The following is a 131,730-nucleotide window of genomic DNA, read 5'->3' as shown; positions in this document are numbered from 1 at the left end:
CAGGGTGCCTCCAGCTGTTGCTAAACTCCCAGCATGCCTGGACAGTCAGTGGCTGTCCGTAAATGCTGGGAGTTGTTGTTTTGCAACAGCTGGAGGCTCTGTTTTGGAAACACTGCCGTACAATACGTTTTTTTATTTTTTATTAGGGGGACAGTGTAAGGGGGTGTATATGTAGTGTTTTACCCTTTATTAGGTGTTAGTGTAGTGTAGTGTTTTTAGGGTACATTCACACTGTTTACAGTGAATTTACCGCTAGGAGTTTGCGCTGCGGTGAAAAATTTGCCACAGCCCAAACTTGAAGCAGAAAACTTACTGTAAACCCGCCAGTGTGAATGTACCCTGTACGTTCACATGGGGGGGGCAAACCTCCAGCTGTTTCAAAACTACAACTCCTAGCATGTACTGACAGACCGTGCATGCTGGGAGTTGTACTTTTGCAACAGCTGGAGGCACACTGGTTGGAAAACCTTCAGTTAGGTTCTGTTACCTAACTCAGTATTTTCCAACCAGTGTGCCTCCAGCTGTTGCAAAACTTCAACTCCCAGCATGTACTGATCGCCGAAAGGCATGCTGGGAGATGTAGTTATGCAACAGCTGGAGGGATCGCAACTACAACTCCCAGCATGCAGAGACAGCTGTTTGCTGTTTAGGCTTGCTGGGAGTTGCAGTTTTGCAACATCTGTAGAGCTATAGTTTAGAGACCACTGCATAGTGGTCTCCAAACTGTGGACCTCCAGATGTTGCAAAACTACAACTCCCAGCATGCCCAGACAGCAAACTGCTGTCTGGGCATGCTGGGAGTTGTAGTTTTGCAAGATCTGGAGGTGCACAGTATAGAGATCACTTTGCAGTGGTCTCAAACTGTAGACCTCCAGCTGTTGCAAAACTGCAACTCCCAGCAAGCCTAAATAGCTCTCTGGGCATGCTGGGAGTTGTAGTTTTGCAACATCTGGAGGGTTACAGTTTAGAGACCACTATAGTGGTCTCAGACTGTAGCCCTCCAGATGTTGCTAAGTAACTCACCGGCTTCCGTTGGATCCAGGGAGCTGCGTCGCCGTCCTCTTCTTCCGCCGATCGTCGCCCGCTGCCGCCGCTGATCGTCGCCGCTGCCGTCGCCGATGGGTAAGTGTATCTTCGGCGCCGGTCCCTGTCGGTTTCCCCGTCCTGCCCCGCCTATTGTGGGAGGGCAGGACGGGGAAACCGAAAGTAAACCCCTCCGCCCCCGATCTGCTATTGGTGGTCGCGTTTAGACCACCAATAGCAGAGATAGGAGGGGTGGCAACCCTGCCACCTCACTCCTATCGCTACAGGGGGATCGTGGGTGTCTAGGACACCCGCGATCCCACTTCTATTCCGGGTCACCGGGTCACCATAGACCCGCATGACCCGGAATCGGCGCAAATCGCAAGTGTGAATTCACTTGCGATTTGCGCCGATCGCCGACATGGGGGGGTCTAATGACCCCCCTGGGCATTTGCGCGGGGTGCCTGCTGATAGATATCAGCAGTCACCCCGGCGCGATCCCCGCCCGGCGCGCGGCGGGGACCGAAATTCCCACGGGCGTACAGGTACGCCCTTGGTCCTTAAGTACCAGGGAGCAAAGGCGTACCTGTACGCCCTTGGTCCTTAAGGGGTTAAAAGACTACAACACCCAGCATTGTGCTGTTTTGTAATAGACCTTAATAATACTTGATATTGGTACTGGATTATTCTATGATACTTACCCAATATTAATTTCCAATCAAGAACTGCTTTCTTCAGTTCTTGATCGGAAGAAGTCCTGATCTTATTCCTGAAAAAAATATATAGTAAAAAAAGAAAAAGACCATACTTGCCTCTCCTCTCTATCATCTTTTGTGCTTACTGCCACAGGGTTTCCAGGGCAGAAGCAGACATTTTTTGGTGCATAATCAAAAAAAAAAAAATCTGTTTTTACCTGGGAAACATTGTAGCAGCTGGCACTTGGCAGAAAGCCAATGCTGTCTACTTGCTATGTAGTGTTTGGGGAGAGATTTCACGGATCAAGAGAAGTGCACCCCGGACCTGAAAATCTATTACAGTGTACAGTGTATGTAGGCAGGCTCAACTATAAGGAACCACCTGAGATTCGAGTTATTGTTGAACTGAATTTTTTTTTGCAAAGTTCAGACTGAATCTGGGGTTGGTTCATTAAAATCAATTTAACACTTTAGAACTAAAATAATTAAAAACTGCTAAAAATAAATGTGATAATTTCAGTCAGAACCAGTTTAGCTTAGGCAGAGCTCAACTTTAGGATAAGCAGTATTGATGGTATGAAATTGATGATTTGAAATGGTATGAAAATTGATGGTATGAAAATAATGGTCTTCAGCTTTAAATACACTAGTTATTACACCTAATCAGAAAATTGCCTATTGCTTAAATCAAGTTTTATTTTTTAAGATTTTTTTTAGAAAATTGGTGATCTTGCAGTTTTCAGTCTGGCCACTAGGCCAAATCATAGCTAATATATGGTGTCCATTTTAGGACATTGTCAGACGTAACTCCGTCCTCCGTCAGGTGAAACGGCATCCCGCCTCCTCCCTCGGACCAATCGCCGCCAGTCGTCAGCCGCAACTCCGTCCTCTGTCAGGCAAAACAGCGTCCCGCCTCCCTCGGAACAGTCGCCATCAGTCGTCAGCCACAACTCTGTCCTCCTTCCGGCAAAACAGTGTCCCGCCTCCTCCCTCGGACTGTCAAGGTGATTAAAATGATTCTGACTGCCGATCAATATAAATATTAATACTTCTATATTTATATGCCATTTCTAATGCTGAAAAAATATATTTGTTACCTACTCTTAAACGCTACACCATGTTCCTGATGTCATGTTCCTGATCTTGCTATCTGCTCGTGACTAAGATTGAAACCTTGGAAGATGAGATGAGACGTTAGAAGACAAAATATTTGAGGAAGATACGGATCGGGGTTTTTCCAGTCTCAGAGTGAAAAGAGCTGCATGAGTAAACTTTGGCCGAGAAAGCAATAGATGCCTAAAATATGCTAATCTATACAGAGATAAAGCTCAAATAACCCATCAAAATGTAACATGCTGATTTTGACGTCATAACTAAACCTCCTGCTTTGTAAAATGTAAAAGCCAAATATACTTCCTGAATTAAACAGAACTCCTTGGGCAGCTCCTTTAGTGAGTATGCTGAGAAGGGAGATACTATACCAACATCCTGTCTGGTGTGAATCCCTTGTGCCGGCCCTCAGCATATGCAGCAGCGGTCACTCACATTTTAATGGCTCACCATCCCTGACAGAACCAGTCGCCATCAGTTGTCAGCCACAACTCCATCCTCCGTCAGGCAAAACAGCGTCCAACCTCCTCCCTCGGGCCAATCGCTGTCAGTCATCAGCCTCAACTCCGTCCTCCGTCAGGCGAAACGGCGTCCCGCCTCCTCCCTCCCACCAATCGCTGTAATCCTTCAGCCACAACTCCCTCATCCGAAAGTTCCTCATCCAAAACGCCATCATGCCTCAGACGATTCTCCCTCAGATGCAACTTCCTGCTGCATAGCAGAGCCAAGGCTGCACAGCACTGTATAGCAGAGCCGACATTGAATAGCATGTACAGCAGAACCCGTATAGCAGAGAGCCGACACTGACTCGGCTGTGCTAGACGACAGGAAGGTTTTTCGTCTGAGGGATGACGGAGTTTTGGATGAGTGACTTTCGGATGACAGAGTTTTGGATGAGAGACTTTAGGATGACAAAGGAGGGAGGAGGCGGAACGCTGTTTTGCCTGATGGAGGACAGAGGTACGGCTGACACTGTGCTAATATAGTAGATAGAGAAAACCATAGGAGCTTAGCCTCCTCTATAGAATGAAAGTTGCATAGATTAGAGAGGTCACAGAGCTTATAAACATTTTAGGGAAAAAAAAACGTTTCAGTATCTGGCTCTGGCAAAAATACTGTATGTACATTAAGCCATGTTACATATTGTTGTTTTCCAAATTGAAATCTGTTGTCTTTGTGAAACTGAATTAAAAAACATTGTACACATACTATTACATGCATGAGTCCACTTTCATATGACCACATTATAGCAACTGTGTAAGGACCACAAGACAGTGGTCTTGCAGTGCAATGGAAATAAACTAATAATACTACAGAGCAGTATGTTGATCTAGGTTCAGTAGAAGTGTAGAGGGTCCAGGAGTTACACTTAGAATACAAATATGCCAAAATGACACCAGCCTGAGATAAAGTGTTGAAAAACATCCACTGAAATGCCCCCGTTTTAATCAAGGGCTAGAATCCTCAAACTGTAGTCTATAAATATTCAGGATCCAGACATCAAAGAGTGAGCTAATGCTTACATATCTGTCCAACTTCAGATCCAGTCACCCCATAACTGGAAAAAGTGAATATTGGAACAGCGGCAGTCCACAGAGAAATGTTCCTATGGTCAGAAACTTAGATAAACTGAGTTCTCATGTGTTAAATCCAAAATTCTTTTCACAGATGTTTAAACACTGGGAGACAATGTCCAACATATCGTAAAATCATTCACAATTTTTTTTTTCTGAAATAAAGTTGCAGAAGTCACAAGGAAAGTGAAGCCAAGCTACTGGCATAGAAGCTATCAAGTGACTCGTAACAGAGTGGCAAATACATTAAAAAGCACTCAGCTCAGCGTGAGGTCAATTGTAGTGAGATTTAAAAGCATAGGGCAGGAATTAAGTCAATTGTAACTTGGATTCCACGTAAATACAATTTGTGAGCTGCACAAGTTTCAAGGACTTCTATCACTCAGGTTTATTCAGTCACAAGAAAATATGTGAATCCTCAGGAGTTACCTGGATTTTGTCATTATTTTGTAACAAAATTGTTCCTAATTGTTATCGTAAAGCTCTGAGAAGCTGTGTGCATTGCCCTGGTGCTACAGCTGTCATCCTTGTCAGCCGGGCTGGCTAGCCAGTCAGTAAGCAGGGATGCCGAGCCAATCCCACTCTGCTCTGGTGTCCCTTGTTTTCAATGTCTGGGTTATTTGAACAAACTTATTTGCCTTGCTTTCATAATTACCCTCTTATAGGAATCCCTGTTTACTCTCCTTGGCGGAGGAGACACTGATGGACCCTTTTGGCATCTGACCCAGAACTTAGCTTAACTTCCTGCTGCTACCATATTCTGCTAATATACGACCTCCTGGTTTACTGATCCTTGGACTGTGTTTAGACAATGCTTCTTACAGATCCTGTTACTTCATGACCTCATTACTGATCCAGCAGTTAGTTAGACTCTCCCTTTCCCAACTGTTAACTCTAATATTCCCTTGTACTCAGCCTAGGCAGGAACTGTCTCTGAGGTTGGGGTTTCCCTTATAAAGATGAGTGCTGCAAGTAGGCAGGGACAGAGGTTTGTGTACAGATAAGAGCTACACATCTAGTTTTATAAGTCACATTTACACACAAATAATTGTACATCTTATGTCTTTTATTAAACATATTGGGCCTCATTTACTAAGGCTTTTCCGAGTAGATTTTGTAGGCCTTTTTTTGTCACGTGTCAAGTGACTTAATTTCCAAATAAAAATCCCTGCTAACTCTCTACTTTACTCATAAAACCCTACAAAGGGGCTTGGTCATCAGGGAAAAGGGGCGTGTCACACAAAAAAATACCCTACATTTTCGAAAGAACCCTTCAAATGTTCCCACATAAAATGTAGTGGATTTGAGCTCTTTAAAACCCAACAGCTCAGAGCAGGTGTAAAAAGACCAAAACGTAGAGAAAATCACCAAATACAAGATACAATAGTAAATACATGTCGGAAACAAAAACCCACAAAGAAAGCTACACTCTTGGTAAATAAAGGCTATTGAGTAAAAATCCAGAGTTCAAGGAGAATAAATGGCAGCAGGTGTTGATCTTAAGAAGACAAGATGGGAACTTTGGGATTCACAGGTTCTTTTTTTTTTTCATTAACCCCTTTACGACAATGGACATAAAGGTATGTCATGGTGCGGTGGTACTTGACACACCATGTCATACATTTGCGTCATGCGGAGCAGGTCCTGGCTGCTATCAGTAATCGGTAATGGCGAACATGAGCGATCGCTCTGATGTCCACCATTAACCTTTCAGATGCCGTGATGAATACAGATCACAGCATCTGCAGCAGTGCGGTACTTAAAATGGATGATTGGATCGCCCACAACGCTGCCGCGGGGATCCGATTAACTAAACTGGCGACTGGAGGTCCCCCCACCAGCCTTTGGCTATCTCCAGGGGTCTTTTGCTCTGGTCTGAGATTGAGCAGACCAGAGCAGAAGATTGTCGATAATGCTGATCAGTGCTATGTCCTATGTATAGCACTGAACAGTATTAGCAATCATCCCTATAGGGACATAAAAAGTGTAAAAAATAAATAAAAAAGTGAAAAATCCCATCCCCCAATAAAAAATGTAATCGGCCCTTTTTCCCATTGTACCCCCAAATAAGCGTAAAAAAGATAATTAATAAACATGTTTGGTATTTCTGCGTGCGTAAAAGTCAAAACTATCAAAATATAGTGTTAATTATTCTGTACAGTGAACGACATAAACGTTTAAAAAAAATAAGTTGAAAATTGCTGCTTTTTGTCACATTTTATTAAAAAAAAACTATTAAGAAATTAATAAAAAGAAAAATAGAAGCAAAAGTGGTACCAATAAAAACTACAGATCATGGCGCAAAAAATTAGCCCTCATACCGCTGCTTATACGAAAAAATGAGAAAATTATAGGGGGTCAAAATAGGGCAATTTCAAACATACTAATTTTGTTAAAATAGTTTGAGATTTTTTTTTAAAGCGTAAATTATAAAAAGGCACATAACATGGGTATAATTTTAATTGTATTAACTCACAGAATAAGGAAAACGTAATTTTACCATAAAATGTACAGCGTGAAAACAAAACCTTCCAAAATTTGCTAAATTGCGGTTTTCTTTTCAATTTTCCCACATAAATTATATTTTTTGGGTTGCGTCATACATTTTATGGTAAAATAAGTGATGTCATTACAAATTAAAATTGGTTATGCAAAAAACAAGCCCTCATATGGGTCTGTGGATGGAAATATAAAAGAGTTATGATTTTTAGAAGACCAGGAGGAAAAAACGAAAATGCAAAAATAAAATTGGCCTGATTCTTAAGGCCAAAATGGGTTTGGCCCATAAGAGGTTAAAGGGGTATCCCGTACCCTATCCACAGAATAGGAGATAAGTGTCTTATATATTGCAGAGGTCAGACCCCGCATTATCAAACGATGATGCGACTGGTCCCACAGAATGGAGTAGTGGGTCAGCATGCACTCTTTTCACTGTTTATGGGAGTGCCGAAGAACATTGGTATTTCTGATGCTCCCATAGAAAATGAGTGGAGGCCTGCATGATTGTGTAGAGTGCTCGGCTTCCAGCCCTGTATGTCAATCAGTCATGCAGCAGTAGGGCTTATGAAGCTGGTTTGAAGCTGACAGATTTCATTTAGAGGTGGACATTTTATAGGAGAATGCAATGGCAGTAGTCCATGGCCTGAAACTGAAGATATTTCTACCAACTAGAAAATGGTTGAAATAGAATAATATTTGTGTTTTGGAATGGACAGCTTAATGGATCACCCTATTGAGACATGGTGGCATGACCTGTAAAGTGCTGTGCACACAACACACACCTGAAATATTTATAGTGGAAACACATGTGCAGGGAGGAATGGTCCACATTTCCCCCTCAATTTTGCGCAAATCTTATTTGCCACTACAGGAAATGTGGAGGTGTTTGCTACTAAAGAGAGGTCTATAGGTTAATCCCCTCAAGAGGTTACTTACTGTTTTCCCTCAGCATTGAAGAGTCAACCATGGCGATGTCACTACCCAAATAGTGTCGAGCTCTATCTCCTTCCTCTTCCCGACCTTGATTCCTGTATTTCATGTAACCCCTGGAATAAAGTTACCTCTTCTTTGGCATGAAACCGGGTGAGTGCGTTTTATGTACTTTCTCACTTGTTATATTCATCTATACTATATGTTCCATGTAAGCGCACCCCTGACATCTATGCTGCACCACCTGTCCATCTATAACAGCAGAGCTTCAGCATATTACGGGATCGCTAGACTACACTACAGTGCCAGCTCTCTATCTATTTGCAACTACCCAAATAGTGGCAGCAAGGAAGAATTTTATGGTAAGTTTACGAGCGTCATTTTACAATCTCAAACTATACGCTAATGGTGTGCGGGCTCTGGTCCCTGGCCCCTGGTTTTGCTTATCATGCACAGGTGGGTTAGCGTTATGTCCCGTGCCACTTGACAAACCTTGGCGTTGGTGTGCGGGCTCTGGTATGTCCTTCATATAAGGATACACTGGCGAATGTCTCAATTTTAACATCAGTGTTGAGGGACAGCCAATGTCATTGTATAAATCTACCACAGTAGTGCACCTAAATTCCTGTATTGTATTATTCTAATTGTTACACATCCACTCCATTGTATGCATTTTTATGCTGGGGATCACCCTTAGCAACAGACCACAAGGGCAGGATCTGCTCCCCCAATATATATGCACAACTGCATTTGGGGTTGAGCACCTCCTGCCATTTGAGACCACGTCTTTGTTGTTGTTTAACCCCTTAAGGACCAAGGACGTACCGGTACGTCCTTGGTCCTGCTCTTCTGATATAACGCGGGGTTACACAGTAACCCCGCGTCATATCATGGCGGGCCTGGCGTCATAGTGAAGCCGGGACCCGCCTCTAATAGCGTGCAGCGCCGATCGCGGCGCCGCGCGCTATTAACCCTTTAGCCGCGCGCTCAGAGCTGAGCCGCGCGGCTAAAAGTGAAAGTGAAAGTTCCCGACTAGCTCAGTCGAGCTGTTCGGGATAGCCGCGGCTAATCGCGGCATCCCGAACAGCTGACAGGACAGCGGGAGGGCCCCTTCCTGCCTCCTCGCTGTCCGATCGCCGAATGACTGCTCAGTGCCTGAGATCCAGGCATGAGCAGTCATGCGGCAGAATCGTTGATCACTGGTTTCTTATGAGAAACCAGTGATCAACATAGAAGATCAGTGTGTGCAGTGTTATAGGTCCCTATGGGACCTATAACACTGCAAAAAAAAAGTGAAAAAAAAAGTGAATAAAGATCATTTAACTCCTCCCCTATTAAAAGTTTGAATCACCCCCCTTTTCCAATAAAAAAAAAAACACAGTGTAAATAAAAATAAAAATAAACATATGTGGTATCACCGCGTGCGGAAATGTCCGAATTATAAAAATATATCATTAATTAAACCGCTCGGTCAATGGCGTGCGCGCAAAAAAATTCCAAAGTCCAAAATAGTGCATTTTTGGTCACTTTTTACATCATTTAAAAATGAATAAAAAGTTATCAATAAGTCCTATCAATGCAAAAATGGTACCGTTAAAAACTTCAGATCACAGCGCAAAAAATGAGCCCTCATACCGCCCCATACACGGAAAAATAAAAAAGTTATAGGGGTCAGAAGATGACAATTTTAAACGTATTAATTTTCCTGCATGTAGTTATGATTTTTTCCAGAAGTCCGACAAAATCAAACCTATATAAGTAGGGTATCATTTTAATTGTATGGACCTACAGAATACATATCAGGTGTCATTTTTACCAAAAAATGTACTACGTAGAAACGGAAGCCCCCAAAAGTTACAAAACAGCGGTTTTTTTTCAATTTTGTCGCACAATGATTTTTTTTCCCGCTTCACCATAGATTTTTGGGCAAAATGACTGACGTCATTACAAAGTAGAATTGGTGGCGCAAAAAATAAGCCATCATATGGATTTTTAGGTGTAAATTTGAAAGAGTTATGATTTTTTAAAGGCAAGGAGCAAAAAACGAAAATGCAAAAACGGAAAAACCTCCGGTCCTTAAGGGGTTAAATCTTATACTTGGAGGTGTATAAACTCCATGTTTAATGCGCCTTGATCACTATTAAGGCAGCATTAAGGTCCACCTGTGAGGCCGGCAACATATCAGCCATCTCAGGTGGGGATTATAGTCTGCCTCCCTCCTCCCATTGTATGTGTGTGCTCAGCCACACTGGAGGGTACCTGGGAGGATGCTGTAAGTCGGCCTAATGCTGCTGTAATTGCCCACTGGCCCCTGGTTTTGCTTATCATGCACAGGTAGGTTAGTTGTTAGGTCCCATGCCACTTGAGAAACCTTGGCGTTGGTGTGCGGGCTCAGGTATGTCCTTCATATAAGGATATACTGGCGAATGTCTAAATGTTATCATCAGTGTTGAGGGTTAGCCAATGTCATTGTATACATCTACCACAGTAGTGCACTTAAATTCCTGTATTGTATACTCTAATTCTCGTCACATTTTCAAAAATCTTTGAGACAAAACACTTTGAAGTTACTGAAAACTTTATTGGCTTTGTAAAGTCTTCATTGCTTATTGTCATTTTTTACATTAAACCACATTTTTACAAATTGGCACTACAATGCAATCTCTGAGATACTAGTTTATGATAATGACTGCAGTAACACTTCATTAGAAACATTTGTCATAGATAAGCATATATGTTCTATAACAATTAAACAGCCTATTTATCCTGATTTATAATTATATACCTAGATTATTCACTTCTAGTACAGCCATAGTTTCAGGATCATTTATTTGCTTGCCTTTCTTTGTCTTTACAGGGGATGTACTATTAGGCCAAACTGTGACCATATGACTGACCGTTCTTCATATTGGTCCCCTATATAACACTATCTTATCCCTAGAGCAGTTGCTACATGTGGAGGTCTCTGAGTCTAGACCAGTGATGATCAGCTGATGAGAAGTTTCCAAGTTTTGTAGGTAAAGATTACATTATGATTTTTCTTTGTAGCACTTTGCATTGCTGTTGTTGTGCCCTTCATGAAGCCCATTATAGCACCATGATGTTTTTTGTAATGTTTTTGCAGTTATAAACATTCGCAACGTCTCACGGATCAGACATAACAAGAACTTCCACTGAGCCATGTAAAGGTTCAGAGTGGAAGATGTTGCCTCCATAAGCAAACTTTATGGACAAACAACAAATGGTAGTTAGAAAGCCCTTGCCCATGGGCTTTGTGCGGTATTGCAACCCAGCTACTTTAAAGGGATTGTTTCATGGACCACCTGCTATCAATAGCTTTGATAGCAATAACTGTGTCCGCCTCAGTAAATGTCATAGGCAATGCTAAGCAAACACAATTACAAATGAAATAGAATTCAAGAATGGCACTCACCCATCTGGCAAACAGATGGTGATGTTTATTGTGCAAACATTAACATACAGCGGAGCAGCATCATGGGAGAGGGATGCATGTCAGCAAAAAACTGAGCTAATTTCTTTCAAAAACAGCTCCACCTCTGTCTCCAGGTTGGATGTGGTTTCACAACTTGGCTCCATTCACTTCAATGGAACTGAGCTGCCGAACCACACCCGACCTGGAGACAGACGGAGAGCTGTTTTTGATTGAAAGTAGCTGTGTTTTTCTATTCCTGGATAACGCCTTTTAATACGGAACTGTTATATCAACTATTTTCTACAGGATTGTATTGTAGGGCAACTTAATATGTAGGAATCAATGCACAAGACTATGTGCTTGGAGTCGGTAAGTGTGATGCTGCATTGACCTGTAGCAGGTTATGGTTGCTATATTCAATATCCATGTTTTAAGGATCTCAAATATAGCAACAGGGAGATCAGGTAGACATGCCTATGCATTTCATAGCTGCAATACCAACATAGACAGTAAATGGGACCAGAAGCTGATAGCGCAATGCATTGTGTAGTGGCCATGCTGAATTATTTCAACTCAGCTTTCATTAAAGTAAATAGGAGCTGAGCTGCAGTAATTCAGCACAACCTCTATGCATGTATTGTGGCTCTGGCAAGCAGCTGATTGGTGGGGCATATGTCCACCAATCAGATGAATATCTATAAATTAACTATATTGTTTTACTGAAAATAACTAAGTTCTTGGGATTTTGGACTGCCTTTAGTAATATTATTATTATAGAGAACACTGTAAACATACCCCCATAAACAGTTTAATGATCCCAGCAGCAAATAGGTGCTGGATAAGTAACCACATGATAATACTTAACTGCATGGCATGCCTCATAAAGGCCACATTTGAGATATATACACATATCAATATACCATTATTTGGATGGAATGTCTAATTCTAACTATTTATAAGCTAAACTTTGGGCAATGAAATAGAATACTGCTCTGTAATGAATATCTGCATGGTCTGCATCAGCATGTGATGGAAGATCTATGCAGGATACAGGTTCCTAAAAACAAATTCTAGAAGTATAGATCTACTATTAAAACAAAATATACATAAAAGTAGCCACATGAACAATACATGAGCTTTTAAACACTTGTGATTATTAAATTACAAGTAAAAGAGAGAAACAATTGGACATAAGATGTCAAAGTGCCTAATGTCTAAAAATGAATGTCGCCATGTTACTTTAGGGTTCAACATTTATTTCTTGGAGCTCATTTTATCTGTTACCAACCTCCAAATCCCCTACATAGACATAAAGTTAAAGAAATTGTCTGGCGACAAAAACAACCTGTGTATGGTGTCAAAATGTATTGTGGTGGCCCAGTACGGGATGGCGTTTCCCCGTACTTCTCCTGCCCTTTCAGGCAGAATCTCTCCATGTCCCCAGGGCCCCCTTTATGTATTAACCCCTGTGTATATAAGTTGTGATATTAATAATGTACTGTTTCTTTGTTATACTATGTGATTGTTACCCAGGAAGCACTGGTGACCAGGTAACCCCCAAGTGACCTATGGGCTCCTTGCACAGCCCCCCTATATAACCAGGGGAGGGACTGCAATCTCTCTCTTAGTTCCTCAGGTCCAGTGCAGTCGTCTCAGTGTGTGTCCGGAGCATTGGAGGCCTCAAGCCTAAAGTTTGCAGCCACCTGTCAATTGCAAGTAAGCCAAAGTCATCTAATTGTCAGTCATCAAGTCAGTCAAGTCAAGTCTACTATTTAGTCACCGTGTCCTGCACCAAAGTCTGTCTAACTACTGCAAGTCCCAGCAAGCCTGCGAGGTCCCCCTGTGTCACTGGTCACCTTCTTGGGATATTGGCTGTACTGCATAGACTGTATCAACTGTCTACCCTCAGTAAAGCTACCGTTTGTCCGTAACTTGGCGTTGTGTCTTCATTGCCCCCGTGCCTAGCCCAGGACCAGCAGTATTACCTTTGGGTGGTTAAGGCTAAACCACACCCTGGCGTCATGACAAGAAGGGGTTAATAAGATCTGCCCCTTGGGTTATAACATCTACCCTGCACCTCACACCCTGATGCCACAGTATAATAAAGCATCTTACCCATATAGTGTTATTATCCAAGGTAAAATGATTACCGGTTTCAGCTGTTGTTTTATTCCTGTTACTGTGACATTATATCACAGCCGGAGCAGGGAGCTACCTCTCTCCTCCCCCTCCCTTCCCTTAGTGTCAGCAGGGAACCGCAGTAATGTGCAGGAGAGGGCTTGTTAATGGCTGATCATATAATAATGAGTCCTGCAGGAAGGCACAGGAACGGCGTTCCTTTGCTTTTTCCAGAGGAGGAATGCCGTCCCTGTTACATTAGTCCTGCAGGACCGACCTCTGAATTATTCTTACCCTCCCTCTGTTTCCTCCCCTGGCCCGGACTGCTAGATGCTGGAGATTTAGGACCTATGATGATGTCACCATCACATGTTGGGGGCGGAGCTTAGTTGTGGAGGAGAGGAAAGATCGTGGCTGAAGGACCTGTGTGATACTGTGGAGGAAGGAGATTTGTTAAAGTGTGTCACCACAGTAGAAGGGTAATTACATGAGGAGGAGGTTTGTTACAGTGTGTCCCCACAGTAGAAGGGTAATTACATGAGGAGGAGGTTTGTTACAGTGTGTCACCCCTGTAGTAAGGTGATTACATGAGGAGGGTAAAAAAGTTATAGGGGTCAGAATACAATAAAAAAAAAAATGCTTTGCTTTTTTTTTTTTTTTTTTAAAGCAGTACAATAATAAAAAGCATGTAGGCATGGGTATCATTTTAATCATATTGACCCACAGAATAAAGATGTTGTACCATAAAGTGCATTCCAAATAAACATCCCCCCCCCCCCCAAAAAAAAAAAGTTGCCAAATTGCATTTTTCTTTTTCATTTCCCTCACAAATTATAAAAAATTTTTGTTGCGCCATACACTTTATAGTAAAATGAGTGATGTCATTACAAAGTACAATTGGTCGTGCAAAAACAAGCCTCTTATGGGTCTGTGGATGGCAAAATTAGTTATAGCTCTTAGAAAGTGAGGAGGAAAAAATCTAAACAAAATAACTGTTTACTATCTGTGTCTTCAAGGCCAAAATGAGCTGTGTCCTTAATTCTATAAAGGGGTTGTTACAGTCGGTTATCAGAAAGATAATTTATTACAGTGTATATTCTTGAGTGACAGTCACCCAGGGCCGTCACCGCCACATTAGAAATGCAGCCACCCCCTACCACTTTAACAGTGCAATGGCTGCTGGGAGTAGACGTGCTGAGACAGTCACATCTGCTAGAATACACCAGGCCCGCCAATGAGGAGCAGAACAGCCACTACTGTGGAGTCGGACTGTGATGGTAACTAACTTCAGCCCCCTACTGTAGTAGGCCCCCTACTGCCATATAGGGGCTATAAGGGAAGGCTGCCAATCTCTACAGGGGGGCATTACTGCTGTTTGGGGCACTATAGGTTCTGGAAAAGTGCAGAGCCTAAAATGTTTGTCTTGCAGGTTCTGTGGCTAGAATTAATCATCATGACATTCTGGGCTGGATGAAGAAGAAAAAGGAAAGTAACCGACTCTGATCAGCTGATGTTACTGTATGTAATCGCCTATATGGTCTGCAGAGCCTGTCTGATATCTACCATTATATGGTCACCGTATGTAGGAATATTTGTAGAAGTGGAGGTAGGGGGCACTAGTTACCTCTGTTCTCTCCTTCTCTCCTCATACTATATATATGGTCCCAAAAATTCACATCATGATTTAACCTTACACTTAGGGTATATATTCTGTCAAACAGAGATGTCAACATATACTGCGGTGTAGTGGCAGTGCCCCCATTTACGTTAGTGTCCTAAACATAATCAAGGGCTAGTGTCTATGTTTAGTCCATTTTCTGCATGTATATGTTTACTAAAAAGTGTGGTCTGCTGTGCTTTACAGTGCTGCAAAGTAAACATACATGCAGGGAATGAACTAAAACTAGTTGACAACGTTTAGGCCATTAAAGTAAAACAGACCACTGCCAGTACACCAAAGTATGTGTTGGCAACCCTTTTTGTATATTCTAAGCTTAAGTTTAAATGGTGATGGCAACAGCCCCCTAGTAGGATAACACAAAGGGTTAGCCTGTTATAAAAAATAATGTGTATACAGGTAAAATCTGAGACTGAGCAATGAGTCTTGCCCTGTTACTAAACTCTTATAAACCGTAGGCAGCTGTATGCCTGCGGCCTGTAAGAATCCTGGAACTGTGCAGGATGTCAAGTTTTAGCTTGGACGTTTTTGTTTGCTTTTTTGCGCAAACTATATTAGAAACAGTATTGGAAATCTTGGGGGAGTTCCCACACTTTTTTTCCAGGACTTGACCCCTGTATATAAGGAATGATGGAGCTCCGTTCTCAGCTGTCATCAGGTTATAAACGTGGGTCCATGCCTCTCCTGCCTGATGAAAGATGCAGTGCTGAAAGTAGGGGCAGGGAGGAGGAACAGAGCTCCCTGCTCAGGATGTGATGTGACGTCACAACTTACAGGAAGAAACCACAGCTAAAATGGGTGATCTCTTCACTTTGGATATCAACACTATATTAGTAAGTTGTTTTGTTAAACATTTTGACACCATACACAGGTTGTTTCTGTCACCTGACAATCCCTTTAAATAGAGGGAGCTTAGGAGCTTGCTGCATACTCTTTCTTTCTTTAGCTCATGTATTGTATAAATGATGTGCAGTACACAGAATTTGTCATCTGTTTAGATTAAAAATGGTGTTCAAAGGTGGACATTCTAACGTTCACCATCATATACTTGGGATTATTTAACAAAAATATTACAAGTAAAAATATGGAGACATAATTTATGCCAATTAATCATATAATGGATTCCTGTGTATAGCGTGAACTACAAGAAAAAATGCTGTAACCTTACTGGATTTTACAAGTTACTAATCTCTGTTCTTTGTTACTAGCTTTTATAAATAAGCCCCAATGTGGGGAGCTATTTGTTGGCTGAATCAATAAACTGTGTGCTTTAAAATGTGAATTATGAAAGGGGTGTTCCAAATTGTAAAAAAAATACTTACCTTCCTTGCCCCTGCTGCTGCAGTTCTTGCAGAGCCAGTCCTATTGCACAGTTCATGCTGTGTTTGGGGTCGGTTCATGCACTACCCACTCAGCCAATCAGTGGTTGGTAAATGGCAAAACAGCGAGCAATACATGCATCAACCGCAAACACAGCAAGTGCTGTACAATGGGACTGGCTCCGTGAGCCTGAAAGGTAAGCATGTTTTTTTTTTATTTGATTTTTAAACAAATCAGAATACGCCTTTGAGGAATTTACATCAATATTATCCTGGAACATCAGTATTTTCCTCAACGAACAACCTCCGTTTTGTGCATGTGGCTGTTAAACATAACTTTACTGATATATCTGCCTAACAAGTACTTGTATCCCCCCAAAAATTAACAATGCAGGAGCACCTTTTTTTTTATTTATTTTTTAACTCTGAACTGTGCCTTTTCTGTTATTCCTCTTGGAAATTAATATTGTAAACTGCCATTAACATTCCCTTGTCAATAACGGGTTTCCCTGCATAGTCAGACACTGACACCACTGAATAGATAGTGCCACAATGTGTCGGGACATACTCCAGTAACCCTTTCCCTACCCCTTGAATTTACATTTTTTACTTACATTTCCCTCCCCATCATCTTCTAAGACCCATCATGTTTGTATTTTTCTACACAGAGCCAGGTTAGGGCTTGATTTTTTGTGGGGCAAGTTGTACTTTTTAATGGCTCACTTCATTTTATCACCTAATGTATTATGAAGGCAGAATACAAACTATTTGTAGGGTAAAATCTAAACAAAAAAAGGCAAGTGCGCAATCTCATGGGGCAATATTTTCAGAATACGATAAAACGGACATGTTTACTTTATTTTAAGGGTCAGTACAATTCCATTGATACCACATTGTGATCTTTAGTTTTATCACTTTTGCATACAGATGACTTTTTAATCAATTTTTCATCCATTTTATCTTGGATGTGATGTGACCAAAAATCAGTTTACACCAATGACGGTGCAGTATCAATAACATTGTATTTTAAAAGTTTGGACAATTATGCATGCAGTGACACTTAAAGGACACCTGCAGCAAAAGCCAACTTATCCCCTATCCACAGGATAAGTGTCTGATCGCTGGGGGTCCGACAACTGGGACCCCGAGCGATCTCCTGCACAGGGCCGCGGCTCTCCCGTGCAGGAGGCATGCCGACCGCAGCATGACGTTGCGGCCAACACGCCTCCTCCATGTATCTCTATGGGAGAGGCGGGGATGCAGGGTTCGTGCCTACCTGCCTCTCCCATAGAACTGTATGGGGAGGGGGCGTGGAGGGGGCGTACTGTCGACCTCAGAGAGGTCGCGCTATGCACATTAGCCGCTCACATAGGGCGGCATTGCGGGGGCCCCATGCAGGAGATCGTAGGGGGGGGGGGGTCCCAGCGGTCGGACCCCCCGCGATCAGATACTTATCCCTTATCCTGTGGATAGGGGATAAGTTGTCTTTTGCTGCAGATGTCCTTTAATGTTTTTTTTCATGTATACTTTTTTTTTTTATTAAAAAAACAGGAAAAGGGACAGATTTGAGTTCTCTATTTTTTTCTACTTTTTAGTCCTCGTGGCAGACTTTTATAAGCAATAAGTGGATTGCTTATATTGTTCAATGCACTACATCGGGTCGCTGCACCCCAAATTACACACTTTAAAACTTTTTTGATGCTACAACCAGTACTGAATACAACATCCAATAGTTAAATGACCGGCTTCTGATGGATCTCTGATGTCAGTCATTACCAGTGGGTGTCAGCTGCAGATAGCAGGTGGCACCTGCCAGGCATATAGTGGATTCTTCTCACCCAACCATAACTTAACACCCAGATGTCTATCTATGTATTATCAAGAGGAACAGGTCAACTTCTAACAAAAGATTTTCCTTAATTATTATTGTATGGGAAATACAAGTATTTACAAAAATAGACACATCAGGAGAATGGAGTTATCCTCCTAAAACCTGCAACTGGAAAGAAATAATTTTTCCTTTGAGAGTGATGTGCAAATTGAGTAAAAAACATGTTAAAAAAAAAAAAAAAAAAACAGATACATGTAAGGGAAATACTGAAGATTGGTAAGGTTAGGTATAACACGTCTGTCTGCTTAATATCACTACACGTGTATGGCTTGCTCCATAGATATGTTTATGAATGTGTTGCATAATTTTTCCAATAAATACATGAGAAAAAATATCTTTGCATTAAAAAAAAGTAAAACAAAACCTCTTATCCCATTTTTGTTTTGTTTGCCATAGGCAAACAAATGTATTTTTGGCCTACTTGTGGCCTAGTTAATTTTCTTAACAACACACATAGAGACAAAAATATAGTCTATGATCATAGCTGTGGGAAAATACAAATATCATTAACATATTCAAATTCTTATTGCAAATCTTGGTAAAAGATCATTTTGTTAGTCATGATATCTATGGTAATATCCCTCATGGTGCCGATGATCATCCTGATATCCCTCCTCATATCCTTCATGGGGATAACCATGATAACCATATCCTCCATACTCATCTTCAGGGCAGCGCATTCCTAGGGATTGCTGGATGGCCATTTCCTGTCTTCTGAGCTGCATAGAGTCTATTAAATCGTAAACAATAGCCATGGACCACATTGGTGAAGGGTACCAAGACTTTACATTGCCATCTTTACCAACCAGGAGCATGGAGAAATATTCTGGGCTGATCTGAAAATAGTTTCTTATATCTCTCACTAAGTTGAAAGAAAGATCTTCCCTCTCAACACTGGAACTTCCTGTAATGACAATGAAAAATATTCCATCAATAAACCTTATGAGAGGTGGTTGAATGTTCAGTGAACCAGGTTTCTTAGAATCTCTTTGTATGCAAATGGTTTTGCAACTTCTTTGAGATACATGCCAGTGAAATAAACAAACTGTGTATAGTGTCAAAATGTATAATTAAGCAACTAATATAGTGTTATTATCCAAAGTGAACAGATCATGCATTATAGCTGTCGGTTTCTTCCTGTAAGTTGTGATGTGACATCACAGAGAGCAGAGCTCCTGTCCCTCCTCCCATCCTGTCAGTAAAGAACAGAGATGTTAAGGGGGGGGGGGGGGGAATTATGTTAATGCTCATTAGATAAAGCAGCAGCCTGTTCTAGCAGAAACTATTGGGACTGGGTGACTTTCTGCTGCCTTATCTAATAAGTCATGAATCTAATGAGCAGTAATACCAGCTTCTGCTTCACATCATCACATCACTGGCCCCTCCATGCTGACAGGACGTGACATCACAGCTTACAGGAAGAAGCACATAGCTGAAATGAATGATCTGTTTACTTTGCCATAATAATACTATATTAGTCATTTGCTTTATTTTCCTTAACACCATACACAGTTTGTTTCTTTTGCTGTATAACCCTTCAAAGCTAATGTGATGGCCCTTATGTAAGGAAAATCGTAGTGTGTTGTGTATAGCTTGAAAGGATATACTTCTAGATGACACAATAAAATTATTTGTATGCTAACTGGTGCAGAAAAATAAGACACAACTGCAGGCCAACTTCATCTGCTTGTGTTTGTGTGTTCTCTCCCTGCATGCACAAGCTCTGTTTATGCCAATAGTGATGTCATTGAATCTGCTTGCCACATGTTATATATAAAGCTTAGTCCCTGTTTACTCCATGTTTTCTGTTTCCATTGTAGGTATACATTGGGAGCAATTCCATTGTATACCTTTGATGCAAAGCTGCAAGCTATGCCACTGTATAGCCATACAAGAGGATATCTGGCTCACTCTTCAAAGATAGGGCCAAGGGAAGCTCTAATGTAATATGGCCATATATGGACAGTCAACATACTAGAACTGTCTATATATGGAAAGTCATCCATTCTTCAATAATAGTGTCCTAGTGTCCTTAAATGGAAATTGACGTCACTAAAGTTTCTTAAGGAATTTGTTACTATACTTGGCATTCATTACCACATGCTAATATGGTATCTAATGGATACTTTTTATGCTTTCCAGTGTATGAAATAGTATTCCATGCTTCATTTGTGTGGAAAACTGGTGACCAGACAGACACCAAAAGGACACCATTGTAGCTTCTATCTGACACAGAAACCCTATGGACATGTTTAGTATATACATTGGGAGCTTTACAAACCAACCTGCTAAATATAGAGGAAATATATAATGTTAATGGGGCCTTATTTTGAAAAGTCCTGCAACTTTTTAACATGCTTTGTATTTCAGTTCCAAATTTAAGATTGTGTTATCCAATTCACCCGAAATCTTTGTCATTCAGTGCAGCCCTGTCCCAGCTCAGACAACTTGGTGCAACCAAGGAAGTTCCCATGATGGCAGAGTTAAGAGTGGGTTCACACCACGATTTTGCCAAACAGTTTCGGCATACAGTTTCATAAAAAAAAAAGTATGCAACCGTACAGAAAACTGTGCCCATAGACTTTCCATTCAAAACCCTATGCACCATAATGTATACGGTTGTCACCATTTTTCAAACCATACGGTTTTATACTTTTTTTTTCCAGACAGAAAACGGTGGCCTACCACCGTTTTTTGGTCCGGGTGAAAAACCGTATTAAACCGTATACATTTTTTTAACATGGGAGTCAATGGGAACCGTACAGAACCGTATGTGCGTATGATTCCATACGGTTTTCCCCATACGACTTTTGACTTTGCACAGCTCTTTTTCTTGGAATTTCAATCAAACAAGTGAAACTTCATTCATAAAGGAGTGAAAAGTTAAAAACTTATATGTTTTGTTTCTTAAAAAAGGGATGCAACCGGACATCATTTTTCAAACTGTATACGGTTTTCAACCGTATACAGATAAAAATTTGTACACAAATTTTGATACGGTTTAGTCAGATTTGAGGAATCCGTTTTTTCTTAAAAATCTGATACGGGAACTGTATTGCAAAAAGGTGGTGTGAACCCAGCCTTAGAGAGGTTGTCCGGGGACATAACATTTTGGATACATGACGGAGGGTGGTGTAAAAATACTGTCATACTCACCCAGGCAGTTCTCATTCTGATATCATCCGGTCCTCCACTTGTCACTGCCACTTTCCATTTCTGAGACAAGTCATCTCAGCAGGAACTTAGTCAATCGCTGACTGAGTCTGGAAACCAGTGTGGCCAGAGATCGGCTGAGCTGAAATTCCTGCTGAGACAACCTGTCTCAGAAGCAGGAAGTGTGAAGAGCGGGAGACTGGATGACAGAAGACTGAGAGCTGCGGGTGACCAGGGTAGGTGGTTATGATTTTTATTTTAAATTTTGTAAAATTTTTCAACAACCCCAACCATACTGTATAACAAAAATGTAAAGGGGTACTCCAGTGGAATTTTTTTTAAAATCAACTGGTGCAAGAAAGTTAAACAACTTTGTAAATTACTTCTATTTAAAAATCTTAATCCTTCCAGTACTTATCAGCTGTTGTATACAACAGAGGATGTTGTATTTATTTTTACATTTCTTTTCTGTCTGACCACAGTGCTCTCTGCTGACTCCTCTGTTCATGCCAGGAACTGTCCAGAGCGGAATAGGTTTGCTATGAGGATTTGCTCCTGCTCTGGACAGTTCCTAACACGCAGGGAGGTGTAAGCAGAGAGCCCAGTGGTCAGACAGAAAAGAAATGTAGAAATAAATTCAACTTACTCTGTAGTATACAGCAGCTGATAAGTACTGGGAGGATTAAGATTTTTAAATAGAAGTAATTTACAAATTTGTATAACTTTCTTGCACCAGTTGATAAAAAAAAAATAATTGTTTTCCACTGGAGTACCCTTTTAATGTCCCAGACAACTCCTCTCTAAATGTCAACAGTTAATGTTTTCATTTTTGACCAACAGGATCTTTAAAATGGTAACAAAAAATTACTTAATGTATAAAGTGTGCTACAGGATTAAATGTTTTCCTTCATGCAATCAATAAGACTTACATAAAGCCACGAAAAATAAAGATTTCAGCCCACAAAATATGTACAAATATCGTATGTGCTTATTGAATACCCATAAAACACCCACAATATATACTTATCAGTCTCTTACCATTGATAGGGTAGAGCTCCAAAACACCACCACCGTCTACGCCAATGCCAACCATTTTCAAAATAGCCATGTGCCGTAAACCTTAAAGAAAACAGCAGTATGTATGCATTATACAAGAGCAGTAATGTTGCATTTAATTTGGTATCAGACAACCATATATTCATGCCATTCAATAAACTTATGTAATGGTTCAGATGACGTTTCAACAAGTCTTATCAACTTCATTTATGAGATGTTCAAAGAGCTTCGCTCCTCAGAGTACAATCCTGTGATTTCAATATAGACCATGACTGGTGAGATCTTGGCAGGGGCTGGATAAATTAGTCTTCTGGTAAGAGCAATTTTTTATTTTCTCATAATGCAACGCGTTTCGTGGAGGTTCCCCTTCATCAGCATGCCTGATGAAGGGGGAACGTCTACGAAACGCGTTGTATTATGAGAAAATAAAAAGTTGTTCTTACCAGAAGACTCCAAGTGCCTGGTTTATCCAGCCCCCACCTGGAGGAAAGCTTGGAGTAAGCTGTCTGTTTGAGGCTAGGAGGGGCTGCAGGGATCTTCGTTTGTCTGTGCTCCATCCAAAGTTGTACTTGGGTTGTACAACATTACCCGGTAAGCGCACATTGCACTTTGCATTTATAGGTTATCCAAGGATAATACACCACGGAGTGCCTTTTTTGTATCTATTTTAGCTGGTAATATCTTGGACATGTTTCGCATCTCCCATGTCAGCTCCTCTGAACGTGATGAATAAGTGTCTTTTCCTACCTCATATAGAGATGGAGTATTGCCAAAGGAAGCTTTCACATTCTGATAATTGGGGATGCAACTGCCAGGACTCCCACTGCTCTTGAGAATGAAGGGGTACACCATTGCTTTGGGGCCCCTTTAAAGTTTTCTATGCACGGTGGAACTCTTGGCCACCAGCACTGCAGGGTACTGCAGCACTGGCCTATTGTCGGAATTCTCAGAAGTCAGATCCCTACCCCTACCTATGAGATTATAAAGTCCCTTTTAAACCTTTCAGAACTAAAGGTGCTTGTGTAAATGCAAAGCTGCATTATATTGGCTATTTTATTTTTTATTCTTTTAGTATATATTCACAGATTTGTTGCAGAAAATTCTGAATGCAGAAAGAATAAATCCTCTTTATACATGTAGATGGGTTGTTACAGTTCAGTCAATGATATTCAATTATAATTTATTGACGTGACAGATATTCCTTATTATCTACCAACAGATGGCGATGTGGTGTTTCTCTGTGACCATGAATTATATCACTATCTGATAAACATATTGCACAACATTATAAGAAACACTAATTAATCCAGTTCTTGGTAAAACATCTGATCGTTGGTTATTCTATCTTAATAAATGATATTTACGCTGGAATTAGTACCTCTAAAAGTTATTTAGTTATTAAAGTGGTATTCCAGAATTGTCCCATTTTTAAGCACAGGACCTATACCCCGAAGTGTTGTAGTGCAAGTCTTTTTATTTTATTGTTGTCTCTGGCCTTTCCCAGAATTCCATGCAGCCAGAGATAATAGGTCATGAGTCACATGGTCTCCAAGGGAGCATTGCAATGCTGGAGTGGGTGGGTGCATAGCAGGGTGGAAGTCATTTACTGAAGTATTGCTGTCAACAAAGCCCCCTGAGAGAGACCATGGGACCTATGACATATTGTCTCTGGCCACATGGAATGCTGGGAAAGATGAGAGACAACATTAAAATAAAAAGGGTTGCACTACAGCACTTTCAGGTGTGGGTCCTGTGCATGAAAATGAAACAAAGTGGTGCACAAAGGTAATAGAAGCAAATTACGATACTCAGTATTACAGTCAAGGCCGTAAATATTGGCATCCCTGAAATTTTTTAAGAAGATGAAATATTTCTCACAGAAAAGGCTTGCAGTAACACATGTTTTTCCCAACAGCAATATTAAGATCTCTCTACAGGTGTTCAATGGCATTTAGATCTTGACTCATTGCTGCCACTTCAGAACTCTACAGCGCTTTGTTGACATCCATTTCTGGGTGCTTTTTGTTGTATGTTTGGGGTCATTGTCTGCTGGAAGACCCAAGATATTGGATGCAAACCCATCTTTCTGACACTGGTCTGTACAGTGCGACCCAAAATCTGTTGGTAATCCTCAGATTTCATGATGCCTTGTGCACATTTAAGGCACCCAGTGCCAGAGGCAGCAAAACAACCCCAAAACATCTTTGAACCTCCACCATATTTCACTGTAGGTACTGTGTTCTTTTCTTTGTAGGCCTCATTCAATTTTTGGTTAACAGTAGAATGATGTGCTTTACCAAAAAGCTCTATCTTGGTATCTTGCTCTATCTGTCCACAAAACGTTTTCCCAGAAGGATTTTGGCTTACTCAAGTTCAAGCTTACTCAAGTTCTTTTTTTGCTAAATTTAGCCTTGCTTTTTTCTGTCTCTGTGTCAACAGTGGGGTCTTCCTGGGTCTCCTGCCATAGCGTTTCATTACATTTAAATGTCGACTGATATTTCATGCTGACACTGATGCTCCCTGCAGGACAGCTTGAATATCTTTGGAACTTGTTTGGGTCTGCTTATCCACCATCCGGACTATCTTGTGTTGACACCTTTCATCAATTTTTCTCTTCCATCCATGCCCAGGGAGATGAGCAACAGTGCCATGGGTTGCAAACTTCTTGTTAATGTTGCGCACTGTGGACAAAGGCAAATCTAGATCTCTGGAGATGGACTTGTAACCTTGAGATTGTTGATATTTTTACACAATTTTGGTTCTCAAGTCCTCAGACAGTTATCTTCTCCTCTTTCTGTTGTCCATGCTTAGTGTGGCACACACACACACACACACACAATGCAAAGAATAAGTGAACTTCTCTCCTTTTTATCTGCTTTCAGGTGTGATTTTTATATTGCCCACACCTGTTACTTGCCCCATGTGAGTTTAAAGGAGCATCATATGCTTGAAACAATCTTATTTTTCCACAATTTTGAAAGGGTGACAATAATTTTGTCCAGCCCATTTTTGGAGTTTGGTGCGACATTATGTCCAATTCGCTTTTTTTTCCTCCCTTTTTTGGTTTAGTTCCAATACACACAAAGGGAACAAACATGTGTATAGCAAAACATGTGTTACTGCAATGATTTTCTGCAATCCTCCCTGTATTTTAGATTTAGCAAATTCCAGGGGTGGAACTGAATGGGATGCAGAGGTAATGATTGCACACTGACCCAAGTACCTCCCGGGGGCTCAAAGCTCCCATTACTACATAAGGAGAAACCAGTATTATAGGCAATATATTGTAAGTACGGTCACTGATCCTAGAAAAGCTAGAACAGTTCATGTATTCTGTCATTTATAATACACTATTTCCTTTGCACAAAGCACATTGCATTCTGTAAAATAAAATAAAAAAAAAGGAACAAAGCAGAATCAATCTATCAGGCATTGACTTAAGCTGACTTATGCCTAGACAGTTTAACGATGGACAGACTACAAATGCACCAGATTTATTGAAGTGTATCTGACTGATTGATAAATTTGGCCTATCTAAAGTCTGTGTAGTCTAAACTTAGACTAACTGTCAGATGGGTGGAGTAAAGACATGCCCCTTTTCCCAAAGCCAACCCCCTTTGCTAAGGCCACACCCTCTTTGATGGACCTGGCAGAAAAAGTGTCCAAAACTTATAATAAATATGGCACAAGCCAAGTAAGACAGTATTTTGGTGCACACTTATAGTTTTAATAGTAAATCTGGGCCTCTATGTTTTGTTCACTTTTGCGCAGCAATTTGACAAGCAGCAACAGTTCAGGATCGTGAATAGCTGTGATGTGTATTCTGTGTCATGAGTGCACCAGGGACATAGCTATCCTTACCTGGGGCAAAGATTCAGTTTGGTGCCCATCCTTCAGTAATACATCCTAATCTCTATATGCTGGCGTGCATAAAGAGATTATAGTTCAGCAGTATCATGAGTCTGTCCTTCCTGGCTACACTAATACTTGGTGGCAGCCCTGTATTTCTCCATCATGCAAAGAAAATATGCCGATAAATAACATGTGTATGATATTGGTTGCATGATGGCTTAGTGGTTAGCGCTGTTGCCTTGCCACACTGTGGTCCTAGGTTCAGATGCTACCAAGAGCAACACCTGCAATGAGTTTTTATGTTCTTCCTGTGTATGTGTGAGTGACTGACAGCTATCTGTGTACAAGTGTGCATATAGAGAAACCTGGCACTCAGAGTAGGACCGCCCACTTGACTACTTTGCCCAAAATGAGCAGAGATTTACATGAATAAATGGCAAGTTATCCTAGAACACTTCCCTCAAAACTATATATCCATCAGCTCAGCCCCTCCTGCTCTATAACATGATATCTACAGACTTGACTGCCTTTTCAATGTGACATGTTCCCTTAAATAATAGCCTATGCTGCACTATATAAACACTGGCCATCATTTACTAATAGTAGAGTGTTATTTACTTTGTGTTTTTTTTTTCCTGACAGGCATTTTTCATGGTATTTTTATTGTATCTTGTATTTGGTGGGAACATTAGTAAATTTGAAGGTCATTTTTTTTTTTTATGTCGTTTTTTTTTTTTTTTTTTTTTTTTTCTGACATGCCCATTTTCCCCAATAGACATGCCCCTTCTTCAGGTTTTCTGAGTTAAGTGGAGAGTTAGTAGGGTTTTTAGGATTTTTTGTTTGAAATTCTGGAGCACGACACATGCAACGCAAAAAAAAAAAATGACAAAATTGACTTGGAAAAGCCTTAATAATGAGACTCACTGTTTCATTAGTGAGCTAAAGGAAAACTTTTTCCCCCAAATGAAAGAGGCCCTGTAGGAGTTTTGTTTATTTATGACTTTCGTCCATAAAAAGGATTTGTCACTACAGGCAATTTTGCGTTATACTAAAACATACACAGATAGTGTAGAAAAATGTCATACATCTCTGTCATCTCATATATTCCTTCTGTTAAGTTCTTTTTATAGAGGACACCAAAAAATAATGATAATTATATTTCAGGATTTAGATCAGTAGCTATGGCAGTCCTGTAATAAATTAGTGTTCGATCTTAGGGAGCCCTGTCCTGAACAATGTTTTGCCCCTACATGTAATATTGAAATGCTAGACGGCCGGTTGCGATATAAGAGAAAAACATGTTTTGTGACAGATTGTTGTGAAGGATCTATACAAATGGTTATATACGGTGACTAATGGTGACTATGACAGGGATGAGCTCTTGAATGTCACTAAAAAGAAGCTCAGCTTAATACATGTGACCATTTTACTGAAACTGCACTTTAATATTGGTAGCCAAGGCTGCTGATTTTCATGGCAGGAGTTCCAAAGACCTCCCTGTTTGAGAAGAAATGACTTGTATTTTCCATAACTTTCAAGCAATAATATGTGTCTGGAAAACACGTCTGTCGGTATCAGTGTTGATGGCAGGAGGCCAAGTGTAAGCAACCAAGCCACCAGCTGTTAAAATGAATTGTCTTACATTTGACTGTAACTGGGGATTAGTTATACAACAATGTAATAAAACCCTGTACAGTGGTGATAATATTCAAATTAGCTACATTACTGCACTGTAGTGTATTATTATTCACAAGGTCGTGCATAACTTAGAGGCAGATTATACAGCTACTATGGAGCCCTTGGAGAGACGAGGCCGAGCCCCGGATTGTCCTATGTATTCTCCTGCTGGTTGGCTAGAAACTGTGCAGGAATCCCTACTTAAGAGGAATAGCATTGATAGCAAACAAAAAGGTGGAAAAATGGCCAAAAATTATGGAAAGGCCTGGGAGGGGGAATCAACCTATTTATTTATCTATCTGGACCATTGGTTTTCATACATGAAATGTATTTATGTTAGAAAATATGGTGGATAATTAATACATCATATGTAACAAAGTATCCAATAAAGAATAAGATAAATCTCTCGGATGAAGACAGCTTGATAGTTTTATAACCAGGATGTGACTATATGTATAAACAGATGTACAGATGTTTTCTGTTTAGAAAAAAGGTGTACATGAACCAGCAGCTATAGCTGTCTTGCAGATATTCATCCAGTTAAAGTAGTAACAAATTTAAGAGCCAAGCTATGGTAGCTTGATAAAATGTTGCAGACTCAGGGGTATTGTTAGTAAAACACGCGCTGTCCAACCAAACCTACTGATGCTAGTGATATCACAAATAATAAACATAAAAGCTATGGCACTGTTTGCTCTGAAATTTTCATATTTCTCATTTGTTTCCTGACAATTAAAGGGGTATTCCAGGAAATACTTTTTTTTTAAATATCAACTGGCTCCAGAAAGTTAAACAGATTTGTAAATGACTTCTATTAAAAAATCTTAATCCTTTCAATAATTATCAGCTGCGGAAGTTGAGTTGTTGTTTTCTGTCTGGCAACAGTGCTCTCTGCTGACATCTCTGCTTGTCTCAGGAACTGCACAGAGTAGAAGAGGTTTGCTATGGGGATTTGCTTCAAAACTGGGCGGTTCCCAAGACATGTGTCATCAGAGAGCACTTAGACAGAAAAGAACATCGCAACTTCAGCAGCTCATAAGTACTGAAAGTGTTAAGCCGAGCGCTTCGGGTCCCTGCTCCTCCCCGGAGCGCTCGCGGCGTTCTCCCCTCTGCAGCGCCCCGGTCAGACCCGCTGACCGGGAGCGCTGCACTGACATTCGCGATGGGGATGCGATTCTCATAGCGGGACGCGCCCGCTCGCGAATCACATCCCAAGCCACTTACCCGTCCCGGTCCCCGGCTGTCATGTTCTGACGCGCGCGGCTCCGCTCTCTAGGGCGCGTGCGCGCCAGCTCTCTAAGATTTAAAGGGCCAGTGCACCAGTGATTGGTGCCTGGCCCAATCAGTCTAAATTAGCTTCCACCTGCTCCCTGTCCATATAACCTCACTTCCCCTTCCCTTCCTTGCCGGATCTTGTTGCCTTGTGCCAGAGAAAGCGTTAGTGTTGTCCAAAGCCTGTGTTCCAGATCTTCTGCTATCCTCATTGACTAAGAACCTTGCCGCCTGCCCCGACCTTCTGCTACGTCTGACCTTGCCTCTGCCTAGTCCTTCTGTCCCATGCCTTCTCAGCAGTCAGCGAGGTTGAGCCGTTGCCGGTGGATACGACCTGGTTGCTACTGCCGCAGCAAGACCATCCCGCTTTGCGGCGGGCTCTGGTGAAAACCAGTAGCAACCCTAGAACCGGTCCACCGACACAGTCCACGCCAATCCCTCGCTGACACAGAGGATCCACATCCAGCTAGCCGAATCCTAACAGTAGATCCGGCCATGGATCCCGCTGAGGTGCCGCTGCCAAGTCTCGCTGACCTACCCACGGTGGTCGCCCAGCAATCGCGGCAAATTGCCCAACAAGGACAGCAGCTGTCGCAGTTGACCGCCATGTTACAGCAACTTCTGCCACTGCTACAGCAGCAACCATCTCCTCCGCCAGCTCCTGCACCTCCTCCACAGCGAGTGGCCGCTCCTAGCCTCCGCTTGTCCCTGCCGGACAAATTTGATGGGGACTCGAGACTCTGCCGTGGCTTCCTGTCTCAATGTTCCCTACATATGGAGATGTTGTCGGACCAATTTCCTACAGAACGGTCTAAGGTGGCGTTCGTAGTGAGTCTTCTGTCTGGAAAGGCCTTGTCTTGGGCCACACCGCTCTGGGACCGCAATCATCCTGCCACAGCTACAGTCCAGTCCTTCTTCGCTGAAGTCCGTAGTGTCTTCGAGGAACCAGCCCGAGCTTCTTCTGCCGAGACTGCCCTGCTGAACCTGGTCCAGGGTAATTCTTCAGTAGGCGAGTACGCCATCCAATTTCGTACTCTCGCCTCCGAATTATCTTGGAATAACGAGGCCCTCTGCGCGACCTTTAAAAAAGGCCTATCCAGTAACATCAAGGATGTGCTGGCCGCACGAGAGATTCCTGCCAACCTGCAAGAACTTATCCATTTGGCCACCCGCATTGACATGCGTTTTTCTGAAAGACACCAGGAGCTCCGCCAGGAAAAAGACCTTGATCTCTGGGCACCTCTCCCACAGTATCCTTTGCAATCTACCCCTGTGCCTCCCGCCGAGGAGGCTATGCAAGTGGATCGGTCTCGCCTGACCCATGAAGAGAGAACTCGCCGTATGGATAAAAATTTATGTCTGTACTGCGCTAGTACCGAACATTTCTTGGTGGATTGCCCTATTCGTCCTCCACGTCTAGGAAACGCATGCACTTACCCAGCTCACGTGGGTGTGGCGTCTCTTGGTACGAAGTCTGCTTCTCCACGTCTCACTGTGCCCGTGCGGATTTCTCCTTCTGCCAACTCCTCCTTCTCAGCCGCGGCCTTCTTGGACTCTGGTTCTTCTTGAAATTTTATTCTGGCCTCTTTGGTGAATAGGTTCTGCATCCTGGTGACCCGTCTCGTCAAGCGGCTCTACATTTCTTCGGTCAACGGAGTGAAGTTGGACTGCACTGTGCGTTACCACACAGAGCCCTTGCTTATGAGCATTGGACTGCATCACGAGAAAATTGAATTTTTCGTCCTGCCCAACTGCACCTCTGAAGTCCTCGGTCTGCCATGGCTCCAGCATCATTCTCCCACCCTTGACTGGACCACCGGGGAGATCAAGAATTGGGGTTCTGCTTGCCGCAAGAAATGCCTCACGTCTTCTCCCAGTCCCGTCTGTCGGGCCTCAGTGTCTCCTCCTGTGCCTGGTCTCCCCAAGGCCTATCAGGACTGTGCCGTGCCTCCTCATAGCCCCCATCCTGGTGACACTCTGCCCCGTGACAAGCTTCACCCTCTGCCCCCCCTCCCCATTCCCACTTCTTCTGGACTACCGGCCGCTGATGTAGCTACCCAGGACTTCTTTTTCCAGAAGCAGACTCAAGAGGCGTCCCCCATGTTCTCGTCTCTTTTGAAGGGTCAAGGAGACAAAAAGAGGGGGAGACCTAAGGGGGGGGGGGTACTGTTACGCCGAGCGCTCCAGGTCCCTGCTCCTCCCCAGAGCGCTCGCGGCGTTCTCCCCTCTGCAGCGCCCCGGTCAGACCCGCTGACCGGGAGCGCTGCACTGACATTCGCGATGGGGATGCGATTCGCATAGCGGGACGCGCCCGCTCGCGAATCGCATCCCAAGCCACTTACCCGTCCCGGTCCCCGGCTGTCATGTTCTGGCGCGCGCGGCTCCGCTCTCTAGGGCGCATGCACGCCAGCTCTCTAAGATTTAGAGGGCCAATGCACCAGTGATTGGTGCCTGGCCCAATCAGTCTAAATTAGCTTCCACCTGCTCCCTGTCCATATAACCTCACTTCCCCTTCCCTTCCTTGCCAGATCTTATTGCCTTGTGCCAGAGAAAGCTTTAGTGTTGTCCAAAGCCTGTGTTCCAGATCTTCTGCTATCCACATTGACTACGAACCTTGCCGCCTGCCCCGACCTTCTGCTACGTCTGACCTTGCCTCTGCCTAGTCCTTCTGTCCCACGCCTTCTCAGCAGTCAGCAAGGTTGAGCCGTTGCCGGTGGATACGACCTGGTTGCTACCGCCGCAGCAAGACCATCCCGCTTTGCGGCGGGCTCTGGTGAAAACCAGTAGCAACCCTAGAACCGGTCCACCGACACGGTCCACGCCAATCCCTCACTGACACAGAGGATCCACATCCAGCTAGCCGAATCCTAACAGAAAGGATTAAGGTTTTTTTAATAGAAGTAATTTACAAATCTTTTTAACTTTCTGGAGCCAGTTGATATATAAAAAAAGTTTTTTCCTGGATAATCCCTTTAAGATTTTTTCCTAAATAGTCTTCATTATAAATTTCCTACCATTTTGTTTGCTCAAGATAAATAGGAGAAATTCATCAGACATGCTTTCTGTGCTCTCTGTATTGGAAATAGCTGCAGGGACTAGGACAATGTTGTATACAGCTGATAGTGTAGACAAAAGGGAGAGTATATATATATGGAGAATAAGGCTGTAGATAGGTAGGAAAGAACATTGGCTGTGTACAAATGTATATAGAAGTCAAAGCACCCATGACTCCTCGACACACAGACTTTCACATTTAGCATGTATTACAGAAGTGGTTCTCAACCTGGGGTACAAGTACCCCCAGGGGTACTTAGCAGTTTTCCAGGGGGTACTTGAAAAAAATCAGTAATGGCAGCCACAGCCACTGGTTATTGGTCTCGACCACTTTGAAATAAATGGTAGGCTGACGTCACTGCACGGAGGAGCGGAGCAGGAGGACAGCAAAGGGCAAGCACGGGCATTGGGCTGCTATGGGCAGGAACTACCATGAGCTTTGTTTTTCCACTGCAGACCTGGGACCTACTGCTATGAGCCATAGCAATAGGTCCCCAGACCAGAGGAGCAGTGGAGCACCAAAGCGGGACAGTATGGTGGCCTACAACTATATATAGGGACAGTTTGAGGGCCTACAGCTATATTTGGGGGCACAGAGGGGGCCTAACAACTTTGTGGGGATGCAAAGCGGGTACTATTACTGTGTGTGATATTAAACATGGGGAGTTTGTAAATACAGTAGGTGGGTATTGTACTGTAGAAAGGAGCCCAAAATGTTTGTTTGGCTGAGGAGAAGTCTCGTATGGGAGAAATCTTAATGGCGGTTTAGGCCAGATAGTGAAGAAAACTAAAGTAAACAACTACGGTTAGAGAAGACGTCGTCACCTGTAAATCGGGGGACTGGGGAGATAGGGAGAGGAACAGGGGGCCTGTTATAAAGGAAAGTGAAGCATATAAATTATACTATAATCATTTATAAATTTCTCTAACATGGGGGTGCAATTTTATGGGAATGGGCTGTCAAGGGGTACTCAAGCAAAAAAGGTTGAGAACCACTATTACAGGGAGGACTCAACCTGATAAGAATCTGAACCTAGGAGCTGGTTGAAAACTAATTAGGGGGAATGGAGCAAATGCAGATTGCAACCTTTTAGCTCAAGGTAACCATTAACATATGTAAAAAATATTTTCCCTATCCCAAAGTATCCATAGCTTTTAACACTGCCACTAGATAAAGACTGCTGAACAAGAACAGTGGAGAAAACAAAATGGTACTTTCATACACTCTAGGATGAATTGGAAGGTTGATAGGACATATTTTTTGTGTGCTGTCTGGTGTTTAACCCCTTTAGGACACAGCCCATTTTGGCTTTAAGGATATTTTTTTTGTTTTCACTTTTCCTCCTCATCTTTTAAGAGGCATACGTCTTATTTTTCTATCCACAGAGCCATACGAGAGCTTGTCTTTTGTACTTTGTAATGACACCTTTCATCAATAAAATGTAATGTACTACTTTTAAAAAAAGTTAAACTTTTTGTAAGAAAAGATGTATGTTTGAAATTGCTCTATTCTGACCCCTATAACATTCTGATTTTTCTGTATATGTGGCTGTATGACGGCTCATTTTTTTTGCCCCGTAGTTTGTAGTTTTTATGGGTACCACTTTTGGTATAAGTAACTTTTTTTTATCACTTTTTATTAAAAAAAATTTCTGGGATATTTATATTTTTTATATATTATAATATATAAAAAATATATATAATATATTTTTTATGGGTCTCGATCAGCCCCCAACCCACCGGCAACTGTATGTTACCGATTTTAGATCCTGCAGTCAACTTTGATTGCACAATCTCAAGGGTTAATGCTGGACATCAGTATCATCGCAGTTCTTGCTCATTACTCACCCACTCACCAGTGATTACTCACCAGCCGTTACTCAGCTCCTGAGTCCCTTATTGTTAGTACATTAGCATTATATGGCCCACAAATACACTTGAGTCATACTTCAAATGTATTAAAATGAATTTGTCGAGAAAGCCAAGTGGCCTGTATCTGCAGCAGGCATGTTTTCCTTGTGCATTCTTTCCTAGTGAATCATGAGGAAAAACTCCAAGGTGTGCACACATACCATCTAATTTCCAACTCTCCTCCAAATTTTAGAGAGAGGTAGAGAGTTTATACATACATGTACGTACATAATCCAGGTTCTGTCTAAGTGGAAGGATATACATCATACTTAATTTAAGTTTATTTACTAGTGATATATATTGATCAGCCATAACATTAAACAACACATATTTTATTACAAGTTCAATGGTTAAAGGGGTATTCCGCCCATAGACATCTTATCCCATATCTAAAGGATAGGGGATAAAATTTCTAATCTCAGGGGTCCCGCCACTGGAAACCCCCGCGATCTCTCCTGCAGCACCCCTGTTATCTTTTGCACGGTGCGAACTTCGCTCCATGCCTGATGACTGGCGATGCAGAGGTGGGAGGATCGGGTTGACAGGTTGCTGGGTGGGGCTGGAGAGGACCCAGCAGTCATGGTACATATTGGCACCAATGACAAAGTAAGAGGTAGGGGGAGTGTCCTTAAAAATGATTTCAGGGACTTAGGCCGCAAGCTTAAGGAAAGGACCTCCATGGTAATATTTTCTGAAGTATTACCTTTACCACGAGCCACACCAGAGAGGCAGCGGGAGATTAGGGAGGTAAACAAGTGGCTCAGAAGCTGGTGTAGGAAGGAGGGGTTTGGGTTCATGGAGAACTGGGCTGACTTCGCTGTCGGTTACCGGCTCTACAGTAGGGACGGGCTGCACCTCAATGGGGAGGGTGCAGCTGTGCTTGGGGAGAAGATGGCTAGAAGGGTGGAGGAGTGTTTAAACTAGGGACTGGGGGAGGGAACCTACAACATAGAGGGGGAAGATAGTGTAGATAGAGAGGTGGAAATTATAAATGTACCTGGGGGTGGAGCGGAGGGAGGGGTTAGAATAGTTAATAGGAATGGGCTTCATAGGAAAATAAAACTTACACTTTACATTTCCATCCTTTATTTTATTGGGGTTAATGGGATTCAAGGGTGTATGTTCACAAATGCCAGAAGCCTAGCAAATAAAATTGGGGAGCTAGAGGCCTTGATACTGGAGGAACATATTGATATAGTTGGGGTCACTGAGACATGGCTGGACTCCTCGCCGGACTGGGCTGTCAATCTGCAGGGGTTTACATAGTTTTGCAAAGATAGAATGAACAGAAAAGGTGGTGGAGTCTTTCTGTATGTAAGAAGTGGTATGAAAGTCAGTGTGAACGATGCCATAGTGTGTGATGATTCTGAGGATGTGGAATCACTGTGGGTAGAATTACAAAAGGAGGGAAATACTGAAAAAATAATATTTGGTGTAATCTACAGACCCCCTAATATAACTGAAGAGATAGAAGGTCGGCTGCATAAACAAATAGAGAGGGCCGCCCGGGCAGGTACAGTGGTAATAATGGGAGATTTTAACTATCCAGATATAGATTGGGGTCCGGGGTTGACTAAAACTACAAAGGGGCGACAATTCCTAAATTTATTGCAAGATAATTTTATGGGCCAGTTTGTGGAGGACCCAACAAGAAGTGATGCCTTGTTGGATCTGATCATTTCCAACAACGCAGAGCTGGTTGGTAATGTAACTGTGCGGGAAAACCTTGGTAATAGCGACCACAATATAGTTACTTTTTACTTAAAATGTAGAAAACAAAGACAGGCGGGGAAGGCAAAAACATATAACTTTAAAAAGGCAAATTTCCCTGGGCTGAGGGCTGCACTACAGGACATAGACTGGGGGGAGGTGTTCTCAAATACTGATACAGAAGGTAAATGGGACATCTTTAAATCAACTCTAAATAACTATACAGCTAAATATATACCAAAGGGGAACAAATATAAACGATTAAAACTAAATCCTACATGGCTGACAAATGATGTTAAAAGAGCAATAAACAACAAAAAAAATAGCTTTAAAAAAATACAAATCTGATGGGTCAGTTATAACATTTAAACAGTACAAGGAGCTTAATAAAATCTGTAAAAACGTAATAGGTGACAGGTGGCCAAAGAAAGCAAAACTAATCCTAAATATTTTTTTAGATATAGAAATGCAAAAAAACCAAGGACAGAGCATGTAGGACCCCTTAATAATGATAATGAGGAGGTTGTCACAGGCGATAAAGAGAAAGCAGAGCTACTGAATGGGTTCTTTAGTTCTGTATATACTAAGGAAGAAGGAGCTGACATTGGACAGGTCAGTGCTGGTAACACATCATGTAATGTACTGAACTGGCTTAATGTAGAAATGGTACAAGGTAAGTTAAGTAATATAAATGTAAGCAAATCTCCAGGGCCAGATGGATTACACCCAAGAGTTCTTAGAGAACTAAGTTCAGTAATATCTGTACCCCTGTTCATGATATTTAGAGATTCACTGGTGTCTGGTATTGTGCTAAAGGACTGGCGCAAGGCGAATGTGGTGCCAATCTTCAAAAAGGGCTCTAGGTCTTCCCCAGGAAACTATAGACCAGTAAGTTTAACGTGCATTGTGGGTAAATTGTTTGAAGGACTTATAAGGGATTACATACAGGAATACATAGGGGATAATTGTATTATAAGTGATAGCCAGCATGGGTTTACTAAGGATAGAAGTTGTCAAACCAATCTAATTTGCTTTTATGAAGATGTGAGTAGAAGCCTTGACAGAGGAATGGCTGTGGATATAGTGTTTCTGGATTTTGCTAAAGCGTTTGATACTGTCCCTCATAGACGTCTGACAGGTAAGTTAAGGTCTTTGGGTTTGGAAACTTTAGTTTGTAACTGGATTGAACACTGGCTCATGGATCGTACCCAGAGAGTGGTGGTCAATGATTCGTACTCTGATTGGTCCCCAGTTATTAGTGGTGTACCCCAAGGTTCAGTACTGGGCCCGCTGTTGTTTAATTTATTGATCAATGATATAGAGGATGGCATTAACAGCTCTGTTTCTATCTTTGCAGATGACACCAAGCTTTGTAGCACGGTACAGTCTATAGAGGATGTGTATAGGTTACAAGATGACTTGGATAGACTAAGTGTCTGGGCATCCACTTGGCAAATCAGGTTCAATGTGGATAAATGTAAAGTTATGCATCTGGGTACTAATAACATGCATGCGTCGTTTATCTTAGGGAGGATTAAACTGGCAGAGTCACTGGTAGAGAAGGATCTGTGTGTACTTGTAGATCACAGACTACAGAATAGCATTCAATGTCAGGCTGCTGCTTCCAAGGCCGGCGGGATATTGTCATGTATAAAAAGAGGCATGGACTCGAGGGACAGGGACATAATACTCCCCCCTTTATAAAGCATTGGTACGGCCTCACCTGGAATATGCTGTTCAGTTTTGGGCACCAGTCCATAAAAGGGACACTGTGGAGCTGGAAAGGGTGCAGAGACGCGCGACTAAACTAATATGGGGCATGGAACATCTTAGCTATGAGGAGCGATTAAAGGAGTTACAATTGTTTAGTCTTGAGAAGAGACGTTTAAGGGGGGGGATATGATAAATGTATATAAGTATATTAATGGCCCATACAAAAAATATGGAGAAAAACTGTTCCAGGTTAAACCCCCCCCAAAGGACGAGGGGGCACTCCCTCCGTCTGGAGAAGAAAAGGTTTACTCTGAAGGGGCAACACGCCTTCTTTACCATAAGAACTGTGAACTTATAAAACAGTCTACCTCAGGAACTGGTCACAGCAGGAAAAATTAACAGCTTTAAAACAGGGTTAGATACATTCCTGGAACAAAATAACATTAATGCTTATGAAGAAATATAAAATCCCATCCCTTCCCCAATATCGCCCCAAACCCCTTTCCTTCAATTTCCTGGTTGAACTTGATGGACGTATGTTTTTTTCAACCATACTATGTAACTATGTAACGCCCCACCCCTTTAATGCAAGTCTATTGGAGGGGGCGTGATGGCCGCTATGCCCTCTCTCATAGACTTGCATTAAGGGGGCGGGACGTGATGGCACGAGGGGGTGGGGTCGTGACATCCCGATCCTCTGGCCCCAGCATCGCCAGTCATCAGGCACAGAGCGAAGTTCACTCCGTGCACCACATGACAGGGTGGCTGCCGGAGAGATCTCGGGGGTAAACATCGGCGGGACACCCGTGATCAGACATCTTATCCCCTATTCTTTGGATATGGCATAAGATGTCTAGGGGCAGAATACCCCTTTAAGGATTTACTTAAAATTCCCCAGATTAATCGGATAGAGCATTTATGGGGTGGGCTGCAAAAACAAATCCAATCCACGGAGGTCTCACCTAGCATATTTCAGAACTTCAAGGATCTGCTGCTAATGTCTTGGTGCTAGATAGCACAGGACAAACAATGCTGAAATATTCTAACCATAAAACAGTGCCAATGTGGATAGTACAATACTACTGATAAATTTAACATTGAAATATACATTTATATATTAACAATATTTGCTTATTTATGACTGTGTGTCTCTCTACATTTAAGTCTCTCCTCCATTTTTAGTTGAATGTGGCTCCCAACCAACACTCAAAGTAGAATGTGGCCTTCAAGAGACAAAAGGTTAGTGACCTGTGCTCTACAGGGACATTTCTCTGAATCTATCCATTATCTTTGAATAGGAATCATACAAGTCTCTGTTTCATTTATTTTATTTATTTTTTTTTATAATTTAGTGCAGTGTACCCAAAGACACTGTCAATGCACAGGGAGATGGAAGCAAGCCTCGAAATCGGCCCCCATTCTCGAAAATTAATTTAATATATGGTCCCCAAATAGGGGACGTTTCAGATATTAAACTGATAACAACAGATACTAGGCTTGATCTTAGCTAAAAGGCCAAGAAATGATACCAATATATCAGAAAGAGTGTGGTGAATAATTTTTAATATACAATGTATACCAAGTAGAAAGTTTTTAACTAATTTTCCCAACCTTATTACAACAGTGGAACTCATTCCAACATTCCAAACTGAAAGATTAGTTTTGGGAGTGTAAATCATGTCAGATTTCCTGCCTAGTGCTGGATTCTGGCTGAGATTTGTTGACTTGGCTTTCCAATGCACTCTATGCCATTCCTAAGGTATAAGACAACTCTGGCTGCTGCTGTAATCTTGGGAACACTTGAGTGGGTTCCAAGTAACACCAGGGTTCAAAGAAAGAGCGAGCTGAAAAATCCCAACAGTATGAGTAGTGAGTAGGCATTATACAATTTATTAACCTGGCACCTGAGCTGAACTAGTGGGCAAATCTGTAACCATCACAACCCTTTAAAAGATTAGAAAACAAAAGCACTCCACAAACAGTCTTTTCCCCCCTTACAGATTGGGAAATTTTCATTTTTACTGCTTTTTTTTTTCTCCCTTCTCTCCTGACTATATACTGTATATTTCCTTTTATGGAGCTGTTTGAGGACCTATTTATGGTAAGGTAAGCTAATTAAAGTTGTCACTGATATTCAGTTAGTTGTGTGATCACAAAAGACCAACTGCTAAGAAAAAATTAAAGCAACCATTTTGGCCAATATTTTTCTCTGCTCTTCAACCAGCTGAAGGACATCATTTAAAGGGTCATTTAGGTGTCAGAAAACTGTTAATATGCCCTAAGGACATGTCAAAAGTTTTGATTGGTCTGAACACTCAGATCCGGACCGATCAATAGAACGAGCCAGGAGAAGACCACGTTAAGCGTGTTCTCATCCTGCACTGTGCCACATGACATGAGAGGGCCTTATAATGTAACCCTATGGGCTTTGCCTGCACGCAACTTACCTCCTATATCATAGCCCTGGTGACCTCTGGCTTCTATTATTTGGTATCGCTGTAATTGCACAGTGTTATTTTACCCTACACTGAATGGCCTACAGTAAATTTAAAATGCACAAATGTAGGACAAAATCACACATTTTTCCATTTGACCAGCATCACTTCATTATTTATTGTGGATTCGAAATTCCCACCACATTGCATAGTACCATGTATTTTTCTATATCAGTCTTACCCATGTTACAAGCTTGTCCTGTCAGTGCATAAAGTTGATGCTGATAAGCCCATTCTTCATCATTGGCCGAAGATATAATCAGCAGACGTCTCCTCCAACGGAACCTGTAGACAAAATAGAACATGTTACTTATTAATTTAACTTATGTATCACAATAAGGCAATCATTTTTTTTCTAAATAGTGGTGGACATTTAGCGTATGAGGTGAAAAAGGAATTGCCATTAGAAACCAATAAGATGTAAATTAAATTTGTATTTTAAGGGGTTTCGCCACTATGGACACCTTCCCTATTCATATTATGGCCCCCCTACGATCTCAAGATCTCAAGGTCCCATCTAAGAAAAGCGGAAGTGTACATGAATCCAATATCGAAAAACTCTCCAGCATTTAGATATACAGTATGACCACACAAACCGTTATGGGTCCTGTATCGTGGCTCTGTTCAACTATAAATTTATGCTATGAATTGTAATATTGCCTAAGAGGCTTTAGAGTAAAATGGTAAAACCTAAAGGGGTATTCTGAAGAAAAAAATATTTTCAAATCAACTGATGCCAGAAACTTATAAAGATCTGAAAATGCTATTTTAAAACACACTTTCTTATCAGATGGTGTATCCCCGAAAGCAAGTTATGGAGTTCTTTTTAATCTGACTTGGTACTCCCTGCTGCAATTTTTATCCATGCCAGAACTGTCCTGAGCGGGAACAAACCCTAAAAGCAAAACTCTCTAGCTGTGGATATTTCCTGATATGGACAGAAGGTTTTTTTTTTTTTTACTTAAAAGTAATTTACAAATCTGTACCAGTTGATTAAAAAATATTTAAAAATAAATGGAAGCACAACATAAAATGTGACTGTCCAAGCCGAGGATACTGATTTGCACAAAATACCCAATGTGCCAAAATGTGCAAGTGGAGACAAAAAATGGGTAACAGTTCTACTAGGCTAGGGGTGAGAGATAGGAGAAAGAACAGAAGAAAAATGCAAAGAGTAATAAAATAAATAAAATTTAAAAAAAAGAGAATGAGAGAGAGTCTCAGTCATTCACTCTCACTGCTATCGAAAAAGGGGACGTGGCTCCCCAAAACACCTCTAGCCTGAGAAGTCACCTACCAACACCCCCACTATGGACACACGGAAGGACTTATACCCTAGGAGCCTCTGATTAGAGAAACACGCTCCATCAGGAACTCTTTCTGCTCCGCTGGCCATCCACAGCTAGAACGACTGCAACCAGCCCACGATCAGCATAGCCGGTAAGAGCCACACAGTGCCAAACTCACATTGCGCTCGGAGCCTCGCATACCTGTCCCTGCACCGCTGGGTGATAGCGAGGTCCTGAAGCGGAGGATTACAATAACTGTGGACAATCAGCTGCAACCCCCGCTGAGTTTGAAGCCATTCATACTGTAGCCCTGGGCAGTCAGGGTAGAGTGTACTCCAAACAGGGGCATCCAGCGCTGCCAAATTATGCGACAAAATATTAACTACTGCTAACTAACTTATTTCGGCACGGTGCTCTCCCTGCCAAGCTATTGACAATACACAATCCATCTCCAGTTGCAGAGGAAATATCCATATTTGCAGCACTTGTAGCGCCTAATATAGCGCAAAGACATTCCTATTTCAGTGTCCAGTTCTAATTATATTTAATAGGGGTATTATTATCCAGTGTTGTTTTTATATATACCTTCAGTACAGTTTTCATAGTATATCTATATATTATATTTTATATCTCGTGAATAGTCTGAAGCAAGGGCCCTGCCAAGGACCTCACTCCGCTAAGTTTATTTAAATAAATGCTATTTTAATTTGGAAACTCTCTCTCTCTCTCTTTCTCTTTTCTTTTTTATTCATTTTTTCTTCAGTTCTTTCTCCAATCTCTCACACCTAGCCTAGTAGGACTGTTACCCATTTTTTGTCTCCACTTGATTAAAAAATATATTTTTTTCTCTGGAGCACTACTTTAAAGCACTCGTGCCACAATGCAAAATCTGTAATTGGATCACCATATACCATGTGCCATTTACCAACAACTATATACAACTATATCACCAGGGCACAGGTGCAACTGCTATTTCTGCAGGTTACTCCTTCAGAACTAGGCACATTTTTGTTTCTGCACTTCTGTTTTTCTCTCCTTGCCTTTTAATAACCATAACTTCAGTATGTGTACTGCACTGATCCTTGAGATGTGCACTCTACTGGTAGAGCCTGCCACAGGCAATCTCCATTAATAAGAGCAGATAGGCAGCCAAGGAGGCTCAGGTAAGCCTTCTGGCTGCCAGGACAGCAGATCTCCTGGCCGATATAGGTCCACCAATGATGGCTTTAACATGCATTTAAATGTTGCTGTCAACTTTGACAGCAGTATTTAAAGTGTTAATAGCTGGCTACGGTGTATTCCGTATGTGGGCTATTAGCAGTGGCCCCCAGCTACTGAACTCAACTGATGGTCACCGTGGCTCGAGTCGGAAGCTTACTTCATATACCCCTAGCTAGCGGCACGATGACAGATTAGAACCATCATGGGTCGCCAAGGGGTTAAGTCTTTGCTTAGAATCACATATTGGACTGCAATCAATTTCTATAAAATACTCCTTCCAGCATGTTCTCTAAATAGAAAAGACAATTCCAAAAGTAACAAAAGAGTTACAAATGGCCCCACTGACTTTTTGTTTTGTTTCAAAAGAATTTTTTGTTCACTTTTATAATATCTGGCAATATGCATGCAAAGAGAATTGTCTCCTCTGGAGGGTAACACTACATTCTTTTGCTTTGACTAAGAAAAAAAATTACTTTTTCAATATTGTGTGAATAGATTTCCAATACAGATTGAGCAAAAAAAAATTCTTTGTTCTACTTTCCTCTTTTTTTAAGTGCCATTTTTGAAAGACGTTAATTTGCAAATTAAATTTTCCTTCTGTAAAGAAAGATGAATAGAGAAACGTATAATTCCTCTTGGCTGAGTATCGGAAAATGTATTGAAGTAACAGACTTGAGCTGCATTGCTTACTTGGACTCTGTTCATGTACAACGATTAAAATACTTTATCTTTACCCAAAGGACTCCAGCAGAAAAATCCCCACACACTATAAAATAAATAAATATTGTGAAGAAAATGACAGAACGTCTGTTAATTGTGGTAATTAACAAAGACAAATTATATTCTTTGTTATAATGGGCTTCATGCTATTTTACTTCATTAGACGCTGCCGAAGGTGTTAGTTAAAAAGAAGAAAAAATCTTTCGTAGGTCTTATACACGACTGCATAACAGATTTATGTAATACGAATCTTTACAAATCTAAGGACCCAAAATGTACCTCTGTGGGCCTCCAATTTTATGTTAGAGAACAAATCCATGAAAAAAGTTGTGGCATGTTTGATTACATAGAATATTATGGGGATATTCTTCTCTAATGATACTGCAATAGGGAGGCTCTATTAGAAACATCTTGTAATGCCTAAGTACTGATAACATAAAAACATATATCATCATATTTTTGAGGCCTAAAACTGGCCTAAAACTGTTTTTTTTTTTTTTTAAATCAACGGGGCCACAAAGTTAAATAGATTTATAAATGACTTCTATTTTAAAAATCTTAATCCTTCCAGTACTTATAAGCTGCCATATGCTTCAGATGAAGTTGTATTTCTATCTGGAGTTTTTTTCTGTCTGACCACAGTGCTCTCTGCTGACACCTGTCCATATCAGCAACTTTTCAGAGCAGGAGAGGTTTGCTATGGGAATTTGATTGTACTCTGGACAGTTCCTGAAATCGACAGAAGTGTCAGCAGAGAGCACTGTGGTCAGACAGAAAAGAAATTCAAAAAGAAATATAACTTCCCCTGGAGCATACAGCAGCTGATAAGTTCTGGAAGGATTAAGATTTTTAAATAGAAGTAATTTACAAATCTGCAACACAAGAAGAGAAACACAGCTGCACATCCACCATTTGTAATTTGATCTACTTGCTTCTCAGCATAATTTCAAAAACTAAAAGGTTGTTAGTATACATTTTGATCAAAAAGTACAAGCCCACTCGCCACGTCAAGGCCACCTCATTAGAGTGGGTCCCTAACCTGACACCGGCGTAGCACCCGGCGGCGACCACTGCCTCCGAGACCCCATGCCCAACAGGGGGAGCGACCCAGTGGCTAGGCAGCCCCACTACTGCCCAACCAAGCCCGACCAAGTAATTTACAAATCAGTTTAACTTGCTGGCACCAGTTGAGTTAAAAAAAAAAAGTGTTTTCCACCGGAGTACCCCTTTAAAGGAGTAGAACTATTCCCAGTCATTATGTGGTATTTGTCATCAGATTTCTGCTCTGCAGGCTTCATCTTGAATTTTCAGTAGTTCCTTAGCTAGTGAGTGAAGCTTAGCCTCTATGATGACTTCATACACTGTACACACATTATAGAGCAGTACTGAACAGTCACACAGTCAACAGTAAATCAAACCCTGAGTGAGATCTAAGACTTACAGTTAGCTCTTATATAGGTTTTTTGCAGTCTCTCTGGTTCTCTCTGTGTGCCTCTGCTCTGAACTTACTCCTCTTTCCAACTCCTCTAAATCCTTCTCCCTCCATAAACTTGTTTGGGCAGCATGTAACTGATCCCTAAGTGAGGTGCTAGTCCCTCTTGCAAAAACCCATAATGAGCTGTTCACAGTAAAATAAATTTTTTGAGGGGAGGTAATTTGGTTGGTTATTGACGGGATAATTTTATTTTTCTCTGATACTGTAATTTTGCAAACAAGTCACCAAAATCACTTATAGAAATTGTGCAAAATACTAATAAAAATGGCTCCACTAGATAGAATTGCATCACGTCTTGTATGTATGCTGTTTAATATTAATGCAATACCATATTTTAATATATGTATATTTGTAATATACATTGGTTAAAAAAATGTGTATATTGAAAAATGCTGTTTTGTCCCTGCAGCTATTGCCTGTGCGTCTCTGTGCAGAAACAAAATACAGGAAGTGTGGGTGGGACTAGAAGGGGTCAAGCCCTGTTTGTCCACCCACACAGAGACACACAGGCTATAGTTGCAGGGACAAGACAATATTTTTTACCCCAGAATATAGACATTTTTAACCCCTTATGCCCTGAGTCTGCTCCCTTTCTATAACTGGCCCCGCGTCATAGCGGGTCGGGCCTGGCCTCTAACAACAGCTGGAACCCATGGCTAATAACGTGTGGCACTGATCGCAGTGCCGCGCGCTGTTATCCCTTTAGACGGAGCATTTAAAGTGAAACTAAACTACCCCCGGCTAGCTCAGTTGGCTCTTTGGAACCGCAGCGTGAAATGGCGGCATCCCGAACAGCTGTAGGGCGCTGCCTCCTGGTGTCCAATTGCCGAATGACTGCTCACTGCCTGAGATCCTGAGATGCCTGAGGCATGAACAGTCAAGCGGCAGAATCATCGATCAATGGTTTCCTATGAGAAACCATTGATCAATGTAAAAGATCAGTGTGTGCAGTGTTATAGACCTCTATGGGAGTTATAACATTGCAAAAATAAAGTGGAAAAAAGAGTTAATAAAGATCAGTTAACCCCTTCCCTAATAAAAGTTTGAATCACCCCCCCCTTTTCCCATAAAAAAAACCTGTCTAAATAAAAATAAACATATGTGGTATCGCCGCGTGCAGAAATGTCCGAATTATAAAAATATATAGTTAATTAAACCGCATGTTCAATGGTGTACACGCAAAAAAATTCCAAAGTGTAAAAACTAAAAACCAGTTCACTGCGCAAAAAATTAGCCCTCATATCGTCTCGTACGCTGAAAAATAAAAAAGATGGAAGACGGGTCAGAAGATGGAAATTTTAAACGTATAAATTTTCCTGCATGTAGTTATGATTTTTTCCTGAAGTATGAAAAAAATCAAACCTATATAAGTAGGGTATCATTTTAATCTTATGGAGAAGGTGTCATTTTTACAGAAAAAATGTACCGAAGCCCCCAAAAGTTACAAAATGGTGTTTTTTCTTCAATTTTGTCGCACAATTCCCATTTCGTCGCAGATTTTTGGGTAAAATGACTGATGTCATTACAAAGTAGAATTGGTTGCGCAAAAATTAGTCATCATATGGATTTTTAGGTGCAAAATTGAAAGAGTTATAATTTTTTTTAAAGGTAAGGAGGAAAAAATGAAAGTGCAAAAACGGAAAAACCCCTGGTCCTTAAGGGGTTAAACCAATGTATATTACAACTATGCATATAATGTTATTATCTATATTACAGTATTTATCGGCGTATAACACGCACTTTTTAGGCTAAAATTTTTAGCCTAAAGTCTATGTGCGTGTTATACGCCGATACACCCCCAGGAAAGGCAGGGGGAGAGAGGCCGTCGCTGCCCGATTCTCTCCCCCTGCCTTTCCTGGGGTCTAGAGCCCTGCTGCTGGCCCTTCTCTCCCCCTGGCTATCGGCGCCGCTGCCCGTTCTGTTCCCCTGACTATCGGGTCGGGTCCGCGCTGCTTCAGGCCTCCAGTGTGCGTCCCCTGCGTCGTTGCTATGCGCTGCACGTGCAGTGCATAGCAACGACGCAGGGGACGCACACCAGAGGCCTGAAGCAGCGCGGACCCGACCCCGGCAACAGGTAATTATGCAACCGGGGATGGGGGGAGGCAAAGGGGCAGCGGCGCCGGCAATGGGTGCCGCTGCCCCTTCTCTCCCCCTGGCTGTCGGCTCCGCTTCTCTCCCCCTGGCTATCGGCGCCGACAATGGGGCGCCGGCACCGATAGTCAGGGGGACAGAATGGACAGCGGCGCCGATAGCCAGGGGGAGAGAAGGGCAGGCAGCAGGGCTCTAGACCCCAGGAAAGGCAGGGGGAGAGAAGCCGGCAGCGACGGCCTCTCTCCCCCTGCCTTTCCTGGGGGTGTATCGGGGTATACACGCACACACAAGCACCCTCATTTTACCATGGATATTTGGGTAAAAAACTTTTTTTCCCCAAATATCCTTGGTAAAATGAGGGTGCGTGTTATAGGCCGGTGCCATGGTATACCCCGATAAATACGGTATATAAAACATTTATGCAAATGACAGTGCCCATTTAAAACGCATAGGGGAATGCGAAAATAAATTGGGATACAAAATATAACTGTGCACTATTATACTTTTTTCTTTAAGAAATTTATTGTGGACCCTTAGTTCCCTGTGAGGCATGGATCAAGTTTTCTTTTGAATTTGTTCCATATACAATACATGATAAAGCATGTGGCATTTTTTTTTAATGCAGACTCTACGTGTTTACCCCCATGGTGGTTATTGGCTCTCCAGTGGAAAGCAGGTACACTTTATTTAATATCAATATGAACTTGCGTACATGATGCCTAAAGCAATAAAACTTGTTAATCCTTTTCATCCCAAAACAATAAGATATAGAAATTCTATTTAACAAGTCTTCCTAGGAGTCACCATTTGACAGCTGCCTTTGTGAGATAAATGTCTTACTCTAAAGGTTAAGTGTCTGAAAAAGTGGTTAAAACATTAAAGGAGAATTCCAGTGTAAAATAACTTATCCCCTATCCAAAGGATAGGGGATAGGTTATAGATCGCGGGGGGTCCGAGCACTGGGGCCCCCGGGATCTCCTGGACGGGGCCACGGCAGTCTGCAGGAAATGCAGTTTTGTCTCCAGCAGAAAGCCGTGGCAGACCCGCCCCCTCCATGTATCTCTATGGGGTACATGGAGGGGGCGCGTCGGCCGCCGCGTCATGTGGGGACGGAATGCCCCCTTTCCAGCATTCTGCCGCTGCCCCGTCCAGGAGATCCCAGGAGGCCCCAGCGTTCGGACCCCCCGCAATCTATAACTTATCCCCTATTCTTCAGATAGGGGATAAGTTATATTGCACTACAGATGTCCTTTAAACAATTGATGTGATGTGACAGTAAAATGATTCAGAAACAATAAGTCATTAAATTAGACAAGCATGTAAGAGGGATGTATCCAGCATACTACAGGGTGGGCCATTTATATGTATACACCTTAATAAAATGGGAATGGTTGGTGATATTAACTTCCTGTTTGTGGCACATAGATGGGTGGTGATCATGGCGGCCATTTTGAAGTCAGACATTTTGAATCCAACTTTTGTTTTTTCAATAAGAAGAGGGTCATGTGGCACATCAAACTTATTGGGAATTTCACAAGAAAAACAATGATGTGCTTGGTTTTAATGTAACTTTATTCTTTCATGAGTTATTTACAAGTTTCTGACCACTTATAAAATGTGTTCAATGTTCTGCCCATTGTGTTGGATTTTCAATGCAACCCTCTTCTCCCACTCTTCACACACTGATAGCAACACCGCAGGAGAAATGCTAGCACAGGCTTCCAGTATCCGTAGTTTCAGGTGCTGCACATCTCGTATCTTCACAGCATAGACAATTGCCTTCAGATGACCCCAAAGATAAAAGTCTAAAGGGGTCAGAACGGTAGACCTTGGGGGCCATTCAACTGGCCCACGATGACCAATCCACTTTCCAGGAAACTGTTCATCTAGGAATGCTCGGACATGACACTCATAATGTGGTGGTGCACCATCACATGTAAAATGAAGTTTTTTTTTAATTAAACTAACTCTGCCCTGTAGTGATTTGTTTCAAAGGAAATAATTGTGTTGTGATTGAACACAGATTTTCGCAGATATGTTAAGTGGCTGCCTGGCGCAGTTTCAGTACAGAGATTACTGAAGTTATGCTTGCAACAGTTGGAACATAGAGTTGAAAATAAATAAATAATAAATTGAATTACAGATGGGATTTGTAATCCAATTTAATGACCTGGTTTTAACCAGTTATGTAAAGTAACGAAATGTTTTTATTTTTACAGTATTATTATTATTACTATACAATATATGTAATGCATTTTAAAGCTTAAAACCCCCTAAAGGACATTGGAAGTAAATGTACATCGTGATGCCCTGATACTTCGCACACCAGGACATATATTACGTCCTGTACATAAAGGGAGTGGAGAAGCTACACTCTCTACATGCACGGCTGATAGCAGCTGGGGACCCGCCTATTATGGCAGACATCAGCGATTGTGCTGATGCCCACCATTAAAGGGAGACTGACAGCCTGTTCACCCACACTAAACCAAATATAGTGGGTTATAGTTGGTAGAACAGCATTAAAAACAGTGGTCACTTACTTTAATTTCTGGAGTAGTTGCAGAGTTATGCCAGTTTTTTACATTCATTGCTATTCAGCTGCTGTGTGCAAGGGTGGCAATAAATTGGCTCGCCATCTCACATCAATAGGACATGACAGTCTGCCAGAAGTAAGTGCAGAGAGCAGAGCACTCACCCCCAGCAGACTATCACATCCTAGTGACCTGAGAGTGAAGATATTTAAATATTTATAATGGAGGTGGGCCGGGCAGTGAATATCGAAAGGTGGGGGGGGGGGGAGGGGGGTAGTTGGCAAGCCTTGCTACACCCGCGCCTGCACTCATCCCCAGTAGGCTCTGAAGTGAGAGTCAAGACATTTTGCATATTCATCACGAGGGCGGGCTGGGCGGTAAATATTGGGGAGGCAGGGAATTTTGGCGAGCTGGCTCCCCAACTCCATTACGCAATAAGTAAGTAAGTGACCACTGTTTTTTTATGCTGTTCACCCATACTATAACCCAGTATATTGGGTTTAGTGCAGGTGAACAGGCTTGTCAGTTTCCCTTTAACCCATCAAATGCCATGATAAATACTGATCACAGCATTTGACGCATTGCGGGTTCTTTGTATGGCTCATTGGACCACCCGTGGCATGACAGCAGGGATCCGATGATCAAAGATGTCTCCGTGATGTCCCCTAAACTGCCTCTAGCTGCTCTCAGGGGATTTTTTTCTTTGGTCTGCCTTTGTGGCAGACCGGAGAAGATCACCAATAATACTGATCAGTGCTCTGTTACGCCTAGCGCTCCGGGTCCCCGCTCCTCCCCGGAGCGCTCACGGCGTCTCTCTCCCTGCAGTGCCCCGGTCAGTCCCGCTGACCGGGAGCGCTGCACTGACATGGCCGTCGGGGATGCGATTCGCACAGCGGGACGCGCCCGCTCGCGAATCGCATCCCAAGTCACTTACCCGTCCCGGGCCCCTCCTGTCATGTGCTGGCGCGCGCGGCTCCGCTCTCTAGGGCGCGCGCGCGCCAGCTCTCTGAGACTTAAAGGGCCAGTGCACCAATGATTGGTGCCTGGCCCAATTAGCTTAATTGGCTTCCACCTGCTCCCTGGCTATATCTGATCACTTCCCCTGCACTCCCTTGCCGGATCTTGTTGCCTTGTGCCAGTGAAAGCGTTTAGTGTTGTCCAAAGCCTGTGTTACCTGAACTCCTGCTATCCATCTTGACTACGAACCTTGCCGCCTGCCCCGACCTTCTGCTACGTCTGACCTTGCCTCTGCCTAGTCCTTCTGTCCCACGCCTTCTCAGCAGTCAGCGAGGTTGAGCCGTTGCTAGTGCATACGACCTGGTTGCTACTGCCGCAGCAAGACCATCCCGCTTTGCGGCGGGCTCTGGTGAACACCAGTAGCCTCTTAGAATCGGTCCACCAGCACGGTCCACGCCAATCCCTCGCTGACACAGAGGATCCACTACCTGTAAGCCGAATCGTGACAGTAGATCCGGCCATGGATCCCGCTGAGGTGCCGCTGCCAAGTCTCGCTGACCTTCCCACGGTGGTCGCTCAGCAATCGCAGCAGATTGCCCAACAAGGACAGCAGCTGTCGCAGTTGACCACCATGTTACAGCAACTTCTGCCTCTGCTACAGCAGCAACCATCTCCTCCGCCAGCTCCTGCAACCCCTCCGCAGCGAGTGGCCGCTCCTAGCCTCCGCTTGTCCCTGCCGGACAAATTTGATGGGGACTCTAGACTTTGCCGTGGATTTTTGTCTCAATGTTCCCTGCATATGGAGATGTTGTCGGACTTGTTTCCTACAGAACGGTCTAAGGTGGCGTTCGTAGTGAGCCTTCTTTCAGGAAAGGCCTTGTCTTGGGCCACACCGCTCTGGGACCGCAATGATCCTGCCACAGCCACAGTCCAGTCCTTCTTCGCTGAAGTCCGGAGTGTCTTCGAGGAACCAGCCCGAGCTTCTTCTGCCGAGACTGCCCTGCTGAACCTGGTCCAGGGTAATTCTTCAGTGGGCGAGTACGCCATCCAATTTCGTACTCTTGCTTCCGAATTATCATGGAATAATGAGGCTCTCTGCGCGACCTTTAAAAAAGGCCTATCCAGTAGCATCAAGGATGTGCTGGCCGCACGAGAGATTCCTGCCAACCTGCAAGAACTTATCCATTTGGCCACCCGCATTGACATGCGTTTTTCTGAGAGACATCAGGAAATCCCCCAGGAAAAAGACTTAGATCTCTGGGCACCTCTCCCACAGCATCCTTTGCAGTCTACGCCTGGGCCTCCCGCCGAGGAGGCCATGCAAGTGGATCGGTCTCGCCTGACCCAGGAAGAGAGGAATCGCCGTAGGGAAGAAAATCTTTGTCTGTACTGTGCCAGTACCGAGCATTTCTTGGTGGATTGCCCTATTCGTCCTCCACGTCTGGGAAACGCACGCACGCACCCAGCTCACGTGGGTGTGGCGTCTCTTGGTTCAAAGTCTGCTTCTCCACGTCTCACGGTGCCCGTGCGGATTTCTCCTTTAGCCAACTCCTCCCTCTCAGCCGTGGCCTGCTTGGACTCTGGTGCCTCTGGGAATTTTATTTTGGAGTCTTTGGTGAATAAATTCTGCATCCCGGTGACCCGTCTCGTCAAGCCGCTCTACATTTCCGCGGTCAACGGAGTCAGATTGGATTGCACCGTGCGTTACCGCACAAAACCCCTCTTAATGTGCATTGGACCCCACCACGAAAGGATTGAGTTCTTCGTCCTTCCCAACTGTACCTCTGAGGTCCTCCTCGGTCTGCCATGGCTCCGGCTTCATTCTCCCACCCTTGACTGGACCACCGGGGAGATCAAGAACTGGGACTCTGCTTGCCACAAGAGATGCCTCTCCCCCCCTCCCAGTCCCGTCAGGCAAGCCTCAGTGCCTCCTCATGGCCCCCGTCCTTGTGTCACCCTGCCCCGTGCCAAGCTTCACCCTCTGCCCTCCCTCCCCATTCCCACTCCTCCTCCCCGGAGCGCTCACGGCGTCTCTCTCCCTGCAGCGCCCCGGTCAGTCCCGCTGACCGGGAGCGCTGCACTGACATGGCCGTCGGGGATGCGATTCGCACAGCGGGACGTGCCCGCTCGCGAATCGCATCCCAAGTCACTTACCCGTCCCGGGCCCCTCCTGTCATGTGCTGGCGCGCGCGGCTCCGCTCTCTAGGGCGCGCGCGCGCCAGCTCTCTGAGACTTAAAGGGCCAGTGCACCAATGATTGGTGCCTGGCCCAATTAGCTTAATTGGCTTCCACCTGCTCCCTGGCTATATCTGATCACTTCCCCTGCACTCCCTTGCCGGATCTTGTTGCCTTGTGCCAGTGAAAGCGTTTAGTGTTGTCCAAAGCCTGTGTTACCTGTACTCCTGCTATCCATCTTGACTACGAACCTTGCCGCCTGCCCCGACCTTCTGCTACGTCTGACCTTGCCTCTGCCTAGTCCTTCTGTCCCACGCCTTCTCAGCAGTCAGCGAGGTTGAGCCGTTGCTAGTGGATACGACCTGGTTGCTACTGCCGCAGCAAGACCATCCCGCTTTGCGGCGGGCTCTGGTGAACACCAGTAGCCTCTTAGAACCGGTCCACCAGCACGGTCCACGCCAATCCCTCGCTGACACAGAGGATCCACTACCTGTAAGCCGAATCGTGACATGCTCTGCCTATAATTTTTGTAAATTGACATAAAAAATATAAAATTTACATAAAAAATTTAAAATAAATAGTAAAAAAATTTATAAAAATAAACACTCTACATATAAAAATTTAAATCCCCCATTTTCCTATTTTACCCAAAAAGTTTTAATTAAAAGTGTTAAATCAATAAACATATTTGGTATCAGCGCAAGTGTAAATGGCTGGACTATGAAAATATAACAATGATGATCCCATACAGTGAGTGGCGTAAACGTTAAAAGGAAAAATTCCAGTATTGCTGCTTTTTGGTCACATCACATTTCAAAATTGTTTTTATAAAAAGCGATAAATTCACATATACACAAAGGTGGTACAGATAAAAACTACAGAAAAATAAGAAAGTTATAGCAATTTTAAACATACTAATTGTGTAAAAAAAAGTTAAAAAAAAAACAACAAAAAGCAGTACAATAATAGTAAAGCATGTAAATATCATTAAATTGTATTGACCCACAGAATAAAGAAAACATGTTTACCTTAACCCCTTAAGGACCCAGCCCAAATATACCTTAAGGACCCGGCCATTTTTTGAACATCTGACCACTGTCACTTCAAGCATTAATAACTCTGGGATGCTTTTACTTTCATTCTGATTCCGAGATAGTTTTTTCGTGACATATTCCACTTTATGTTAGTGGTAAAATTTTGTCGATACTTGCATAATTTCTTGGTGAAAAAATCAAAAATTTGATGAAAAAATTGAAAATTTTGCATTTTTTTTTTAACTTTGAAGCTCTCTGCATATAAGGAAAATGGATATTCCAAATAAATCATACATTGATTCACATATACAATATGTCTACTTTCTGTTTGCATCATAAAATTGACGGGTTTTTACTTTTGGAAGACATCAGAGGGCTTCAAAGTTCAGCAGCAATTTTCCAATTTTTCAAAAAATTTTCAAAATCGGAATTTTTCAGGGACCAGTTCAGTTTTGAAGTGGATTTGAAGGGCCTTTGTTTTAGAAATACCCCACCAATGACCCCATTATAAAAACTGCACCCCTCAAAGTATTAAAAATGACATTCAGTAAGTGTGTTAACTCTTTAGGTGTTTCACAGGAATAGCAGCAAAGTAAAGGAGAAAATTCAAAATCTTCATTTTTTACACTCGCATGTTCTTGTAGACCCAGTTTTTGAATTTTTACAAGTGGTAATAGGAGAAAAAGCCCCCAAAATTTGTAACCCAATTTCTCTCCAGTAAGGAAATACCTCATATGTGTATGTCAAGTGTTCGGCGGGCGCAGTAGAGGGCACAGAAGGGAAGGAGTGACAATGGGATTTTGGAGAGTGAATTTTTCTGAAATGGTTTTTGGGGGACATGTCACATTTAGAAAGCCCCTATGGTGCCAGAACAGCAGAAAACACCACATGGCATACCATTTTGGAAACTACACCCCTCAAGGCATGTAACAAGGGGCCCAGTTAGCCTTACCACCCCACAGGTGTTTGACAAATTTCCGTTAAAATCGGATGTGTAAATGGAAAAAAAAATTTCACACTAAAGTGCAGTTTTCCCCCCAAATTTACCATTTTTACAAAGGGTAATGGGAGAAAATGCCCCCCCCCAAATTTGTAACCCCATCTCTTCTGAGTATGGAAATACCCCATGTTAGGACGTAAAATGCTTTGCGGGCGAACTACAATGCTCAGAAGAGAAGGAGTCACATTTGGCTTTTCAAAGCAACTTTTGCTGAAATGGTTTTTTGGGGGCATGTCGCATTTAGGAAGCTCCTGTGGTGCCAGAACAGCAAAAAATACCCACATGGCATACTATTTTGGAAACTACACCCCTCAAGGAACGTAACAAGTGGTCCGCTGAGCCTTAACACCCCACAGGTGTTTGACGACTTTTCGTTAAAGTTGGATGTGTAAATGAAAAAATTTTTTTTTTTTTACTAAAATGCAGTTTTTCCCCTAAATTTTACATTTTTACAAGGGGTAATAGGAGAAAATGACCCCCAAAATTTGTAACCCCATTTCTTCTGAGTATGGAAATACCCCATGTCAGGACGTAAAATGCTCTGCTGGTGAACTACAATGCTCAGAAGAGGAGGAGCGCCATTGAGCTTTTGGAAAGAGAATTCGTTTGGAATGGTAGTCAGGGGCCATGTGCATTTACAAAGCCCCTCGTGGTGCCAGAACAGTGGACCCCCCCACATGTGACCCCATTTTGGAAACTACACCCCTCACAGAATTTAATAAGGGGTGCAGTGAGTATTTACACCCCACAGATCTTTGGAACAGTGGGCTGTGCAAATAAAAAATTTAATTTTTCATTTTTACGGACCACTGTTCCAAAAATCTGTCAGACACCTGTGGGGCGTAAATTCTCAATGTACCCCTTATTACATTACGTGAGGGGTGTAGTTTCCAAAATGGGGTCAAATGTGTCGGGGGTCCATTGTTCTGGAAGTATGGGGGCTTTGTAAACACATGTGGCCTTCAATTCCGGACAAATTTTCTCTACAAAATCCCAATGGCGCTCCTTCTCTTCTGAGCATTGTAGTTCGCCCGCAGAGCTTTTTAAATTCACATATGGGGTATGTTCTTACTCAGAAGAGATGGGGTTACAAATTTGGGGGGGGCATGCCCAGACAACAAACAGCTATGTGGGCATGCTAGGAGTTGTAGTTTTGCAACATCTGGAGGGATATAGTTTAGAGACCACTGTATAGTGGTCTCAAACTGCAGCCCTCCAGCTGTTGCAAAACTACATATTCCAGCATGCCCAAACAGCTGTCTGGGCATGCTGGGAGTTGTAGTTTTGCAACATCTGGAGGGCTACAGTTAGAGACCACAGTCTCAGACTGTAGCCCTCCAGATCAACTTACCGGCTTCCGTAGGATCCCGGCAGCCGTCTTCTTCAGGCGCACGTGACGCCGCCCGCCGATCAACGTCGCCGCAGGCTCCGGACGGGTAAGTGAACGTCGGCGCCCTGTCCCCTTCGGTTCCCCGTTCTGCCCAGCCTATTGTGGGTGGGCAGGACGGGGAAAACGAAAGTTAACCCCCCCGCCCCCGGTCTGCTATTGGTCGTCGCCTCTGACGATCAATAGCAGACCAATAGCAGGGATAGGAGGGGTGGCAACCCTGCCACCTCACTCCTATGCCTACAGGGGGACCGTGGGTGTCTTAGACAACCGCGATCCCCCTTCTATTCCTGGTCACTGGGTCACAATAGACCCGTATGACCCGGAATCGGCGCAAATCGCAAGTGTGAATTCACTTGCGATTTGCGCCGATCGCCGACCGGGGGAGGGGTTGGGTGTCTGATGACCCCCCTGGGCATTTGCGCGGGGTGCCTGCTGATTGATATCAGCAGTCACGCCGGCCCGGTCCCTGCCCGGCGCGCGGCGGGGACCGAAATTCCCACGGGCGTATGGATACGCCCTGGGTCCTTAAGTACCAGGACGTCAAGGCGTATCCATACGCCCTAGGTCCTTAAGTGGTTAAGGGGAACAGCGTGAAAAGGAGACCCTTTAAAATTTGCTAAATTGCAGTTTTCGATATTATTTGTGTGGGACAAATAATATATTTTTGGTTTGGCCATACATTTTATGGTAAAATGATTGATGTCATTATAAAGTACAATTGGTCATGCAAAAAACAATCCCCATATGAGTCTGTGAATGGAAATCTAAGAGAGTTATGGCTGTTAGAAGATGAGGATTAAAAAAAGGAAAATGTGAAAATACAGCTGGCTGTGTCTTTAAGGCCCAAATGGGTTGTGTCCTTAAAGGGGTACTCCGCCCCTGGCATCTTATCCCCTATCCAAAGGATAGGGGATAAGATGTTAGATCGCCGCAGTCCCGCTGCTGGGGACCCCGGGGATCGCTGCTGCGGTACCCCGCCATCATTACTGCACAGAGCGAGCGAGCTCTGTGCGTAATGACGGGCGATACAGGGGCCGGAGCAGCGTGACGTCATGGCTCCGCCCCTCATGACATCACGGCCCGTCCCATTAATGCAAGTCTATGGCAGGGGGCATGACGACCGCCACGCCCCCTTCCCATAGATTTGTATTGAGGGGGCCGGGCCGTGACATCACGAGGGGCGGAGCCGTGACGTAATGATGCTCCGGCCCCTGTATTGCCTGTCTTTACGTGCAGAGCGATCTCACTCTGCGCAGTAATGATAGCGGGGTGCTGCAGCAGCGATCCCCGGGGTCCCCAGCAGCGGGACCCCAGCGATCTGACATCTTATCCCCTATCCTTTGGATAGGGGATAAGATGTCTAGGGGCGGAGTACCCCTTTAAGGGTTTAAAGTTAAAATACTTTGATGTATTCAAAAGAGACTTAAAGGGATACTCCGCCCCTAGACATTTTATCCCCTATCCAAAGGATAGGGGATAAGATGTCAGATTGCCGGGGTTCCACTGCTGGGGACCCCGGGGATCAATGCTGAAGCACCCCACTATCATTACTACGCAGAGCGAGATCGCTCTGCACGTAATGACGGGCAATACAGGGGCCGGAGCATCGTTACGACATGGCTCCGCCCCTCGTGACATCACGGTCCGCCCTGTCAATACAAGTCTATGGGAGGGGGCGTGGCAGTCGTCACGCCCCCTGCCATAGACTTGAATTAAGGGGACGGGCCGTGATGTGATGAGGAGCGGAGCCATGACGTCACGCTGCTCCGGCCCCTGTATCGCCTGTCATTACGCACAGAGTGAACTCGCTCTGTGCAGTAATGATGGCGGGGTGCCGCAGCGGCGATCCCCATGGTCCCCAGCAACGGGACCGCGGTGATCTAATATCTTATCCCCTATCCTTTGGATAGGGGATAAGATGCTAGGGGCGGAGTACCCCTTTAAGGGCTACCTTATCATAAACCATTCTGTATTAGTATACTATGTTCATTTTTGTTTGTTTTTTAGTGTCGGATGTTGGCCTAACTCCTCAAGTCTTAGATCTCACATGTAGATTTTCTGTAGAATAATGATAATCATGACTTCCTGCCTTCAGATAAATTTATGAAATCTCTGTACTTCTTGGAGGCCACTTCCTGCAGAAGCGGATCTCTACATCTCTACCTCCCATTTGGAGGGAGGGTCCCAAATATGGATGATATTCAGATGTTCTTTTCTATTTCTAGTAGGTGGCAAACATCCAGACTGACAACATATGTGAGTACTAGTATTTCATAGAAAAGGCACATGTTTGTTCTTACATAAAAATGTTTCTGTTCAAAACAATTTGAGCAGTTAAACTGAGAAAAGTCAAAGAATTTTTAAGTGGATAATCTTCTGCTCTAAATAAAAAGGACGGACTGAACACATGGATATGTTTTAGATAATCCGTCATTGACAGATAAGATCTCTGATCACTATAGACTGGTGTAGTTAATATATCTACTCCCATATATTTTTCCAAGCATTATGAAAGTAGACTTATAGAAAAACTCTATGTAAATTCTTATACGAGACAACAGAATATTTTCTACTAAGCCATTTAGATCTTTTATGGAAATTTTTTGAACTAGACAACCAGGGAACTAGGCAAAGATAAATGTCAGGGGATGGAAATTGTTACTGTCCCAGCATACATTTGCATAGATTTATATCAAACAGCCATGGCATATTATCTGGACCTCTATCTGTTATCCAATAAAGCCATCAATATGACCTGCTGGTCTGTACATCACCATGGTGTTAAAGGGGTACTCCCCTGGAATTTATTTTTTTTAACTAACTGGTGCCAGAAAGTTTAACAGATTTGTAACTTACTTCTATTTAAAAATCTTAACCCTTCCAGTACTTATCAGCTGCTGTATGCTCCACATGAAGTTCTTTTCTTTTTTAATTTCCTTTCTGTCTGACCACAGTGCTCTCCGCTGACACCTCTGTCCATTTTAGGAACTGTCCGGAGCAAGATAAGTTTGCTATGGGGATTTGCTTGTACTCTGGACTGTTCCTAAAATGGACACAGGTATCACCCGAGGGCACTGTGGTCAGACAGAAAAAAATTTCAAAAAGAAAACAACTTCCTGTGGAACATACAGCAACTGACAAGTACTGGAAGGGTTAATATTTTTAAATAGAAGTAATTTAAAAATCCGTTTAACTTTCTGGCACCAGTTGATAAAAAAATTTATAGTTTTCCACCAGAGTACCCCTTTTACTACCATTGGCTTTGATGTGGCAAGAAAAACTGTCCAGTGGAGTACCCCTTTAAGATACTACAGTCCAGCACTCGCATAACTTTTCCATTACCACTTTCCTGCTTACTTTAGACTAGATACATTTCCAATTTTCTCATGTGGATTGAAGTAAAAAAGAGTGTTAGGTGGTTAAGGTAAAGAAAGTTATAAAATTCTCTTGAGATAAGCCCATTTTTTAAATATGATATAGGTTTTGCTGATTAGCATTCCAACTAGAATGCATTAGAAAATAAAAGTATTATAAACTATATGTGACATGTAACGGTTGCTAAATAAAATGGAAAATGTTACTAAAGTCTAAGATATGTCAGAGAATGCAAATTGATCCCCCCCCCCTCATTGTATTCAATGAACATGAATAGTATTTCATCTCCAATGTTCTCTTTATTTTTTTGAGAAGCTTACCTTGAGAGGAAACTTTCAAGTGACCTTGTCTTGTCTTCCCTTTTACATGTAATGCCATCTCTTTTCTGCTTCTCCATCTCTTTAATTCTGGATTGGAATGTATCAACAATATCAAACACTGACTTCATTGCAATAGGCACTTCATAATATTGCTGTGTGATAAAAAGAAGCAAATAAACAACATAAATATAAAAGCCTGGAACTTTGCATTAGTTTTTTACTTTAGAAATAAAATATGACATTATATTTGTTTGCTAGACTGAAGCTATCTTAGACATCGAGGCAAAATTTTGTATTAAAGTGGTACTCAACTGCCCCTGTGTTTGAAACATTTAGTTCCGAATGCTGGGTGTGGGCTGCGGGGGTTGCGACATCACAGCCACGTCCCTCGTGCTGCCCCGCCCTTCCCCCTCAATGCAAGTCTATGGGAGGCGGCGTGGCAGCTGCCACGTCCCCTCCCATAGACTTGCATTGAGGGGCGTGACGTCAAGACCCGTGCAGCCTGCAAATGTTCCGAACACTGGGGCAGTGGAGCACCCCTTTGAGTATTTGGTATTAATTTATGTGAGCTTTTGGCTGTAATGTATAATAGTACTGTCACAGCAGTACTGTATTTTTAGGATCAAAGTATGCAGAGCTGCTGGTTGGCTCACTGCTGGGGTTGAATGAAAACATTTAGTAAAGGCGGCCTACTAGGGTCGGTGATTTGGCTGAAGTACTAATGTGTTCTTAGCATTACTGCCAGTTAGGGAGAATAGAGAGGCTTTCATCTAACAGTCACCCCGTTATCGTTTTTGCTATGGCCGTTCTATGTCTGATATAGAAAAAGGAAATGTTGGCAAGAATAAGTCTGCAAGAGGATCATCACAATTGTGTTTGTATATGAGCAGTAGGTAATGGAGCTCTTTAAAAATTGTCTCTTCACTTATTTCTGTAACAATGTTGGAGATATGTTACCCTTAGCGCGGTCCTGTCAGCAGAAAAAACGTCACCAGGACTCCAGATGTACATTTAACCTCCATTGTCCTCTCCAGGGCCAAAAGTTATGTAAATGAGGCCTAGGAGGCATTCCCCAGCATGGCAAGAGCCCAGGTAAGTCCGGCCCATCTCCTCTTGGGCAGGATTTGTTTGAGAATGGAAATTTAAAGAGTTTTTTTCCAATATTCAAGAACAATATGGTATAGATTTCAAATATATTTTTAGGTACTATCAGGTCACGCATACTGCTCTACCGACAAGAATTGCTTCTCTATGCAGACTTAATAAATGAAACTTTGATGCTGGGACAAAGTTGCTTTTTTCTACAAAAATATTTCTAGAAAATGAGCAAAAATGGGAAATAACTGTGTGGTAGCTTTACACTTTGTGAAATATGTTGATGCCCAACCACTTTGGCAGAATGTGGGGACAATACTGAAGGGATATAGACAATCTCTATAGTGAAAATGATAGATTGATACAGTTCAAAAGTATTCATTAATTGTACTATTCACCAAATAACATCTTTAGAACAGAAACTATAACATGCAAGGGAGAGATTTCTTCCATTAGATTTGGAAGTGCCCTAAGGTCATGATGAGACTATATGAAGGAGTTGGGTTTAAATTTTTTTTTATAGATTAGAGGTTTTATAGACAAGAGGTAACATTAGACCGGAAAAATAGCTATTCTGGGGGAATCATCCTAGAAATAAAAAAAACAGTAACAAAGCTCTTTTTTCTTGCTCAAGTTATATCCTCAGTACATGGTTCGCTAGGACACCACCCTTTGTCGAAGCATGGAAGAAGCTTATATTCATGCATTTCTTTGCAAAGTCAGGAATAAAGACCCTCTCTGTTAGGTTGGATGGAGACCTTTGATGGACAGCCATTTTTAAGTCACTTCAGAGATGTTCGATTGGGTTCAAGTCGGCACCCATGAGGAAGTAGTCAGGAGTCGACATAACGTGTAGGGTTTCCGTCGACATAACGTGTAGGGTTTCCAGTGGAGCACTCATCCAGTCTGTATACCATCCTTCATTCCTCTATCTGGTCCTTGTCAACACAGTGTATTACTTTCCCAGACTTAAAGCTTGTATGTATTTCTGGTTGATTTTGGTTGCATATCTTATGTACAGTAGGACCAGATATGTATTTAAGTGATATGTGGATGAATGCTACTTGGGAGGGGTCCATGGCCCCCTTTTGTGGAGTTAGCTTTGGATTGCTGAGCCATTTTGTTAATTTTGCTAACTGTTGCCCTTATATCCATATATGTGATGTTTTGGTACTAATAAAGCTTTTCTATGTTCTTAATTACATGTAATGTGCACCATTTCTAGTGTTCTCTTTTCTTCTTGGATTTTGTAGAATTCTTTTTTTTTTTTTTGACTAGGGCAGCATCTTATTTGATCATGTAGGTTGAGCCCACATTTTCTTCTTCTGTTTTTTTTGCATGGGTTTAAGTCAGGGCTCTGGTTGGGCCACTCAAGGCCGTTCACAGAGTTGTCCTTAAGCCCCTCCCTTGTTTTCTTGACTGTGTGCTTAAGGTCATTGGGGGAGATTCATCAAAACTTGCAGAGGAAAAGTTGACCAGTTGCCTGTAGCAACCAATCATTCTTTCATTTTTAAAAAGGCCTCTGAAAAATAAAAGAAGCAATCTGATCTGATTAACTTTTCCTCAGCACAGGTCTTGATGAATCTCTCCCAATGTCTTGTTGGAAGGTAAAATTTCAATCCAGTCTGAGGTCTAGAGCAGTCCAGATCAGGTTTCTCTTAAAAAATATGTTGATAGGTTGAACCATTCAGTTTTCCCATAACCCTGACCAGTCTCTCTGGCCCAGCTGCTGAAAAACACAGCATAATGCTGCCACTACCATGCTTCAATCCAGGGATTGCATTGGATAAGTTATGGATAAGCAGTGCCTGGTTTTATCTAGACATGATGCTTAGAAATGTGGCCAGATACTTCAATCTTGATTTCATTAGACCAAATATTCTTGTTTCTCACAGTATGACAGTCCATTAGGTTCTTTTTTTCTTTTTTTTTTTTAGAGGATCAATGGAGCTTAGCCACAGTAACCATTGAGTTCTTGGTCACCTTTCTTACCAAAGCCATTCTCCACTGATTATGTAGTTTGATGGGGGGACCAGCTCTAGGAAGAGTCCTTGTTGTTCCACTGTGCTCTAGGAAACTTTCAGTGCACCCTTCTCCAGATCTTTGCCTCCACACAATCCTGTCTCTGGGGTCTACCATCAGTTCTTTCCACCTTATGGTTTGGTTTTTGCTCTCATATGAATTCTCAGCAGTAAGACCTTATATAGACAGGAGAGTGTCTTTCCCAGTCATATCCAATCAGCTGAATCTACCACAGGTGACTCCAATGAAGGTGTAGAAACATCTCTAGGATGATCAAGAGAATAGGAACTAGCTAAAAAGCTAAATTTCAAGTGTCATAGATAGCAAAGAGTCTTAAATACTTCAGTCTATGCAAAATTTAGCCAATTTTTTTTTTTTTAACAAGTTTCCAAAAATGTTTAAAATTACGTTCTTACATTCTGATTATGGGGTATTGAGTGAAGAATGATGAAAAAAAATCAAAATAAAAAAAATATGTTTTGTTTCTGTTATTTTAGCACGAGGCCCAACATAGCAAAATGTGAAAAAAGTGGTAGGGTTCGAAAACTTTCCGAATGCATTGTATGTCACAAAACATTTTCAATTTCTACCAACTTTATGAAACAAAATGAAAACATACAATGCTGTAAGGTACAACAATATTGCAGCTAATGCACCGTTATGGTAATCTGCATACAATACAAACAGTATAACATCCTCTTGTAATTTTGAAACAAAAATGTATATTACACCTTTATCGGGTATATATATATATATATATATATATATATATATATATATATATACATACTGTCCAATGTTTTTTTGCTTAGTCTGACCTTGTAAATTACCAGCGGCTTTGGCCTTTTGACAAGAATTTCCTGTTACCCACCAGTGGATTTTTATCTTTACAAACTGAGGAATTTTAAACAGAACGTCTTTTATTGCAGAGGTATTATGCCTTCTGGTACATGGTACATGTTAACTTAAAACATACGTCCAGCTGTTGGCTGCAGTCATTTCGGAAATGTCTATTTTTCAAAATTCTACTAGTCACTGAATATAATATAGAGGTAATCACATGCAAATTCTGCAGAATTAACCCTGTATACATGTTTGGGTTTAATTTATTTATTTTTTTTGCAGAAATTTCTGTAATAAATCTGCCATATTTAAATATTTCATAAGGTCACAACTATTACTACTAGTAATAATAACACTAATAATGAGAATGATAACAATAATACTTAGACAATGATAAGTAATAATGCATAGCTATCCTAACTACATATCCTTGATATAAACATTGCATAAATAATATACTTTTACTTACTTTCACTCTCATATCAAAATCTGTCAGTACCATGAAGAAATCATTGTAGGTCATGCCGTACTCCTTTCTTAATTCTGTGATCAACTCATTGTCCAGCAATTCATCATCTCCAATCACCTTCATTGGTTTTTCATTATCTACAGTAATAAATATAGAACAATTTAGTAACAGACATATTTACACATGTGCCTGAATACACAGCATGTTGCTTGTTAGATCAGCAGTTTTATCTTCAGAGCTGTTCTTCCTTCTGTAACTGAGTATTAATCACATCATACGTGAATTCTTTAGTGTGATAGCCTGGGGGAGTAGGGTATATGGGGTATAGCAGTATGGTGACTAAAGTGTGTCTGGTTAACCCTTGCTATTCGTGACGCCAGGGTGAGGGCTCCTCTGTAATGCTTATCCTACCGCCACCCTTCCCAAGAGCGATAGGGAGGTATAGAATAATTGAATGTCCACAACCAGAGAGTTTGCTGAAAACAGTTGGAACTTTAGTGAAGATTTTATGCAAGCTTCATAACCGGAACAGTCTCTATACATGCAAATTCTCTTGGAGATTGACAAAGATTGGGACCCTAAGCAATTTAGAGTCTTTAGGATAATATGCGCTGTTCCACTGGATTTAGGGGATTTAGTTGCGGTCGAGTAGTCATGCTAGCTTTAGCGGGGATTACTCACGGTTTAGTTCAGCTGAGGCCAGTAGGTTTTCAGGCCTAGCGTGTCTTTGAAAGTTGCGCAGATCTGTCCTGCTAGTCGGCATCCACGAGAGCAGCAACCCAAGAGAGCAATAATTGGCTACAGCTCCCTTATATGGGCAGGGGCTGGACTAGAACTAATTGGTCCAATACTTCTGTCAATCACCATTACAAAGGGTTATGGATAGCATGTTACCCAAGGACCTCCAAAGGTCCTCTAACATATCATAGAGGAATTAACATAGTCACATGACCGAAGGTCCTGCGATGCTAACAAGGTAAGTATACTATACATTATCTTAAATACACACATTATTAAATATATACACATATAAACACTATAGAATTAGAGCAGAAGGAGGTGACTAGGGGCTGTCCCACCTGGGGGACCCTATCTGAAAGTAGTAACTCTGACTTTGGGGACCATCACACAAGGTACGGTATGCAATATGGTACCGGGACACCACATTAGTTTATACACCTACATACTCGGATATACACAAGTGGTGGCTATGAGGAGTTGTAACTGTGGGTTGGTATGATGAGGGTCATAGTGATATGTCACTTAGCGGAGAAGTGCAACACAACTTCATTCCACTTACTTCTATGGAAAAATGCTGAACAAAACCCCAAAAGGTGTATCAAGGAAAGTTTCCCGACTTAACAGTCAGGCACTGGACCAGGCACTGGACAAAGCCCTTCTGCAACTTATCCCTATGTTAACCAGTTTGTGATTTTCTGATGAGTTAATACATCCTTGGAGCAGGACTAACTAGACAGGACTAGTGGAATTGTGGCCTATTTGTTGGAGCCTGACTTTTTGCTACACCTTAGTCTTACTACTCTAAGCCTCCTTATGCAGAGGGAGAGGAGCTGGCTAACTAATTTACTTTCCTGACTCTGGTCACGGCTCATCATGTAGCTATTGGTTATAAGTCCTTTGCTGTGACTAGATTCTGGTCTCTGAACATTTTAGCAGGATTTAACCTTTCACACACTGTAAGATGCCGTGTGTACATGTTATGACCGAAAAATACACAAATGTCCATATGCATATAAAAAACAGTCATATAGGTCTTCAAGTAGAGCACACATTTTACTGTCCAGCAAACCTTATAATACTTCAGCGGATTTTTCACCGTTGAAATTACACAGGGGAAAAGCTACTGCAGACAGACGAGAAGAGCCCGCCCCCTTTCAAATACGCAGCGGGAAACCCGCAAATAAATCCGCCCAGAGTACCAGAGGATCCTTCAGTGAGCCTAGTTCTGATACAATAATGGGCTTCTAATACAACAAACAAGTTTACAATGCAGATAACTTGTTCCCGACACCTTATGTTTTGGCTTCTGTTTTCTTCCTTTTTACTTTCTAAGACCTATAATGTTTAGATTTTTCCACTGAAATGAGAATCAAATTCCTTTTTTTTTTTTTTTTTTAAGTTTTAAGCATATGATAAAACATTTATACATAAAAAAAAAATAACTTTAGTCTGCCATTGTATGCAAAAAATGTAGGAGGGCGTTGGGGGCCCCAGCGCTTGGACCACCACAATCTAAGACTTATCCCCTATCCTGGGGATAGGGGATATGTTTTATTCCATGAGACTTCTCCGGGACATACTAAAAGGAATGACAAAGTGGAATGACCATAGACTTTAACAGGGGAGTGGAATGCCCATAGAGAATAATGGGCCAGAGTGGAATGCCCATAGAGAATAATGGAATTTGTTTTATTTGAATTAGAGACAAAACTGTTTGACATATCTAAGAAATCTTTATCAGACAAACTCTCTAAACTCAGTGACATTGTTTAATATTCAAATTAGGTAGAATTATCATTGTTTTCTGCAGAATGACAAGACGGGATTGCACAATGGAATGCCCATAGACTATAATGGGACGTGAAATATGAGCTCATTTGCATGTAAATCTGTGTTATTCAGATAAGTAAACTTTACCACGAGTGTTCCCCAGGTAGAGTAGCACATTGCTAAATGAAAATTACCTGGGATTATATCTGTTTTCTATGGAATAACAGGAAAATGGTAGAATGGAATGCCCATAGACTATAATGGGACATAAAATATGAGCTAATTTGCACGTTAATCTGTGTTATTTAGGAAATTCAACCACGAGTGTTCCCCAGGTAGAGTAACACATTCTAAAAGGAAAATTACCTGGGATTATAGTTGTTTTCTATGGAATAACAGGGATATGGTAGAATGGAATGCCCATAGACTATAATAGGAAGCAGAATTTGATGTGGAGTCTGAACCATTTAACATATCAAATAAATGTTTAGCGGCCATACTCTACATACTCAGTGGGATCATTTAAAAGTGAGATTTAGAGGGATTATCATTGTTTTCTATAAAATGACAAGGGTTATGACAAAATGGAATGCCCATAGACTATAATGGGACATAAAATATGAGCTCATTTGCACGTAAATCTGTGTTGTTTAGGACATTCAACCTTGCCCCGAGTGTTCCCCAGGTAGAGTAGCACATTCTAAAAATGAAAATTACCTGGGATTATAGCAGTTTTTTATGGAATAACAGGAAAATGGTAGAATGGAATGCCCATAGACTGTAATGGAAAGCAGAATTTGATATGGAGTCTGAACCCTTTAACATATCAAATAAATGTTTAGCGGGCATACTCTACATACTCAGTGGGATTATTTAAAAGTGAGATTTAGAGGGATTATCAGTTTTTTCTATAAAATGATGGGGGTAATGACAAAATGGAATGCCCATAGACTATAATAGGAAGTAAAATTTGAGCTCATTTGCACGTAAATCTGTATTATTTAGGAAATTCAAGCTTACCATAACTGTTCCCTAGGTAGAGTAGCACATTCTAAATGAAAATGACCTGGCATTATAGCTGTTTTCTATGGAATAACAGGAGAATAGTAGAATGGAATGCCCATAGACTATAATGGGAAGCAAAATGTGATTTGGAGCCTAAACCATTTAACATATCAAATTAGCCTTTACCACAAGTGTTCCCCAGTCAGGGTAGCATATTATTAAATGGAATTTACCTGGGATTGTAGCGGTTTTCTATAGCATGCAAAAGTGAATAACAAAATGGAATGCCCATAGACTATAATGGGAAACAATATTTAATGTGGAGCCTGGACCATTTAACATATTAAATAAATGTTAAGCAGGCATAACCTTCATACTCAGTGGGATTATTTAAAATTGTGATTGAGTGGAATTATAATTGGTTTTGATGAAAGCCTAAACCATTAACTTATCAAAATAGCCTGTACCACAAGTGTTCCCCGGGTAGTGTAGCACATTGTAAAATTGAAATTATCTGGAATTATAGCTGTTTCTTATAGAAGGCAAAGGGGGATGACAAAATGGAATGCCCATAGACTATAATGGGAAGTAAAATATGAGCTAATTTGCACGTAAATCTGTGTTATTGAGGAAATTCAACTTTACCACAGGTGTTCCCCAGGTAGAGTAGCACATTGTTAAATGGAAATTATCTGAGATTATATGTGTTTATTTTGGTATGTTTAACGCCGAGCCTCTGCTTCTGGACCGGAGCGCTCCCGGCGTTCCTGCCCTGTGCGCTCCCCGGGCAAACACGCTGACTGGGAGCGCAATTATGTTAACATGCTTGACGGAGATGTGGGTCTCATGGCAGGTCGTGCCCACACGTGATCAACGTCCCGTTCCTACTCACAGGTCCCCGCTCGGTCCTTTGTTCTGCCTGTGTCCCGGCGCGCGCGTACCTGCTCTTTAAGGCACGCGCGCTGGCTCTCTGAAATTAAAAGGGCCAGCGCACCAGTGATTGGTGCCTGGTCCTAATTAGTAAATTAGTCAAAAGTATAACAGTGGCCTGCCCATCATGCCCTTGCCGGATCTTGGTTGCAGTATTGCTCTTGAGAAAGCTTTTATTGTTTATTCCTTGCCCGTTGCTGACCTGTTGCTATTGGCTACCACCTGTGAACCGTTGCGGCCTGCCCTGACCTTTTGCTACGTCTGACCTTTCCTCTGCCTGTCCCTTCTGTACCGTGCCTATCTCAGCTGCCAGAGAGGTTGAGTCGCTATGGGGGGAACGAACTGGGGGTTACCTGCCGCAGCAAGTCCATCCCGCTTTGCGGTGGGCTCTGGGGAAAACCAGCAACCCCTTAGACTCCGTTCCCTTGGTACGGCCCACGTCATCTCTGGCATAGCGGATCCAACACCAGCATCCCGCTTCTATCTCACAGTCCGGATCCTGAAAGTATGCAAAGGTCAATGCAAAATGGAATGCCAATAGACTATAATGGGAAGCAAAATTTGATGTGGAGTCTGAACCATTTTACATATCAAATAAATGTTTAGCAGGCATCCTGTGCAAGTTTAGTGGGGTTATTTATATTTAAGATTGAGTGGGATTATAATTGGTTTCTATAAAATGTCAAGTGGAATGACACAATGGAATGCTAATAGACTATAATGGGAAGCAAATTTTGATTTAAAGTATGAACCATTTAACATATCAGATACATCTTAAAAGTACAGTCCCACATTCCACTTAAGCAGCCTATTTCATGCTGTGCAAAATCTCCTGCTGCAGCGGGAAATACGCTGCATAATTCCTGATCACCATACACACAGGGCTCTCTGGCAGCAGCCCTGTGTGTACAGTGAGTTTGGGAGGTGAGGTCACGTGTCACAGTCACGCTGACGCATGGTCCTGCCTCCAAGACTCGCTGCGCACACAGGGCTGCTGCCAAAAGGTAAATTCCATTTAATAATATGCTACCCTGACTGGGGAACACTTGTGGTAAAGGCTAATTTGATATGTTAAATGGTTTAGTCTCCAAATCACATTCTGCTTCCCATTATAGTCTTTGGGCATTCCATTCTACTATACTCCTGTTATTCCATAGAAAACAGCTATAATCCCAGGTAGTTTTTCTTTTAGAATGTGCTACTCTACCTAGAGAACACTTGTGGTAAGCTTGAATTTCCTAAATAACACAGATTTACATGCGAATAAGATCATTTTGTATTTCCCATTATAGTCTATGGGCATTCCATTTTGTCATTTCCCCCATTATTTTATAGAAAACAATGATAATTCCTCTAAATCTCACTTTTAAATATGAAGAGTATGCCTGCTAAACATTTATTTAATACGGTAAATGGTTCAGACTCCACATCAAATCCTGCTTCCCATTATAGTCTATGGGCATTCCATGCTACCATTCTGACAGTATTCCTTAGAAAAAGGCTATAATCCCAGGTAATTTTCTTTTTACAATGTGCTACTCTACCCGGGGAACAGTAGCAGTAAAGTTTAATTTCCTAAATAACACAAATTTACATGCAAATGAGTTCAAATTTTACTTCCCATTATAGTCTATGGGCATTCCATTTTGTTGTTTAACTTTGCATTCTATAATAAACAGCTATAATCCCAGGTAATTTCCATTTTACATTGTGCTTCTCTACCCAGGGAACACTTTTTTTTGGTAAAGGCTACATTGATATGTTAAATGGTTTAGGCTCAAAATCACATTTTACTTCCCATTATAGTCTATGGGCATTCCATTCTGCCATTTTACTGTTATTCCATAGAAAACAGCTATAATTCCAGGTAATTTTTCTTTTACAATGTGCTACACTACCTGGGAACACGTGTGGTAAAGTTTAATTATCTAAATAACATAGATTTACTTGCAAATGAGCTCATATTTTACATCCCATTATAGTCTATGGGCATTCCATTTTGTCATAACCTTGTAATTTTATAGAAAACAATGATATTCCCTCTAAATCTCACTTTTAAATAATCCCACTGAGTATGTGGAGTATGCCCGCTAAACATTTATTTGATATGTTAAATGTTTCAGACTCCACATCAAATTCTGCTTCCCATTATAGTCTATGGGCATTCCATTCGACCATTTTCCTGTTATTCCATAGAAAACAACTATAATCCCAGGTAATTTTCATTTAACAATGTGCTACTCTACCTGGGGAACACTTGTGGTTGAATTTCCTAAATAACACAGATTTACATGCAAATTAGCTCATATTTTATGTCCCATTATAGTCTATGGGCATTCCATTCTACCATTTTCCTGTTATTCCATAGAAAACAGATATAATCCCAGGTAATTTTCATTTAATAATGTGCTACTCTACCTGGGGAACACTTGTGGTAAAGTTTACTTATCTGAATAACACAGATTTACATGCAAATGAGCTCATATTTCACGTCCCATTATAGTCTATGGGCATTCAATTGTGTAATCCCATCTTGTCATTCTGCAGAAAACAATGATAATTCTACTTAATTTGAATATTAAACAATGTCACTGAGTTTAGAGAGTTTGTCTGATAAAGATTTATTAGATATGTCAAACAGTTTTGTCTCTAATTTAAATATAACATATTCCATTATTCTCTATGGGCATTCCACTCTGGCCCATTATTCTCTATGGGCATTCCACTCCCCTGTTAAAGTCTATGGGCATTCCACTTTGTCCTTCCTTTTAGTATGTCCCGACTTCTCCTTTAATTTTAATAATGGCGAATGGTGAATATCAGGTGCTGGGTGGTGGGATTATACAGTTAGCTAATGTGTATTGGGCAGATACACTCCTCAATATAAAATATACGAGAGGGTGCATCAAGAAACCATAAGAAGGTGTGTATCAGGGCACCCTAAACTATTAATTGGCAGTGAAGTTGGCCACAGGTCCTCTTTGGTGCTATGAAGCACAATCTGCCATTAAAGTTAGGACTGTAGCTATATGCTCTTGTATAGGGCGCACCCTATTAAGTGCCGGCCCTGTCTCTCTTACAGTAAGTAGGCCTCACCATGTGAGTGGGCCCAGGGTCACAGCCCTCCTGCTAGTTACACTTCTGATTGGTGGTTCTCCTTTAAACACAGAGATTATTTGATAGAAAAGGAGAAATATCTTCCTGTTTCCATGTTTTTACTTTATAACAGGAATAATGTCTAGGTTTTGCAGTAAATGACCATTCTCAGGTAATAATCAGACAAAACATTGGGATTTACATAGTAATTAGATGCAGGTAGACTGACAAGCAATATAACTGTAATGTAATTGTGAGCATATGTTTTCCTACATCAATTTATATACTTCATTTAAGTGAACAGTAAATATTGTAAATCTCTATAAAATGTGTTTAATGAACCTCAGGGAATATATTTAAAAAAATACCTGTAACTCTATGAATGCCACTATTATTTTTAAAGGTTTAGATAATGAATTGTTAGACAATGACTTCATGTAAAATCAGGTTTTCATTACACATATTGTGGTAGATGTTTTAAAACCTGTCCAGAGAAAAAGTTGCTGAGTTGTCCATAGCAGCCAATCAGATTGTTTCTTTCATTTTTCAGAGGCCTTTGCAGAAATGAAAGAAGGGATCTGATTAGTTGCTATGGGCAACTCAGCAATGTTTCCTCTTGACAGGTTTTGATAAAATTCTCCCATTATCTTTTTATGTGAAAAGTCTTAAAATACACTGTAACACACACACACAAAAATTTGATATTTTTAGTATTGTGCTTCTCACGTGTCAGAATGTATTTATGGTTTGTGCTGACCTAGGCACTAGGGTTGAATACACTCTATTAGGGCAGGTTCACAAGGATGGATCAGCAGCGTGTTTTATGCTGCAGATCCACCCTGAAGGTCCCCTACATTGTGCCTCAAGCTGTGCCTCCTCTAGCAGCAATCTGCCGCTGCAAGCAGAGACACTGCGATGTGCGAATCACCGTGCTCATGCGCAATGTACTCGCACACATCGTGGCCGCTCCCCCTGCTCCCTGAGCTAGGCCGAGAGCAGCTGCGATGTGAGTGAGTATACTGCACATGCGCGTGGCGAATCGCCCATCGCAACGTGTCTGCTCGTAGCGGTGGATTGCTGCTACAAGCAGGACAGCTTGAGGCACAATGTAGGGGTCCTTCAGGGCAGATCCGCAGCATATTTTACCCTGCGGATCTGTCCATGCGAACCTACCCTTAGGGTGATTCCACATGTGTTGGAATTTTGTAAATGCAGATCTGTCACATGTTCACAGGAAAAATCATGTGTCACACGTGGATCTTTTGCAGGATCACCATGGATCTTTCCTCATACAAAGAACAAATGTGATCATTCTATGGTTGCAAATCTGCAGGGAAATATTACAGTAGTTTTGACCCATGTGGATTTACCAAAGGGGGAAATGATTTTTTTCTTCCACCTAGGTCGCAACGTGACAGCAGTTGCCAAATCAAAAGTATAATTTTTTTTTTTTTTTTACTTACTTAAAGGGGTACTCCGGAGGAAAACAAATTTTTTTTTTCAAATCAACTGGTGCTAGAAAGTTAAACAGATTTGTAAATTACTTCTACTAAAAAATCTTAATCCTTCCAGTACTTAAATGCTGTATGCTCCAGAGGAAGTTATGTAGTTCTTTCCAGTCTGACCACAATGTTCTCTACTGCCACCTCTGTCCATGTCAGGAACTGACCAGAGAAGGAGCCAAATCCCCGTAGGGAACCACAGTTCCTGACACAGGCAGAGATGGCAGCAGAGAGCACTGTGGTCAGACTGGAAAGAACTAAACAACTTCCTCTGGAGCATACAGCATTTAAGTACTGTGTGGCTATGTTCACACGCCAGAATTTCTGCATGAAAATGTTGCATTCATTTATAGCCAATACACCTCAATGGTATATTGCTGTCCCATTCACACAACAGAATTTCTGCTTCAGAATTTCTTCTGCAGGAATTCCACTGAAATGAATGGGCAATTAATTTCTGTTGAATTTACTGCAGAATTTTCATGCAGAATTCTTTGCAGAAATTCTGCCTTGTGAACATAGCCTTATGTTAGAAGTAAGAAGTGAAAATCTGTATAACTTTCTGGCACCAGTTGATTTAAAAACATTACATCAGCATTACATCAGTACCCCTTTAAGGGGTGGGGATTGTTTTCTTTGGTTTTGTTATTGTTTTTTATGCTAATGTTTGCTATGCTGTGATTGCAGCTATGTGAAATAGTCATAAAATATAGACAATAAGGGGCATTTATCATCCCTGTCTATTTTCCGCATCAATATAGACCAATGTCTAGCATGTATGTCTGGTCTATTGTGCGCCTAATTTATAACAGTCGCACGGCTCTTCATAAATGATGCGCATTATTCGTATGGACTTTTGTTTAGATTTTATTTCCGACTGCCTTAACATGGTGTGACATTTCTGCGTATTTTCAGTATTTTCACATGATGCAAATTTTTTGCGAAAAGTCGCAGTTGATAAATTCCGGACCACTGCATTTTTAGATCTATTATAGACTACTATGCTGCAGTGAACTAAAAATCCTCTATACCAAAAGTCACTAAAAAGTTGCACGAATATAGACTGCGATTTTCTGAGAGACAATTTTAGACGGGAAAAAACAGTCTAAATTGTTTGATAAATGTCCCCCAATGTGTTCTTATGAGTCGCAATAATATGCTTTGCGGTGTGTGTTTTTTATACAAAAAATAATATAGATAAGGCCTTTCATGAATCTTCCCTGTCACATTCTGGTCTCTGCTGTTGGAGATTTGTCTGTTTTTTTTTCTTGGAGAACATGCTAAAATGTATCATATTGTCGCATTGGACATTGTTCAAATCCCTTTTTTGCTTTGTGGTTTTCTTCACCCCTCATCGAGTTGAGTAAAACCTGACAGAGTAACTAATGTGCAGGTAGAAGGACACCTAGGAAATAGTGATCATAATATAATACATTATAACTTGTTCTTCAATAAGGGAATCTCTCGAGGGGCCACAAAAACAATAAACTTTAGGAAAGCAAAGTTTGATCAACTCAGAGAAGCCCTTAACAATATAAAATGGAATAATGTCCTCAAAAACAAGAATACTGACACTACATGGGACACTTTTAAAAATATCTTAAATTCTCACTGTAAGATGTATATACCTTATGGGAATAAAAGGGTCAGAAATAAAAGAAAACCAATATGGATGAACAAAAATGTTAAGGGGCAATAAATGACAAAAATAAAGCACTTAAACTACTAAAACAGGATGGCAGTGAAGAAGCATTAAAACGCTATAGAGAAAAATGTAAATTATGTAAAAAACTGATAAAATCTGCAAAAATAGAGACAGAAAGACTCATTGCCAAAGAGAGTAAAACTAACCCCAAAATGTTCTTTAACTATATAAATAGCCAAAAGGTCAAACATTAAAGTGTAGGCCCTTTAACCCCTTAAGGACTCAGGGTTTTTCCGTTTTTGCACTTTCGTTTTTTCCTCCTTACCTTTTAAAAATCATAACCCTTTCAATTTTCCACCTAAAAATCCATATTATGGCTTATTTTTTGCGTCGCCAATTCTACTTTGCAGTGACATTAGTCATTTTACCCAAAAATGCACGGCGAAACGGAAAAAAAAATCATTGTGCGACAAAATCGAAAAAAAAACGCCATTTTGTAACTTTTGGGGGCTTTCGTTTCTACGCAGTGCATATTTCGGTAAAAATTACACCTTATCATTATTCTGTAGGTCCATACGGTTAAAATGATACCCTACTTATATAGGTTTGATTTTGTCGCACTTCTGGAAAAAATCATAACTACATGCAGGAAAATTTATACGTTTAAAAATGTCATCTTCTGACCCCTATAACTTTTTTATTTTTCCACGTATGGGGTGGTATGAGGACTCATTTTTTGCGCCGTGATCTGAAGTTTTTATCGGTATGATTTTTGTTTTGATCGGACTTTTTGATCACTTTTTATTCATTTTTTAATGATATAAAAAGTGACCAAAATACGCTTTTTTGGACTTTGGAATTTTTTTGCGCGTACGCCATTGACCGTACGGCTTAATTAATGATATATTTTTATAGTTCGGACATTTACGCACGCGGCGATACCACATATGTTTATTTTTTATTTTTTTTACACTGTTTTATTTTTTTTATGGGAAAAGGGGGGTGATTCAAACTTTTATTAGGGAAGGGGTTAAATGACCTTTATTAACACTTTTTTTTTACATTTTTTTTGCAGTGTTATAGGTCCCATAGGGACCTATAACACTGCACACACTGATCTCTAATGCTGATCACTGGCGTGCATTAACACGCCTGTGATCCGCATTATCAGCGCTTGACTGCTCCTGCCTGGATCTCAGGCACGGAGCAGTCATTCGTCGATCGGACACCGGGGAGGCAGGTAAGAGCCCTCCCGGTGTCCGATCAGCTGTTCGGGACGCCGCGATTTCACCGCGGCGGTCCCGAACAGCCCGACTGAGCAGCCGGGTCACTTTCACTTTCACTTTAGAAGCGGCGGTCAGCTTTGACCGCCGCTTCTAAAGGGTTAATACCGCACATCGCCGCGATCGGCGATGTGTGGTATTAGCCGCGGGTCCCGGCCGTTGATTACCGCCGGGACCGACGCGATATGATGCGGGATCGCGGCGCGATCCCGCTTCATATCGCGGGAGCCGGCGCAGGACGTAAATATACGTCCTGCGTCGTTAAGGGGTTAAAAAACGATAAAGAAAAAATTATAAACGGGTATCAGGAAAAAGCAAATATATTATTTTGGAATATCTTGATAAAAATAAGTGTATGACTCCATATCAGCATGGCTTTATGAGGGATCGGTCCTGTCAAACTAATCTGATCAGCTTTTATGAGGAGGTGAGCTCCAGACTGGACCAGGGGGAATCGCTGGATGTTGTATATCTGGATTTTTCCAAAGCATTTGATATGGTGCCACATAAAAGGTTGGTGCATAAAATGAGAGGGATTGGGGGAGAATGTGTGTAAGTGGGTAATTAACTGGCTCAGTGATAGGAAACAGAGGGTGTTTATTAATGGTACTTATTCTGATTGGGTGACTGTTACTAGTGGAGTACCACAGGGGTCAGTCTTGAGTCCTGTCCTATTTAATATATTAATTAATGACCTTGTAGAGGGGTTGAATAGTAAAGTAGCAATCTTTGCAGATGATACTAAACTCTGTAAAGTGGTAAACACAATAGAGGACAGAGCACTGTTACAAATGGATCTGGATAGGTTGGAGGCTTGGGCTGGGAAGTGGCAGATGAGGCACAACACTGATAAATGTAAGGTAATGCACATGGGGAGGAAAAATCGGGGCTGAGATTATTTATTAAATGGGAGAACACTTGGGACGACTGATGTGGATAAGGACTTAGAAGTTTTCGTTAACAGTAAATTTAGCTGTAGTGACCAGCGTCGGGCAGCTGCTGCCAAGGCAAATAAAATCATGGGGTGCATCAATAGGGGCATAGATGCCCACGACAAGGAAATAATTCTACCACTGTACAAATCACTAGTCAGACCACACATGGAATACTGTGTACAGTACTGGGCACCAGTGTACAAGAAAGATATAGTGGAGCTGGAGAGGGTTCAAAGACGGGCAACCAGGGTAATACGGGGAATGGGAGGACTACAGTACCCAGAAAGATTATCAGCATTAGGGTTATTTAGTTTAGAAAAAAGAAGGCTTAGGGGAGACCTAATATCTATGTATGCATATATCAGGGGGCAGTACAGAGATCTCTCCCATGATCTATTTATACCCAGGACTGTATCTATAACAAGGGGGCATCCTCTACGTTTAGAGGAAAGAAGGTTTCTACACCAGCACAGACGGGGGTTCTTTACTGTAAGAGCAGTGAGACTGTGGAATTCTCTCCCGGTGGAGGTGGTCATGGTGAACTCTATAAAATAATTTAAAAGGGTCTGGATGCATTTTTGGGGAGTAAGAACATTGCTGGTTATGTATATTAGATTTATAGGGACAGAACGTTGATCCAGGGATTTATTCTGGCTGCCATATTTGGAGTCGGGAAGGAATTTTTACCTCGAGTATGAGTTTTTTTTTCCCTTTTCTTTGGATCAACTCATTAGGGAATCTTTAGGGTTACAGGTTGAACTTTATGGACTCTGGTCTTTTTTCAACCTTATGAACTATGTTACTAAGATTGCACAAAAAGTACAGTGTAAAAAATATGCTGAAAAAAGAGGACCACGAAAAGTGGCACAAATAGCGAGAAAAAATAAAGTGAAATTATAAGTCATTATTTGCATTCCATAGAACAGAACTAAGTTTCAGTGCAATAAACTATTTCGATACTAGTGAGAATGAACCACCATTATATATTGGATGTTCATATGTAGAGGAATATTCAGTATATTTTTTTTCCTTGTTTTCTCTACATTTAGTTTTCTATCTATGATCATCGAACAATTAAATAGAAAAAAAACTATACTTACTCTCCTCAATCAGCCACTGCCATTTTTGTCTTGGTGTCAGTCCCTGCTGTGAAGCACTAAACTTGCTTTTTTGGGGTGTCAGAGGCAATGAATATCTGAGACGAGACACCACAACTGTATTTGCTTTTAAAAGATAAAGTTTTTGGGTAGACATAAGCTTACAAAATGCTAAAGTCAGCCATGCTTTATTCGAATGACTAAAGCAACACAAGAGACTATGATGTCATCGTCTAATCTGCTATTGGTTTTCCCCTTGAGACTCAAACAGTGTTGCACCACCAGCCCTGGCTGTTGATGTGTAGTTTCCATTCATTCCAAAGGGGGCAGAGGGTCTCACGATGTACCCTGTATAGCCATTAGTATCTAGCGATATGATATAGCAAAACATGACAACTATGATCTGTTACCATTATATTCCTCTCCATGGTATAAAGTGATATATAGACTGGGTGGAATGCTAATGAATTGAGCCATGCTGTGTCTTTTTAAAGTTGCTCTGTTCATTGTAATTTAATGCAAGGATTATGTTGATTTTGTCTCTGTGAAACAACAACTCCCCAGGGGGATACATATAATGAGTGTAATCCAATCTTACTGAATGGGGTGAAAGTACATGAATCAAGAGCACAATTTGGTCTCTAGGGTACTACGCATGGTATGCAAGCTCAGTTATCAAACATTTGCTTTAGAACATTCAAGAAGAAAAATCTGCCAAATAATATGGTATACAGTATGTAATATAAGAAGAATTGCGATTTCCCCCTGCAGAGCAACACACAGTAATGACAACAGGAATAACAATAATCAGCATAATAACTATAATGATTAATGTAATTTACCCCCAGACAGGTATGGAGCCAGATCAGAACATTGATCTTAAAGGGGTATTCCGGACAAAAACATTTTATCCACTATCCAAAGGATAGGGGATAAGATGTCTGATCGCGGGGGGCCCGCTGTTGAGACCCCCGTGATCTCCCTGCAGCACCCGCATTCTATGCGGGGACTGCGTCTCTAGTTTCGGAAACTTCAGGGTTTCCGGGACTGGGGATGTGACATCACGCCACGCCCCCTCCATTCATGTCCATGGGAGGGGGCGTGGCAGCCGTCACTCCCCCTCCCATAGACATGAATGGAGGGGGCGTGGCGTGACGTCACGTCCCCAGTCACGGAAACCTGGAGGTTCCGAAACTGGAGATTCAGCACTAGAATGCGGGTGCTACAGGGAGATCGCGGGGGGTCTCAGCAGCGGTTCCCCCGTGATCAGACATCTTATCCCCTATCCTTTGGATAGGGGATAAAATATTTTTGCCCGGAATACCCCTTTAACAAACAGGTACGGCACTTTTTGGTGTAATGTTCTCCAAGTTTTTAAGGGTATTATTCTCAGTATAGGGAATAACTAGCTGATCATGAGGGGTCTGAACCCTGGGATCCCCACAATCCTGAGAAAAAAAAGTCCTATAAATGAAAGGAGCAGCTAAGTACATGTGCAGCCAGTGCTCCATTTATTCTCTATAGGGCTTCTAAACAAAGCTGGTTAGAGCTCTGATAGGTATCAGCTCTGGGGCTGTCCTTCAAGAATCAGGGTCAAGGCTGCCCTGCATAAACCCATTATGGCCTTGGTGTCCTGTAGTGATATTGTCTACTGGACAGTGTTTTCAGAGCAATTCTGGGGGATAGAAAATGCTTGATGCTTTGTGACCTAGACATAAAACCCTTGAAACACAGGAAACAGGGGCAGAAAAACAGAACCCATGAGATGCAGTCAAATGTGCTGTAACCCCTTGAGGACGGAGGGTTTTTCCGTTTTTGTACTTTCATTTTTTCCTCCTTACCTTTTAAAAATCATAACCCTTTCAATTTTGCACCTAAAAATCCATATGAGGGCTTATTTTTTGTGCCACCAATTCTACTTTGTAATGACATCAGTCATTTTACCCATAAATCTACGGCGAAACGGAAAAAAAAATCATTGTGTGAGAATATTTTAGAAAAAAACACCTTTTTGTAAATTTTGGGGGCTTCCGATTCTACGCAGTATATTTTACGGTAAAAATTACACCTTATCTTTATTCTGTAGGTCTATTCGATTAAACTGATACCCTACTTTTATAGGTTTGATTTTGTCGTACTTCTGGAAAAAATCATAACTACATGCAGGAAAATTTATACGTTTAAAATTGTCATCTTCTGACCCCTATAACTTTTTTATTTTTCCATGTATGGGGTGGTATGAGCACTCATTTTTTGCACCGTGATCTGAAGTTTTTAGTGGTTCCATTTTTGTATTGATCAGAATTTTTGATCACTTTTTATCAACTTTTTCATCTTATAAAAAGTGACCAAAAATTCACTATTTTGGACTTTGGACTTTTTGGAATTTTTTTGCGCATATGCCATTGACTGTGCAGTTTAATTAATGATATATTTTTTATAATTCAGACATTTCCACACGTGGTGATATCCACACGTGGTGATATCATATATGTTTATTTTTATTCTTATTTACACAGTTTTTTTTTTTTTTAATGGGAAAAGGGGGGTGATTCAAACTTTTATAAGGGAAGGGGTTAAATGATCTTTATTCACTTTTTTTTTAACTTTTTTTTGCAGTGTTATAGCTCCCATAGGGGGCTATAACACTGCACACACTGATCTTTTACATTGATCAATGGTTTCTCATAGGAAACCATTGATCAATGATTCTGCCGCTTGACTGCTCATGCCTGGATCTCAGGCACTGAGCAGTCATTCGGTGATCGGACAGCAAGGAGGAAGGTAGGGGACCCTCCTGCTGTCCTATAGCTGTTCGGGATGCCAGCGATTTCGCCGTGGCGATCCTGAAAAGACCACTGAGCTAGCCGGGAGCAGTTTACTTTCATTTTAGATGCAGTGTTCAACTTTGAACGCAACATCTAAAGGGTTAATAGCATGCGGCCCCGCGATCAGTGCCGCATGCTATTAGCCACTAGTCTCGGGCCCAACCCGGTATGATGCGGGGACACGGCGTGGCCCCGCATTATAGAAAGGGAGTGGGCAGAGGGCGTACAGGTACGCCCTCCGTCCCCAGCAGGGTAAGAGTTTGGCCTCCAAGTCTTAAATGGAAGAAGTTTGGAACTACTAGGACTCTTCCTAGAGCTGGCCACCCCCACCAAACTAAGTAAGTGGAGATGAAGGGCCTTGCTAAGGGTGGAAGCCACAAACCCAATGGCTATGCTCCAAAGAGCCTGTGTGCAGATAGGAGAAACTTTCAGTAGGTCAACCATCGCTCTAGCACTCCACCAATGTGGGCTTTGTGGCAGGGTTGCCAAAGAGAAGCCCCTCCTTAGTAAAAGACAAATGAAAGCATACCTAATGTTTACAAAACACTACCTAAATGACTCTTTGGCTATGAAAAACAAGATTCTTTGGTCTGATGAAACCAAAATATAATTTTTAGGCCTCAACTCTAAGCATCATGTCAGGAGATAACCAGGCACTTCTCATCACCTGCCCAATGCCATTCCTACTGTGTAGCATGGTGATAGAAGCATCATGTGTGGTGTCCCGGTACTGTATTGCATACCGTACCTTGTGTGGTGGTCCCCAAAGTCAGAGTTACTACGTTCAGGTAGGGTCCCCCAGGTAGGACAGCCCCTAGTCGCCTCCTTCTTTTCTAATTTTGTAATGTCTAAATGTATATATTTAATATAATGTATATTAGTATGCTTCCCTTGGTAGCGTCGCAGGACCTTCGGTCATGTGACTGTTAATTCCTCTATAGTATGTTGGAGGACCTTTGGAGGTCCTTGGGTCACATGATTACCCATAACTCTTTGTACAGACAATTGACAGAATTATTGGACCAACCAGCTTAAGGCCAGCCCCTGCCCATATAAGGGAGCTGTAGCCAATGATCACTCTCTTGGGTTCCAGACTATCAAAGAGGACAGATCCGTGCAACTTGCCAAGACAACCCTAGGCCTGAAGCCTGCTGGCCTCAGCGTGAACTCAGAACGTGAGTCTTAAACTGAATCCCCGCTAAAGCTAGCGCGACTGCTGGACCTCAACTAAATCCCCTAAATCCAGCAGAACAGCGCAAATCCGTCTACGGACTCTAAAACGCTTAAGGTCCCAACCACTGTCAATATCTTGCTTGTACAGAGACTGTTCCGGTTATAAAGCTTGCATAAAATCTTCAGTAAAAGTTCTGACTGTTTTCAGCAAACTCTCCGGTTGTGGACATTCAATTATTTCATACCTCTCTATCGCTCTTGGGAAGGGTTGTGGTAGGACAAGCATTACAGAGGAGCCCTCACCCTTGTGTCACGAGTAGAAAGGGTTAAACAGACCCCAGTTAAAGTACCGCACAGCTACACCCCATATACCCTACACCCCCAAGCTACCACACATGTAGTAGGGGTGTGTTTCAGTTGATGTAACAGGAAGACTGGTTTGAGGGAATGCAGAATTAAGCAAAATACAGAAATATTTTTGAATGAAAACCTGATTCAGAGTGCTTTGGGGGGAAAGTTTACCTTTCAACAATACAATGACCCTAAGCACACAGCCGAGACATAGGAGTGGTCCTTGACTGAAAATGGTTGTCCAGTGTCAGTCTCCATCCAAACTGACAGATCTCAAGAGAATCTGCAGGGAAGAATGGCAGAAAGACTCTAAATCCTGGTGTTCAAATCTATTGGTATCATACCCAAGAAGACTGGAGGCTGTAATCGCTGCCAAAGGGGCTTCAACTAAGTACTGAGTAAATAGTCTGAATACTTATGTCAATGTCGCAAGATAACAAAAATTGAAAACAGTGAAAGCGTCTGAAAACTTTCCAAATGCCCATGCAAAATTTGTAACCTGATTTAGGGAGCTATGCGGTGACTATTTAAATAATTATTCTAGTACAAAATAGTGTTGAGCGGCATAGGCCATATTCGAATTCGCGAATATTCGCGAATATATGGACATATATTCGCGAATATTCGCATATTCGCAATGTTCCAGTTTTATTTTCGCATTTGCGAATATTCGCGTATGCGAAAATTATCATATGCGAAAATTCGCATATGCTACTTTTCGCACATGCGAATTTTCGCTTGCCAATCTCACACAATAGTATTAGATCCTTCTTTACACCACACAAGCTGGAAGCAGAGAGGGATGATCACTGTGATGTGTACTGTGAAAAATAACTTAAAAAAAAAAACGAATATTCGTAATTACGAATATATAGCGCTATATTCGCGAAATTCGCGAATTCGCGAATATGCGATATTCGCGAATAATATTCGAATTGCGAATATTCGCGAGCAACACTAGTACAAAATATGTCTTGCCTAATAATGTATAGAAACTGAAAGAGATGCATTGAAATATAAGCCGACAGCTAGAATTGTTGACAAGATCAGCAGAAATGAGATTTCCCCGGAATAAACACTTCACACATCTCTATGTTTGTACAACGCCATAAATTAGAGGTTTACTGGTATTCAGCTAGAACTGGAAAACAAAACCAGTAGTGTTCACAGGTAAACACAGAACGCATATTCATGTCTATTTTGGGATGTGAAGAAATTATACAGAAATGGCTGGAGGTTTGGTTCAGAGAAGCTTTGCCAGGTGGTTGAGGTATTATGAGATATTTTCTGCATAGGGCGTCATAGAACATTTTGTGCCATGAAAAAAGAGCATTGGTTTCCTAAAATGATTTGCATCTTACATCTGATCTACGACCCCTGTATAATGTTATAGATAGGCCTACAGTAAAATACACAGACAAGTGATGCATATTTGCCCTGGAGTTAGTGATGCGGCCTCCAGTGTTTTCCGATGTCCTCGGTTAAACTGACAAACAGTGAAATGAAAGAAATGTGATACTTATGAGGCTGCTGAGCAGATCAAAAGAGATAGTTCTGCCTGCTCTAACCCTAGGGATTTTATAATAGATATTTTTGGATCAAATATGTTTGTCAGTATTTCTTGATTACTGTACTAGACATCTTATCCACTATGCACAGGATGGGGGATAAGTGTCTGATCGCGGGGGGTCCCAGTGGTCTCCTGCCTGGCACCCTGGTAATACACATGCATATAGCGATCTCCGCTCCCTGACTGATTACTGTCAACTACAGCCCGAAGTTGTGACCGTCAGTGGTCGGATCCCCCCCCCCCCAATCAGACATTTTATTGCCTATCCTGTGGACTATCCCATTAAGATGAATTGGAATCTGCTACAAGAAAAATCAGTAAACATTTTATTTGAAAATTTCGTACACTGAACTGGCCTAAAGTGGGTTTCCATTGTAACCTAAGATGGAAGCATGTGCCACAGGTGGGGGAAGCACAGATGGAATAGGGCCCCTGTCTGGGAACAGTCGCTCCTTTATGTCTCTAACAATACACCAGTAATTGTGAGCTATGACATTTATTAACTTAGTCCCTTACATCAGTGGTCTCAAACTGTGGCCCTCCGCAAAACTTCCACTCCCAGCATGCCAGGCAGTCAACTGCTGTGCTGGGAGTTGAAGTTTTGCAACATCTGGAGGGCCACAGTTTGAGACCACTGACTTACATGCAATCTTAGGAAACTCTCCCATACATGTACGTATTAAGTACAATGAGGTTATATGGAGCAGGTGTAGGAGTGTAATGTCCTGTACTACCTTTAGGCCCCGTCAGGTTGAGACCCTCAGTGACCTGGGGGCTACCCTGCAGGGTCTCCCCCTGGTGTTTCCAGAATGTTGCATATACTGTACTGCTTTAATGTCTAGACAGGATCCTAATGTATAGATAGAGCAGAGGACCTGTGAGAGGTTGTCTCAGGGACCTGTAAGTCTGTCACATGCTATGTTATGCAGTCACATGATTTGTTGTCACATGTTCTCCCAGAGAGCACCAGCTTAAACTATGACCTGCAGCTTGACCGATGAGTTTTAGTCCAGCCCCCCACTATATAAAGGGGCAACCATTACAATTCACTCTCTTCCTTTACTGAGAACCAGCCAGTGCAGATATCTCAGTGCAAGTGACCAGCTATCTGGAAGACCCCAAAAGCTACAGTCATTCCAGTAAGTCACAAGTCTTTGTCTGCTGTCACTACAAGTAGTCAAGTCCTGCATATAGTGAAGCCTCAAGATAATTGTCTTAAGTTTATTACAAGTATAATTGGTCCCAGCAAGCTGCGAGGGCTTTTGAGTTCCTGGCCACCTCTCTGGGAATCTGGCCTAGCTGTGAAGATAATACCATCTTTCTTAAACTCAGTAAGGCCTCCGTTAAACCATAACTGATTGTGGACTCTCCTTTCCTTAGCTAGCTATTGGAATTGTGGAGATACCGTTTGTGTGGTTCCGGTTCCAAAAACCACTCTGGTGTCACAAACACTAGGGGTTAATAACATCTTGCCCCAGGGGTTAATAACATCTGGCCCCACCACCTACACTGCTACACTCGTGGTCCGCCATACACAGGAGGTCCACCACAGGAGGCTAAGCATTTAGGGGAGAATTATAAAAACATGTGCAGAGGAAAATAGCAGCCAATCAGATTGTTTCTTTTATTTTCCAGAGGACTGTTCAAAAATGAAAGAAGCAATCTGATTGGTTGCTATGGGCATCTGGTTTCATCCACAGAAGCCTGGAGGAGGACAGTGCAGGGGTGGAATTCAGCCGGACTAAGAAGAAACACTGCGTGACAGTATTATTATTATGGGAACAGTGTGAGTCAGTGTTCTATTTGGAGGGTACAGTTTGTGGCAGTATTTTACTCAGGGGTTACAGTGGGTAGCAGTTTATATTCAAGGGTACAGTGTGTAGCAGTATTATATTCAGGGGGTACAGTGTGTAGCAATAATATATTGAGGGTACAGTGGGTGGTAGTATTATATTCAGGGGGCACAGTTTCTGGTAGTATTATATTCAGGGGGCACAGTTTCTGGCAGGATTATATTGATTAATGTCTTTATATCAATCAATGATGTCTGTATGTCAGACTCTGCAGAGAAGATAGAGCTGGAAGAAGACCTGGTGCCAGGACAAGATGAGAAAGAGAAGACAACAGAGAAGATGTCACTCAGGTCACTGATATCACTGTGTGTTCTGTCTGACCCAATCTGTGGCTCTCCAGCTGTTACAAAACAACAACTTCCATAATGCCTGAGGATCTCCAGACACGATGGGGGTTGTAGCTTTATAACAGCTGGAGAGCCACTTGAACCAAGGTGATTGGTGGGGGTCTAAGCAGTCGGACCCCCACCATAAAAATGGGCTGCTTATTTTAAAATGCCTGGGCTTATTTTTGGCCCCAGTCCGGCCCTGTCATTATTATCTTTGTGTGGTCGAGGCCAGGTAAGTAGTTCTTCAGGGATTGGGGAAGCGAGTCGTCAAGGGGTAGGGGGGCCCAGACCAATGCAGTGCAATCAAAGGGTACCAAATGGTTATCATGGCAACTGGGGGTCTTCTGAAGGCCCCTATGTCTGCCGTGATAGATCTCCTCTTACACACTTAGGGTCCATTCACACGGGTGTATTTTTGCTGTAGATCTGCTGCAGATTTGCTGCTGCAGAGTTTGTTGCCCATTGACTTCAATGGGTAGGAAGATCAGCTACAGCAAATCTGCAGCAGATCTGCAGCAAAATATGCCCGTGTGAATGGACCCTTATAGGGTGGAATATTTTAAAAACCTTTTTATTTTCTAAGTATGCTTCCAAAGATTAGAAAAAACAGAGCACTCACCAATTCTGTAATGCTTCAGTGTAAACTTTATTGCAGTATCCTCTTTACATCAAGTGTAAATATACGTTTGTGCAGGGGTGTCTTGCTGGGCAACAGTGCCATTTTGCGCTAGAATTGCGCTTCAACTGGCCCACCTAGCGTGAAACGGCACAGTTGCCCAGCGAGACACCCCTGCACAAATGTCTATAAAGTTTACACTGAAGCATTACAGAAGTGATGAGCTCACTGTTTTTTCTAATGTTTGGAAGTGTGGTGGCCCAGTACAGAAGTGACCATTCTGTACAATCTATGGTCCTTCTCAGGTGGATTCAGTCCTAGTCCCCTGGCCCCACACTCCTCAGGACTCTAGTTATCATATTGTACATACAAATGGTTAATGTAGTTGCTTTAGATGTATATGTTTTAAGTCCTGTTGTTAAGACATGTAACCAGGGAAGGTGTCATTGACCAGGTGACTTGTGAGGTGACATATAGGACCCCTCCAAATTGCTCCCTTATAAACTCAGGGAGGAGTTAGCTAGTTCTCTTGAGTACATGCTGAGGAACAGTCAAGACCTGAGAGTTTCTGGTGTCTTGAAGTGACCAAAGGCCTAAACACGCAGCCACGCTTCCAACAACCAAGTGCCCCTTCAGGTGAACGTCAAAGCCTGTTAAGCTACCACAGGGGTAAAGTCTAGTCAGTCAAGTCAGTCAAATCTGCTAAAGTCAGCGTGGATCTGCAGTATTCAGTCCAAGTCCACTACAAGTCCCAGCGAGCCCGCAAGTCTCCTAAGTCACTGGTCACCTTCTTGGGCTCAACTGAGCTGTAAAGACTATTCCATCTGTTTGCTTCAGTAAAGCTGCTATTGTTCCGTAACTTTTCATCGGAGTGATTATTTGCCCTGTGCTTAGCCCAGGAACCAGCGGCCATACCTCGGGTCGTGTAGAGGAAACCATGCCTTGGCCTCACGAACACAAGGGGTTAATGCCATCTGCCCCTAGGGTAATAACATCTGCCCTCATCACACAATCACCACAGAAGCATACTTGGATGAACTGTCTGTATCTAGCAGTGAGCACAACCTGTAGCGCAGTGTAACAATCCTGGTCCAGTGCTAGTGTCTGTCCACACGAGGTGTATTAGCCCAGCAGTGCCGAGGTTCTTTGTTAAGAGATTGTGGATACGCTTTTTAATTTTCTTTCCAACACCTGACCCTCTGGCAATCAGCACTTAGCTGTGGCCCTGGCATGTACACTGCCAATGGAGCCAAAATTCACTCCATAGTGGCTGTGTTGAGGCACTTCTGCATTGATTTGTAGCTTAGCTATAGTGCAGTCACTACACATTGGGGGAGATTTATCAAAATCTGTCCAGAGGAAAAGTTGCTGAGTTGCCCATAGCATTACCAATATCAGATCGTTCTTTCATATTTCAGAGGCCTTTTAAAAAATGAAAGAAACAATCTGATTGGTTACTACTATGGGCAACTCAGCAACTTTTCCTTTTTTTTTTTTACTGCCCAATTTTTTTTCTCCCCCATTGTATGGAGATATCTCCATTAATCTGAATAGGGTTGTTGTGCCCGCAAGCACATGGATCTCTGGAAGCCCAATTCAGAAGAATAGACAGTAGTCACTTCTGTCACAAATTTGCCTTTTGGGAATATACCATAAAAACCTTTCTGCCAACATTCTGGCAAAGCAGTCATAGTAAATGTGGGCCACAGGGAGAACCCAGCCTCAAAACAGTTACTGAAAAGAGTTGACGTCATGTAGAAACACTCTGGGCAGCAATGTGGCTACGCGTACACAATAGTATTTGCCTCGTTCCTGGTTATAGCTTTGCTGAACCTGCGGATTCTGTCCCACTAGGTAATTGCTCCCAGATGTTCTTTCTTTTACTTTGAACATTGGAAGGAAAGTTTTCCATGTTAGCTGTTCCTAATGAAAGTGTCTACTCTTTATATTGTATGCACTTTCTATTGTCATGCTTTCTTTGCATACCCTTCCATGTCATTTCTATATGGGATTATTACTGAATTGTGTTGACACAGCTGCTCACTTTACAGCATCTGCTTGGTTACACGTTTGCTCAAATTGCCTTTTTAATTTTTGAGCAGTTTATTTAAGCTTTCCCTGATGGTGTTACTTTGTCCGTGTATCTGGTGTTTTCAAGGCTCTCTCTTCTGCTGTGCATTGTGGGTCATTACATCAGACATGAAAACACTGCATGCACCATACTTAAGCTGGAACACCTTCTGGTTCTCCTTTATTAAAATAAAAAGTACCCGCCCTTATCTACAGTAACAGAAAATGTATTAATGAAAGTGCTTTGCTTTTTTGTTTTAATTTTCTTTGGATGTAAAATTGCATTTATGTTTTGTATTACATGTATTAATGACCTTGGGGTAAAGCATCTTCGGTCCCTTTTTTGGGTTTAGTTTTTATTGCAGTCTCCATGCATGATACATAATGATACAGATGTAGCAAGTGCCAACTTTATAGCTTACATGATACTTCTGTGGATTTAACAGGTGTTCGTGATACCTTGTCTACTTTGCATGGTGCCTATGCTATTAGAGTGCCATGGAGCAGGGAAACTGTTAATGGTCTCTCTGAGCCAATGCGCTGCACGATCGTATGCAACAATATGTCCCAATCTTTGCCCCTACCCTGTGGATTGAGGATACAATTTTATGGGATGGAATGCCCCTTTAAAAAAAAAAAAAAAAAATCTTGTTGTTGTGAGTGCCACTGACTTTTTTACTTTTATATACTTTTTTTGTTGCCTGCAAAATCTGTATAACAAAGGTGCTGCACACTATAGTATCTAAGGGGTTAAATGGCTGGGATGACAGATATCTCTGATTATGGTCATTGCAGCAGAATATGAGCTGTAGGTAACAGCTTCCAGCCACTGCTGGTGGCACGGGCTCATCTCCTAAACCTTCGAGAAAATTGTGCCGGACATGTATGGTGAGTTGCAGGAAGTACTAACAGTTAGGTACATGAATATGGATGAAGGGAAGGGGTAACATTTTACTTTAAGGCTGAAATAACAAATAAAGTTATTTTCACAGTGTTGCAGTTTCTAGATCCAAAGACAGAAGTTGATATATAAATAAGTAAAACACCAATTCAGTCTATACAGTATCCTCTACTGTCTTTGGCTCAGAAACTGCTACAAAAACTGAATGTGTGATTCCAGCCTTACCAAAACATCCCAGAATATGTACACAACTCACACAGGTACACATGGGTGTAAATATAGACTCTGGGGGAGATTTATCAAAGGATTTAGACTGGTTTTTCCTGTCTAAATTTGTTACACAGAAAGTCGCAGTCTAAGTATGTGCAACTTTTTTTCAACTTTTGCTTTAGAGGATTTTTAGAACATGATGCATTCTAGTCTATTTTAGACAGAAAAATGCATTGGTGCTGAATTTATCATAAGCGACTTTTCAGAGACAAGTCGCATCGGCTGAAAGTACGCTGAAATGTCAGACCATACTGGAGCAGGTTTAAATACAGTCTAGAGCATAGATCCTGAAGTCTGTGCACAGAATTGATCAAGAGCCGTACGCCTTTTGATAAATTAGGCGCACAATAGACCGCCCTAACGCTCTGTAGTTTGGTCTATATTGATGAGGGACATAGACAACTTTGATAAATCTCCCCCAATGACCCCAAACATATGACAAAAAGCACCCAGAAATGCATGACAACAAAGCGCTGGAGAGTTCTGAAGTGGCCAGCAATGAGTCCAGATCTAAATCCCACTGAACACCTGTGGAGAGATCTTAAAATTACTGTTGGGAAAAGGCGCCCTTCCAATAAGAGAGACCTAGAGCAGTTTGCAAAGGAAGAGTGGTCCATCATTCCAGCTGAGAGGTGTAAGAAGCTTATTGATGGTTATAGGAAGCGACTGATTTTAGTTATTTTTTTGAAAGGGTGTGCAACCAAATATTAAGTTAAGGGTGCCAATAATTTTGTCCAGCCCTTTTTTGGAGTTTGGTGTGACATTATGTCCAATTTGCTTTTTTTCCCTCCCTTTTTTGGTTTAGTTCCAATATACACAAAAGGGAATAAACATGTGTCTAGCAAAACATGTGTTACTGCAATCCTTTTCTGTGAGAAATACTTCATTTTCTTAAAAAATTTCAGGGGTGCCAACATTTACGGCCATGTCTGTACATTTCTATGCCATGCAATAAACATACAGACTTGGGCAAGCCCATTCTGTACTGATGCTCCTGTTGTCCCAACCCTTCTATATAATAGGCAATGTGCAACTGATGAATTTTAGGACTGCACAAATTGGTGCTCGCAGTGTGCCCATTTAATAACACCCTAAGCTTTTCAGCTCATACATCTCCATCCATAAAAAGACTGTCTCTTTCTTAGGGCCATATTATATGAACGGACCCTGTGATATAAATGAGCACCATTCTTGTAGATTGGTGCTCATATACAGAGCCTCATATACAGGGCCATGTGCTCATATACAGGGCCATGTGAACGATGGCTATATTTTTTGTGTGTGAACCTTTGCTGCCATCATTTTTTGGCCACACACCCCCTCTATTGTATAGGGAGATGGGCTTCAACGGCTAATGATTTTCTGATGGGTCAAAATTACCCAATCAGCTTATGAATGAGTGTTTGCTTGGCTGTTCATTGGTCTTGTTACATAGGATGATGTTAGCCTGTCCGGCCGATAATCACCCCGTGTAATAGGGCCCTTACATTTGGAGAAACTGGAGGTGCACACAAAGCAACTGCGTATATATACATTTATTTAATAATCATAAACTTCTTTATCCTCTTTATTCAAGGTTAATTCATTTGTTTTTTAACTATGATAGGGCAAGTTACTTTTTAGACATATAAAAAATTGATTTAGTCTGAATATCTACTACCCCTTCAAAAGGCTCTGTCGAAATGTATTTACCTATAGAGATCATTGTAGTGATTATTATGTGTCACATCTGGCTAGTGCTAATCTGGTCTTTTCATAAAAAGAAATGAACATGATGACTCAATCTACAACTAAATCTGGACTATGAGCAGCAACAGACAGGAAATAATTTCACTCTGTTTAGCTGAACAGGAAAAAGAGCTGTGAATAGGGAGGATACACATTAATCCGTCAAGCTTTATTTTTTCATGTCTGCATCAAAATTGTTGAAACTTCTAAGCATATCGCTGCATCAGTAAAATGTACGGCATTGATACTCAAACCCATAAAAATAGATGCCCATTTTAGTCATTACCCTTATACAATACCTGAACATTCGCCTCTTTATCACTTTCTGGTGGTAATGGTGCCTGTAGTTGGGCAGTCAGTGGATTTTACTTTTCTCACTCTTCCCCTTAATAAAGAAACGGCTCCTGAAAATCTCACCATTTGCTGTTACACTAACCAGTCCTGCAGCAGCTTGTCCATTAGTCTTGGACAAGGCTGCATGAGAAGACACAACAAACACCTCCCACCACCACAAGGAGGGACACGCCCCCTTCCCCTGAAAGGATTTCTAACACTGTGAGCTAGTGAAAAGAGGTATTTTTTTTAATCATAAATATAGGTGATAGAGGCATAACAATTAGATGTGCATGGTCAGGCTTAGGCACTGAGTGACATATAATACATTTGTATAATTATTATTTTTTTTGGATCTGACAGGTACGCTGTCATAAAATACTGTATACTGTAGTTCCATATATATATATATATATATATATATATATATATATATATATATGTATATACACTAAGGGTCACAATAGGTTAACCATAGCTTCTAGCCCCATCTTCATGTGTGGTAAGGCATACAAATACTATGAAAGCTGCATAACAGATGTCTTCTTTGGAGCTACTATTTACTTGAACTGAGCAATCTGGAAGTGACTGTGCTAAAGTCTAATATGCTAAGGGAACTGATGAATACAGCCCTTCACAGACAGGTCTCTGTTACGCCGAGCGCTCCGGGTCCCCGCTCCTCCCCGGAGCGCTCGCTTCACTCCCTCCGCTGCAGCGCTCCGGTCACGTCCTCTGACCCGGGGCGCTGCGATCCCGCTGCCAGCCGGGATGCGATTCGCGATGCGGGTAGCGCCCGCTCGCGATGCGCACCCCGGCTCCCCTACCTGACTCGCTCCCCGTCTGTTCTGTCCCGGCGCGCGCGGCCCCGCTCCCTAGGGCGCGCGCGCGCCGGGTCTCTGCGATTTAAAGGGCCACTGCGCCGCTGATTGGCGCAGTGGTTCCAATTAGGGTTTTCACCTGTGCACTTCCCTATATTACCTCACTTCCCTTGCACTCCCTTGCCGGATCTTGTTGCCTTAGTGCCAGTGAAAGCGTTCCTTGTGTGTTCCTTGCCTGTGTTTCCAGACCTTCTGCCGTTGCCCCTGACTACGATCCTTGCTGCCTGCCCCGACCTTCTGCTACGTCCGACCTTGCTTCTGCCTACTCCCTTGTACCGCGCCTATCTTCAGCAGCCAGAGAGGTGAGCCGTTGCTAGTGGATACGACCTGGTCACTACCGCCGCAGCAAGACCATCCCGCTTTGCGGCGGGCTCTGGTGAAAACCAGTAGTGGCTTAGAACCGGTCCACTAGCACGGTCCACGCCAATCCCTCTCTGGCACAGAGGGTCCACTACCTGCCAGCCGGCATCGTGACAGTAGATCCGGCCATGGATCCCGCTGAAGTTCCTCTGCCAGTTGTCGCTGACCTCACCACGGTGGTCGCCCAGCAGTCACAACAGATAGCGCAACAAGGCCAACAGCTGTCTCAACTGACCGTTATGCTACAACAGTTGCTACCACAGCTTCAGCAGTCATCTCCTCCGCCAGCTCCTGCACCTCCTCCGCAGCGAGTGGCCGCTCCTGGGATACGCTTATCCTTGCCGGATAAATTTGATGGGGACTCTAAGTTTTGCCGTGGCTTTCTTTCCCAATGTTCCCTGCATCTGGAGATGATGTCGGACCTGTTTCCCACTGAAAGGTCTAAGGTGGCTTTCGTAGTCAGTCTTCTGTCCGGAAAAGCCCTGTCATGGGCCACACCGCTCTGGGACCGCAATGACCCCGTCACTGCCTCTGTACACTCCTTCTTCTCGGAAATCCGAAGTGTCTTTGAGGAACCTGCCCGAGCCTCTTCTGCTGAGACTGCCCTGTTGAACCTGGTCCAGGGTAATTCTTCCGTTGGCGAGTATGCCGTACAATTCCGTACACTTGCTTCAGAATTGTCCTGGAATAATGAGGCCCTCTGCGCGACCTTCAAAAAAGGCCTATCCAGCAACATTAAAGATGTTCTGGCCGCACGAGAAATTCCTGCTAATCTACATGAACTTATTCACCTAGCCACTCGCATTGACATGCGTTTTTCTGAAAGGCGTCAGGAACTCCGCCAAGATATGGACTCTGTTCGCACGAGGCGTTTCGTCTCCTCGGCTCCTCTCTCCTCTGGTCCCCTGCAATCTGTTCCTGTGCCTCCCGCCGTGGAGGCTATGCAGGTCGACCGGTCTCGCCTGACACCTCAAGAGAGGACACGACGCCGTATGGAGAACCTCTGCCTGTACTGTGCTAGTACCGAACACTTCCTGAGGGATTGTCCTATCCGTCCTCCCCGCCTGGAAAGACGTACGCTGACTCCGCACAAAGGTGAGACAGTCCTTGATGTCTACTCTGCTTCTCCACGTCTTACTGTGCCTGTGCGGATGTCTGCCTCTGCCTTCTCCTTCTCTACAGTGGCCTTCTTGGACTCTGGATCTGCAGGAAATTTTATTTTGGCCTCTCTCGTCAACAGGTTCAACATCCCGGTGACCAGTCTCGCCAGACCCCTCTACATCAATTGTGTAAATAATGAAAGATTGGACTGTACCATACGTTTCCGCACGGAGCCCCTTCTTATGAGCATCGGATCTCATCATGAGAGGATTGAACTTTTGGTCCTCCCCAATTGCACCTCGGAGATTCTCCTTGGACTTCCCTGGCTTCAACTTCATTCCCCAACCCTGGATTGGTCCACTGGGGAGATCAAGAGTTGGGGGTCCTCTTGTTTCAAGAACTGTCTAAAACCGGTTCCCAGTAACCCTTGCCGTAACTCTGTGGTTCCTCCAGTAACCGGTCTCCCTAAGGCCTATATGGACTTCGCGGATGTTTTCTGCAAAAAACAAGCTGAGACTCTACCTCCTCACAGGCCTTATGATTGCCCTATCGACCTCCTCCCGGGTACTACTCCACCCCGGGGCAGAATTTATCCTCTCTCTGCCCCAGAGACTCTTGCCATGTCCGAATACGTCCAGGAGAATCTAAAAAAGGGCTTTATCCGTAAATCCTCCTCTCCTGCCGGAGCCGGATTTTTCTTTGTGTCCAAAAAAGATGGCTCCCTATGTCCTTGCATTGACTACCGCGGTCTTAATAAAATCACGGTTAAGAACCGCTACCCCTTACCCCTCATCTCTGAACTCTTTGATCGCCTCCAAGGTGCCCACATCTTCACTAAATTGGACTTAAGAGGCGCCTATAACCTCATCCGCATCAGAGAGGGGGACGAGTGGAAAACGGCATTTAACACCAGAGATGGACACTTTGAGTATCTGGTCATGCCCTTTGGACTGTGCAATGCCCCTGCCGTCTTCCAAGACTTTGTCAATGAAATTTTTCGTGATCTGTTATACTCCTGTGTTGTTGTATATCTGGACGATATCCTAATTTTTTCTGCCAATCTAGAAGAACACCGCCAGCATGTCCGTATGGTTCTTCAGAGACTTCGTGACAACCAACTCTATGCCAAAATTGAGAAATGTCTGTTTGAATGCCAATCTCTTCCTTTTCTAGGATATTTGGTCTCTGGCCAGGGACTACAGATGGATCCAGACAAACTCTCTGCCGTCTTAGATTGGCCACGCCCCTCCGGACTCCGTGCTATCCAACGCTTTTTGGGGTTCGCCAATTATTACAGGCAATTTATTCCACATTTTTCTACCATTGTGGCTCCTATCGTGGCTTTAACCAAAAAAAATGCTGATCCCAAGTCCTGGCCTCCTCAAGCAGAAGACTCCTTTAAACGACTCAAGTCTGCCTTTTCTTCGGCTCCCGTGCTCTCCAGACCTGACCCTTCCAAACCCTTCCTATTGGAGGTTGATGCCTCCTCAGTGGGAGCTGGAGCTGTTCTTCTACAAAAAAATTCTTCCGGGCATGCTGTCACTTGTGGTTTTTTCTCTAGGACCTTCTCTCCAGCGGAGAGGAACTACTCCATCGGGGATCGAGAGCTTCTAGCCATTAAATTAGCACTTGAGGAATGGAGGCATCTGCTGGAGGGATCAAGATTTCCTGTTATTATCTACACCGACCACAAGAACCTCTCCTACCTCCAGTCTGCCCAACGGCTGAATCCTCGCCAGGCCCGGTGGTCTCTGTTCTTTGCCCGATTTAATTTTGAGATTCACTTTCGTCCTGCCGATAAGAACATTAGGGCCGATGCTCTCTCTCGTTCCTCGGATGCCTCAGAAGTTGATCTCCCTCCGCAACACATCATTCCACCTGACTGCCTGATCTCCACTTCTCCTGCCTCCATCAGGCAGACTCCTCCAGGAAAGACCTTTGTTTCTCCACGCCAACGCCTCGGAATCCTCAAATGGGGTCACTCCTCCCATCTCGCAGGTCATGCGGGCATCAAGAAATCTGTGCAACTCATCTCCCGCTTCTATTGGTGGCCGACTCTGGAGACGGATGTTGGGGACTTTGTGCGAGCCTGCACTATCTGTGCCCGGGATAAGACTCCTCGCCAGAAGCCCGCTGGTTTTCTTCATCCTCTGCCTGTCCCCGAACAGCCTTGGTCTCTGATTGGTATGGATTTTATTACTGATTTACCCCCTTCCCGTGGCAACACCGTTATTTGGGTGGTCGTTGATCGATTCTCCAAAATGGCACATTTCATCCCTCTTCCTGGTCTTCCTTCTGCGCCTCAGTTGGCTAAACAATTTTTTGTACACATTTTTCGTCTTCACGGGTTGCCTACGCAGATTGTCTCGGATAGAGGGGTCCAATTCGTGTCTAAATTCTGGAGGGCTCTCTGTAAACAACTCAAGATTAAATTAAATTTTTCCTCTGCATATCATCCCCAGTCCAATGGACAAGTAGAAAGAATTAACCAGATCCTGGGTGATTATTTGCGACATTTTGTTTCCTCCCGCCAGGATGACTGGGCAGATCTCCTTCCATGGGCCGAATTCTCGTATAACTTCAGGGTCTCTGAATCTTCCTCCAAATCCCCATTTTTCGTGGTGTACGGCCGTCACCCTCTTCCCCCCCTCCCTACCCCCTTGCCCTCTGGTCTGCCCGCTGTGGATGAAATTTCTCGTGACCTTTCCATTATATGGAGAGAGACCCAAAATTCTCTCTTACAGGCTTCTTCACGCATGAAGAGGTTCGCGGATAAGAAAAGAAGAGCTCCCCCCGTTTTTTCCCCTGGAGACAAGGTATGGCTCTCCGCTAAATATGTCCGCTTCCGTGTCCCTAGCTACAAGTTGGGACCACGCTATCTTGGTCCTTTCAAAATTTTGTGTCAAATTAATCCTGTCTCTTATAAACTTCTTCTTCCTCCTTCTCTTCGTATCCCTAATGCCTTTCACGTCTCTCTTCTCAAACCACTCATCCTCAACCGTTTTTCTCCCAAATCTGTTCCTCCCACTCCTGTTTCCGGCTCCTCGGACGTCTTCTCGGTCAAGGAAATTTTGGCTGCCAAAAAGGTCAGAGGGAAAAATTTTTTTTTAGTAGACTGGGAGGGTTGTGGTCCTGAAGAGAGATCCTGGGAACCTGAGGACAACATCCTTGACAAAAGTCTGCCCCTCAGGTTCTCAGGCTCCAAGAAGAGGGGGAGACCCAAGGGGGGGGGTACTGTTACGCCAAGCGCTCCGGGTCCCCGCTCCTCCCCGGAGCGCTCGCTTCACTCCCTCCGCTGCAGCGCTCCGGTCACGTCCTCTGACCCGGGGCGCTGCGATCCCGCTGCCAGCCGGGATGCGATTCGCGATGCGGGTAGCGCCCGCTCGCGATGCGCACCCCGGCTCCCCTACCTGACTCGCTCCCCGTCTGTTCTGTCCCGGCGCGCGCGGCCCCGCTCCCTAGGGCGCGCGCGCGCCGGGTCTCTGCGATTTAAAGGGCCACTGCGCCGCTGATTGGCGCAGTGGTTCCAATTAGGGTTTTCACCTGTGCACTTCCCTATATTACCTCACTTCCCTTGCACTCCCTTGCCGGATCTTGTTGCCTTAGTGCCAGTGAAAGCGTTCCTTGTGTGTTCCTTGCCTGTGTTTCCAGACCTTCTGCCGTTGCCCCTGACTACGATCCTTGCTGCCTGCCCCGACCTTCTGCTACGTCCGACCTTGCTTCTGCCTACTCCCTTGTACCGCGCCTATCTTCAGCAGCCAGAGAGGTGAGCCGTTGCTAGTGGATACGACCTGGTCACTACCGCCGCAGCAAGACCATCCCGCTTTGCGGCGGGCTCTGGTGAAAACCAGTAGTGGCTTAGAACCGGTCCACTAGCACGGTCCACGCCAATCCCTCTCTGGCACAGAGGGTCCACTACCTGCCAGCCGGCATCGTGACAGTCTCAATGTAATGCTTTCCTTATAGGATCATTCAGCTTAGAAAAACATTGATATGGACTATCACCTTTAAAAGGTGTACTTAGTTGTGTCTGCCAAATTCCCCCTTCTCCAGAACTGTTGGTAGAAAATTGTATGACGCATATACACGTTACTGAGCAGTGGCTTTCAAGGTTGTCCTGGGGTGGGACCATGTTACCATTTATGTTTTCCAGGTGTTAATTACTTTTTGATGGGTACTGTTGGTAGGTGCACAGATCTGCCATTTACTGATTGTCCTTTTCTATTCCCTTTACCTAAACTCAATATAATTCAACACGCAACTCTATGAGAGATACAATGGAAACATACCAGATAGGCATGAGCTACAGAAACCACATCGAAATTCAATTTTTAACAGGATGTAAGGAGAAATATTTTTCAACTCTTCCTATATTCACAGAAACACTGTATTGTAAAATGTACGAGATGACTTTTCCTGTAAAATTACTATTCTTCAGAAATGTCATAAATTAGCATTCATTAGCACTGCAAAACTATTACATAAAAGATTGGAAATATACAATGTACAAAATTCCTAAAATTTATATTAAGAGGTTTTGTGTGTATTAGATGTCAAAGGGATATGGCCCTAGACTCCCAGCAGCACATCACTACTTACTATAGACAAGACTACTGTCAAGTTATTAGGGCACCATGAAAACTACCTAATACGCAGGGAAGAGTATGATGTATGTCTCACTGCTCAGCTAAATAGTTTGGAGGGGGGAGATAACTGATATAATAATGGCTGAAAATATTGCAATATTGCACAGTTGCCCAGAGTGGGCCCCCCCAACAGCTTAGCCACAGATCCATTTCGCCTCTGTGACTTCTGGTCATGTTATCACAGCAGCAGAATGGAGCTGTGGCTCAGCCGTTGGACGGCCGTAGCGGATAGCTGTATTGTTGGTTATTTTCCGATTATTTGCTTATCTTTACATGAATAGCTTGAAATCGTGTGTAATGAATGGTAATAATAATATATGATAATGAAATACTCTAAAGTTCACCTGCTGAAGTGGTTTCAACACCAGAGGAACATTCTTCAAAAGGCTTAGTTGTGTTGTGAGAGGTTGCATGAAAGAACAATAGGTCTAACATCAATGTATTGGTTAGTTAATATGTGAAGAATGACTTACCTAGTTGGAAGTGATCAATTTTCATTGTGCTGTTGGTCAATGTTCCAAAAATTGTGATAATTGAGATCTTCCTTATGGCCATCTCACAAACTGTCTCCAGATACTCGTCACGTTGCTGGGAATACATGTTGTTGTCCTCCTTAGGAGTTGTGATGAGCTGTATGACACATGTGAGATTTCAAGCACATTCTAAGTAAATTAAGCAAAGTCTTGCCTTAGATGTATATGGAGCAACTCACACACTTTAATTGATAAGGGGCCATCATCTTACTGAATCTGTATGTAGCTTTCAGCAGACACCCTTAGGAAAATTCCACAGATGGTGATGATGCAGTGTCATAGATGGTACCAAAGGAGTTTGCAAAATCATACAGGCCCAGATTTATCAAACTGTGTGAGAGAAAAAATAGAGAGATTTTCCCCCAGCAACCAATCACAGCTCAGCTAACGAGCTGAGGTAAAGTGAAAGCTGAGCTGTGATTGGTTGCTGTGGGAAAATCTCTCCACTTTTTCTCTCACACAGTTTCATAAATCTGGGCCACAAACACTATGGGGGAGATTTATCAAAACCTGAGGAAAACTTGCCCAGTTGCCCATAGCAACCAATCAGCGTGATTCTGTCATTTTAGGAAGGCCTGTGAAAAATGAAAGAAACTATCTGATTGGTTGCTATGGGCAACTAAACAACTTTTTCTCTGCACAGGTTTTGATAAATCTCCCCCATAGTGAGTTCCATAGTCTCACTGCTCTTACAGTAAAGAACCCCCGTCTGTGCTGGTGTAGAAACCTTCTTTCCTCTAGACGTAGAGGATGCCCCCTTGTTATAGATACAGTCCTGGGTATAAATAGATCATGGGAGAGATCTCTGTAATCTCCCCTGATATATTTATACATAGTTATGAGGTCGCCCCTAAGCCTTCTTTTTTCTAAACTAAATAACCCCAATTCTGATAATCTTTCTGGGTACTGTAGTCCTCCCATTTCCCATATTACCCTGGTTGCCCGTCTTTGAACCCTCTCCAGCTCCACTATATCTTGCTTGTACACTGGTGCCCAGTACTGTGCACAGTATTCTATGTGTGGTCTGACTAGTGATTTGTACAGCGGTAGAATTATTTCCTTGTCGTGGGCATCTATGCCCCTATTGATGCACCCCATGATTTTATTTGCCTTGGCAGCAACTGCCCGACACTGGTCACTACAGCAAAATTTACTGTTACCTAAGACTCCTAAGTCCTTTTCCACGTCAGTCGTCCCAAGTGTTCTCCCATTTAATACATATTCCCAACCGAATTTTCTTCCCCATGTGCATAACCTTACATTTATCGGTGTTGAACCTCATCTGCCACTTCTCAGCCCAAACCTCCAACCTATCCAGGTCCATTTGTAACAATGCACTGTCCTCAATTGTGTTTACCACTTTACAGAGTTTAGTATCATCTGCAAAGATTGCTACTTTACTATTCAACCCCTTTACAAGGTCATTAATGAATATATTAAATAGAATAGGACCCAATACTGACCCCTGTGTTACCCCACTAGTAACAGTCACCCAATCAGAATAAGTACCATTAATAACCACCCTCTGTTTCCTATCACTGAGCCAGTTACTTACCCACTTACACACATTCTCCCTTAGCCCAATCCTTCTCATTTTATGCACCAACCTTTTATGTGGCACCATATCAAATGCTTTGGAAAAATCCAGATATACGACATTGAGCGATTGCCCCTGGTCCAGTCTGGAGCTCACCTCCTCATAAAAGCTGATCAGGTTAGTTTGACAGGACCGAACCCTCATAAAGGCATGCTGATATGGAGTCATACATTTATTTTTATCAAGATACTCCAAAATAGCATCTCTTAGAAAACCCTCAAACAATTTACATACAACAGAGGTTAAACTAACAGGCCTATAATTCCCGGGGTCACCTTTTGACCCCTTTTTAAATATTGGCACAACATTTGCCATGCGCCAGTCCTGGGGAACAGTCCCTGTCACTATAGAGTCCCTGAATATTAAAAATATCGGTCTGTCTATTACATTACTCAATTCCTTAATAACACGGGGTGAATGCCATCTGGACCTGGTGATTTGTCTATTTTGATTTTTGTAGGCGGCACTGTACTTCTTCCTGGGTTAGACAGGTGACCTGTACTGGGGAGTTTACCTTATCTCGCTGTATTTCACCTGCCATTTCATTTTCCTCAGTGAATACAGTGGAGAAGAATTAGTTTAATATATTTGCTTTTTCCTGATCCCCGTTTATAATTTCCTCTTTATCTTTTTTTAAAGGGCCAACACTTTCATTTTTAACCTTTTTGCTATTTATATGGTTAAAGAACATTTTGGGGTTAGTTTTACTCTATTTGGCAATGAGTCTTTCTGTCTCTATTTTTGTGGCTTTATCTGTTTTTTTTTACATATTCTACATTTTTCTCTATAGCTTTTTAATGCTTCTTCACTGTCGTCCTGTTTTAGTAGTTTAAATGCTTTATTTTTGTCATTTATTGCCCCCTTAACATTAATATTCATCCATATTGGTTTTCTTTTATCTTACATTGAGAATTTAAGATATTTTTAAAAGTCTCCCATTTAGTGTCAGTATTCTTGTTTTTGAGGACATTATCCCAATTTATATTGTTAAGGGCTTCTCTGAGTTGATCAAACTTTGCCTTCCTAAAGTTCATTGTTTTTGTGGCCCCTCGAGAGATTCCCTTATTGAAGAACAAGCTATAATGTATTATAGTATGATCACTATTTCCTAGGTGTCCTTCTACCTGCACATTAGTTAATCTGTCAGGTATGTTGGTTAATATTAAGTCTAGTAGGGTGCCCCCTCTGGTCAGGCCCTGCACCATTTGGGACAGATAACTGTCTTTAGCTACAGTCAGAAACCTGTTTCCTTTATGAGATTCACAGGTCTCAGTCTCCCAGTTTATATCAGGATAGTTAAAGTGCCCCATTATTATCACCTCATTCTGATTTTCTGCCTTGTTTATTTGCCTCATTATGTTTGGTGGCTTCTAGCAAACCCCTATCAGAATTCTTTTATTTTTATCTCCATATATTTCTACCCATAATGACTCCACATTATTGTTTCCCTCCCGTATATCCTCCCGCAGTGCGGGATTGGACTTTACATAAAGACAAACTCCTCCCCTTTCTGTTTTGTCCAATCCTTCTTGAATAGACTATAACCCTGTATGTTGACCGTTCAGTCACAGGTATCGTCCAACCAAGTCTCTGTTATACCCACTATGTCATAATCCTCCTCAGACATCAACCGCTCCAGTTCGTCAGTTTTATTGATCTGACTTCTGGCATTAGTCAACATGCATTTCAATGGTGTATGCTTTTTTTTCCTATGAAACCTATCCCAATCCCTATGACTATTCTAACCCCTCCCTCCGCTGCACCCCCTGGTACATTAATAAGTCCCCCCCTCTCTATCTATACTATCTTCCCCCTCTATTTTGTAGGTACACTCCCCCCAGTCCCTAGTTTAAACACTCCACCCTTCTAGCCATATTCTCCCCTAGCACAGCTGCACCCTCCCCAATGAGGTGCAACCCGTCCCTACGTTAGAGACGGTATCCGACAGTGAAGTCAGCCCAGTTCTTCATGAACCCAAACCCTCCTTCCTACACCAGCTTCTGAGCCACTCGTTTACTTCCTAATCTCCCGCTGCCTCTCTGGTGTGGCTTGTGGTACAGGTAATATTTCAGAAAATATTACCTTGGAAGTCCTTCCTTAAGCTTGCGGCCTAAGTCTCTGAAATCATTTTTAAGGACACTACCTCTTACTTTGTCATTGGTGCCAATATGTACCATGACCGCTGGGTCCTCTCCAGCCCCACCCAGCAACCCGTCAACCCGATCCGTAATGTACCGAACTCGAGCGCCAGGAAGACAACACACTGTTTGGCGATCCCGATCTTTGTGACAGATCGCCCTGTCTATCCCCCTAGTAATTCAGTACCCCCACTACCAGTACCTGTCTTGACTGCCTTGCACTCCTCCATCCCTCCTTACTGGAGCAGACACCCCCCTCAGAGGCAGAGTCCTGCTGCAGTACTTCTAGCTCTGAAATGGCATCCCCCTCATCTGCCACCCGGGTAAACTTGTTGGGGTGTGCCAGATCAGGACTAGCCTCCCTGACAAAGATAAGGGACGGGCCCAGTTTTGGAGATCGTGGGTCCCAGTGGTTGAACCCCCACAATCAGACTTCTTACCTCCATCTGATCTATATTCTATATCAGTTCTATCATTGTTTATTAACATTTTCAATTTTTTCTTGACCTAAGGCAGGTTTCCTTTAATTTGAGGGATAACATATATGGGTTCATGAGGGGCTGCAGGAATGACCTCAATCACAAAAGCACACTGGTTACCAGTGGTTAGTCCCTTGCATATCATATATTTAAAGTAAAGCTTATCAAAATAGTATTAACATATTTGGTGGGAAAAATCTTTTAAGTTATCCTCAGATTCTCTTCAACATATGCACAAAATATAGAGGAACATAATTAAAAACATTTGGTTATGCTTCAGTTCTATTGTATTTGGAGACTGGCAAATTTGCCGTTATCCATATGGCTACCATTAACTTTGTTTACATGCAATATCCCTGTAGTTGATGTCCTAAGAATTGGACATTTTATTCACTTGAAGCCTTTGAAGATAGTTGAGTACAGTTGGGCTATCTTCTTCAGCTGCCTTAAAGGGGTACTCCACTGGAAAAAAAAATATTTACTGGTGCCAGAAAGTTAAACAGATTTGTAAATTACTTCTATTAAAGAATCTTAATCTTTCCAGTCCTTATCAGCTACTGTATGATCCACAGTAAGTTCTTTTATTTTTGAGTTTCCTTTCTGCCTGGCCACATTGCTCTCTGCTGACACCTCTGTCCATTTTATGAACTGTCCAGAGTAGGGGAAAATCCCCATAGCAAACATATGCTGCTCTGGACAGTTCCTAAAATGGACAGAGGTGTTAGCAAAGAGAACTGAGGTCAGGCAGAAAGGAAATTCAACAAGATAAGAGCTTCCTGTGGATCATAACAGCATCTTATAAGTAATGGAAGGATTAAGATTTTTTAATAGAAGTAATTTACAAATCTGTTTAACTTTCTGCCACTAGTTGATAAAAAAAAAAAAAAGTTTTCCAGTGGAGTATCCCTTTAAAGAAAGGATATGGGGACACCTAATGTTCTTGGGCATAGCGCTTTGACTAGTTCTATTTATATGCTACATAATGATATCAAAAGCATTACAAGCCTGTCTCTACAAATCATTATCAATTCATCTGATAATATACAGCATAATGGTTATAAAAGTTATATAAAAACTTACCAAAAGTCTTCGTTTTCCTTCAAAGTTGTCCAAGAATGTTGACAATGATCTTTTCGGAGCCTCTGTAAATGTCTTTTTCACTGGTTTTATATAAGTATCTTCCTCCCCTTTCCCAGTCTTTTTATTCTTTTTGTTACGCTCTTTTTCTGGCTTAACTTTTTTATCAGACTTATCTTTTTTAGCACTTTTTTCTTTTTTTGGAGGTCTTTCTGATTTGTCAGCTTTCTTTTTCTTTTTATCAATCTTCTCGGGTTTTTCCTCCTTTTTCTGTTCTTTCCCTTTTTTGGGTGGAATATATGCCTCTTCTACGGTCTCCTCGACCTGTGATGTTGTAGGTTTGCCAGCCACAAATTTATCTTCGTATTCATTGGTAAATATTTTCTCAACTCCTTTCTTTTTAGAAGATTTAGTCTTCTGTGGTCTCTTTTGAGTTGGTGTGACATCATGAGAACTATGGTCTTTTCTATCAGTGCGGTTATCCCCAAACCGCCCTGTGTTTTCTTTGGTATAATGCTCTGTAGTGGTTGTTGAAACAACGGGAGCATCTGTGTGGGACTCATGGACCATTGGTTTGTTTGTTTTGCTTGTAGTAGCAAAGTGCTTTCCTGTCTGCACACGCTGTCTATCTCTGTGTTTATCGGTTCTCACAGGAAAATAGTGTCCTGCTGTTTCTGGATCTCGTGTTGTTACTTCAGCTTGCACAGGCAATCTCTGAGACTCAGAAGTGGTAACAGACTTAGTAGACCATGGCTTTTGAGTTGTGGGAAGAATTGTTGTTGGCAGTGTTGTTGGTGCCCTTGAAGCTGTAGTTAATATGCGTGTTGTGGCTTTTGTGGAAGGAGTCATAGTTGTTATTTTAATTGTGGTTGAAGGTGTTGGTGGTGCTATGAAAGGCTTTCTTGTACTTTTAACCCTTGTTGACCTTGTAGGGACTACATTTCTTTTAGGCTCCTCCTTTTTAACCGAGGATTGAACAGTTTCACTTCCTGATGTAGGCTTCATACCTCTTGTATTACTTGTTCCACTACTGCTCCCACCACTTTCGCCTTCTGCCGATACTTGCCCTTCCACTCCAGCTGCCTTACATTTTTGCACAAAACCTTTTTGCCTGAGTTTTTCTATTTTTCTAATTGGACTTTGATCCACAACTTCATACATTGCTTCTAGCCTAACAGGATAAGGATACCTTTCCTCTACTTGCAATGTCTTCTTAAGAAGAACCATACCAAACTTTCCTTTTTCTAGTTTTAATGAAGCCATAATTTTTGGTACTATCGCTGGATCAAGAGTCTGTTCTATGATCTTTCCTTCATTTGTAATCCGTCTTATTTTACCCCCCTCTTCTCCTTCCTCATGGAATATGACAATCTGCTGAATATGTCTTTCAGCAAGTTCACAATACACATCATTTTTCAGAAGGCTCATCATGAGTCGGTAATAGCCTTCAGATGCGTGAGGTGCAGAGATAATCCATACTCTGTTTTTCCCAGCAAAACTAGCAAGAATATTTGGTGAGCTTGCAGCAGATGGAAAACGTGTTATTCTAGAGCGTGCAGATGTTCCACTGTCATCCTTCAACATTCTAGCTTGCGGTTGCCGCACACCAGGCCTTTGTTGTGTGTTGGTCCTTTTAACCTCAGTTTGGCTTTCATCTCTCTGCTTAGTTTGTTGGGACAAGTTTCTATTCATTAAACCCCTATTTACAGATTTATTTTGATTTATAAGTATATGGCCATGCTGTCTATGGTTAGGTAGAGTTCTTCCATTGTGCGTTGGCCTGCTAGTTCCACTGTCTCTTTGAGGTACTCTCCTCTGAGATTGATCAGATGCACATATTAACCACACTGCCAGCAAGATTGCCAGACGTAATATTAGAGTCCTATTCATGGTGCTATGATCTGCAATAGACAGAAACAACAAATGTGATAGTACATAGTAAAAATGCCTAGCTGATAACACAACAATAATTGTGACATTGGTATATAATATTCTACTAGCCTGCTAAAGCTTTTGGCAGTCCTGTATAGTAAAACTAACTTGCACCTTAGCTTGCAATGTTTTGTTTTTAACTTAGAAGTCCACATTCATACATTAGCAAGTCTTGGCAGGGTTGGTTAAAGCAGTTAAAAACATGGCAATTGCCAAGGGCCCCTTTTTCTAAAGGTTCCCCATAGATGAAAGACCTATGGGGGATATTTAACAAAACTTGTCCAGCGGAAAAGTTGCTGAGTTGCCCATAGCAACCAATCAGATTTCTTCTTTAATTTTTTTTATAGGCCTCTGAAAAATGAAAGAAGGGATTTGATTGGTTGCTATGGGCAACTTTTCCTCTTGACAGGTTTTGATAAATCTCCCCCTATGAGTCCTAATCTTTCAATAAACTTCTGAAATGTAATAGATACTTGTTGTAAGTTTGGATTGTCGGAGGCCAAGGTGCTTAGAACCCCACTGATCAATAAAACTAAGGGGAGGAAGTACTCTGTTTATGATCAATTCTCCTCACTTTTATTCTTTTATTACCCTTAAAGGGGTACTACGGTGGAAAACGATTTCTTTTTTTTTAAATCAACTGGTGCCAGAAAGTTAAACAGATTTGTAAATTACTTCTATTTAAAAATCTTACTCCTTCCAGTACTTATCAGCTGCTGTATAATCCATAAAGCTCAGTTGTTTTTTTTTTTAGAATGGGACCTGGGAATCAACTAGAGTGGGGCCATCCTGCTTACCAATGTTGGACAGTTTTTCTTGCCACATCAAAGCCAATGTTAGTAAAAGGGGTATTGCAGTGGAATTTATTTTTTTTTTTTATCAACTGGTGGCAGAAAGTTAAACAGATTTGTAAATTACTTTTATTTAAAAATCTTAATCCTTCCAGTACTTAGCTGCTGTATGCTCCATAGGAAGTTCTTTTCTTTTTGAATTTCTTTTCTGTCTGTCCACAGTGCTCTGTGCTAACACCTCTGCCCATGTCAGGAACTGTCCAGAGCAGGATAGGTTTGCTATGGGGATTTGCTCCTGCTCTAGACAGTACCTGACATAGACAGAGGTGTCAGAAGAGAGCACTTTGGTCAGACAGAAAAGAAATTGAAAAAGAAAAGAAACTCCTCTGGAGCATACAGCAGCTGATAAGTACTGGAAGGATTAAGATTTTTAAATAAACTTAATTTACAAATCTGTTTAACTTTCTGGGACCAGTTGATTTAAAAAAGAAAAATAGTTTTCCACCGGAGTACCCCTTTAACCCCTTAACGAAGAAGGACGTATATTTACGATCGCGGTGATGCCCTGTATTAACCCTTCAGATGCGGCGATCAAAGCTGACCACGGCATCTGAAGTGAAAGTGACCCGGCTGCTCAGTCGGGCTGTTTGGGACCGCCGCTTTGAAATTGCGGCGTCCCGAACAGCTTACAGGACACCAGGAGGGACCTTACCTGCCTCCTCGGTGTCCGATCGACGAATGACTGCTCCGTGCCTGAGATCCAGGCAGGAGCAGTCAAGCGCCGATAACACTGATCACAGGCATGTTAATACACGCCTGTTATCAGGATGAGAGATCAGTGTGTGCAGTGTTATAGGTCCCTATGGGACCTATAACACTGCAAAAAAAAAATTTAGAAAAAAGTGTTAATAAAGGTCATTTAACCCCTTTCCTAATAAAAGTTTGAATCACTCCCCTTTTCCCATAAAAAAAAATAAAACAGTGTAAATAAAAATAAACATATGTGGTATCGCCGCGTGCGTAAATGTCCGAATTATAAAAATATATAATTAATTAAACCGCATGGTCAATGGCGTACGCGCAAAAAAATTCCAAAGTCCAAAAAAGCTTATTTTTGGTCACTTTTTATACCATTAAAAAATGAATAAAAAGTGATCAAAAAGTCCGATCAAAACAAAAATGGTACCGATAAAAACTTCAGATCACGGCGCAAAAAATGAGTCCTCATACATCCCCATATGCGGAAAATTAAAAAAGTTATAGGGGTCATAAGAGGACATTTTTAAACGTAATCATTTTCCTGCATGTAGTTATGATTTTTTCCAGAAGTGCGACAAAATCAAACCTATATAAGTAGGGTATCATTTTAACCGTATGGACCTACAGAATAATGATAAGGTGTAATTTTTCTTTGATTTTGTCGCACAATGATTTTTTTTCCGTTTCGCCGTGAATTTTTGGGTAGAATGACTAATGTCCCTGCAAAGTAGAATTGGTGACACAAAAAATAAGCCATAATATGGATTTTTAGGTGGAAAATTGAAAGGGTTATGATTTTTAAAATGTAAGGAGGAAAAAACGAAAGTGCAAAAACTGAAAAACCCTGCGTCCTTAAGGGGTTAACTACAATTGGCTTTGATGTGGCAAGTAAAACTGTTAAACATTGGCAAGCAGTATGGCCCCTACTCTTCTTGATGCCCAGGTCCTATTCTAAAAAAAAAACAACCACTGAGCTTTTTGAATCTCAGCTTGTACCCTATAGCATAGCTTGTGGGAGAAGTAGGCTTGAGCCTAACTGTGCTGAATTATTTACAGTATAAAATGTGTAGACTGCACCTAAAGGGATTATGTAATTTTTAAGCAATATGCTAAATTTTTGGCTTATCAATAATGATAATACATTTCTTCTTGAAAATTCATTTCTAACAACTATGCTCAAACTACATGATGGCACTTACGGGGAATTGTTAGTAACTGCAGCTCCTTCTGACCTACACTTAATATAAATCATTGTTTTATTTATCAAGGCTTGTAAGCCAGTGTTCTGACATAGAAAAGACAAACATTTTTTTGCACACTCCCATTTATTTATTACATGCAAACAAATTCCGTCAATTTTTTCTTGTTGTAAGGGTTGGCTCACACTTCTGTTCATAACAGGGCCATGACCAGAATGGAATTCATCTCCAATAGATCTGAATGAATGCTGATGGGTCCCATTTGCTTTTAATGGGTTTGGTCAAATTCCTAACAGATTTCTGGTGTTTTTAATGCCAAGCATTGAAAATTACAATTGTTATTAGGCTGTGTTTACACTGTGTGACTTTGTTGCATTTTTAACATGTTTTTTCTGTTTTTATTCCTGAACATCCATGTCTCACAATGAGTTCACCAATAAAAAAAATGTAACAGCGCACAAATGTATCGTGTATAGACAGCCTTTGTCACAAACACTGGAGTGTCAACAGATCATGACCTCTTTATTTTTACAGAATTTTTTTGTAAAAAAACCAAATCATGACGCAAGAGCTAAAAGATACTGTTAGGCTATGTGCACATCACCATTAGGGGAAACTCTGTTCACTGATGGGAGTTGAGCAGGGACAAAATTCTGCAGGTCTGTTTTTTTTCTAGTCTCAACTCCTGCGTTACAAGACTGACCCAATTGAAAGTTAATAGAACCCACTGGGAACCATTAGTGTCCTTGAGCAACGGACCCATTCAGCTCCGTTTTGTGGCCCAGAAGGTAGTCTATGACAGAGCTCCTTGAATGGAGCTCCAAGATGATGTGTACTAAGCCTTAAAGGGGTACTCTGGTAAAAAAATTTTTTTTTTTTTTTAAATCAACTGGTGTCAAAAAGTTAAACAGATTTGTAAAATACTTCTATTAAAAATCTTAACCCTTTCAGTTCTCATCAGCTGCTGTATGCTCCACAGTAAGGTCTTTTCTTTTTTAATTTACTTTCTGTCTTACCACAGTGCTCTCTGCTGACACCTCTGTCTGTCTCAGGAAATTTCAAGAGCAGCAGCAAATCCCCGAAGCAAACCTATCCTGCTCTAGACAAAAGAGGACCACTAAGAACTGTTCTGATAGTAAGGGGGCCCCCACACATGGGCTTATTACATACACAGATTTTGGGTCCATATTACGCCCACTAGTCCTGGCCTGACTACAGGTCTGATGATTTGAGGTCAGTTCCTGTCATTATGCCTGAGGTCAGCTTGGGACTTGTGAGGGTAATAAGGATGCAAAATATGTGGGGCCTCTAGATGGAATTAAGTGGGAGTAACTCTGTTAATAATTTAGCAAAAGAGTTCTAATTCCAGGTGATCCTCTGCGGATGCTTTTTTATTACAACCTGTATTCTGTAAAATAAGTAACTGTTCTTTAAAGGAGTACTCTAGGGCAGAGTACTCCGGCTCCGTCCTGCCCAGGCTGCAAAATAAATGAAAATGAACCATCACTCCCCTCCCTGGGTTCCCGCGGAGCGTCACTACAGCTGATCGGTCCTCCGGTCCATCTCCTTCATACTTCCGGATGTAACGAAGCGTCACATGGCGCTCAGTCTATCGCCGGCCGAGGCTGAACATGTGATGATTCGTTACACCCGGAAGTATGAAGGAGATGCACCGCAGGACCGATCAGCTGTAGTGGCGCTCCGCGGGAACCCAGGGAGGTGAGTGATGGTTTATTTTCATTTATTTTGCAGCCCGGGCAGGACGGAGCAGGAGTACTCTGCACTAGAGTACTCCTTTAACCCCTTAAGGACCAAGGACGTACCGGTACGTCCTTGGTCCTGCTCTTCTGATATAACGCGGGGTTACACAGTAACCCCGCGTCATATCATGGCGGGCCCGGCGTCATAGTGAAGCTGGGACCCGCCTCTAATAGAGCGCAGCGCCGATCGCGGCGCCGCGCGCTATTAACCCTTTAGCCGCGCGCTCAAAGCTGAGCCGCGCGGCTAAAAGTGAAAGTGAAAGTTCCCGGCTAGCTCAGTCGGGCTGTTCGGGATAGCCGCGGCTAATCGTGGCATCCCGAACAGCTGACAGGACAGCGGGAGGGCCCCTTCCTGCCTCCTCGCTGTCCGATCGCCGAATGACTGCTCAGTGCCTGAGATCCAGGCATGAGCAGTCATGCGGCAGAATCGTTGATCACTGGTTTCTTATGAGAAACCAGTGATCAACATAGAAGATCAGTGTGTGCAGTGTTATAGGTCCCTATGGGACCTATAACACTGCAAAAAAAAAGTGAAAAAAAAAAGTGAATAAAGATCATTTAACTCCTCCCCTATTAAAAGTTTGAATCACCCCCCTTTTCCAATAAAAAAAAAACACAGTGTAAATAAAAATTAAAATAAACATATGTGGTATCACCGCGTGCGGAAATGTCCGAATTATAAAAATATATCATGAATTAAACCGCTCGGTCAATGGCGTGCGCGCAAAAAAATTCCAAAGTCCAAAATAGTGCATTTTTGGTCACTTTTTATATCATTTAAAAATGAATAAAAAGTGATCAATAAGTCCTATCAATGTAAAAATGGTACCGTTAAAAACTTCAGATCACGGCGCAAAAAATGAGCGCTCATACCGCCCCATACACGGAAAAATAAAAAAGTTATAGGGGTCAGAAGATGACAATTTTAAACGTATTAATTTTCCTGCATGTAGTTATGATTTTTTCCAGAAGTCCTACAAAATCAAACCTATATAAGTAGGGTATCATTTTAATCGTATGGACCTACAGAATACATATCAGGTGTCATTTGTACCGAAAAATTTACTACGTAGAAACGGAAGCCCCCAAAAGTTACAAAACAGCGTTTTTTTTCAATTTTGTCGCACAATGATTTTTTTTCCCGCTTCACCATAGATTTTTGGGCAAAATGACTGACGTCATTACAAAGTAGAATTGGTGGCGCAAAAAATAAGCCATCATATGGATTTTTAGGTGTAAATTTGAAAGAGTTATGATTTTTTAAAGGCAAGGAGCAAAAAACGAAAATGCAAAAATGGAAAAACCTCCGGTCCTTAAGGGGTTAAGAAAACACAGGCTTCTAAAAATTGTGTATGCATTCTGTTGATGCCATCTTCAGGGCAGCAGTGGGGGATATGAGGTACCTGTAGCCTGCATGGTCATTTTTACAAAAGAGTCCTTAAAATTATCTACAGCACAATGCACATTTTTCTGTGTGAATTGATATTATTTTGTGGGAAAACACTGAAATAGTCAGTATAAGGCTAGGTTTTCACACCCTTTTTTTGGGGGGGGTGGGGGGGGAGTTTTTTTTGGGGGGGGGGAAACTGCCACTGCAGTTTTTGAGCCAAAGACAAAAATGTAATGGGAAATCTAGTGGCAGAAATTATACTTCTTCTTCCTACTGGATCCACTTCTGACTTTGGCTCAAAAAATTCCAGAAGAAAAGCTGTGAAGAAACCTACTCTAACCAATATTTCAGCAATGTTAATCCCTGCTTATTCTGAATTTATTAGTCCAGAAGGTGAAGTCCTTGTGTGAGTGTGCATACAGAAGTAGTTATCATTATTAAGTAGTACTGCCCACTGGTCTCCCAAGCAGAATTCACAATACTAGATTACAAGTTACACTGAATCTTTTCTAAGAAAACTAAACATCAATCTTCCCTGCTATACCTTTATACTATCTACTGTTTATTTATAACTTGACAAGACTTGCTTTGACTTCACTGTATACTGGATAATACATAGAAACATGTGTCGGCAGATAAGAATCATTTGGCCCATCTAGTCTGCCCAATATCCTGAATACTATGAATAGTTCCGGATAAACGTAGGGGCAGATGGAGCGGCAGCTCCAGGCCCCTGCATTAAAATAGGCCCGGCGGCCCACACAAACGGCCCGCACAGAACGACCGGCACCCGCGACAATCAGGCCTAAAACTCCCGGCCATTTGCGGCCTGCGGAATGGAGCCTGCTACTACCTAATGTGGGGAGCCTACTACTACCTAATGTGGGGAACCTGCTACTACCTAATGTGGGGAACCTGCTACTACCCAATGTGGGGAACCTACTACTATCTAATGTGGGGAACCTATTACTACCTAATGTGGGGAGCCTACTACTACCTAATGTGGGGAGCCTACTACTACCTAATGTGGGGAACCTGCTACTACCTAATGTGGGGAACCTGCTACTACCTAATGTGAGGAGCCTGCTACTACCTAATGTGGGGAACCTGCTACTACCTAATGTGGGGGAACCTGCCACTACCTAATGTGGGCAGAAACGCAGGAAAAATGGACGGACCCTATGGAGGCGCTGCTCACGACCAAAGTATAAAGCACAAAGGTGTAAAGAGAAAAGTGCCAAGAGGCACTGTATTTATTTGCTTCCAATAACGCTTTTCGGAGGGTATTTCCTCCTTCATCAGATTGGCATCAGAAGTGGTTTGGTTGATGTCTATAACACATATAGGTTTGGTTGATGTCTATAACACACATCTGAGACTTTCTTAGAATAGGCCAGCAATATTTGATTGGTAGTGATCTGATCCTGGTTCCTCCCCAACCAGTAGGAGTGAATAATACTAAAATGTAGAAATAGACACAGCCTCATGCTGTATCGGGTAGTGCAATGACCCCCATGATCCCACACTGATAGCTTATCATAAGAACAGGCCACCATTGATAAACCCAGGAAACCCCATAACAAATAATGTGTGCAAAGCCCTACAGAAAGTAAAACACAGCTTGTTAGCTAGGAGAACCAAACCTTAATAAGTTAAGGGCTATATTCAGTGGTGTATACAAAAGAAAGAGGGCCCTCATAGCTAAAATTTCACTGGGCCCCCAGTATAGTGCCACCAAGAACAGACAGGCTTTTTTTTCCATAACTCATGATCAACGCAGATCCACTAGAGAGAGAAGACCTCCAAACCAAGGGGGATGTCACCAACTAAGGACAATCTCTCTCAAAGGGCCCAAGGGGCTGCATGCTCTGCTTTTATGGTATGTATGCCCTTAGCTACATTGTGATGTTTGGTACCTTTGTAGCAGTAGCAAGGATGCAGTATGGAAAAGAGTAGAAGTAGGGCTGCCTGCCTATTGTCCTACTGGTAATAGCAATGCGTAGTAAGGCAAGGCTACACTGTTGTGTCTTAGTCACATTGCATCTCACCTTGGAAGAAGGATGTGACTTGGCTATGTCAGTCTGTGCTCATGTTACCATCTAGTTCTCTCCTTGCGCAATGCTCCGCTCCATGCCAAGAAATGTAACATTTTTATACAAATAAATCTATAAATATGCTCTAAGGGTCTATTCATATGTACAGTATCCTGCACATAGTTCATTAATTTGAAGCTGCAGATTTGATGCCATGTTCAGTCATTTAGTTTACATTAAAATCTGCAACATTAAATCCTGTGCATCAAATATGCGCAGGATACTGTACGTGGGAATAGACCCTAAATCTTTATCGAAACTGCCCTCTCTAGTAATACAGTCAGCTAAAAAAAAGTTAGTCTATCCCTGTCTTTAGAATATATATATATATATATATATATATATATATATATATTTATATGCCTCCAGGTAAAGCTGTTACTTTGAATATAGACCAGAGCCTTTTTTTATTATCTCCCTGGGTATAACTTCCCACTGAGTCATTTATGTCTCACCCATCCCCCACCACTTCGCCTGTAGTACAGCTGAACATTCGGTTTCCTGAAATCTTTTGGTAGTCTGTTTTGGCTCTTTCAACAAACGCTTCAATATTACTCCCAAAGTTCATGTAGTCAGCTGTATCAATAGAGCTCAACATGGAAAAACAGTATGTAAGTTTAACATTAGTAACAGGGTTAAACTTTTCTCCAAGTAACACATTGTGATTAAGGTGAACCATACTGGGGGGAAAAGGGAGCAGAAAGTGGAGCAAACTCCTCCAAACATTTCTGTAGAAGTTAAGAATCACTCCCAGTCTGCTACATAGAGATTTGATGCTGGACCCAGCTATATGTGTACATTCCGGTTATCCATTAAGAGCTTTTTACAACTTGAAGACTGTAGAATGTAGTTGTGAACACATCCCTGCACCCCAAAAATCATGTAGAACACCTATAATGTCTATACATTTAGGGCGATACTGGTCAGTATGGATAAGGTGGGAGTCTATACAACCAGGACAGTAAGGACATTGAAGGGAACGGGGACAACGTGATATTACCTTGTCTCTTCTGCTATCATTTACACCTCCATTTCTATGTGTTGATGGATTCAGTTGTCCTCCTAAAGCATTTGCTTGCTCAGATGGTCATCGTTTTCTTCCTCATTTTCTTCTTGGTCCTTTGTTTGAGGGAGGGATGAGTATGGATTGATAGTACAGTCCTGACTGAAGGAAATGACACAACTTTTTCTTTGACCAGTGTTTATTCTTCTTCTGGACTCCTGTTTCCTGTGCACCCTTAATATTTGGTTTCAGTGAGAGGAGTTTAGAGAGGAAACGTCTACTCCACTGTAAAACACATTCACACAAGATCTGCAGTCTCTGCAAGCCAGAGGAAAAAAATTTGGGAAGAATTTAACTGATCAGCAGAACACCGCCTCCTGCCCAATGGAAGCAATGAGGGAGGGCTGAGGACTGAGATTTACTTATGGGGCTGAAACATTACACATCATCAGAAAGTAAGGACGGATGTTAGTTACATAGCCTTACTTTCCTTATTACACCGCTGCTCTGTGTTTCTTGGACATTAAACAACTTTTTATCAGTTCCGTTTCAAAGAGAAGTGGAATGTTTACAAAATAAAATCAAAATGATACTTTGTATAAAGAAGAATTTGCTGACTGTACTTTTGCTCACTTAGGCCTTGTTCACACAGGGCAGTTAGGTCATCTTTGATTTGGTTTTCTTAGCTGGAATTGTATCCAAAAGAACTTTATACATGCTCTTTTTTATTTTATTTTTTTGCTTTTTTTAAAGACTAATTTCTAGTTTTATTAACTTCTGCTTCCCCACAAAAGCATCAAAACTAGGCTGTGTGAGCCTTCTCCAATTGTAATAAGTGAATAGAGTGATGGTTTATACACCATGGGGGAGATTTATCAAAACATGTGTAGAGGAACATGTGTAGTTGTCCATAGCAACCAATCAGATTGTTCCTTTTATTCATAAAAAGACTCTACAAGATGAAAACTAAAATCTAATTTGTTGCTATGGGCAACTGCTCCACCAATACTTTGCACATGTTTTATTTATTTATTTATTTTTATTTTTTTTATAAATCCCCCATTTATCCATTCCTATATACTTTTATTTTAACGGGAGATGCACACATCAAAGTGTGTGTGTGGTGAACACTGGGATGATGTTGTGGGTTATGATGAAGGTAGTAGTCCCTGATGTTCATGTTACATGGTACAGCCCAAAGTTGCTCTGTAAAACACAACCTTTTTTCTAATGAAGCTGTTCCCACACACAAAGCCCAACTCAAGAACATAGAAACAACTTTTTACTTACCTCTTGATGCAATCCAATCTAATACATATGCTTGAACGTAGCTTGAAATAGTCCAGCATGGTACAACTCAGGATTCAGAAAAAGAATTATTATGGGGGAGATTTAACAAAACCTGTACAGAGGAAAAGTTACTGAGTTGCCCATAGCAACCAATCAGATTGCTTCTTTCATTTTTTTTAAAAGGCCTCTGAAAAATGAAAGAAGAGATCTGATTGGTTGCTATGGGCAACTCAGCAACTTTTCCTCTGGACAGGTTTTGATAACTCTCCCCATGCACTGTTCCTTTAACTGAATGCTGCTTTTGCAGACGGTTTTGCAGAAGTAAATCTCTAGTGCATTGACACATGTTTATATAGATGTCTGCTGCAGATATTTGTAGATGTTGTAGCTCTTTGATACTCTAGCTCACAGTCTAAATTATAGGAATACTGGATGAGGATACTTACGGGGTGGGGGGGGGGGGGGGGTAACAGTGACGTAAAGCAAACTAGGAACTCCACTTTACTCACGTAAGGTAATCTGTGACACAACACATATCCAGGAGAGTTCACCCTTACTTGAAAGACAGACTGGCACTCATCTGACTTGAGGCCAAAAAGTGATCCGGTGAAATGCAGCAAGCTCCCTTTTTAGCTTTATCCTTGCTTTAAAGGAAATCTGTCACCAGTGTCACCTGCACTAACCTGTCGCTACCGACGGGTAGTGCAGGTGACACTGATGACAATGATACTTACCTTGACCCAGCAGGGAGAAGCAGCGGTGACGTCACTAAGCTCTGCCCATGCCCCAAGCTGGGCCCGGAGCTGAAGCTAACAGAGAAGATTATTGAAAAATGACTGCATGGACCGGGACAAGTTAAGTACCTTTGTCATCAGTGTCATCAGTACTACCTGTCGGTACCAACAGATTAGTGCGTGTGAAACTGGTGACAGATTTCCTTTAAAGATACATCCCTTTTGGAACAGAAATGTACAGAAAATTATTCTCTCAATAGGGTTGAAAATATATTCAGGAATGTCTTCATTGCAGACAGGACTAGTGACCTATACATAGGAGGTATGCCTGACAATAGAAGTTTCTAGGCTCTCTACAAGACATATCAATTTGGCTAAGCTCTGGCTAAGCCCTGCCAAAATATTCCATACAGACATTCTGCTGCAGCCCATTGATTTTGGTGGAATTCTGCTACACTGTGCACATAGGGGATTTTCCTGAATTTTGCAGAAATCCCGATTACGGCATCTGCAAAAATAATTGATTTGTCTTTCCACTTGGAAATGTATTGCCATCTATGCAACAGTGCATTTCCAAGCAATCCTAGTGCCCCCGCCGGATTATTCAAATGTGCGGAAAGTCCACTTGTGTTTTGCCAGAAGACGTAGCACATAGATTTGACTGTGTGAACATAGACTTCCTAGGGCAAAGTTAGGTACACCCCTCTTTCCAGTGAGGAAGGCAGACTTGGGATAGGCTCTTGCATTCATTGGTCAGGAATCTCAAGTGAGTAAATCCTTATTCAGCTGTACATACTTTGCATCCAGCAATTCTATTATACTTTATCCATATGACAACTCTGATGTGTAGCAGCTGGAGATGCTGTGCTGGGCTACCCAATGTCCATTAACATAGCACATAAAGGCCCTGATTTACTATTGTAAACCTGACATGTCTTGTCGGCATGTGCGCCAGAACTCTGTCTTTACCAGAATTTGTGTCAGGATTGAAAAAAACATGACTAACTCTCCATCTTATGGAGAAAACCTGAAAAGGGGCGTGTCCATCGTGGAAAAGTGGGCATGACCACCAACATATTTATAAGGTTTTCACAGAAAATGGTGGTGGATTTGAGCTGAGGAAAACCTTACAGATCAGAGCATGTGGTAAAAAAAGCAAAAGGGAAACCATAGTTAAAAAAAAATAGTAGGGAATTAAAACCCACAAAGAAAACAATCAACTCTTTAGTGTTTAATAAAACTTATACATGCTGAAAAAATTACCCCCTTCTATATTGTTCTGTATAAAATAAGAGTCAAATGGAGGTATTTTCTATTTTTAGACATGATACGTTGATTGCCAGTCCTATTGATACCTTTAAGTGAATCCTTTTTCAGTCAGCATTTCTTTCTTGAAGTAGACATAAGCTCCTTTACACTACGGAATCACATCTTTTTGCATCCGTAGCGGGCATTGGCACAAGAAGCCTGCCCTAGGACCACTCAGATATGTGCTGTCTCTATAGATGGTGATGCATTTCCTAGCAGATTCCGCCCAAAAAATCATCATGTTTATTATTTTAGCCAGGGGCGTTGCTAGGTCTTCAAAAGACTCAGGGCAAGAGCCCAAAGCACAGCCATGTCCCTAACCACACCCTAAGACACACATCCTAGCCCACCCTCATACACGCCCCCGACAGACTGACAATCACCATCATTACCACCACAGACTGTGTATATATATATATATATATATATATATATATATATATATATATTTACACACACACATCTAGCCAGGATTTTTTTGAATTGCTGCATGTGATGTCATAGGCAATGAGGAACTCTGAATAGGCACTGTGGGAGACTATTACAAGCTCTGGAGAGGTTCCCAGGTGAATCACATACTTTGGCTCTGAGTTCATATGAAATATAGAATTTAATACCAGTCCGAAACACAAGAAGACTGATCTATATAGCACTTACCAGCCGTAGTTTGGCATAAATAAATGTACTTTATTCAAGCTTCAGTAGTCACATATGATCAATACACCTGGTGCAGGGATGGAGAGAAAGCCACCAAAGCCACAAGCAGGAGCGCAGCAAAGGAAGGACAGAATGTTTCGCGTCAGTGGCGATTCATGCGGTAAATTTTTACCCTAATGACCAAGCCCTATTTTTCAAAGTTGACCTGTGTCTCTTTAAGTGGTGATCCTCATTCAGGATGGCACATCAATACGAGCAGTGGCAAGAAGGTTTGCTGTGTCTGTCAGTGTAGTGTCCAGAGCATGGAGGCATTTCCCAGAGACATGGAGGAGGGCAACAACACAGCAGCAGGACTGTTACCTCCGCCTTTGTGCAATGAGAAGCAGGAGGAGCACTGCCAGAGCCCTGCAATATGACCTCCAGCAGGCCACAAATGTGCATGTGTCCACTCAAACGGTCAAAAACAGACTCCATGAGGGTGGTATGAGGGCCCGACATCCACAGGTGGGGGTTGTGCTTACAGCCAAACACCGTGCAGGAAGTTTGGCATTTGCCAGAGAACACTAAGATTGGCAAATTCACCACTGGCACCCTGTTCTCTTCACAGATGAAAGCAGATTCACACTGAGCACACGTGACAGAGTCTGAAAACACCATGGAGAACGTTCTGCTGCCTGCAACATCCTCCAGCATGACCGGTTTGTGTTTGGCTGTAGATCAGTAATGGTGTGGGGTGACATTTCTTTTTGGGGCCGCACAGCCCTCCATATGCTTGCCAGAGATAGCCTGACTGCCATTAGGTACCGAGATGAGACCCTCAGACCACTTGTGAGACCATATGCTGGTGCGGTTAGCCCTGGGTTCCTCCTAATGCAAGACAATGCTAGACCTCATGTGGCTGGAGTGTGTCAGCAGATCCTGCAAGAGGAAGGCATTGATGTTGCCCCTTCCCCAGACCTGAATCTGATTGAGCACATCTGGGACATCATGTCTTGCTCCATTGACCAATGCCACGTTGCACCACAGACTGTCCAGGAGTTGGCGGATGCTTTAGTCCAGGTCTGGGAGGACATCTCCAGGTCTGGGGGACACAGCATCAGGAGCATGCCCAGGCATTGTAGGGAGGGCATACGGGCATGTGGAGGCCACACACACTACTGAGCCTCATTTTGACTTGTTTTGAGGACATTACATCAAAGTTGGATCAGCCTGTAGTGTGGTTTTGGTTGATAAATTTGGTTGATAATTTTGATTTCCATTGATAATTTTTGTGTGATTTTGTTGTCAGCTCATTCAACTATGTAAAGATGAAAGTATTTCATACGATTAATTCATTCAGATCTAGGATGTGTTATCTTAGTGATATGCAGAAAAATGTTCTGGATCCAGCAATTCTGTAAAACATCAATTTTATTTGTAATCCAAAGCATAAAAAATCTTGCAAGATATCACTCATTACACACCACCTAGCCAGCGATACACTGCAACATGGACGTGTTTCGAGCGCATGCGCGCTCTTGTTCACCAATGTACTTACTTTACTTTTCTGGCTGTACATGACATTTTTTAGCATATATACTTTTCTGAAGGCTATACAATCCTATTGTGGTAATATACATTTTATCACTGACTAGTAATATATACGTTTGAACCAGGGTAAAAGCCGCTAGGCTCGTGGCACAGCCAGGTAAAAACATGCAACAGAGCACAGAAAAGTAAGCGTGGACAGACGTGTTTTGAGTCTTAATCCTTCATCTATGCACGCAATTGCTGGGTACACACAGGTATATATGGTGTGAGGGGAGGGGCACAGGGAGACAAGCTCCAACCTTAACCCCTTCAATACTACCAGAGGATCAGACCAGTACAAGATATGTAAACAAAATATTTAGTGTGAATATACTTAAAGTGTACAAGAAAACATAGGGAGAAAAAACAACTCATAAAGCCCAGAAACAAGTACAAAAGGAATAACATATCACAAGACACATGATAATGGATGGTTACCAACGGTGATGACAGTGATGTTCAATAGGGAAGAATGAAATCCGTTCTATAATTTAAACCTGATGGCTCTGACGTCTGTAGTGCATAAATTGAATATACCTTCCTATTGCGCAGGAGTTTTAAATTGTCTCCACCTAGCAAGGGTTTAAGGGCCGATAAATCTCCAGAGTGAATATCTCGGGAGTGTCGTGACACCCCAGAGATGTTCACACCATGTGGATTTTGAGATGGATGTATATGTTCCTGAATCCTCTACTTTAAAGGACGTTTTGTGCTACCAATATAGGATGCATTACAAGTACTACAATGCATCCTATATACAATAAAGGAAGACTGGCAGTCTTGATTAAAATTGTGAAAAAATATTTACCTGTGTTATGTCAGGATCCACTGTTATACAAATTTGTACACAAAGGGTGCTAGTTTTCTTCAAGACGAGCACCGACTTTGGGCAGCCTGTTATCCCTCAGTGTGTATTTATCACACAAACCTCATCATGGTGACACATGGCTGACAATTAAAGGCTTTTTTCCATCTGGGTTATCACGTTGTGTGGTTTGTAGATTTGCATCTAAAACTAATGTCATTCCCACTAATGATAGTAATAACATTTTCCATATAAATTCCTTTATGAACTGCCAGTCTTCCTTTGTTGTATATAGGATGCATTGTAGTACTTGCAATACATCCTATATTGATAGCACAAAATGCCCTTTAACCTCTCGGGGACGCAGGGCATACAAGTACACCCTGCATCCCCGGGCCTTAAGGACGCAGGGCGTACCTGTACACCCCGGTCCCGTTTACAGGGTTTAAACCGTTCTCACCAGCGGATATCGAGTGAAACCCGGTGGATCCTGGTTGCTACGGGCAGCCAGGACCCACGGCTACTGCTGGGCATGGTCGATCGGGCCGATGCATGGCATTAACCCTTTGATCATGGCGTCTAAGGCGAAAATGAAAGAATCCCGGCAGCTCAACGTAAATGGTCCGGGGCTATCTCGACAAAATGTCCCAATCAGCTTACAGGTCGACGGGAGGGTGCTTACCTGCCTCTCCGTCGTCCGAACAGTGATCTACTGCTCGATGCCTGCACAGCAAGCAGGAGCAGCAGAGCGCCGAGAACACTGATCAATATATGTAATCAGTATCAGTATATGCAATCAGATTGCATGTTATAGCCCACTATTAAAAAAAGGTTGACCCTTTCCCTATTGAAAATCTAAATCACCCCCCTTTTCCCATTTTTTAAATAAAATAATGTAATAAAGTATAAAAAATATTATAAATGTCCAAACTATTAAAATATAAGGTTAGCTAAACCGCATGGTCAGTTGCATGCACGTAAAAAAGTACCAAAGTCCAAAATTGTGCATTTTTGGCATTTTGCATTAACTAAAAGGGATAAAAAAGTCCCATCAAAACAAAAATGGTACCGATAAAAACTACGGATGTTGGAGCAAAAAATGAGCCCTCAAACCACCCCATATGCAGAAAAATAAAAAAAGCTATAGGGGTCAGACGATGCCAAATTTAAACATACTAATTTTGGTGCATGTAGATTATAATTTTTTTAAGTATTAAAATAAAATAAAACCTACATAAATTGGGTATCCTTGTAACCGTAGGGACCTGCAGAATAAAGATAAGGTGTCATTTAATCCGAAAAGTGCACTGCGTAGAAACTGTAAAAAAAAATTAAGAAAATTTACAAAATGGCAGTTTTTTTTTTATTTCACCCCACACATAATTTTTTTTTCATTTCACTGCAAGTTATATTATAAAATAAGTGATGTCATTACAAAGTACAATTGGTGACACAAAAAAAAAGCCCTTATATGGGTCTGTAGGTGCAAAATTGAAAGTGTTATGATTTTTAAGAAGGGAAGGAGGAAGAAACGGAATCCTTAAGGTGAAAATGGGCTGAGTCCCTAAGGGGTTCAAGAAGAGGATTCAGGAACATGCATCTAAAAATCCACTTGGTGTGAACATCTCTGGGGTGTCATAACACTTCCGAGATGTTCACTCTTGAGATTTTTCCTCCCTTGTTTTTCATGGAGTGGGACTGGTCTGTAAACCCTTGCGAGGTGGAGACCATTTAAAACTCTTGCGCAATAGGAAGGAATATTAGATTTATGCACTACAGATGGCACAACCCTCAGGTTTGAATTATAGAACGGATTAAATTTTTCACTATTGAACATCACTGTCATCACTGTTGGTAATCATCCATTATCATGCGGCTTGTGATATGTTATTGCTTTTGTACTTGTTTCTGGGCTTTATGAGAGTTTTTTCTCCTTGTGTTTCTTTGTACACTTTGAGTATATTCACACTAAACATTTTGTTTACGTTTCATGTAGTGGTCTCATCCTCTGGTAGTAGTGAAGAGGTTAAGGTAGGAGTTTGTCTCCCTGTGGCCCTCCCCTCACACTTAGGCATCACATATATACCTGTTTGTACCCAGCAATTGCATGCATAGACAAAGGGTTAAGACCCGAAACGCGTCCTTAGTTACTTTTCTGTGCTCTGTTGCATGTTTTTACCTGTCTGTGCCACGAGCCTGACGGCTTTTAACCTGGGTCCAATAAAGACGACTTCTTTTTACCACTGGCTGTTATCTCCTGCTTGGTAACCTGTTTGGAGTCCTAGCTGTGTTGGGGACCCTTGAGAGCGGACCCTCCAGCTGCTACCTCCTAGCATTTGTTTAGTCTCGATTCCTAGCAGGCTATCCATTTATTCTGAATAAGCTGATGCCTTGCGCTAATGACTGTGGCACACATGTGTAAGCTAGCTCCCGCAGATGGGAATCTTCCACGGACTCTACATCCGCTTGCCATTACCAGTAAGTGGAGAGTCTTGTAGAGAGAAGATTTTTTTTTTTATAAAAGGAAGAGACAGGTTTTGTTAGCTGTTGACGCCTAAGCACAGATTCAACCGGGCCACATTCAAACCGTACCGGATCACCTCCAAACTGCACTCGACAAGCATGCCTCAATTGGAATTAACAAAACATTGCAGACTGAGGGAGATTAAATTCTTGCTTGAGGTCCCGAAAATCCCTAAACATTCTGTCACTATACAGCTGAATCTTGTATTTGATTCTCTTTTGGGCCCAGAATTCAGAGTCCGGCAAGTTGCGGAGGTTCAGGAGGTAAGGGTTCCGCCATAAAGGCACAAAAGGTGACCTAATGCTATCAGGCCCCCTATCCCCATATGGATCTGCAAAGGTTCGCCAAACAGACATAGGCGTAAATGTACGTCCTGGTGCGGTGGTACTTAACGCACCAGGATGTACATTTACGTCCTGTGCATAACCGCGGGCATCGGAGCGATGCCTGTGTCATGCGCGGCTGATCCCGGCTGCTGATCATAGCCAGGGACCCGCCGGCAATGGCCGACGCCCGTGATCTCGCGGGCGTCCGCCATTAACCCCTCAGATGCCGGGATCAATACTGTACGTGATTTCAATGAATGATCGGATCGCCCGCAGCGCTGCTGCGGGGATCCGATCATTCAGAACGCCGCACGGAGGTCCCCTCACCTTCCTCCTTCCGGCTCCCGGCGTCTTCTGCTCTGGTCTGAGATCGAGCAGACCAGAGCAGAAGATGACCGATAACACTGATTTTTTCTCTGTCCTATACATAGAACAGATCAGTATTAGCAATCATGGTATTGCTATGAATCCCCTATGTGTAAAAAAAAAAATGTAAAAATATGTAAAAGTAAAAGTAAAAAAAAAGTGAAAAATCCGTAAAGCGTAAAAAATAAATTTAATAGACATATTTGGTATCGCCGCGTGCGTAAATCTCTGAACTATTAAAATAAAATGTTAATGAACCCGTACGGTGAACGGCGTGAACGTAAAAAAAAAAAGTCCAAAATTGCTACTTTTTGAATACATTTTATTAAAAAAAAATTAAAAAATGTATTAAAAGTTTTTTATATTCAAATGTGGTATGTGGTATAAAAAAAAGTACAGATCATGGCGCAAAAAAATGAGCCCTCATACCGCCACTTACACGGAAAAATTAAAAAGTTATAGGTCATCAAAATAAAGGGATTATTAACGTACTAATTTGGTTAAAAAGTTTGTGATTTTTTTAAGCACAACAATAATATAAAAGTATGTAATAATGGGTATTATTTTAATCGTATTGACCCTCAGAATAAAGAACACACATCATGAAAACGAAACCTTTCAAAATTAGTAAAATTGCGTTTTTCTTTTTAATTTCCCCACAAAAATAGTGTTTTTTGGTTGCGCCATACATTTTATGATATAATGAGTTATGTCATTACAAAGGACAACTGGTCATGCAAAAAACAAGCCCTCATACTAGTCTGGCGATGAAAATATAAAAGAGTTATGATTTTTAGAAGGAGAGGAGGAAAAAACGAAAACGAGTCCTTAAGGGGTTAAGTTGGACCCAGATCAGCGAGATAAACTATAATGACATCAGCATAAAGAGTTTTTTTTATGATCACCGAAATGCGGACAGGGGTTCCATCACTAGAGCAAAATTCAAGGGTGACAGCGGACAGGCCTGTCTAGTCCCCCGACCGAAAGGGCTCCAACAAATATCCGTTAACTCACATCCATGCCATAGGCTTCAAGTAAAGAACATGTAGCCAACTCAGGAAGTTGCCAAGAAACCTCATGTGTTTCAGAACCTGCCACAAAAAGGCTTTCTCATTGTCTAGTAGTGCAATCATTCGAGATCCTGCGTTATCATGATGGAGCTGCAAATTCATAAACAGCTGTCTAAGATTGATATCTGTGCTCTTCCCCAGTATAAATCCAGACTGATCCAGGCCCACCAAAGACAACACCACCTTCTTAGGCACAGCACCAAAACCTTTGCTAGAATTTTGGCATCCAAATTTTTCAATGAAATTTGCCTATAGGATCCACAGCAATCTTGAGGCTTCCCCACTTTGTGAATTACCACTATGGTGGATTTGTAAAAGGAGGAGGACAACTCCAAGGTAGACAAAGCATGGGCAAAAGCGTGCAAAGTCTAGTGCTGATTTGATCATCATATCTTTTGTATCACTCGGCATAGAAGCCATCTGGACCTGGAGTCTTACAATTGGCAAGATCAGAAATGGCCCTTTTAATTTCCTCAATAGTAATAGGGGCATTCAAATTTGCTATATCAGCACCAGAAAGAGTTGGCAGGTCAATCCTATCTAAATAGGCCAGCAGGCTATTCAGTGGGGAGGCAACCCTGGAGGCATAGAGGTCAGCATAAAACGATCTTAAAAAAAAAAAGAATGTTGCAGACATCCATAATCACAGCACCTTGATCAGTAGTAAGGACAGTCACCACCATTAGGGAAGCTTCAGCACATGCCAGGAACGCCAAAGCCTTCCCATTCTTATCATTTACTGAAAAGGCCGCTGTTTTTTGAGCCAGGATCTTTTTCTGAGTTAATTAGTGAGGTGGAGGGTATATTTACGTTGAGCTTCAATCCACTGTGCGCGGTGAGCCACCGTGGAATCAGTTGTGTATTGAGATTCCGCAGCAGCAAGGTCATTTTCTAGGGAGGACGTATAGCAGTCTACTCTGCTCGATAAAAAGCAAAAGCTCCAATTATCACCCCCCTTATCACAGCCTTAAACGCCTCCCACTCCAGTTGGGGGTCAGAGGCCCTTGCATTAGTTGCCCAGTAATGCTCCAACTCTACCTTGCATTTAAAGTCTATTGGAAGGACCTCTAACCATAGGGGATTCAGCCTCTAAACCCTGGGAGAGAGAGAGAACTATAGCTAAGGCAGCATGATCCTAAATTCCCCTAGGAAGATAATCAGCCGCCAACACCTGCAGGAGCAGCGTTGGACTAGCAAAGGCTAAATCTATACAAGAGAGGGAACCTACGGACCCAGCATGGCCGGAGTATTGTTACAGACCAGGATGATGCCATCTCCAAACCACCATTAGGTTGTGGGCTTGGGCCAATAGAGGAGATTCTTATTATGATAGGTAGTTGGATGCAGTCGATCCAGATTGTTATCGCATTAAAGTCCCCAATCAACATAAACGGGACATCCAGATAGAGATAGATCTTGGCCATAACATCATCCAGGACCACTCTATGGAACAGGGGTGGAACATATATAACCACTAGGACATAGGCTTGGCTCCGCACCGAAACATGTAGGTAAACTTATCTCCCCATGAAATCCACCTGAGCATTAAGCAACTAAAATGGGAGGCTCTTGGCCACTAGAATAGAAACTCCCTGTGCATAGAGTATAGGGAGTGATAACTGTGACCTACCCAAGACCTACCCCACACACACCCACAAACACCTCCAAAAACAAAAAAATAAAAACCCCAACCCAACTTACCCTACTCAGACCCCCCCAACCCTAACTTGCATACCAAACTTAGCTAAGCCACACACTACAGAGGAATGTTCACTGAGACTAAGTTTCCACTTGGTTTTTTTTCTGGCAGTTTTTGAAAAACTTCTACTGCAGTTTTTGAGCCAAAGTCAGAAGTGGATCCATAAGGGAGGAAAAGAATAAGTCCTTCCTATATATGTCCTATTCCTTTTGAATACACTTCTGGCTTTGGCTCATAAACTGCAGTGGCAGTTTTCCAAAAACTGCCAGAAAAAAAAAAAAACAAGTGGAAACTTAGCCTTACACAACGGAAGGGAAAGTACCACAAGCATTGTTTGCTCCCGTAAAGGAACATGAAATAAACCTTCCACCAACCCCCCTCCCCATCGCCACAACAAGGAGGGGCCCAAATGATCCAAAGTCAATAACATAACCCTCACTGTTCCCCCGTTCCCTAGAGAAAGGAGGACCATTCAATTCACAACTCACAGCAACAACACAGTAATGACCCACTCAGGACTCGACAGGAGCACCAGGAGGTTGGTTGTCCAGCCATTCAGATGCCTGCTCAGGGGTAGTAAAGAATCTCAACGTGCTTCCATTTTGAACAAGGAGACGGGTAGGGTACAGCATAGCATATTTAAGTCCCAGTGTACAAAGTCTTGCAAAGCAAACTACCTCCACTTCCTCTGCACCTCAGTAGTAAAATCAGGATAAAAGGACAGGTGGGTGTTCTCATATGTAATCTCTACCTGTGTCATAGCTGCAGCGAGCACCACATCATGATCTCTGTAGTTCAGGATCTGTATAATGAAATAATAAAAAGAGGAGTTGGGGGGCTCACACTAATATTTTGAATGAAGTGTATGCCGAGGTTTCTGCGTTACCCGTAACCCCACGTGTAAAAAGTGAATACAATATAAGAAAAAGGGGTTGCAGACCTCAAGGTCTATACTTACTATATGTGGAATGGATCACTGAATATAGTGGTTAAAATGGGATATATGTGTAATGGAATAGAATGTGCAGACTAGTTGTATAGATAACCCAAAAATGTTTATTGATTAATTACTTACATAAATGGTCTCAGCAGGGCCCTTGCTAGGGACCAGTATTAAAAAATGAAACAATATTAAAACAATGATGTAAGTGAAGTAATTGCTGTTGAAAAAGGGGTCTCCCCGAAACGCGTATAGCCCTGTACCTACTTCACACAGACCACCTCTGGAACTATTACCCACTACCAACATTGGCAACAGCTGGAACCCCACATTGCCGGGACCACTGTTCAGGACGTGCGCACGCTGCTGCGCATACAAGCATCACCTGCATCCACTCACCAACCTGCCTGTTTGCCGTGATTCCATCCGTAAGACCGAGCATCTGTGCCCCAACGGAGGAGGTTCGGGACACACCGCGCAGACACATCTATTGTGCAGGCTGCCCAGCCGAGCCAGCCTGCGACGAGGATCCCAGCACACCAGGGGCTACCATCCCGACCCAAACGGAGCGGTGAGTGGTGCAGTAGCACCAACAATCATTACTTGCTACAGTATCTCTGGATCCATACTTGTTACAATATTTCCTGGATTACAACACCTATTGCTACTGTTATTCTAATTGCTACTGTTATTCTAAGACTGCCGATAATACAAATAAGATAACAGAAACGTCTGGATTTGACCAAATATAATCCAAGTTATACAGAGATGGCTGCTATAAACTATTATTTTATTTTATTTTATCTTACATCATTTTTTAAATATTGTTTAGCTTTTTTAATACTGGTCTCTAGCAATAGTGTTGCTCGTGAATATTTGCAATTCGAATTTTATTCGCAAATATCGCATATTCGCAAATTTTTCACAGCACACATCACAGTGATCATCCCTCACAGCTTCCAGCTTGTGTGGTGTAAAGAAGGCTCTAATACTACTGTGTGAGACTGGCGTGCGAATTTTCGCATATGCGAATTTTCGCTTATGCTAATTTTTGTATATGCTAATTTTCGCATATGCAAAATTTCGCATATGCGAAAATAAAAAGCAAATATATGACGAATATTCGTCCATATATTCACGAAATATCGCGAATTCGAATATGGCCTATGCCGCTAAACACTGTCTAGCAAGGGCCCTGCTGAGACCATTTATGTAACTAATTAATCAATAAACATGTTTTGGTTATCTATACAACTAGTCTGCACATTCTATTCCATTACACATATATCCCATTTTAACCACTATATACTTTTATAAAAAAAAAACAGTGATCCATTCCACATATAGTAAGTATATACCTTGAGGTCTGTATAATGAAAGACTGTGGTGGGGCAGCTGATCGCAGATGTGCCGTCTCCACCACAAAACACTCAAAGGTGCCAGGAGACTCACTGGCATCAGGACTTCTCTAATCAGATCCTCTGTGAAGGTTTCTGGCACAGCCCTCTAAGCCTGCTCCAAAAGGCCTAGAATATGAACATTGTTACATCTTTTGTGATTTTTCACATCCTCTGCCGTGCCTGTTGCTGCAATGCATGTGCAATTTCAGCTGTGGAATGAGCAGAATACGCATTGTCGCTACTCCTGGCGGGGCCGGGATGCGCATCGCGGGATGCGCCCGCATGTGAAACCTGGCCCGCCACTCTGCCTGTACTGCTGCCGCTTCTGCTCCCATGTCTCAGCCCCGTCACAATCGCCCCCGTCTCCTAGTGCGTGCGCGATGGAGCTCTGAGATTTAAAGGGCCAGTACACCCTTAATTACTGTATGCATCTGACACTAACTAATAAAGTCCCAGCACCTCCCACACTTCCCTGCCAGATCTTCAGTGTCATTTACCTGAGAGAAAGCGTACCCTTTGCCTGTTTGCCATTCCCTTGTTTCCAGACCTTCCTGCTACGTTTTTTGACTATGAACCTTTGCTGCCTGCCTTGACCTTCTGTTATGTTTGACTACGCTACAGCCTCATCCTTCTGTACCTCGCCTTGCCCAGTTACCTGTGTGGTCGAGCCGTGTCGGGGGTAGCGACCTGGGTGTCACCTGAAGCAGCAAGCCCATCCTGTCTTGTGGCGGGCTCTGGTGAAAACCAGCGGCACCTTAGACTCCGCTTCCCGATACGGTCCGAGTCATCAGCCACACAGGTGGGTGACAGCAAGATCCGGCCATGGATCCAACTGGGGTTCCTATGCCTGATATCTCGGATCTTGCACCTATCATGGCGCTTCAGTCCCAGCAGTTGGCCCAGCAGGCACAGCAGCTCAACCAGCTAACCGCCATGATGCAGCAGTTGCTTTCTGCTCAGCAGCAACTGCCACAGCCTCTGCCTCCTCATCCAGCTCCAGTACAGCCTCCCGCTGCTGCAGTTTCCTCCAGAACCAAACTCCATTTGTTACTTCCAGAGAAATATGAGGGGGATCCCAAGTCCTGTC

General features: G+C 42.3%; 1 protein-coding gene and 1 pseudogene across 1 annotated transcript; both read right to left on the bottom strand.

Annotated features, from left to right (window-relative positions):
• Positions 1–10,835: 10,835 nt before the first annotated feature.
• On the bottom strand, positions 10,836–116,269 carry CCDC80 (coiled-coil domain containing 80). Its single transcript, XM_056558185.1, has 8 exons — positions 115,953–116,269; positions 105,032–106,929; positions 99,678–99,834; positions 64,194–64,330; positions 59,765–59,916; positions 40,345–40,448; positions 22,462–22,542; positions 10,836–19,174 (listed from the first exon to the last, which is right to left on the bottom strand). The coding sequence occupies exons 2-8, from the start codon at positions 106,916–106,918 to the stop codon at positions 18,825–18,827; spliced, it is 2,868 nt and encodes a 955-aa protein (XP_056414160.1). The 5' UTR covers positions 106,919–106,929; positions 115,953–116,269; the 3' UTR covers positions 10,836–18,824.
• On the bottom strand, positions 39,015–39,195 carry LOC130359947 (U2 spliceosomal RNA; annotated as a pseudogene).
• Positions 116,270–131,730: the final 15,461 nt, after the last annotated feature.

This window comes from Hyla sarda, chromosome 2, assembly GCF_029499605.1.
Source record: "Hyla sarda isolate aHylSar1 chromosome 2, aHylSar1.hap1, whole genome shotgun sequence".
Taxonomy (NCBI): domain Eukaryota; kingdom Metazoa; phylum Chordata; class Amphibia; order Anura; family Hylidae; genus Hyla; species Hyla sarda.
Note: the sequence above shows the minus strand (reverse complement) of the source record. Positions and strands in the feature narration are given on the sequence as shown.

Bases quoted from the DNA above. Each gene is read 5' to 3' on its own strand.
- CCDC80 (XM_056558185.1), bottom strand. From the start codon at position 106,918: ATGAATAGGACTCTAATATTACGTCTGGCAATCTTGCTGGCAGTGTGG. The intron at 59,917-64,193 runs GTAAGTAAAAGT...TTTATCACACAG, and splicing joins ATTTTGATATGAGAGTGAAA to CAATATTATGAAGTGCCTAT. The intron at 22,543-40,344 runs GTAAGACTGATA...GTTTTCTTTAAG, and splicing joins AGGACAAGCTTGTAACATGG to GTTTACGGCACATGGCTATT.